The sequence below is a fragment of the Scyliorhinus torazame genome, unplaced genomic scaffold (assembly GCF_047496885.1).
Source record: "Scyliorhinus torazame isolate Kashiwa2021f unplaced genomic scaffold, sScyTor2.1 scaffold_401, whole genome shotgun sequence".
NCBI classification, from domain to species: Eukaryota; Metazoa; Chordata; class Chondrichthyes; order Carcharhiniformes; family Scyliorhinidae; genus Scyliorhinus; species Scyliorhinus torazame.
In genome coordinates, this window is record NW_027308128.1 from 925 (window position 1) to 145,103 (window position 144,179).

General features: G+C 48.6%; 1 protein-coding gene across 1 annotated transcript; it reads right to left on the minus strand.

Annotated features, from left to right (window-relative positions):
- Nucleotides 1–3,542: 3,542 nt before the first annotated feature.
- On the minus strand, nt 3,543–77,410 carry LOC140406276 (girdin-like; the record flags this gene model as incomplete). The annotated part of the gene is made up of 13 exons (XM_072494387.1): nt 77,170–77,410; nt 62,914–63,050; nt 62,059–62,167; nt 56,224–56,293; nt 53,811–53,869; nt 37,501–37,584; nt 37,143–37,283; nt 23,702–23,862; nt 21,660–21,741; nt 17,254–17,412; nt 16,383–16,529; nt 14,746–14,890; nt 3,543–3,718 (listed from the first exon to the last, which is right to left on the minus strand). Coding segments are annotated over exons 1-13 (1,581 nt in total), but the record flags the coding sequence as incomplete, so codon positions are not given.
- Nucleotides 77,411–144,179: the final 66,769 nt, after the last annotated feature.

The following is a 144,179-nucleotide window of genomic DNA, read 5'->3' on the forward strand; positions in this document are numbered from 1 at the left end:
GTAGCCCAGTGTGTGAGGGACCCGTACCCCAGTGTGTGAGGGACCCGTACCCCAGTGAGAGTCGGTGTGTGTGGGCCCGTACCCCAGTGAGAGTCAATGTGTGTGGGACCCGTACCCAAGTGAGAGTCAGAGTGTGTGGGACCCGTACCCCAGTGAGAGTCAGTGTGTGTGGAACCCGTACCCCAGTGAGAGTCAGTGTGTGGGGGACCCGTACCCCAGTGAGAGTCGGTGTGTGTGGAACCCGTACCCCAGTGAGAGTCAGTGTGTGTGGGACCCGTACCCCAGAGAGAGTCAGTGTGTGTGGGACCCGTACCCCAGTGAGAGTCAGTGTGTGTGGGACCCGTACCCCAGTGAGAGTCAGTGTGTGTGGGACCCGTACCCCAGTGAGAGTCAGTGTGTGTGGGACCCGTACCCCAGTGAGAGTCAGTGTGTGTGGGACCCGTACCCCAGTGAGAGTCGGTGTGTGTGGAACCCGTACCCCAGTGATTGTCAGTGTGTGTGGGACCCGTACCCCAGAGAGAGTCAGTGTGTGTGGGACACGTACCCCAGTGAGAGTCAGTGTGTGTGGGACCCGTACCCGAGTGAGAGTCAGTGTGTGTGGGACCCGTACCCCAGTGAGAGTCAGTGTGTGTGGGACCCGTACCCCAGTGAGAGTCAGTGTGTGTGGGACCCGTACCCCAGTGAGAGTCAGTGTGTGTGGGACCCGAACCCCAGTGAGAGTCAGTGTGTGTGGGACCCGTACCCCAGTGAGAGTCAGTGTGTGTGGGACCCGTACCCCAGTGAGAGTCAGTGTGTGTGGGACCCATACCCCAGTGAGAGTCAGTGTGTGTGGGACCCATAACCCAGTGAGAGTCAGTGTGTGTGGGACACGTACCCCAGTGAGAGTCAGTGTGTGTGGAACCCGTACCCCAGTGAGAGTCAGTGTGTGTGGGACCCGTACCCCAGTGAGAGTCAGTGTGTGTGGGACCCGTACCCCAGTGAGAGTCAGTGTGTGTGGGACCCGTACCCCAGTGAGAGTCAGTGTGTGTGGGACCCGTACCCCAGTGAGAGTCAGTGTGTGTGGGACACGTACCCCAGTGAGAGTCAGTGTGTGTGGGACCTGTACCCCAGTGAGAGTCAGTGTGTGTGGGACCCGTACACCAGTGAGAGTCAGTGTGTGTGGGACCCGTACCCCAGTGAGAGTCAGTGTGTGTGGGACCCGTACACCAGTGAGAGTCAGTGTGGTTGGGACCCGTACCCCAGAGAGAGTCAGTCTGTGTGGGACCCGTACCCCAGTGATAGTCAGTGTGTGTGGAACCCGTACCCCAGTGAGAGTCAGTGTGTGTGGGACCCGTACCCCAGTGAGAGTCAGTGTGTGTGGGACCCGTACCCCAGTGAGAGTCAGTGTGTGTGGGACCCGTACCCCAGTGAGAGTCAGTGTGTGTGGGACCCGTACCCCAGTGAGAGTCAGTGTGTGTGGGACCCGTACCCCAGTGAGAGTCAGTGTGTGTGGGACCCGTACCCCAGTGAGAGTCAGTGTGTGTGGGACCCGTACCCCAGTGAGAGTCAGTGTGTGTGGGACCCGTACCCCAGTGAGAGTCAGTGTGTGTGGGACCCGTACCCCAGTGAGAGTCAGTGTGTGTGGGACCCGTACCCCAGTGAGAGTCAGTGTGTGTGGAACCCGTACCCCAGTGAGAGTCAGTGTGTGTGGGACCCGTACCCCAGTGAGAGTCAGTGTGTGTGGGACCCGTACCCCAGTGAGAGTCAGTGTGTGTGGAACCCGTACCCTAGTGAGAGTCAGTGTGTGTGGAACCCGTACCCCAGTGAGAGTCAGTGTGTGTGGGACCCGTACCCCAGTGAGAGTCAGTGTGTGTGGGAATCGTACCCCAGTGAGAGTCAGTGTGTGTGGGACCCGTACCCCAGTGAGAGTCAGTGTGTGTGGCACCCGTACCCCAGTGAGAGTCAGTGTGTGTGGGACCCGTACCCCAGTGAGAGTCAGTGTGTGTGGGACCCGTACCCCAGTGAGAGTCAGTGTGTGTGGCACCCGTACCCCAGTGAGAGTCAGTGTGTGTGGGACCCGTACCCCAGTGAGAGTCAGTGTGTGTGGGACCCGTACCCCAGTGAGAGTCAGTGTGTGTGGAACCCGTACCCCAGTGAGAGTCAGTGTGTGTGGGACCCGTACCCCAGTGAGAGTCAGTGTGTGTGGGACCCGTACCCCAGTGAGAGTCAGTGTGTGTGGGACCCGTACCCCAGTGAGAGTCAGTGTGTGTGGGACCCGTACCCCAGTGAAAGTCAGTGTGTGTGGGACCCGTACCCCAGTGAGAGTCAGTGTGTGTGGGACCCGTACCCCAGTGAGAGTCAGTGTGTGTGGGACCCGTACCCCAGTGAGAGTCAGTGTGTGTGGGACCCGTACCCCAGTGAGAGTCAGTGTGTGTGGGACCCGTACCCCAGTGAGAGTCAGTGTGTGTGGGACCTGTACCCCAGTGACAGTCAGTGTGTGTGGGACCCGTACCCCAGTGAGAGTCAGTGTGTGTGGAACCCGTACCCCAGTGAGAGTCAGTGTGTGTGGAACCCGTAAGCCAGTGAGAGTCAGTGTGTGTGGGACCCGTACCCCAGTGAGAGTCAGTGTGTGTGGGACCCGTACCCCAGTGAGAGTCAGTGTGTGTGGGACCTGTACCCCAGAGAGAGTCAGTGTGTGTGGGACCCGTACCCCAGTGAGAGTCAGTGTGTGTGGGACCCGTACCCCAGTGAGAGTCAGTGTGTGTGGGACCCGTACCCCAGTGAGAGTCAGTGTGTGTGGGACCCGTACCCCAGTGAGAGTCAGTGTGTGCGGGACCCGTACCCCAGTGAGAGTCAGTGTGTGTGGAACCCGTACCCCAGTGAGAGTCAGTGTGTGTGGGACCCGTACCCCAGTGAGAGTCAGTGTGTGTGGGACCCGTACCCCAGTGAGAGTCAGTGTGTGTGGGACCCGTACCCCAGTGAGAGTCAGTGTGTGTGGGACCCGTACCCCAGCGAGAGTCAGTGTGTGTGGGACCTGTACCCCAGAGAGAGTCAGTGTGTGTGGGACCCGTACCCCAGTGAGAGTCAGTGTGTGTGGGACCCGTACCCCAGTGAGAGTCAGTGTGTGTGGGACCCGTACCCTAGTGAGAGTCAGTGTGTGTGGGACCCGTACCCCAGTGAGAGTCAGTGTGTGTGGTACCCGTACCCCAGTGAGAGTCAGTGTGTGTGGGACCCGTACCCCAGTGAGAGTCAGTGTGCGTGGGACCCATACCCCAGTGAGAGTCAGTGTGTGTGGGACCCGTACCCCAGTGAGAGTCAGTGTGTGTGGGACCCGTACCCCAGTGAGAGTCAGTGTGTGTGGGACCCGTACCCCAGTGAGAGTCAGTGTGTGTGGAACCCGTACCCCAGTGAGAGTCAGTGTGTGTGGGACCCGTACCCCAGTGAGAGTCAGTGTGTGTGGGACCCGTACCCCAGTGAGAGTCGGTGTGTGTGGAACCCGTACCCCAGTGATTGTCAGTGGGGAGGTGCCGAGGGGACGGTGAGGAATTCGGGACTGTATTTACCGCTCTCTGGAGTTGCTGGTTCTCGTTCTCCAGGTTGAGGATTTTGGTACTGGAATCAACACTGGCCACTCGGAACTGTTCCTCCCTCCGCCGGAGATCCTGATTCTCCCGTTCCACAGTCATCAACTGGGCTGACGTCACTTCATGGACCTCATAACTGAGAGGCTTCTCAATAACTGTAAGATAGCACAGAGAGTGACTTCAGAGTGCGTTCAGTACCTGTCCTGGGAGTGTTTGATGGGGACAGTGTAGAGGGAGCTTCACTCTGTATCTAACCCCGTGCTGTACCTGTCCTGGGAGTGTTTGATGGGGACAGTGTAGAGGGAGCTTCACTCTGTATCTAACCCCGTGCTGTACCTGTCCTGGGAGTGTTTGATGGGGGCAGTGCAGAGGGAGCTTTACTCTGTATCTAACCCCGTGCTGTACCTGTCCTGGGAGTGTTTGATGGGGACAGTGTACAGGGAGCTTTACTCTGTATCTAACCCTGTGCTGTACCTGTCCCGGGAGTGTTTGATGGGGGACGGTGTGGAGGGAGCTTTACTCTGTATCTGACCCCGTGCTGTAACTGTCCAGGGAGTGTTTGATGGGGACTGTGTAGAGGGAGCTTTACTCTGTGTCTAACCCCGTGCTGTACCTGTCCTGGGAGTGTTTGATGGGGACAGTGTAGAGGGAGCTTTACCCTGTATCTAACCCCGTGCTGTACTTGCCCTGGGAGTGTTTGATGGGGACAGTGTAGAGGGAGCTTCACTCTGTTTCTAACCCCGTGCTGTACCTGTCCTGGGAGTGTTTGATGGGGACAGTGTAGAGGGAGCTTTACTGTGTATCTAACCCCGTGCTGTACCTGTCCTGGGAGTGTTTGATGGGGACAGTGTAGAGGGAGCTTTACTCTGTATCTAACTCCGTGCTGTACCTGTCCTGGGAGTGTTTGACGGGGACAGTGTAGAGGGAGCTTTACTGTGTATCTAACCCCGTGCTGTACCTGTCCTGGGAGTGTTTGATGGGGACAGTGTAGAGGGAGCTTTACTCTGTATCTAACTCCGTGCTGTACCTGTCCTGGGAGTGTTTGACGGGGACAGTGTAGAGGGAGCTTTACTCTGTATCTAACCCAGTGCTGTACCTGTCCTGGGAGTGTTTGATGGGGACAGTGTAGAGGGAGCTTTACTCTGTATCTAACCCCGTGCTGTACCTGCCCTGGGAGTGTTTGATGGGGACAGTGTAGAGGGAGCTTTACTCTGTATCTAACCCCGTGCTGTACCTGTCCTGGGAGTGTTTGATGGAGACAGTGTAGAGGGAGCTTTACTCTGTATCTAACCCCGTGCTGTACCTGTGCTGGGAGTGTTTGATGGGGACAGTGTAGAGGGAGCTTTACTCTGTATCTAACCCCGTGCTGTACATGTCCTGGGAGTGTTTGATGGGGACAGTGTAGAGGGAGCTTTACTCTGTATCTAACCCTGTGCTGTACCTGTCCTGGGAGTGTTTGATGGGGACAGTGTAGAGGGAGCTTTACTCTGTATCTAACCCAGTGCTGTACCTGTCCTGGGAGTGTTTGATGGGGACAGTGTAGAGGGAGCTTTACTCTGTATCTAACCCCGTGCTGTACCTGTCCTGGGAGTATTTGATGGGGGACAGTGTAGAGGAAGCTTTACTCTGTATCTAACCCCGTGCTGTACCTGTCCTGGGAGTGTTTGATGGGGACAGTGTAGAGGGAGCTTTACTCTGTATCTAACCCCGTGCTGTCCCTGTCCTGGGAGTGTTTGATGGGGGACAGTGTAGAGGGAGCTTTACTCTGTATCTAACCCCGTGCTGTACCTGTCCTGGGAGTGTTTGATGGGGACAGTGTAGAGGGAGCTTTACTCTGTATCTAACCCCGTGCTGTACCTGTCCTGGGAGTGTTTGATGAGGAGAGTGTGGAGGGAGCTTTACTCTGTATCTAACCCCGTGCTGTACCTGTCCTGGGAGTGTTTGATGGGGACAGTGTAGAGGGAGCTTTACTCTGTATCTAACCCCGTGCTGTACCTGTCCTGGGAGTGTTTGATGGGGGACGGTGTAGAGGGAGCTTTACACTGTATGTAACCCCGTGCTGTACCTGTCCTGGGAGTGTTTGATGGGGACAGTGTAGAGGGAGCTTCACTCTGTATCTAACCCCGTGCTGTACCTGTCCTGGGAGTGTTTGATGGGGACAGTGGAGAGGGAGCTTTACTCTGTATCTAACCCCGTGCTGTACCTGTCCTGGGAGTGTTTGATGGGGACAGTGTAGAGGGAGCTTTACTCTGTATCTAACCCCGTGCTGTACCTGTCCTGGGAGTATTTGATGGGGACAGTGTAGAGAGAGCTTTACTCTGTTTCTAACCCCGTGCTGTACCTGTCCTGGGAGTGTTTGATGGGGACAGTGTAGAGGGAGCTTTACTCTGTATCTAACTCCGTGCTGTACCTGTCCTGGGAGTGTTTGACGGGGACAGTGTAGAGGGAGCTTTACTCTGTATCTAACCCCGTGCTGTACCTGTCCTGGGAGTGTTTGATGGGGACAGTGTAGAGGGAGCTTTACTCTGTATCTAACCCCGTGCTGTACCTGTCCTGGGAGTGTTTGATGGAGACAGTGTAGAGGGAGCTTTACTCTGTATCTAACCCCGTGCTGTACCTGTGCTGGAAGTGTTTGATGGGGACAGTGTAGAGGGAGCTTTACTCTGTATCTAACCCCGTGCTGTACCTGTCCTGGGAGTGTTTGATGGGGACAGTGTAGAGGGAGTTTTACTCTGTATCTAACCCCGTGCTGTACCTGTCCTGGGAGTGTTTGATGGGGACAGTGTAGAGGGAGCTTTACTCTGTATCTAACCCCGTGCTGTACCTGTCCTGGGAGTGTTTGATGGGGACAGTGTAGAGGGAGCTTTACTCTGTATCTAACCCCGTGCTGTACCTGTCCTGGGAGTGTTTGATGGGGACAGTGTAGAGGGAGCTTTACTCTGTATCTAACTCCGTGCTGTACCTGTCCTGGGAGTGTTTGACGGGGACAGTGTAGAGGGAGCTTTACTGTGTATCTAACCCCGTGCTGTACCTGTCCTGGGAGTGTTTGATGGGGACAGTGTAGAGGGAGCTTTACTCTGTATCTAACTCCGTGCTGTACCTGTCCTGGGAGTGTTTGACGGGGACAGTGTAGAGGGAGCTTTACTCTGTATCTAACCCAGTGCTGTACCTGTCCTGGGAGTGTTTGATGGGGACAGTGTAGAGGGAGCTTTACTCTGTATCTAACCCCGTGCTGTACCTGCCCTGGGAGTGTTTGATGGGGACAGTGTAGAGGGAGCTTTACTCTGTATCTAACCCCGTGCTGTACCTGTCCTGGGAGTGTTTGATGGAGACAGTGTAGAGGGAGCTTTACTCTGTATCTAACCCCGTGCTGTACCTGTGCTGGGAGTGTTTGATGGGGACAGTGTAGAGGGAGCTTTACTCTGTATCTAACCCCGTGCTGTACATGTCCTGGGAGTGTTTGATGGGGACAGTGTAGAGGGAGCCTTACTCTGTATCTAACCCTGTGCTGTACCTGTCCTGGGAGTGTTTGATGGGGACAGTGTAGAGGGAGCTTTACTCTGTATCTAACCCAGTGCTGTACCTGTCCTGGGAGTGTTTGATGGGGACAGTGTAGAGGGAGCTTTACTCTGTATCTAACCCCGTGCTGTACCTGTCCTGGGAGTGTTTGATGGGGGACAGTGTAGAGGAAGCTTTACTCTGTATCTAACCCCGTGCTGTACCTGTCCTGGGAGTGTTTGATGGGGACAGTGTAGAGGGAGCTTTACTCTGTATCTAACCCCGTGCTGTCCCTGTCCTGGGAGTGTTTGATGGGGGACAGTGTAGAGGGAGCTTTACTCTGTATCTAACCCCGTGCTGTACCTGTCCTGGGAGTGTTTGATGGGGACAGTGTAGAGGGAGCTTTACTCTGTATCTAACCCCGTGCTGTACCTGTCCTGGGAGTGTTTGATGAGGAGAGTGTGGAGGGAGCTTTACTCTGTATCTAACCCCGTGCTGTACCTGTCCTGGGAGTGTTTGATGGGGACAGTGTAGAGGGAGCTTTACTCTGTATCTAACCCCGTGCTGTACCTGTCCTGGGAGTGTTTGATGGGGGACGGTGTAGAGGGAGCTTTACACTGTATGTAACCCCGTGCTGTACCTGTCCTGGGAGTGTTTGATGGGGACAGTGTAGAGGGAGCTTCACTCTGTATCTAACCCCGTGCTGTACCTGTCCTGGGAGTGTTTGATGGGGACAGTGTAGAGGGAGCTTCACTCTGTATCTAACCCCGTGCTGTACCTGTCCTGGGAGTGTTTGATGGGGGCAGTGCAGAGGGAGCTTTACTCTGTATCTAACCCCGTGCTGTACCTGTCCTGGGAGTGTTTGATGGGGACAGTGTACAGGGAGCTTTACTCTGTATCTAACCCTGTGCTGTACCTGTCCCGGGAGTGTTTGATGGGGGACGGTGTGGAGGGAGCTTTACTCTGTATCTGACCCCGTGCTGTAACTGTCCAGGGAGTGTTTGATGGGGACTGTGTAGAGGGAGCTTTACTCTGTGTCTAACCCCGTGCTGTACCTGTCCTGGGAGTGTTTGATGGGGACAGTGTAGAGGGAGCTTTACTCTGTATCTAACCCCGTGCTGTACCTGTCCTGGGAGTGTTTGATGGGGACAGTGTACAGGGAGCTTTACTCTGTATCTAACCCCGTGCTGTACCTGTCCAGGGAGTGTTTGATGGGGACAGTGTAGAGGGAGCTTTACTCTGTATCTAACCCCGTGTTGTACCTGTCCTGGGAGTGTTTGATGGGGACAGTGTACAGGGAGCTTTACTCTGTATCTAACCCCGTGCTGTACCTGTCCTGGGAGTGTTTGATGGGGACAGTGTGGAGGGAGCTTTACTCTGTATCTAACCCCGTGTTGTACCTGTCCTGGGAGTGTTTGATAGGGACAGTGTAGAGGGAGCTTTACTCTGTATCTAACCCCGTGTTGTACCTGTCCTGGGAGTGTTTGCTGGGGACAGTGTAGAGGGAGCTTTACTCTGTATCTAACCCCGTGCTGTACCTGTCCTGGGAGTGTTTGATAGGGACAGTGTAGAGGGAGCTTTACTCTGTATCTAACCCCGTGTTGTACCTGTCCTGGGAGTGTTTGATGGGGGACAGTGTAGAGGGAGCTTTACTCTGTGTCTAACCCCGTGCTGTACCTGTCCCGGGAGTGTTTGATGGGGACAGTGTAGAGGGAGCTTTACTCTGTATCTTACCCCGTGCTGTACCTGTCCTGGGAGTGTTTGAAGGGGGCAGTGCAGAGGGAGCTTTACTCTGTATCTAACCCCGTGCTGTACCTGTCCTGGGAGTGTTTGATGGGGACAGTGTACAGGGAGCTTTACTCTGTATCTAACCCCGTGCTGTACCTGTCCCGGGAGTGTTTGATGGGGGACGGTGTGGAGGGAGCTTTACTCTGTATCTGACCCCGTGCTGTAACTGTCCAGGGAGTGTTTGATGGGGACAGTGTAGAGGGAGCTTTACTCTGTGTCTAACCCCGTGCTGTACCTGTCCTGGGAGTGTTTGATGGGGACAGTGTAGAGGGAGCTTTACTCTGTATCTAACCCCGTGCTGTACCTGTCCTGGGAGTGTTTGATGGGGACAGTGTACAGGGAGCTTTACTCTGTATCTAACCCCGTGCTGTACCTGTCCAGGGAGTGTTTGATGGGGACAGTGTAGAGGGAGCTTTACTCTGTATCTAACCCCGTGTTGTACCTGTCCTGGGAGTGTTTGATGGGGACAGTGTAGAGGGAGCTTTACTCTGTATCTAACCCCGTGTTGTACCTGTCCTGGGAGTGTTTGATGGGGACAGTGTAGAGGGAGCTTTACTCTGTATCTAACCCCGTGTTGTACCTGTCCTGGGAGTGTTTGATGGGGACAGTGTAGAGGGAGCTTTACTCTGTATCTAACCCCGTGCTGTACCTGTCCTGGGAGTGTTTGATGAGGACAGTGTACAGGGAGCTTTACTCTGTATCTAACCCCGTGCTGTACCTGTCCTGGGAGTGTTTGATGAGGACAGTGTAGTGGGAGCTTTACTCTGTATCTAGCCCCGTGCTGTACCTGTCCTGGGAGTGTTTGATGGGGACAGTGTAGAGGGAGCTTTACTCTGTATCTAACCCCGTGCTGTACATGTCCTGGGAGTGTTTGATGGGGACAGTGTAGAGGGAGCTTTACTCTGTATCTAACCCTGTGCTGTACCTGTCCTGGGAGTGTTTGATGGGGACAGTGTAGAGGGAGCTTTACTCTGTATCTAACCCAGTGCTGTACCTGTCCTGGGAGTGTTTGATGGGGACAGTGTAGAGGGAGCTTTACTCTGTATCTAACCCCGTGCTGTACCTGTCCTGGGAGTGTTTGATGGGGGACAGTGTAGAGGAAGCTTTACTCTGTATCTAACCCCGTGCTGTACCTGTCCTGGGAGTGTTTGATGGGGACAGTGTAGAGGGAGCTTTACTCTGTATCTAACCCCGTGCTGTCCCTGTCCTGGGAGTGTTTGATGGGGGACAGTGTAGAGGGAGCTTTACTCTGTATCTAACCCCGTGCTGTACCTGTCCTGGGAGTGTTTGATGGGGACAGTGTAGAGGGAGCTTTACTCTGTATCTAACCCCGTGCTGTACCTGTCCTGGGAGTGTTTGATGAGGAGAGTGTGGAGGGAGCTTTACTCTGTATCTAACCCCGTGCTGTACCTGTCCTGGGAGTGTTTGATGGGGACAGTGTAGAGGGAGCTTTACTCTGTATCTAACCCCGTGCTGTACCTGTCCTGGGAGTGTTTGATGGGGGACGGTGTAGAGGGAGCTTTACACTGTATGTAACCCCGTGCTGTACCTGTCCTGGGAGTGTTTGATGGGGACAGTGTAGAGGGAGCTTCACTCTGTATCTAACCCCGTGCTGTACCTGTCCTGGGAGTGTTTGATGGGGACAGTGTAGAGGGAGCTTCACTCTGTATCTAACCCCGTGCTGTACCTGTCCTGGGAGTGTTTGATGGGGGCAGTGCAGAGGGAGCTTTACTCTGTATCTAACCCCGTGCTGTACCTGTCCTGGGAGTGTTTGATGGGGACAGTGTACAGGGAGCTTTACTCTGTATCTAACCCCGTGCTGTACCTGTCCCGGGAGTGTTTGATGGGGGACGGTGTGGAGGGAGCTTTACTCTGTATCTGACCCCGTGCTGTAACTGTCCAGGGAGTGTTTGATGGGGACTGTGTAGAGGGAGCTTTACTCTGTGTCTAACCCCGTGCTGTACCTGTCCTGGGAGTGTTTGATGGGGACAGTGTAGAGTGAGCTTTACTCTGTATCTAACCCCGTGCTGTACCTGTCCTGGGAGTGTTTGATGGGGACAGTATAGAGGGAGCTTTACTCTGTATCTAACCCCGTGCTGTACCTGTCCTGGGAGTGTTTGATGGGGACAGTGTAGAGGGAGCTTTACTCTGTATCTAACCGCGTGCTGTACCTGTCCTGGGAGTGTTTGATGGGGACGATGTAGATGGAGCTTTACTCTGTATCTAACCCCGTGCTGTACCTGTCCTGGGAGTGTTTGATGGGGACAGTGTAGAGGGAGCTTTACTCTGTATCTAACCCCGTGTTGTACCTGTCCTGGGAGTGTTTGATAGGGACAGTGTAGAGGGAGCTTTACTCTGTATCTAACCCCGTGTTGTACCTGTCCTGGGAGTGTTTGCTGGGGACAGTGTAGAGGGAGCTTTACTCTGTATCTAACCCCGTGCTGTACCTGTCCTGGGAGTGTTTGATAGGGACAGTGTAGAGGGAGCTTTACTCTGTATCTAACCCCGTGTTGTACCTGTCCTGGGAGTGTTTGATGGGGGACAGTGTAGAGGGAGCTTTACTCTGTGTCTAACCCCGTGCTGTACCTGTCCCGGGAGTGTTTGATGGGGACAGTGTAGAGGGAGCTTTACTCTGTATCTTACCCCGTGCTGTACCTGTCCTGGGAGTGTTTGAAGGGGGCAGTGCAGAGGGAGCTTTACTCTGTATCTAACCCCGTGCTGTACCTGTCCTGGGAGTGTTTGATGGGGACAGTGTACAGGGAGCTTTACTCTGTATCTAACCCCGTGCTGTACCTGTCCCGGGAGTGTTTGATGGGGGACGGTGTGGAGGGAGCTTTACTCTGTATCTGACCCCGTGCTGTAACTGTCCAGGGAGTGTTTGATGGGGACAGTGTAGAGGGAGCTTTACTCTGTGTCTAACCCCGTGCTGTACCTGTCCTGGGAGTGTTTGATGGGGACAGTGTAGAGGGAGCTTTACTCTGTATCTAACCCCGTGCTGTACCTGTCCTGGGAGTGTTTGATGGGGACAGTGTACAGGGAGCTTTACTCTGTATCTAACCCCGTGCTGTACCTGTCCAGGGAGTGTTTGATGGGGACAGTGTAGAGGGAGCTTTACTCTGTATCTAACCCCGTGTTGTACCTGTCCTGGGAGTGTTTGATGGGGACAGTGTAGAGGGAGCTTTACTCTGTATCTAACCCCGTGTTGTACCTGTCCTGGGAGTGTTTGATGGGGACAGTGTAGAGGGAGCTTTACTCTGTATCTAACCCCGTGTTGTACCTGTCCTGGGAGTGTTTGATGGGGACAGTGTAGAGGGAGCTTTACTCTGTATCTAACCCCGTGCTGTACCTGTCCTGGGAGTGTTTGATGAGGACAGTGTACAGGGAGCTTTACTCTGTATCTAACCCCGTGCTGTACCTGTCCTGGGAGTGTTTGATGAGGACAGTGTAGTGGGAGCTTTACTCTGTCTCTAGCCCCGTGCTGTACCTGTCCTGGGAGTGTTAGATGGGGACAGTGTAGAGGGAGCTTTACTCTGTATCTAACCCCGTGCTGTACCTGTCCTGGGAGTGTTAGATGGGGACAGTGTAGAGGGAGCTTTACTCTGTATCTAACCCCGTGCTGTACCTGTCCTGGGAGTGTTTGATGGGGACAGTGTAGAGGGAGCTTTACTCTGTATCTAACCCCGTGCTGTACCTGTCCTGGGAGTGTTAGATGGGGACAGTGTAGAGGGAGCTTTACTCTGTATCTAACCCCGTGCTGTACCTGTCCTGGGAGTGTTTGATGGGGACAGTGTAGAGGGAGCTTTACTCTGTATCTAACCCCGTGCTGTACCTGTCCTGGGAGTGTTTGATGAGGACAGTGTAGAGGGAGCTTTACTCTGTATCTAACCCCGTGCTGTATCTGTCCTGGGAGTGTTTCATGGGGACAGTGTAGAGGGAGCTTTACTCTGTATCTAACCCCGTGCTGTACCTGTCCTGGGAGTGTTTGATGGGGACAGTGTAGAGGGAGCTTTACTCTGTATCTAACCCCGTGCTGTACCTGTCCTGGGAGTGTTTGATGGGGACAGTGTAGAGGGAGCTTTACTCTGTATCTAACCCCGTGCTGTACCTGTCCTGGGAGTGTTTGATGGGGACAGTGTAGAGGGTGCTTTACTCTGTATCTAACCCCGTGCTGTACCTGTACTGGGAGTGTTTGATGGGGACAGTGTAGAGGGTGCTTTACTCTGTATCTAACCCCGTGCTGTACCTGTCCTGGGAGTGTTTGATGGGGACAATGTAGAGGGAGCTTTACTCTGTATCTAACCCTGTGCTGTACCTGTCCTGGGAGTGTTTGATGGGGACGGTGTAGAGGGAGCTTTACTCTGTATCTAACCCTGTGCTGTACCTGTCCTGGGAGTGTTTGATGGAGACAGTGTAGAGGGAGCTTTACTCTGTATCTAACCCCGTGCTGTACCTGTCCTGGGAGTGTTTGATGGAGACAGTGTAGAGGGAGCTTTACTCTGTATCTAACCCCGTGCTGTACCTGTCCTGGGAGTGTTTGATGGGGACAGTACAGAGGGAGCTTTACTCTGTATCTAACCCCGTGCTGTACCTGTCCTGGGAGTGTTTGATGGAGACAGTGTAGAGGGAGCTTTACTCTGTATCTAACCCCGTGCTGTACCTGTCCTGGGAGTGTTTGATGGGGACAGTGTAGAGGGAGCTTTACTCTGTATCTAACCCTGTGCTGTACCTGTCCTGGGAGTGTTTGATGGGGGACGGTGTAGAGGGAGCTTTACTCTGTATCTAACCCCGTGCTGTACCTGTCCTGGGAGTGTTTGATGGAGACAGTGTAGAGGGAGCTTTACTCTGTATCTAACCCCGTGCTGTACCTGTCCTGGGAGTGTTTGATGGAGACAGTGTAGAGGGAGCTTTACTCTGTATCTAACCCCGTGCTGTACCTGTCCTGGGAGTGTTTGATGGGGACAGTACAGAGGGAGCTTTACTCTGTATCTAACCCCGTGCTGTACCTGTCCTGGGAGTGTTTGATGGAGACAGTGTAGAGGGAGCTTTACTCTGTATCTAACCCCGTGCTGTACCTGTCCTGGGAGTGTTTGATGGGGACAGTGTAGAGGGAGCTTTACTCTGTATCTAACCCTGTGCTGTACCTGTCCTGGGAGTGTTTGATGGGGGACGGTGTAGAGGGAGCTTTACTCTGTATCTAACCCCGTGCTGTACCTGTCCCGGGAGTGTTTGATGGGGACAGTGTAGAGGGAGCTTTACTCTGTATCTAACCCCCGTGCTGTACCTGTCCTGGGAGTGTTTGATGGGGACAGTGTAGAGGGAGCTTTACTCTGTATCTAACCCCCGTGCTGTACCTGTCCTGGGAGTGTTTGATGGGGGACAGTGTAGAGGGAGCTTTACTCTGTATCTAACCCTGTGCTGTACCTGTCCTGGGAGTGTTTGATGGGGACAGTGTAGAGGGAGCTTTACTCTGTATCTAACCCCGTGCTGTACCTGTGCTGGGAGTGTTTGATGGGGGACAGTGTAGAGGGAGCTTTACACTGTATCTAACCCCGTGCTGTACCTGTGCTGGGAGTGATTGATGGGGGACAGTGTAGAGGAAGCTTTACTCTGTATCTAACCCTGTGCTGTACCTGTCCTGGGAGTGTTTGATGGGGACAGTGTAGAGGGAGCTTTACTCTGTATCTAACCCCGTGCTGTACCTGTGCTGGGAGTGTTTGATGGGGGACAGTGTAGAGGGAGCTTTACACTGTATCTAACCCCGTGCTGTACCTGTCCTGGGAGAGTTTGATTGGGACAGTGTAGAGGGAGCTTTACACTGTATCTAACCCCGTGCTGTACCTGTGCTGGGAGTGATTGATGGGGGACGGTGTGATGTAAGGTCTGGGCTGTTCCTTACGTTCGGAGTGTGGAAAATCCTCTGTGGTCACCTCCATCGTCCCGCTGAGCTGGAGTGATTGGCCGAGTCCCTGCTTCCACGCCATCTCCAGGCTGAGGTTTTCCTCGACCAGATCTTCGATCCTTTGTCGATCCGCTTCTCGTTCCTGTTGTGGGAAATTCTCGGCAACTTTAATCGGGTCCAAAGAAAACTAAATACGTTGGTTAATCCCGCCGAATGCACAACTCGCCCTTCAGCGTCACCATTGATCAGAAACTGAGCTGGGCCCAGCCACATTAATACTGTGGCTACCAGAGCAGGTCAGAGGCTGGGAATCCTGCGGAGAGTAACTCACCTCCTGACTCCCCCCAAAGCCTGTCCACCATCTACAAGGACACAAGTCAGGAGTGTGAGGGAATACTCTCCACTCGCCTGGATGAGCGCGGCTCCCAACAACACTCGAGAAGCTCGACACCGTCCAGGACACAGCAGCCCCGCTTTTTCAGGACGGGACGGTGGCCCGGTGGATCGCACTGTTGCCTCACGGCGCCAGTGTCCCAGCTTCGATTCCCCGCTGGGTCACTGTCTGCGCGGAGTCTGCACGTTCTCCCCGTCTCTGCGTGGGTTTCCTCCGGGTGCGCCGGTTTCCTCCCACAGTCCAAAGATGTGCAGGTGAGGTGGGGTTGTAAGGTTATGAAATAGGGCGGGTGGTGGGCCTAGAAAGGATGCTCTTCCAGAGGCTCGGTGCAGAAACGATGGGCCGAATGGCCTCCTTCTACGCTGTAGGGTTTCTATTATGTGGTTCTTTGATCCCACCTTCAACATTCACTCCCTCCGCCCCCGACGCACAGCGGCAGCCGTGCGCACCGTCTACAAGACTCCCCGCAGCCACTCGCCTTCGACAGCGCCTTCCAAACCCGCCACCTCTACCGTCTAGAAGGACGAGGGCAGCAGCAGACACACGGGGAACACCACCGCCTGCGAGTCCCCCCCTCCGAGCCGCTCCGACTCGGAAATATATCGGCCGTTCCTTCGCTGTGGCCGGCGTCGAAATCCTGGGAACTCCCTCCCTAACAGCACGGTGGGTGTGCCCACCCCACACGGGGACTGCGGCGGGTTCAAGATGGCGGCTCACCCACCACCTCCTCGAGGGGCTTTAGGGAGGTGCGATAAATCCTGGGCCTAGCCAGTGAGGCTCCACAATCCTGGGGAACCGGGAGATCAAAGTGGTGTTTGGGAGGCAGGTGGTGAATTTTGGACACAGAGGCGTGAGTTCTGCCTCCTCCGCTCACATCCAGACCCCCCCCCCCCCCCTCCAAATGGTGAAGAGATTGTTTCGCTCAAGTGTTACGGAGTGAAGTCAGTTCTCTGCACCGAGGTCACACCAACTCCAACACCTCGGTCCAGCGGGGGGGGGGGGGGGGGGGGGGGGGGTGAGATCATTTACGCCTCGGTCTCTGGTCCGCGCACAGTCGCGACTGAGGTGTGATACTCCTATTCCTGTCCCCCGCACCCTCCCTCCATTTCGCCACCCCTCCCCCCGACCTCGGCACCCCCCCCCCCCCCTCCACCCCCCCCCCCCCACCGCCCCCCCACCACCCCCCCCCCCCCCCCACCCCCCCCACCCCCACCGCGCGCCCCCCCCCCCCACCCCTCACCATCTCAAAGTCTTGCAATCCGGCTCGGAGCACGAGGTTCTCCTTCTCCAGCTCGTGGAGCTTGTCACAGCGAGAGCGGGCCGCCTCCAGTTGCTCCTCCAGCATGGCCTTTGTCTCCAGCAGAGCCCTGCTGTACTCTCGCTCCTCCTGCGGCAGGGGGCGGGGGTGAAACAAGACCGTCCCATTACACCGAGGGGTTAAAAACTGCCCCCCCACCCCCCGCCCACCCATAACCCCACTGTTTCCACTCAGCCAAACTCCCCCCCTCTGCCTCCTCGCATCGCCTCATCCCCTCTCCCTTCCGAGCCCCTCCATTGCACCTCCCTGCCTTCTCCCAGAGCCTGCTGACCCGCTCCTCCTGCGCAGCGTGAACACCCAACCCCAGTCTCGCTGTCGCCTTCTGCCGGGGAACCAGCCGTTAGGCTATTCGCCTGCGGAAGCCATCGTCCACCCTGGCTAATGCAGGCCTCGCGCGCGCTCTTACCGGCCACAGTGACAGGACGGCGAAGGTGCCAATGTTTGCACAGTCAGATCCCACAGCAACATTGCAATAAACTGTTTTTTCATTGATAATAACACCGGTTGAGGTCTTGGCGGCCCCGAGGTGTTACTCGCCTTCCAGGCTCTCTGGGAATGCTGGTTAATCTTCCCGGCCCACTCCACCCGCATCCGCAATGGTACTGAGGTCAAATGTGCCCACCCCGAAGGCCAAACTAGCTGAGGGATTAGTAAGGCGATTTCAGGTTCCGGGAGTTGTGGGCTTAATAATCCCTCACTTTCCTCACCTCGTCCCCAGATATTCCCTCCCCCACGCCTCCCCGAGTCCTCTCCCCTTCTGCCAGCATCCCTCCCCCTCCCATTGGAGACCCACCTCCACCTTCCCCCTGTAGAACTCGATGCTGTTCAGGCGTTCCTTGTAGGCCTTAACCTCACTCTGGAGCCTGTCCACGCGAGTGGCCTTCTCCCGCAGGACGTCCACCTCATCCCGGTACATTCTGATGGCACGCGCCTCCAACACCAGCTCCCGGTTCTGAGGGAGACAGAGACAAGCAACTCAGCTCAGGGAAATGTAGAGGGAACTTTACTCGGTATTTAACACCATGCTGTACCTGTCCTGGGAGTGTTTGATGGGGGACAGTGTAGAGGGAGCTTTACTCTGTATCTAACCCCGTGCTGTACCTGTCCTGGGAGTGTTTGATGGGGACAGTGTAGAGGGAGCTTTACTCTGTATCTAACCCCATGCTGTACCTGTCCTGGGGGTGTTTGATGGGGACAGTGTAGAGGGAGCTTTACTCTGTATCTAACCCAGTGCTGAACCTGTCCTGGGGGTGTTTGATGGGGACAGTGTAGAGGGAGCTTTACTCTGTATCTAACCCCGTGCTGTACCTGTCCTGGGAGTGTTTGATGGGGGACAGTGTAGAGGGAGCTTTACTCTGTATCTAACCACGTGCTGTACCTGTCCTGGGAGTGTTTGATGGGGACGGTGTAGAGGGAGCTTTACTCTGTATCTAACCCCGTGCTGTACCTGTCCTGGGAGTGTTTGTAGAGGGAGCTTTACTCTGTATCTAACCCCGTGCTGTACCTCTCCTGGGAGGGTTTGATGGGGAACAGTGTAGAGGGAGCTTTACTCTGTATCTAACCCCGTGCTGTACCTGTCCTGGGAGTGTTTGATGGGGAACAGTGTAGAGGGAGCTTTACTCTGTATCTAACCCCATGCTGTACCTGTCCTGGGAGTGTTTGATGGGGACAGTGTAGAGGGAGCTTTACTCTGTGTCTAACCCCGTGCTGTACCTGTCCTGGGAGTGTTTGATGGGGGATAGTGTAGAGGGAGCTTTACTCTGTATCTAACCCCATGCTGTACCTGTCCTGGGAGTGTTTGATGGGGAACAGTGTAGAGGGAGCTTTACTCTGTGTCTAACCCCGTGCTGTACCTGTCCTGGGAGTGTTTGATGGGGGACAGTGTAGAGGGAGCTTTACTCTGTATCTAACCCCATGCTGTACCTGTCCTGGGAGTGTTTGATGGGGACAGTGTAGAGGGAGCTTTACTCTGTACCTAACCCCGTGCTGTACCTGTCCTGGAGTGCTTGATGGGGACAGTGTAGAGGGAGCTTTACTCTGTATCTAACCCCGTGCTGTACCTGTCCTGGGAGTGTTTGATGGGGACAGTGTAGAGGGAGCTTTACTCTGTATCTAACCCCATGCTGTACCTGTCCTGGGAGTGTTTGATGGGGACAGTGTAGAGGGAGCTTTACTCTGTATCTAACCCCGTGCTGTACCTGTCCTGGGAGTGTTTGATGGGGACAGTGTGGAGGGAGCTTTACTCTGTATCTAACCCCGTGCTGTACCTGACCTCGGAGTGTTTTTCCTGGCAGTGCAGGGTGACACAGTGGTTAGCACTGCTGCCTCACGGCGCCCGGGACCCGGGTTCGATTCCGTCCTCGGGTGACTGTCTGTGCGGAGTCTGCACATTCTCCCCCGTGTCTCCGTGGGGTTCCTCCGGGTGTTCCAGTTTCCTCCCACAGTCCAAAGATGTGCTAAATTTCCCCGTCGCACCCAAAAAAGGGAGTGGGGAGAATGTAGGACTCGCTCCCTCAGGGAGTGGGGAGAATGTGGGACTCGCTCCCTCAGGGACTGGGGGAGAATGTGGGACTCGCTCCCAGAGGGAGTGGGGAGAATGTGGGACTCGCTCCCACAGGAAGTGGGGGAGAATGTGGGACTCGCTCCCACAGGGAGTGGGGGAGAATGTGGGACTCGCTCCCACAGGGAGTGGGGGAGAATGTGGGACTCGCTCCCACAGGGAGTGGGGGAGAATGTGGGACTCGCTCCCAGAGGGAGTGGGGAGAATGTGGGACTCGCTCCCACAGGAAGTGGGGGAGAATGTGGGACTCGCTCCCTCAGGGAGTGGGGAGAATGTGGGACTCGCTCCCACAGGAAGTGGGGGAGAATGTGGGACTCGCTCCCTCAGGGAGTGGGGGAGAATGTGGGACTCGCTCCCATGGGGAGTGGGGGGACTGTGGGACTCGCTCCCACAGTGAGTGGGGGAGAATGTGGGACTCGCTCCCACGGGGAGTGGGGGAGAATGTGGGACTCGCTCCCACGGGGTGTGAGGAGAATGTGGGACTCGCTCCCACAAGGAGTGGGGAGAATGTGGGACTCGCTCACACGGGGAGTGGAGGAGAATGTGAGACTCACTCCCACAGGGAGTGGGGAGAATGTGGGACTCGCTCCCACAGGGAGTGGGGGAGAATGTGGAACTCGCTCCCACAAGGAGTGGGGAGAATGTGGGACTCGCTCACACGGGGAGTGGGGAGAATGTGGAACTCGCTCCCACAGGGAGTGGGGAGAATGTGGGACTCGCTCCCACAGGGAGTGGGGGAGAATGTGGAACTAGCTCCCACAGGGAGTGGAGAGAATGTGGGACTCGCTCCCACAGGGAGTGGGGGAGAATGTGGAACTCGCTCCCACAGGGAGTGGAGAGAATGTGGGACTCGCTCCCACAGGGAGTGGGGGAGAATGTGGAACTCGCTCCCACAGGGATTGGGGGAGAATGTGGGACTCGATCCCATGGGGAGTGGGGGAGAATGTGGAACTCGCTCTCACAGGGTGTGGGGGAGAATGTGGGACTCGCTCCGACAGGGTGTGGGGGAGAATGTGGGACTCGCTCCCACAGGGAGTAGGGGTGAATGTGGGACGCGCTCCCACGGGGAGTGGGGGAGAATGTGGGACTCGCTCCCACAGGGAGTGGGGGAGAGAATGTGGGACTCGCTCCCACGGGGAGTGGGGAGAATGTGGAACTCGCTCCCTCAGGGAGTGGGGAGAATGTGGGACTCTCTCCCACAGGGAGTGGGGGAGAATGTGGAACTCGCTCCCACGGGGAGTGGGGAGAATGTGGGACTCTCTCCCACAGGGAGTGGGGGAGAATGTGGGACTCTCTCCCACAGGGAGTGGGGAGTATGTGGGACTCGCTCCCACGGGGAGTGGGGGAGAATGTGGAACTCGCTCCCACAGGGAGTGGGGGAGAGTGTGGAACTCGCTCCCACGGGGAGTGGGGAGAATGTGGGACTCGCTCTCACAGGGAGTGGGGGAGAATGTGGGACTCGCTCCGACAAGGAGTGGGGGAGAATGTGGGACTCGCTCCCACAGGGAGTGGGGGAGAATGTGGGACTCGCTCCCACAAGGAGTGGGGGAGAATGTGGGACTCGCTCCCACGGGGAGTGGGGAGAATGTGGAACTCGTTCCCTCAGGGAGTGTGGAGAATGTGGGACTCGCTCCCACAGGGAGTGGGGAGAGAATGTGGGACTTGCTCCCACAGGAAGTGGGGGAGAATGTGGGACTCGCTCCCACGGGGAGTGGGGAGAATGTGGGACTTGCTCCCACGGGGAGTGGGGGATAATGTGGGACTCGCTCCCACGGGGAGTGGGGAGAATGTGGGACTCGCTCCCACGCGGAGTGGGGAGAATGTGGGACTCGCTCCCACGGGGAGCGGGGGAGAATGCGGGACTCGCTCCCACAGGGAGTGGGGGAGAATGTGGGACTCGCTCCCACGGGGAGTGGGGAGAATGTGGAACTCGCTCCCTCAGGGAGTGGGGAGAATGTGGGACTCGCTCCCACAGGGAGTGGGGGAGAATGTGGAACTCGCTCCCACGGGGAGCGGGGGAGAATGTGGGACTCGCTCCCACGGGGAGCGGGGGAGAATGTGGGACTCGCTCCCACGGGGAGCGGGGGAGAATGTGGGACTCACTCCCACGGGGAGCGGGGGAGAATGTGGGACTCGCTCCCACGGGGAGCGGGGGAGAATGCAGGGCTCGCTCCCACGGGGAGCGGGGGAGAATGTGGGACTCGCTCCCACAGGGAGTGGGGAGAATGTGGGACTCGCTCCCACGGGGAGCGGGAGAGAATGTGGGACTCGCTCCCACGGGGAGCGGGGGAGAATGTGGGAATCGCTCCCACGGGGAGCGGGGGAGAATGCAGGGCTCGCTCCCACGGGGAGTGGGGAGATGTGGGACTCGCTCCCACAGGGAGTGGGGCGAATGTGGGACTCGCTCCCACAGGGAGTGGGGGAGAATGTGGGACTCGCTCCCACAGGGAGTGGGGAGAATGTGGAACTCGCTCCCACGGGGAGTGGGGAGAATGTGGGACTCGCTCCCACGGGGAGCGGGGGAGAATGCGGGGCTCGCTCCCACGGGGAGTGGGGAGATGTGGGACTCGCTCCCACAGGGTTACAGGAGCATCTATACATCCTTACCACCTGATGGGCAAACCGCTGAATGTTTGTACCTGTTTCTGAATCCGCTTCCACTCCAGTTGGAGTTCCTCCAGCTCTTGTTTACTGTCCTGTAGTTCTTCACACTTCTCCTCACTGTTCACAGAAAACAGATTGTCACAAACTCCAAACACTGGCTTCAATTCAATATTAGATATCTTGCTGCCGAATAACACTGTTACACACTCTCCCCGTCTCTCTCTGTTGCCTCTCTCCCGGTCCCCCTCTCTGACTCTCTCTCAATCTATCTCTTTCTCTCCCTGTTTCAATCTGTCTCTCTCTCTGTTTCAATCTGTCTTTTTCTCTCTCTCTCTCTTTCTCTCTACCGGGCACCCTCTCTCTCTCTTTGATTCTCTCTCTCTCTGTCTCTCTGTCTCTCTATCTATCTGTCTCTCTATCGTTCTCTGTCTGTCTCTCTATCTCTCTCTGTCTCTCTCTCAGTCTGTCTCTCTCTCTCTCTGTCTGTCTCTCTTTCTCTGTCTGTCTCTCTCGCTCTCTCGGTCTCTCTCTCTCTGTCCCTCTCTCTGTCCCTCTCTCTGTCCCTCTCTCTCTATCCCTCTCTCTCTATCCCTCTCTCTCTATCCCTCTCTCTCTATCCCTCTCTCTCAATCCCTCTCTCTCAATCCCTCTCTCTCTGTCCCTCTCTCTCTCTGTCTCTCTTTCTCCTGTCTCTCTCTCTCTCTGTCTCTGTCTCTCTCTGTCTCTCTGTGTGTGTCTGTCTCTCTCTCTCTCTCGGTCTCTTTCGCTCTGTCCCTCTCTCTGTCCCTCTCTCTGTCTCTCTCTGTCCCTCCCACTCTCTCTCTGTCCCTCCCACTCTCTCTCTGTCTCTCTGTCCCTCTCTCTCTCTCTCTCTGTCTCTCCCTCAATCTCTCTCTCTCTATCACTCTCTGTCTCTCTCTCTCTCCCTCTCTCTGTCTCTCTGTCTCTCTCTGTCTCTCTGTCTCTCTCTCTCTGTCTCTCCCACTCTCTCTCTGTCTGTCTCTCTCTCTGTCCCTCCCACTCTCTCTCTGTCCCTCCCACTCTCTCTCTGTCTCTCTATCTCTCTCTCTCTGTCTCTCCCTCAGTCTCTCTCTCTCTCTATCACTCTCTGTCTCTCTCTCTCCCTCTCTCTGTCTCTCTGTCTCTCCCACTCTCTCTCTGTCTCTCCCTCTCTCTGTCTCTCTGTCTCTCCCATTCTCTCTGTCTCTCTCTCTCTGTCCCTCCCACTCTCTCTCTCTCTGTCACTCTCTCTCTCTCTCTCTGTCCCTCCCTCAATCTCTCTTTCTCTCTGTCTCTCTCTGTCCCTCTATCTCTCTCTCTCTGTCTCTCCCTCAATCTCTCTTTCTCTCTGTCTCTCTCTGTCTCTCTCTCTGTCCCTCCCACTCTCTCTCTGTCTCTCTGTCCCTCTATCTCGCTCTCTCTGTCTCTCCCTCAATCTCTCTCTCTCTATCTCTATCTGTCTCTCTCTGTCCCTCCCACTCTCTCTCTCTCTGTCCCTCCCACTCTCTCTCTCTCTGTCACTCTCTCTCTCTGTCCCTCCCACTCTCTCTGTCCCTCCCACTCTCTCTCTGTCCCTCTATCTCTCTCTCTCTGTCTCTCCCTCAATCTCTCTCGCTCTCTCTCTCTCCCTCAATCTCTCTCTCTGTCTCTCTCTCTGTCTCTCTCTCTGTCCCTCCCACTCTCTCTCTCTCTCTCTGTCCCTCTATCTCTCTCTCTCTCTATCTCTCTGTCTCTCTCTCTGTCCCTCCCACTCTCTCTCTCTCTCTCTCTCTGTCCCTCTATCTCTCTCTCTCTATCTCTCTGTCTCTCTCTCTGTCCCTCTATCTCTCTCTCTGTCCCTCCCACTCTCTCTCTATCTCTCTCTGTCTCTCTTTCTGTCCCTCTATCTCTCTCTCTGTCTCTCCCTCAATCTCTCTCTCTCTCTCTCTCTGTCCCTCCCACTCTCTCTCTTTCTCTCCCACTCTCTCTCTCTCTGTCCCTCCCACTCCCACTCTCTCTCTCTCTGTCCCTCCCACTCCCACTCTCTCTCTCTCTGTCCCTCTCTCTCCCTCTCTCCGTCTCAGTCTGTAATACTCACAGGTCCTGGCGAAGATGGCGTAGTTTGGATTTACAGTCAGCCAGTTGGACAGTCAGGTGTTGCCTGTTCTCCGTTGCTCGGTGACAGGCTGTGCCCTCGCTGGTCCCAAACACGTGCTGCATCTGCCAGACCTCCCTCTCCTGGGTCAACTCCGCTATTCTCTGTGGGAGAGAGGAAACCCGGCAAGGGAATGGCCAGAGGTCAACCGGGGTCAACTGAGGTCAATCAGGGTAATCCAGGGTCAACTGAGGTCAATCAGGGTCAACTGAGGTCAGTCAGGGTAATCCAGGGTCAACTGAGGTCAATCAGGGTCAACTGAGGTCAGTCAGGGTCAACTGAGGTCAATCACTGTCAACCAGGGTCAGCTGAGGTCAATCAGGGTCAACCGGGGTCAACTGAGGTCAATCAGGGTCAACCAATGCAAACAGATGTCAACCAGGGTGGGGGAGGGGAGGATGACAAAAGGGAGGGGACGGGAGGATCCACGTGAGGGAGGGGATGGGGGGATCCACGTGAGGGAGGGGATGGGGGGATCCACGTGAGGGAGGGGATGGGGGGATCCACGTGAGGGAGGGGACGGGGGGATCCACGTGAGGGAGGGGACGGGGGGATCCACGTGAGTGAGGGGTCGGAGGATCCACGTGAGGGAGGGGTCAGGGGGATCCACGTGAGGGAGGGAATGGGGGGATCCACGTTAGGGAGGGGACGGGGGGATCCACGTGAGGGAGGGGACGGGAGGATCCACGTGAGGGAGGAGACGGGAGGATCCACGTGAGGGAGGGGTCGGGGGATCCACGTGAGGGAGGGGTCAGGGGGATCCACGTGAGGGAGGGAATGGGGGGATCCACGTGAGGGAGGGGATGGGGGATCCACGTGAGGGAGGGGATGGGGGGATCCACGTGAGGGAGGGGATGGGGGGATCCACGTGAGGGAGGGGACGGGGGGATCCACGTGAGGGAGGGGTCAGGGGGATCCACGTGAGGGAGGGGATGGGGGGATCCACGTGAGGGAGGGGTCGGGGGGATCCACGTGAGGGAGGGGTCGGGGGGATCCACGTGAGGGAGGGGACAGGAGGATCCACGTTAGGGAGGGGATGGGGGGATCCACGTGAGGGAGGGGACGGGAGGATCCATGTGAGGGAGGGGATAGGGGGATCCACGTGAGGGAGGGGACAGGAGGATCCACGTTAGGGAGGGGATGGGGGGATCCACGTGAGGGAGTTGATGGGGGGATCCACATGAGGGAGGGGATGGGGGGATCCACGTGAGGGAGGGGACGGGAGGATCCACGTGAGGGAGGGGTCGGGGGGGATCCACGTGAGGGAGGGGATGGAGGGGATCCATGTGAGGGAGGGGATGGAGGGATCTACGTGAGGGAGGGGTTGGGGGGATCCACGTGAGGGAGGGGTCGGGGGGATCCACGTGAAGGAGGGATCCACGTGAGGGAGGGGATGGAGGGGATCCACGTGAGGGAGGGGATGGAGGGATCCACGTGAGGGAGGGGTCGGGGGGATCCACGTGAGGGAGGGGTCGGGGGGATCCACGTGAAGGAAGGGATGGGGGGAATCTACGTGAGGGAGGGGTCGGGGGGATCCACGTGAGGGAGGGGATGGGGGGATCCACGTAAGGAAGGGGATGGGGGATCCACGTGAGGGAGTATATGGGGGGATCCACGTGAGGAAGGGGATGGGGGATCCACGTGAGGGAGGGGATGGGGGGATCCACGTAAGGAAGGGGATGGGGGAATCCATGTGAGGGAGGGGATGGGGGGATCCACGTGACAGAGGGGACGAGAGCATCCACATGAGGGAGGGGACGGGAGGATCCACGTGAGGGAGGGGATGGGGGATCCACATGAGGGAGGGGATGGGGGGATCCACATGAGGGAGGGGATGGGGGGATCCACGTGAGGGAGGGGACGGGAGCATCCACATGAGGGAGGGGACGGGAGCATCCACGTGAGGGAGGGGATGGGGGGATCCACGTGAGGGAGGGGATGGGGAGATCCACGTGAGGGAGGGGACGGGGGGATCCATGTGAGGGAGGGGACGGGAGGATCCACGTGAGGGAAGGGACGGGAGGATCCATGTGAGGGAGGGGATGGGGGGATCCACGTGAGGGAAGGGATGGGGGGATCCACGTGAGGGAGGGCACGGGAGAATCCATGTGAGGGAGGCGATGGGGGGATCCACGTGAGGGAGGGGATAGGGGGATCCACGTGAGGGAGGGGATGGGAGGATCCATGTGAGGGAGGGGACGGGAGGATCCATGCGAGGGAGGGGATATGGGGATCCACGTGAGGGAGGGGACGGGAGGATCCACGTGAGGGAGGGGATGGGGGATCCACGTGAGGGAGGGGACGGGGGGATCCACATGAGGGAGGGGACGGGAGGATCCACGTGAGGGATGGGACGGGAGGATCCATGTGAGGGAGGGGATAGGGGGATCCACGTGAGGGATGGGACGGGAGGATCCATGTGAGGGATGGGACGGGAGGATCCATGTGAGGGAGGGGACAGGGGGATCCACGTGAGGGAGGGGACGGGGGGATCCACGTGATGAGGGGACAAGAGGATCCACGTGAGGGAGGGGACGGGGGGATCCACGTGAGGGAGGGGACGGGAGGATCCACGTGAGGGAGGGGACGGGAGGATCCACGTGAGGGAGGGGATGGGGGGATCCATGTGAGGGAGGGGATGGGGGGATCCACGTGATGAGGGGACAAGAGGATCCATGTGAGGGAGGGGACAGGGGGATCCACGTGAGGGAGGGGACAGGAGGATCCACGTGAGGGAGGGGACGGGAGGATCCACGTGAGGGAGGGGACGGGAGGATCCACGTGAGGGAGGGGACGGGAGGATCCACGTGAGGGAGGGGACGGGAGGATCCACGTGAGGGAAGGGACGGGAGGATCCACGTGAGGGAGGGGACGGGAGGATCCACGTGAGGGAGGGGACGAGAGGATCCACGTGAGGGAGGGTACGGGAGGATCCACGTGAGGGAGGGGATGGGGGGATCCACGTGAGTGAGGGGACGGGAGGATCCACGTGAGTGAGGGGACGGGAGGATCCACGTGAGGGAGGGGACGGGAGGATCCACGTGAGGGAGGGGATGGGGGGATCCACGTGAGTGAGGGGACGGGAGGATCCACGTGAGGGAGGGTACGGGAGGATCCACGTGAGGGAGGGGATGGGGGATCCACGTGAGTGAGGGGACGGGAGGATCCACGTGAGTGTGGGGACGGGAGGATCCACGTGAGGGAGGGGACGGGAGGATCCACGTGAGGGAGGGGACGGGAGGATCCACGTGAGGGAGGGGATGGGTGGATCCACGTGAGTGTGGGACGGGAGGATCCACGTGAGGGAGGGGACGGGAGGATCCACGTGAGGGAGGGGATGGGGGGTTCCACGTGAGTGTGGGACGGGAGGATCCACATGAGGGAGGGGACGGGAGGATCCACGTGAGGGAGGGGTCGGGAGGATCCACGTGAGGGAGGGGATGGGGGGATCCACGTTAGGGAGGGGACAGGAGGATCCACGTTAGGGAGGGGATGGGGGGATCCACGTTAGGGAGGGGACAGGAGGATCCACGTTAGGGAGGGGATGGGGGGATCCACGTTAGGGAGGGGACAGAGGAGGGGAAGGTTTCCACAGGACCAGCCATGGGATTAGGTGGATTTAGGGTGTGAGCACTGAGTCCCCTTCTCAGTGCAGTGGGAGAGAAGCGAGAAAATGGAGAGATAGAGTCAGAGAAAGAGAGAGAGATAAATTACAAAAGAGAGGTGAGGTTAAGAGGGATAGAGCGAGTTAGAGAGAGATCAAGAAAAAGGATAAAGTGAGAGACAGAGAGAGGGAGAGAATGAGGGGAAGAGAAGGGGAGCGAGGCAGACGGAGAGGAAGAGGAGAGAGACGCAAAGAATGTGAGACAGCGAAATAAAGAGAGAGAAACACAGACAGAGAGAGACCGCGAGAGAGACAGCGAGAGAGACAGAGAGACAGAAAGAGACACAGAGAGACAGAGAGAGACACAGAGAGACAGAGAGAGAGACAGAGAGAGAGACAGCGAGAGAGACAGCGAGAGACACAGAGAGACAGCGAGAGAGACAGAGAAACAGCGAGAGAGACACAGAGAGACAGAGAGAGAGACAGAGAGAGAGACAGAGAGAGAGACAGAGAGAGACAGAGAGACAGAGAGAGAGACAAAGAGAGACAGCGAGAGAGACAGAGAGACAGAGAGAGACAGAGAGAGACAGCGAGAGAGATAGAGAGACAGAGAGAGACACAGAGAGAGACACAGAGAGAGAGACAGAGAGAGAGACAGAGAGAGACACAGAGAGAGACACAGAGAGACAGCGAGAGAGACAGCGAGAGAGACAGCGAGAGACACAGAGACAGCGAGAGAGACAGCGAGAGAGACAGAGAGAGAGAGAGAGAGACAGCGAGAGAGACAGCGAGAGAGACAGAGAGAGACACAGAGAGACAGCGAGAGAGACACAGAGAGACAGCGAGAGAGACAGAGAGACAGAGAGAGACACAGAGAGACAGCGAGAGAGACAGAGAGAGACACAGAGAGACAGCGAGAGAGACAGCGAGAGAGACAGAGAGACAGAGAGAGACAGAGAGAGACACAGAGAGAGACAGCGAGAGAGACACAGAGAGACAGCGAGAGAGACACAGAGAGACAGCGAGAGAGACACAGAGAGACAGCGAGAGAGACAGAGAGACAGAGAGAGACACAGAGAGACAGCGAGAGAGACAGAGAGAGACACAGAGAGACAGCGAGAGAGACAGCGAGAGAGACAGAGAGACAGAGAGAGACAGAGAGAGACAGCGAGAGAGACACAGAGAGACAGCGAGAGAGACAGAGAGAAACACAGAGAGACAGCGAGAGAGACAGCGAGAGACACAGAGAGACAGCGAGAGAGACAGAGAGACAGAGAGAGACAGAGAGAGACACAGAGAGACAGAGAGAGACACAGAGAGACAGCGAGAGAGACACAGAGAGACACAGAGAGAGAGACAGCGAGAGAGACAGAGAGACAGCGAGAGAGACACAGAGAGACACAGAGACAGCAAGAGACACAGAGAGACAGCGTGAGAGACAGAGAGACAGCGAGAGAGACACAGAGAGACACAGAGACAGCAAGAGACACAGAGAGACAGCGTGAGAGACAGAGAGACAGCGAGAGAGACACAGAGAGACACAGAGACAGCGAGAGAGACAGAGAGACAGCGAGAGAGACAGCGAGAGAGACAGAGAGACAGCGAGAGAGACACAGAGACACAGAGACAGCGAGAGAGACAGAGAGACAGCGAGAGAGACAGAGAGAGACAGCGAGAGGGACAGAGAGACAGCGAGAGAGACACAGAGAGACACAGAGACAGCGAGACAGCGAGAGAGGCAGAGAGAGACAGAGAGAGAGACAAAGAGAGACAGCGAGAGAGACAGAGAGACAGAGAGAGACAGCGAGAGAGACAGAGAGAGACACAGAGAGACAGTGAGAGAGACAGAGAGACAGCGAGAGAGACAGAGAGAGACACAGAGAGACAGCGAGACAGCGAGAGAGACACAGAGAGACAGAGAGAGAGAGACAAAGAGAGACAGCGAGAGAGACAGAGAGAGACAGAGAGAGACAGCGAGAGAGACAGAGAGACAGAGAGAGACACAGAGAGACAGAGAGAGACACGAGAGACAGCGAGAGAGACAGCGAGAGAGACAGCGAGAGAGAGAGAGAGACACAGAGAGACAGCGAGACAGCGAGAGAGACACAGAGAGACAGAGAGAGAGACAAAGAGAGACAGCGAGAGAGACAGAGAGAGACAGAGAGAGACAGCGAGAGAGACAGAGAGAGACACAGAGAGACAGAGAGACAGAGAGAGACAGAGAGAGACACAGAGAGACAGCGAGAGAGACAGCGAGAGACACAGAGAGACAGCGAGAGGCACAGAGAGACAGCGTGAGAGACAGAGAGACAGCGAGAGAGACACAGAGAGACACAGAGACAGCGAGAGACACAGAGAGACAGCGTGAGAGACAGCGAGAGAGACACAGAGAGACACAGAGACAGCGAGAGAGACAGCGAGAGAGACACAGAGAGACACAGAGACAGCGAGAGAGACAGAGAGACAGCGAGAGAGACAGAGAGAGACAGCGAGAGGGACAGAGAGACAGCGAGAGAGACACAGAGAGACACAGAGACAGCGAGACAGCGAGAGAGACAGAGAGAGACAGAGAGACAGAGAGAGACACAGAGAGACAGCGAGAGACACAGAGAGACAGCGAGAGAGACAGCGAGTGAGACAGAGAGACAGCGAGAGAGACAGAGAGAGACAGCCAGAGAGACAGCGAGAGAGACAGCGAGAGAGACACAGAGAGACACAGAGACAGCGAGAGAGACAGAGAGACAGCGAGAGAGACAGAGAGTCAGCGAGAGAGACAGCGAGAGACACAGAGAGACAGCGAGAGAGACAGAGAGACAGCGAGAGAGACACAGAGAGACAGAGAGACAGCCAGAGAGACAGAGAGACAGCGAGAGACACAGAGAGACAGCGAGAGACACCGAGAGACAGAGAGAGACAGCGAGAGAGACAGCGAGAGAGACAGCGAGAGACAGAGAGAGACAGAGAGACAGCGAGAGAGACAGAGAGACAGCGAGAGAGACAGCGAGAGAGACAGAGAGACAGATAGAGAGAGAAACAGAGAAACAGAGAGAGAGAGAGACAGAGAGAGAGAAACAGAGAGAAGGCGAGAGAGACAGATAGAGAGAGAGACAGAGAAACAAAGAGAGAGAGAGACAGAGAGAGAGAAACAGAGAGACAGCGAGAGAGACAGATAGAGAGAGAGACAGAGAAACAGAGAGAGAGAGAGAGACAGAGAGACAGCGAGAGAGACAGAGAGAGAGACAGCGAGAGAGATAGAGGGAGAGGGAGAGAGAGACAGAGACAGAGACAGAGACAGAGAGAGACAGAGGGAGAGGGAGAGAGAGACAGAGACAGAGACAGAGACAGAGAGAGACAGAGGGAGAGGGAGACAGAGACAGAGACAGAGAGAGAGACCTCGGTGCAGTGCTCTTTCAGAAGGTCAGTGCAGACTCGGTGGACCAAATGTCCTCCTTCTACACTGTAGAGACTCACAACCAAGGCCACCCAGGTCTCTTTAGATATTAACACTGCAGAACCCCTCCCCATTTAATCAATGCTCTTTCTGTTCTTTTCGACCAAAATGAAGAACTTCACACTTAATCACATTATATGGGCCCAAGTACTGATCTTTGAGGTACCCTTTAGTCACAACCCACCAGCCTGAGAAAGGCCCATTTATTCCTACTCTCTGGTTTGGGCCCGATAACCAATTCTCAATCCGTGCCGGAATATTCTCCCCGATCCCACCTGCTCCAATGTTGTTTATTTATCTCCTGCGTGGGACCTCATCGAAAACCTTCTGAAAATCCGGATACACCACATCCACTGGTTCTCCCTTATCTATTCTGCCAGATACATCCTCGAACAAAAACTCCCGACCAGGGTTGTCAAGCTTGGCTTCACTTTTATAAATCCATGCCCAATCCTCCCGTTATTTTCCAAGTGCCCAGTTATCACCTCCTTTATAATAGATTCTCGTGTGGGCAGCAGGGTGGCGCAGTGGGTTAGCCCTGCTGCCTCACGGCGCCGAGGTCCCAGGTTCGATCCCGGCTCTGGGTCACTGACCGTGTGGAGTTTGCACATTCTCCCCGTGTCTGCGTGGGGTTTCACCCCCACAACCCAAAAACGTGCGGGGTAGGTGGATTGGCCGCGCTAAACTGCCCCATAATTGGAAAAAATGAATTGGGGACTCTAAATTTAAAAAAAAAAAGAATCTCGCTCTTTCCCTGCGGCTGACGTCAGGCTAACAGGTCTGTAATGCCCCCATTTTCCCTCTCCCGCCTTTCTGAAACAACGAAGTTTCATTTTCCACCTTCCAATCTGCAGGAACCATTCCAGAACCTGTCGAATTCTGAATGACAGTCACCAACGTATCCACTATCTCCCCCGCCACCTCTTTCAACACTCTGCGACGGGGATCACCAGGCTGTGGGGTTTAACAACCTTCAGTCCCGTTATTTTCTCCAGCGCTACTTTTCGACTGATACTAATTTCTTTCAGTTCCTCATTCTCACTACTGCCTCCGTTCTCACGTATTCCTGGAAGGCTTGTAGTATTCTCCTCCGTGACGACAGACACAGAGGGGGCGATTCTCCGATATGGAGCCCAAGTGTTCGCGCCGTCGCGTTTCACCCGGGTACGACCAATTCTGTCCCCCACAGGGGCCAGCACGGCGCTGGAGCAGTTCACGTCGCTCCAGCCTCCTTTTGCGGCGCCGAATGGACGCCGCGCTAACCCGCGCATTCGCGGGGGACTTCTTTAGTGCGCCGGCCCCGACTCAACATGGCGTCGGTGTTCAGGGGTCTGCCGCGCCAGAAAGTAGGCCCGGGGGGGGGGGTATGAGGCCGGGGGGGCACTCTTTCCCTTCCGCCTCGCCACGGTCTCCACCATGGCGGAGGTGGAAGAGATTCCCTCCACTGCGCATGCGCGGGAAACTGTCAGCGGTCGCTGACGCTCCCGCGCATGCGCCGCCCGTCATTTCCGCGCCAGCTGGCGGGGCAACAAAGGCCATTTCCGCCAGCTGGCGGGGCGGAAATTCCTCCGGCGTCGGCCTAGCCCCTCAATGTTTGGTTTCTCTGCCATTTCCTCGTACTCCATTGTAAATCCTCCTGACCCCAGTTCTAATGGACCCACATTTGTCTTCGATAACCGCTTTCCATTTTACACACCTACAGCAGCTTTTACAGACCGCTTTATGTTGCTCGCTAGTTTACCCTCACTTTCATGGTCCTTCTTTGCTGAGCTCAAAAATGCTCCCAGCCCTCAAGCTTATTCTGGGCAACTTTCTAAGCCTCTTCCTTTGACCGACTGCGATCTTTAACGCCTCTCGTTAACTGTGGTTGGATCACATTTCCTGTTGGGTTTTAACGCCTCAAAGGAATGTAAAGTTGTCATAGGCCATGGTTAAATCTTTAAACGCTGGTCAATGCCATCATAGCTTTATATGTAGTTCCCCAATCTACCACAGCCAAATTGCCCCCTCAGAACCATCACGGTAATCTTTGTTTCGTTTAAGACCCTAGTTTCAGATTGATCGTCATCACTTTCAAATGTCATGTAAAATTCCACCATGTTATGATCACTCTTCCCCAAGGACACCGTAACAACAAGATTATTGCTTAATATTTTCTCACTTCATAGTACTAAATCCAAAATAGCACATTCCCGAGTTGGCTGCTCGACACACCGTCCCAGAAGACCATCTCATGTACATTCCAGGAATGATTGTTCAATTGGCCAATCTCGTCTATATGTAGATTGAACCCCCCCCACCCCTCAATAATGACTATATTACCCTTGTTACATGCACTCTTAATTTCCTGAGTTACACCTTGCCCTGCATTATCATGATTGGTGGCCTATAACCCAATTTGTTTTTCTTTATTTTTTCCATGAGATGTAGGCATCGCTCAATAAGGCCAGCATTATGTCGCCAATCTCTAATTGCCCCGGGTGTGCTGCCCCTTCCTGTTGTTTAGCTCCACCCAAAACTGATACCGCATCTTGATCGTCCAACCTAAAATCCTCCTTCACTAATAGACTGATCTCGGGCGTCATTCTCCGACCCCCTGCCGGGTTGGAGAATCGCCAGGGCCGCCGTGAATCCCGCCCCCGCCGGTTGCCGAAGTCTCCGGTACCGGAGATTCGGCGGGGGCGGGAATCGGGCCGCGCCGGTTGGCGGGCCCCCCCCGCTCGATTCTCCGGCCCGGATGGGCCGAAGTCCCGCCGATAAATTGCCTGTCCCGCCGGCGTAAATTAAAGTACCTTTCTTACCGGCGGGACAAGGCGGCGCGGGCGGGCTCCGGGGTCCTGGGGGGGGGGGGGGGGGGCGCGGGGCGATCTGACCCCGGGGGGTGCTCCCACGGTGGCCTGGCCCGCGATCGGGGCCCACCAATCCGCGGGCGGGCCTGTGCCGTGGGGGCACTCTTTCCCTTCCGCCTTCGCCACGGTCTCCACCATGGCAGAGGTGGAAGAGACTCCCTCCACTGCGCATGCGCGGGGAAACTGTCAGCGGCCGCTGACGCTCCCGCGCATGCGCCGCCCGGAGATGTCATTTCCGCCAGCTGGCGGGGCGGAAATCCCTCCGGCGCCGGCCTAGCCCCTCAATGTTGGGGCTCGGCCGCCAAAGATGCGGAGCATTCTGCACCTTTGGGGCGGCGAGATGCCCGTCTGATTGGCGCGCCAGTCGGCGGACATCGCGCCGTTTTGGGAGAATTCCGCCCCTCGTCCTTTATTAACGGCGCTACCCCACCACCGTTAACTTATTGTCTATCATTTCTAAATGTCAAATACCCGTGAGGTCGGTTTTCAGGGGCGGGATTCTGCGAACACCGGCAGGGCGGGTAACACCGGCGCGAAGGGGTGGCATGAACCACTCCAGCGTCGGGCCGCCCAGAAGGTGTGGAATCCTCCGCACCTTCAGGGGCTAGGCCGGCCCCGGAGAGGTTTGCGCCGTGCCGGCCGGTGGGGCAGGGGCTTGGCGCCGCGCCAACCGGTGCAAAGGGCCCCCGCTGGCCGGCGCGAGTTGGCGCAGGCGCGGGACGCCACCGTGTGCTGGCATCATCCCAGCGCATGCGCACGTGGGGGGTTCATCTCCGCGTCGGCCATCGCGGACCGTTACACCAGCCGGCGCGGAGGAATAGAATGCCCCCACGTCACAGGCCCGCCCGCGGATCGGTGGGCCCCGATCGCGGGCCAGGCCACCATGGGGGCACCCACCGGGGCTACATCACCCCCCCCCCCCCCCCCCCCCCCGAGGCCGCCAGCGGAGCCAGGTCCCGACGGTAAGTACCAGTCGCAATTTACGCCGGCGGGACCAGCCGAAGACGGGTGGACACTCGGCCCATCGCGTGCCAGAGAATCGCCGGGGGGGGGGGGGCCGCTGGCAGCAGCCGCCGACCGGTGCGGCACGATTCCCGTCCCCCGCAAAACCTCGGCGCCGGAGAATTCGGCAGCCTGCGGGGGTGGGATTCACGCCGCCCCCCGCCCCCCCCCCCCCCCCCCCCCCCCCCCCCCCCCGGCGATTCTGCGACCCGGGGGGGGGGGGAGAATCCCGCTCAAGGAACGTCTAAAGGGTAGGGAGGGGGGGGGGGAGAGACAAAGAGAGAGAGATGGACAGGTTTAGGGAGGGAATTCCAGAGCTCAGCAACCAAGCCACCACCCCCCAGGCAGCTGAAGGCACGGCCGCCAATGGCGGAGCGATGGGAATGGGGGGAAGGTCAAGAGGCCGGAATTGGAGAAGCGCAGAGATCTCGGAGGGTTGTAGAGGCTGGAGGAGGTTACAGAGATAGGGAGGGTTGTAGAGGCTGGAGGAGGTTACAGAGATAGGGAGGGTTGTAGAGGCTGGAGGAGGTGACAGAGATAGGGAGGGTTGTAGGGGCTGGAGGAGGTTACAGAGATAGGGAGGGTTGTAGGGGCTGGAGGAGGTTACAGAGATAGGGAGGGTTGCAGGGACTGGGGGAAGGTTACAGAGAGAGGGAGGGTTGCAGGGACTGGAGTAGGTTACAGAGAGAGGGAGGGTTGTCGGGGCTGGAGGAGGTTACAGAGATAGGGAGGGTTGTAGGGGCTGGAGGAGGTTACAGAGATAGGGAGGGTTGTAGGGGCTGGAGGAGGTTACAGAGATAGGGAGGGTTGCAGGGACTGGAGGAGGTTACAGAGATAGGGAGGGTTGTAGGTATTGGAGGAGGTTACAGAGATAGGGAGGGTTGTAGGGGCTGGAGGAGGTTACAGAGATAGGGAGGGTTGTCGGGGTTGGAGGAAGTTACAGAGATAGGGAGGGTTGTAGGTATTGAGGAGGTTACAGAGATAGGGAGGGTTGTCGGGGCTGGAGGAGGTTACAGAGATAGGGAGGGTTGTAGGTATTGGAGGAGGTTACAGAGATAGGGAGGGTTGTAGGTGGCTGGAGGAAGTTACAGAGATAGGGAGGGTTGTAGGTATTGGAGGAGGTTACAGAGATAGGGAGGGTTGTCGGGCTGGAGGAGGTTACAGAGATAGGGAGGGTTGTAGGGACTGGAGGAGGTTACAGAGAGAGGGAGGGTTGCAGGGACTGGAGGAGGTTACAGAGAGAGGGAGGGTTGCAGGGCTGGAGGAAGTTACAGAGATATGGAGGGTTGTAGGTATTGGAGGAAGTTACAGAGATAGGGAAGGTTGTAGGGGCTGGAGGAGGTTACAGATATAGGGAGGGTTGTAGGGGCTGGAGGAGGTTACAGAGATAACGAGGGTTGTAGGGGCTGGAGGAGGTTACAGAGATAGGGAGGGTTGTAGGGGCTGGAGGAAGTTACAGAGATAGGGACGGTTGTAGGGGCTGGAGGAGGTTACAGAGATAGGGAGGGTTGTAGGGACTGGAGGAGGTTACAGAGATAGGGAGGATCGTCGGGGTTGGAGGAGGTTACAGAGATAGGGAGTGTTGTTGGGGCTGGAGGAGGTAACAGAGATAGGGAGGGGTGTAGGGGCTGGAGGAGGTAACAGAGATAGGAGGGTTGCAGGGACTGGAGGAGGTAACAGAGATAGGGAGGGGTGTAGGGGCTGGAGGAGGTAACAGAGATAGGGAGGGTTGCAGGGACTGGAGGAGGTAACAGAGATAGGGAGGGTTGTAGGGACTGGAGGAGGTTACAGAGATAGGGAGGGTTGTAGCGGCTGGAGGAGGTTACAGAGATCGGGAGGGTTGTAGGGGCTGGAGGAAGTTACAGAGATAGGGAAGGTTGTAGGGGCTGGGGGCGGTTACAGAGATAGGGAGGGATGTAGAGGCTGGAGGAGGTTACAGAGATCGGGAGGGTTGTAGGGGCTGGAGGAAGTTACAGAGAAAGGGAAGGTTGTAGGGGCTGGAGGAGGTTACAGAGATAGGGAGGGTTGTTGGGGCTGGAGGAGGTTACAGAGATAGGGAGGGTTGTAGGGGCTGGAGGAGGTTACAGAGATAGGGAGGGTTGTAGTGGCTGGAGGAGGTTACAGAGATAGGGAGGGTTGCAGGGGCTGGAGGAGGTTACAGAGAGAGGGAGGGTTGCAGGGACTGGAGGAGGTTACAGAGATAGGGAGGGTTGCAGGGACTGGAGGAGGTTACAGAGATAGGGAGGTTTGCAGGGACTGGAGGAGGTTACAGAGAGAGGGAGGGTTGTCGGGGCTGGAGGAGGTTACAGAGAGAGGGAGGGTTGTAGGGGCTGGAGGATGTTACAGAGAGAGGGAGGGTTGCAGGGACTGGAGGAGGTTACAGAGATAGGGAGGGTTGCAGGGACTGGAGGAGGTTACAGAGATAGACGTTGCCTCTCCGAGTTAGAAAGCAGCTGAGTACTCACTAATATTTTTTACCTCCAGATTCTCATCCCTCTGGTTTGCGAAGTCCTTCAGATGGTCGGCCATGTTCTGGAAGAGGAGGTGCAGGTCCTCCGGGTGGCTGGAGGAGAAATCTGGCCAGTGAAGAGACAGCACGTTCTGCTGGTTCTGGGTGATCTGAAAGCCAAGTGGATTGCAAAGGGCGAATTAGGGCCGCGGAATGTCTGGAGCGAAGGAGGGGGCCACTCTGCCCATTGGGCCGGGGCCAGCCCTCTGCAAGACCCGACTCGCCCCACTCGCCCGCCTTTTTGCGCCCGTTCGGCTCGCAAATCTTTTTCTCCTTGGCGGAATCTGCACCCCCCCACCCCCCCGAGGGAAGGCCTCACTCGCTTACCTCCTGGATGTGACTGGCGACAGAGACCTGCGTGTCTAGGTCCAGCGCCTGGATTTGCCCGATGAATTCCTCTTTTCTCTCGCACTGCAAGCAAAGAGAGCACGGGGTTAGTGAGTGTGTGGAAATGAAGAGACCGGGCCGAGGATCACCACAGAGGATCAGCCATGACTTCCTTGAATGGTGGGGCAAGCTCGACGGGCCGAATGGACTACTTACGCCGTGCCTCTGTCTGTGTGTGTGTGTGTGTGTGTGTGTGTGTGTCCCGTCGCTGGAGGCGATCACCCCCCCACCCCCCCCACCCACCCAGTTTCAAAATGGCGGAAGGGGTCCAAACAATCGCTGGTCAATTGGCAATTCGTCCGCGGGAGGCATCGCGGGCCGGGGCCCCCCAAATCTGGGGGAGGAGGCCTCTGCCTCGGGGAGGGCGCGGAGGGGTGTTTCCCAGGATGGGACCAGTGGATGAGGGAATACCAGCCGACGCGGAGACACAGAAGGGCCGCACGGCGGCGCGGTGGGTTAGCACTGCTGCCTCACTGGCGCCGGGGTCCCAGGTTCGATCCCGGCTCTGGGTCACTGTCCGCGTGGAGTTTGCACATTCCCCCCGTGTCTGCGTGGGTTTCGGCCCCCACAACCCAAAGACGTGCAGGGTCAGGTGGATTGGCCACGCGCTCAATTGCCCCTTAATTGGAAAAACGAATTGGGTGCTCTCAATTTATTTTAAAAGTTTTTTAAAAAACGCGGAGACGCCGGGAGAAGTTGGGACAGTTCTTCCTCGGAGCAGAGATAGTCAAGCCGGGTGTGGGGGGGGGGCGGAGATTTATTCGAAATCAGGAAGGATTTGGATGGAGTAGACGAGGAGAAAGTGTTTCCCGGGAGGGCGGGTAACCAGAGGTTGAGGTGAACCGGGGAAAGAGTCGGGCGAGGGGTGGGGAAGATGAGGAGGGATTTTTTTTTTTAAAACACAGCGAGCTGTCAGGGTCCGTTTTATTTTTAAACGGGTGACAGTTTTCAGAGAATCAAGGCAGAACGAGAATGGATACGCGTGACACAGCGCCTTATTTATCACGTTCAAAATCAGGGGTAGCAAACGCAACGGTCCCAATAAAAACCCAACTCATTTCCTGTCACGTGACGTGATGTCCACACACCGGTAATCCTTGTCAAACGAGCACGGCTCAGGGAAAAGAAGGACTGGACTACCCGGTGTATTAGAAAACCAAGATTGACCAGAATGGTGACAGAACAAAGAGGTTTATAGGCATCAGGAAAGATTGAACAGATCGAGGCTCTTTGCTCCAGGAAAGGGAAGGCCCAGGGGGGGTGATTGAGGCCTTCAAGATTCTGAAAAGGGTTTCCTTAGGTTCAAAATGTGCATGTGTAAGGGGACAGGGCAGGGAGTGGGCCTGGGTAGGGGGCTCTTTCGGACGGTCGGTGCTGACTCGATGGGCCGAATGGCCTCCTTCTGCATTGGAGGGATTCTAAGGTCATCAACAGGCGATAGTCACGTCTAAATCCAATGGGGACCTCAGGAGAATTGTCTTTACCCAGAGAGTGGGGAGGATGTGGGACTCGCTCCCACGAGGAGCGGGGGAGAATGTGGGACTCGCTCCCACAGGGAGTGGGGGAGAATGTGGGACTCGCTCCCACAGGGAGTGGGGGGGAATGTAGAACTCGCTCCCACGAGGAGCGGGGGAGAATGTGGGACTCGCTCCCACAGGGAGTGGGGGAGAATGTGGGACTCGCTCCCACGGGGAGCGGGGGAGAATGTGGGACTCCCTCCCATGGGGAGTGGGGGAGAATGTGGGACTCGCTCCCACGGGGAGTGGGAGAGAATGTGGAACTCGCTCCCACGGGGAGCGGGGGAGAATGTGGGACTCCCTCCCACGGGGAGTGGGGGAGAATGTGGGACTCGCTCCCACGGGGAGTGGGAGAGAATGTGGAACTCGCTCCCACAGGGTGTGGGGGAGAATGTGCGACTCGCTCCCACAGCGAGTGGGGAGAATGTGGGAACTCGCTCCCACGGGGAGTGGGGGAGAATGTGGGACTCGCTCCCACGGGGAGTGGGTAGAATGTGGGAATCGCTCCCACGGGGAGTGGGGAGAATGTGGAACTCGCTCCCACAGGGAGTGGGGGAGAATGTGGGACTCGCTCCCACAGGGAGTGGGGGAGAATGTGGGACTCGCTCCCACAGGGAGTGGGGGAGAATGTGGAACTCGCTCCCACAGGGAGTGGGGGAGAATGTGGAACTCGCTCACACAGGGAGTGGGGAGAATGTGGGACTCGCTCCCACAGGGAATGGGGAGAATGTGGGACTCGCTCCCACAGGGAGTGGGGAGAATGTGGAACTCGCTCCCACAGGGAGTGGGGGAGAATGTGGAACTCGCTCACACAGGGAGTGGGGAGAATGTGGGACTCGCTCCCACAGGGAGTGGAGAGAATGTGGGACTCGCTCCCACAGGGAGTGGGGAGTATGTGGAACTCGCTCCCACAGGGAGTGGGGAGAATGTGGGACTCGCTCCCACAGGGAGTGGGGGAGAATGTGGGACTCGCTCCCACAGGGAGTGGGGAGAATGTGGAACTCGCTCCCACAGGGAGTGGGGGAGAATGTGGAACTCGCTCCCACAGGGAGTGGGGGAGAATGTGGGACTCGCTCCCACAGGGAGTGGGGAGAATGTGGGACTCGCTCCCACAGGGAGTGGGGAGAATGTGGAACTCGCTCCCACAGGGAGTGGGGAGAATGTGGGACTCGCTCCCACAGGGAGTGGGGGAGAATGTGGGACTCGCTCCCACAGGGAGTGGGGAGAATGTGGAACTCGCTCCCACAGGGAGTGGGGGTGAATGTGGAACTCGCTCCCACGGGGAGTGGGGGAGAATGTGGGACTCGCTCCCACAGGGAGTGGGGAGAATGTGGGACACGCTCCCACAGGGAGTGGGGGAGAATGTGGGACTCGCTCCCACAGGGAGTGGGGGAGAATGTGGGACTCGCTCCCACAGGGAGTGGGAGAGAATGTGGGACTCGCTCCCACAGGGAGTGGGGAGAATGTGGGACACGCTCCCACAGGGAGTGGGGGAGAATGTGGGACTCGCTCCCACAGGGAGTGGGGAGAATGTGGGACTCGCTCCCACAGGGAGTGGGGGAGAATGTGGGACTCGCTCTCACAGGGAGTGGGGAGAATGTGGGACTCGCTCCCACGGGGAGTGGGGAGAATGTGGGACACGCTCTCACAGGGAGTGGGGGAGAATGCGGGACACGCTCTCACAGGGAGTGGGGAGAATGTGGGACTCGCTCCCACAGGGAGTGGGGGAGAATGCGGGACTCGCTCCCACAGGGAGTGCTCGAGCTGAATGGTGTTGCTCCATTTCAGGGGGGAAGCTGGACAAACTGATGAGGGCGGGAGGGATAGAAGGATGGGGGGATGAAGAGGGGAGTGGGCGGAGGCTGGTGTGGAGCAGGAACACCTGAAGATGGGCCGAATGGTCAGATTCTGTGCTCGGAATTCAAATGAATTCTCAAGACATCGAGATGCTCGATGGTCCCAGCGTTAAACTCACTGGCATTTTCCTTGATAATCTCAAAGAGACCGGAATTTAGAATAGTCACAGACCCAGGGAAAATCGACACTCACTCACCTTGACCTGAAATGGAGGGGGTGTCCCCCCCTCCCCCCGCCCCGCTCACCATCTTTCACACCCTTTGAAAAACCTCTCTGGTGTTTAAACGTGCACACTGACACAAAGCAGCAGAGGGAAGCTTTCCGTCACAAAAAATATTAAAGGGAGTGGGGAGTGAGGGGGAGGGTGGGATTAGACTGGGTGGGATATTAAAGGGTGCGGGGAGTGAGGGGGAGAGTGGGATTAGACTGGGTGGGATATTAAAGGGTGTGGGGAGTGAGGGGGAGAGTGGGATTAGACTGGGTGGGATATTAAAGGGTGCGGGGAGTGAGGGGGAGAGTGGGATTAGACTGGGTGGGATATTAAAGGGTGTGGGGAGTGAGGGGAGAGTGGGATTAGACTGGGTGGGATATTAAAGGGTGTGGGGAGTGAGGGGGAGAGTGGGATTAGACTGGGTGGGATATTAAAGGGTGCGGGGAGTGAGGGGGAGAGTGGGATTAGACTGGGTGGGATATTAAAGGGTGTGGGGAGTGAGGGGAGAGTGGGATTAGACTGGGTGGGATATTAAAGGGTGCAGGAAGTGAGGGCGAGAGTGGGATTAGACTGGGTGGGATATTAAAGGGTGCGGGGAGTGAGGGGGGAGAGTGGGATTAGACTGGGTGGGATATTAAAGGGTGCGGGGAGTGAGGGGGGAGAGTGGCATTAGACTGGGTGGGATATTAAAGGGTGCGGGGAGTGAGGGGGAGGGTGGATTAGACTGGGTGGGATATTAAAGGGTGCGGGGAGTGAGGGGGAGATTGGGATTAGACTGGGTGGGATATTAAAGGGTGTGGGGAGTGAGGGGGAGAGGGGGATTAGACTGGGTGGGATATTAAAGGGCGTGGGGAGTGAGGGGGAGAGTGGGAATAGACTGGGTGGGATATTAAAGGGTGCGGGGAGTGAGGGGGAGAGGGGGATTAGACTGGGTGGGATATTAAAGGGTGTGGGGAGTGAGGGGGGAGAGTGGGATTAGACTGGGTGGGATATTAAAGGGTGCGGGGAGTGAGGGGGAGAGTGGGATTAGACTGGGTGGGATATTAAAGGGTGCGGGGAGTGAGGGGGAGAGTGGGATTAGACTGGGTGGGATATTAAAGGGTGTGGGGAGTGAGGGGGAGAGTGGGATTAGACTGGGTGGGATATTAAAGGGTGTGGGGAGTGAGGGGGGAGAGTGGGATTAGACTGGGTGGGATATTAAAGGGTGCGGGGAGTGAGGGGGAGAGTGGGATTAGACTGGGTGGGATATTAAGGGGTGAGGGGAGAGTGGGATTAGACTGGGTGGGATATTAAAGGGTGCAGGGAGTGAGGGGGGTAACTAGGATTAGACTGGGTGGGATATAAAAGGGTGTGGGGAGTGCGGGGAGTGAGGGGGATTAGACTGGGTGTGATATTAAATTGTGCGGGGAGTGAGGAGGAGAGTGGGATTAGACTGGGTGGGATATTAAAGGGTGCGGGGAGTGAGGCGCAGAATGGGATTAGACTGGGTGGGATATTAAAGGGTGAGGGGAGTGAGGGGGAGAGCGGGTTTAGACTGGGTGGGATATTAAAGGGTGTGGGGAGTGAGGGGGAGAGTGGGATTAGACTGGGTGGGATATTAAAGGGTGCGGGGAGTGAGGGGGAGAGTGGATTAGCCTGGGTGGGATATTAAAGGGTGTGGGGAGTGAGGAGGAGAGTGGGATTAGACTGGGTGGGATATTAAAGGGTGCGGGGAGTGAGGCGCAGAATGGGATTAGACTGGGTGGGATATTAAAGGGTGAGGGGAGTGAGGGGGAGAGCGGGTTTAGACTGGGTGGGATATTAAAGGGTGTGGTGAGTGAGGGGGAGAGTGGGATTAGACTGGGTGGGATATTAAAGGGTGCGGGGAGTGAGGGGGAGAGTGGATTAGTCTGGGTGGGATATTAAAGGGTGTGGGGAGTGAGGGGGAGAGTGGGATTAGACTGGGCGGGATATTAAAGGGTGCGGAGAGTGAGGGGGAGAGTGGGATTAGACTGGATATGATATTAAAGGGTGCGGGAGTGAGGGGGAGAGTGGGATTAGACTGGGTGTGATATTAAAGGGTGCGGGAGTGAGGGGGAGAGTGGGATTAGACTGGGTGGGATATTAAAGGGTGCGGGGAGTGAGGAAGAGAGTGGGATTAGACTAGGCGGGATATTAAAGGGTGCGGGGAGTGAGGGGGGAGAGTGGGATTAGACTGGGTGGGATATTAAAGGGTGCAGGGAGCGAGGGGAGAGTGGGATTAAACTGGGTGGGATATTAAGGTGTGCGGGGAGTGAGGGGGAGAGTGGGATTAGACTGGGTGGGATATTAAAGGGTGCGGGGAGTGAGGGGGAGGGTGGGATTAGACTGGGTGGGATATTAAAGGGTGTGGGGAGTGAGGGGGAGGGTGGGATTAGACTGGGTGGGATATTAAAGGGTGTGGGGAGTGAGGGGGAGAGTGGGATTAGACTGGGTGGGATATTAAAGGGTGCGGGGAGTGAGGGGGAGAGTGGGATTAGACTGGATATGATATTAAAGGGTGCGGGGAGTGAGGGGGAGAGTGGGATTAGACTGGATATGATATTAATGGGTGCGGGGAGTGAGGGGGAGAGTGGGATTAGACTGGGTGGGATATTAAAGGGTGCGGGGAGTGAGGAAGAGAGTGGGATTAGACTAGGCGGGATATTAAAGGGTGCGGGGAGTGAGGGGGGAGAGTGGGATTAGACTGGGTGGGATATTAAAGGGTGCGGGGGAGTGAGGGGGAGAGTGGGATTAGACTGGGTGGGATATTAAAGGGTGCAGGAAGTGAGGGGGAGAGTGGGATTAGACTGGGTGGGATATTAAAGGGTGCGGGGAGTGAGGGGGGAGAGTGGGATTAGACTGGGTGGGATATTAAAGGGTGCAGGGAGTGAGGGGAGAGTGGGATTAAACTGGGTGGGATATTAAAGGGTGCGGGGAGTGAGGGGGAGAGTGGGATTAGACTGGGTGGGATATTAAAGGGTGTGGGGAGTGAGGGGAAGAGTGGGATTAGACTGGGTGGGATATTAAAGGGTGCGGGGAGTGAGGGGGAGAGTGGGATTAGACTGGGTGGGATATTAAAGGGTGTGGGGAGTGAGGGGAGAGTGGGATTAGACTGGGTGGGATATTAAAGGGTGCGGGGAGTGAGGGGGAGAGTGGGATTAGACTGGGTGGGATATTAAAGGGTGCGGGGAGTGAGGGGGGAGAGTGGGATTAGACTGGGTGGGATATTAAAGGGTGCAGGGAGTGAGGGGAGAGTGGGATTAAACTGGGTGGGATATTAAAGGGTGCGGGGAGTGAGGGGGAGAGTGGGATTAGACTGGGTGGGATATTAAAGGGTGCGGGGAGTGAGGGGGAGAGTGGGATTAGACTGGGTGGGGTATTAAAGGGTGTGGGGAGTGAGGGGAAGAGTGGGATTAGACTGAACATGGAACATGGAACATAGAAGAGTCCAGCACAGTACAGGCCCTTCAGCCCACAATGTTGTGCCGACCATTTATCCGAATCTAAGATCGACCTAACCTACACCCCTTCAGTTTACTGCTGTCCGTGTGCCTGTCCAAGAGTCGCTTAAATGTCCTGAATGACTCTGACTCCACCACCTCTGCTGGCAGTGATTCCACACACCCACCACTCTCTGTGTAAAGAACCTCTGACATCTCCCCTATACCTTCCTCCAATCACCTTAAAATTATGTCCCCCTCGTGACAGCCATTTCCACCCTAGGGAAAAGTCTCTGGCTATCCACTCTATCCATGCCTCTCATCACCTTGTACACCTCTATCAAGTCACCTCTCTGCCTTCTTCGCTCCAGTGAGAAAAGCCCCAGCTCCCTCAACCTTTCTTCATAAGACATGTCCTCCAGTCCAGGCAGCATCCTGGTAAATCTCCTCTGCACCCTCTCCAAAACATCCACGTCCTTCCGATAACGAGGCGACCAGAACTGGACACAATATTCCAAGTGTGGTCTAACAAGAGTTTTATAAAGCTGCAGCAAAACCTCGCGGCTCTGAAACTCAATCCCCCTGTTAATGAAAGCTAACACACTATACGCCTTCTTAACAACCCTATCAACCTGGGTGGCAACTTTGAGGGATCCATGTACATGGACCCCAAGATCCCTTTGTTCCCCCACACTTCCAAGAATCCTGGCCAGAATTCACCCCTAGCCATGTGTTGATGCCAGTGCCAAAACCGGCGCGGGCGTTGTGGCATCAATGGGAATCCAGGCCCAGTAATTCTCCCCTTCTTCGGGGGCTAGGATAGCGGCAGAGTGCTGTGCGCTGCTCCGGAGCCGAAGGCCGGCCTGATTCGTCCGGCACCGGTCCGCGCATGCGCGCCACGGCCGTCTCCATGTTAGCGCATCTGCATAGCTGCCGTCTCCGCGCCGGCCCCCGGGCAACATAGCGAAGCCGTACAGGGGCCCGGCGCTGCGGAACATAGGCCCCCCACCCCCACCGGAATCGGATCCCCCCCCCACCCACCACCAGGATGGCCCCCACAGCCAGAACGCTGAGGTCCCGCCGGGTAGGACCATAGGCAAACCACGCTGGCGGCTGGGCGGGCACTCGGCCTGTCGATCGAGGAGAATCGTCGTGGGGGGCGGCTTTCAACGGCCCCCGACCGGCACCTTGGCGACCACGCGGGCGCAATTGGCACCGCCAGCCCAGCATCGGAGCGGCGTGGCGGCTTTCCGCGCCCCTCCGTCAATTCTCCGACTCGGCGCAGAGAATCCTGGCCCCCGCCGTTAATCCTGTTAAAGGCCTTCCAAAATGAATCACTTCACATCTAACAAGGTTGAACTCCATCTGCCACTTCTCAGCCCAGCTCTGCATCCTGTCAATGTCCTGTTGTAACCTGGAACAGCCCTCGACACTATCTACAACTCCCCCAACCTTCGTGTCATCGGCAAACGTACTAACCCACCCTTCCACTTCCTCATCTAAGTCATTTATAAAAACCACAAAGAGCAGAGGTCCCAGAGCAGATCCCTGCGGGACACCACTGGTCACCGACCTCCAGGCGGAATACTTTCCATCCACTACCACTCGCTGTCTTCCTTCGGCCAGCCAATTCTGTATCCGGACAGCCACATTTCTCTGCATCCCATGCCCCCTAACGTTCTGAATGAGCCTACCATGGGGAACCTTGTCAAATGCCTTACTGAAATCCATATACACCACATCCACTGCTCGACCTTCATCAATGTGTCTCGTCACATCCTCAAAGAATTCAATGAGGCTTGTGAAGCATGACCTGCCCCTCACAAAGCCAAGCTGACTATCTTTAATCAAACAATAGTTTACTAAATAATCATAAATCCTGGGCGAAATTCTCCCCCAACGGCGGGATGTCCGCCGACTGGCGCCAAAGACGGCGCCAATCAGACGGGCATCGCGCCGGCCCAAAGGTGCGGAATGCTCCGCATCTTTGGCGGCCTAGCCCCAACATTGAGGGGCTAGGCCGGCGGCGGAGGGATTTCCGCCCCGCCAGCTGGCGGAAATGGCGTTTGTTGCCCCGCCAGCTGGCGCGGATATGCGGCGCATGCGCGGGGGGCGTCAGCGGCCGCTGTCAGTTTCCCGCGCATGTGCAGTGGGGAGAGTCTCTTCCGCCTCCGCCATGGTGGAGGCCGTGGCGGAGGCGGAAGGGAAAGAGTTCCCCCACGGCACAGGCCCGCCCGCGGGTCGGTGGGCCTCGATCGCGGGCCAAGCCACCGTGGGGGCACCCCCCGGGGTCAGATCGCCCCGCGCCCCCCCCCCCAGGACCCCGGAGCCCGCCCACGCCGCCTGGTCCCGCCTGTAAATACCAGCTTTGATTTACGCCGGCGGGACAGGCAATTTCTGGGCGGGACTTCGGCCCATCCGGGCCGGAGAATTGAACGGGGGGTCCCGCCAACCGGCGCGGCCCAATTCCCGCCCCCGCCCAATCTCCGGTACCGGAGACTTCGGCGGGGTGGGGGCGGGATTCACGGCGGCCAACGGCCATTCTCCGACCCGGCGGGGGGTCGGAGAATGGCGCCCCCTGTCTCTCAGAATCCTTTCCAATATTTTGCTCACCACAGTCGTAAGACTGATGGGTCTGTAATTCCCAGGGATTTCCCTATTAACGAAGAACAAAGAAAAGTACAGCACAGGAACAGACCCTTCGGCCCTCCAAGCCCGTGCCGACCATGCTGCCCGACTAAACTACAATCTTCTACACTTCCTGGGTCCGTATCCCTCTATTCCCATCCTAGTAATGTATTTGTCAAGATGCCCCTTAAATGTCACTATCGTCCCTGCTTCCACCACCTCCTCCGGTAGCGAGTTCCAGGCACCCACTACCCTCTGTGTAAAAAAACTTGCCTCGTACATCTACTCTAAACCTTGCCCCTCTTACCTTAAACCTATGCCCCCTAGAATTGACCCCTCTACCCTGGGGAAAAGCCTCTGACTATCCACTCTGTCTATGCCCCTCATAATTTTGTAGACCTCTATCAGGTCGCCCCTCAACCTCCTTCGTCCCAGTGAGAACAAACCGAGTTTATTCAACCTCTCCTCATAGCTTATGCCCTCCATACCAGGCAACATTCTGGTAAATCTCTTCTGCACCCTCTCTGAAGCCTCCACATCCTTCTGGTAGTGTGGCGACCAGAATTGAACACTATACTCCAAGTGTGGCCTAACTAAGGTTCTATACAGCTGCAACATGACTTGCCAATTCTTATGCTCAATGCCCCGGCCAATGAAGGCAAGCATGCCGTATGCCTTCTTGACTACCTTCTCCACCTGTGTTGCCCCTTTCAGTGACCTGTGGACCTGTACACCTAGATCTCTCTGACTTTCAATACTCTTGAGGGTTCTACCATTCACTGCATATTCCCTACCTGCATTAGACCTTCCAAAATGCATTACCTCACATTTGTCCGGATTAAACTCCATCTGCCATCTCTCCGCCCAAGTCTCCAAACAATCTAAATCCTGCTGTATCCTCTGGCAGTCCTCATTGCTATCCGCAATTCCACCAACCTTTGTGTCGTCTGCAAACTTACTAATCAGACCAGTTACATTTTCCTCCAAATCATTTATATATACTACAAACAGCAAAGGTCCCAGCACTGATCCCTGCGGAACACCACTAGTCACAGCCCTCCAATCAGAAAAGCACCCTTCCATTGCTACTCTCTGCCTTCTATGACCTAGCCAGTTCTGTATCCACCTTGCCAGCTCACCCCTGATCCTGTTTGACTTCACCTTTTGTACTAGTCTACCATGAGGGACCTTGTCAAAGGCCTTATTGAAGCCCATATAGACAACATCCACTGCCCTACCTGCATCAATCATCTTTGTGACCTCTTCGAAAAACTCTATCAAGTTAGTGAGACACGACCTCCCTTCACAAAACCATGCTGCCTCTCACTAATACGTCCATTTGCTTCCAAATGGGAGTAGATCCTATCTCGAAGAATTCTCTCCAGTAATTTCCCTACCACTGACGTAAGGCTCACCAGCCTGTAGTTCTCTGGATTATCCTTGCTACACTTCTTAAACAAAGGAACAACATTGGCTATTCTCCAGTCCTCCGGGACATCACCTGAAGACAGTGAGGATCCAAAGATTTCTGTCAAAGCCTCAGCAATTTCCTCTCCAGCCTCCTTCAGTATTCTAGGGTAGATCCCATCAGGCCTTGGGGACTTATCTACCTTAATATTTTTCAAGATGCCCAACACCTCGTCTTTTTGGATCTCAATGTGACCCAGGCTATCTACACACCCTTCTCCAGACTCGACATCCACCAATTCCTTCTCTTTGGTGAATACTGATGCAAAGTATTAATTTAGTACCTCACCCATTTCCTCTGGCTCCACACATAGATTCCCTTGCCTATCCTTCAGTGGGCCAACCCTTTCCCTGGCTACCCTCTTGCTTTTTATGTATGTATAAAAAGCCTTGGTATTTTCCTTAACCCTAATTGCCAATGACTTTTCGTGACCCCTTCTAGCCCTCCTGACTCCTTGCTTAAGTTCCTTCCTACTTTCCTTATATTCCACACAGGCTTTGTCTGTTCCCAGCCTTTTAGCCCTGACAAATGCCTCCTTTTTCTTTTTGACGAGGCCTACAATATCTCTTGTTATCCAAGGTTCCCGAAAATTGCCGTATTTATCCTTCTTCCTCACAGGAACATGCCGGTCCTGAATTCCTTTCAACTTACACTTGAAAGCCTCCCACATGTCAGATGTTGATGTACCCTCAATCATCCGCCCCCAATCTAGGTTCTTCAGTTCCCGCCTAATATTGTTATAATTTGCCTTCCCCCAATTTAGCACATTCACCCTAGGACCACTCTTATCCTTGTCCACCAGCACTTTAAAATTTACTGAATTGTGGTCACTGTTCCCGAAATGCTCCCCTACTGAAACATCTACCACCTGGCCGGGGCAGCACGGTAGCCTTGTGGGGGGCAGCACGGTAGCCTTGTGGATAGCACAATTGCTTCACAGCTCCAGGGTCCCAGGTTCGATTCCGGCTTGGGTCACTGTCTGTGCGGAGTCTGCACATCCTCCCCGTGTGTGCGTGGGTTTCCTCCGGGTGCTCCGGTTTCCTCCCACAGTCCAAAGATGTGCAGGTTAGGTGGATTGGCCATGATAAATTGCCCTTAGTGTCCAAAATTGCCCTTAGTGTTGGGTGGGGTTACTGGGTTATGGGGATAGGGTGGCGGTGTTGACCTTGGGTAGGGTGCTCTTTCCAAGAGCCGGTGCAGACTCGATGGGCCGAATGGCCTCCTTCTGCACTGTAAATTCTATGATAATCTATTCCCCAATACCAGGTCCAGTACAGCCCCTTCCCTAGTTGGACTGTCTACATATTGTTTTAAGAAGCCCTCCTGGATGCTCCTTACAAACTCTTCCCCGTCTAAGCCCCTGGCATTAAGTGAGTCCCAGTCAATATTGAGGAAGTTGAAGTCTCTCATCACCACAACCCTGTTGTTTTTACTCTTTTCCAAAATCTGTCTACCTATCTGCTCCTCTATCTCCCGCTGGCTGTTGGGAGGCCTGTAGTAAACCCCCAACATTGTGACTACACCCTTCTTATTCCTGACCTCTACCCATATAGCCTCGCTGCCCTCTGAGGTGTCCTCCCGTAGTACAGCTGTGATATTCCCTTTCTTGAACAGGGGAACAACATTCGCCTCCCTCCAATCACCCAGTGGAGAGTGAGGATGCAAAGATCATCGCCAACGGCGCAGCAATCTCCTCCCTCGCTTCCCGCAGTAACCTTGGGTATATCCCGTCAGGCCCAGGGGACTTATCTATCCTGATGCTTTTCAAAATTTCCAGCACATCCTCCTTCTTAATATCAACGTGTTCGAGTCTATTAACCTGGTTCACACTGCTCTCATGGGCAACAAGGTCCCGCTTTCTCGTGAATACTGAAGCAAAATATTCATTTAGGGCCTCCCCTACCTCTTCAGATTCTAGGCACAAGTTCCCTCCACTATCCCTGATTGTCCGTACCCTCTGTAAGTGTTGTTCTGGGTGAGTTTGGCTACGCCGACACAGTTGTGGTCCATATTCGACGGCACTAAGTTCCCAAAATATGTGCCCACATGAATCTCGCCATTACGGGCTCTCGCACCGTTTGATTCGCTGGCTAACACCTTGCACCCGCCCCACATCCGATCTTCGTGACTTTGTTCCTCAGTCTTTTCGGGCACCAGCCAGCACATGTCCCGTTGCAGTGCCACCTGCTATCGATCCCCCTAATCCATCAAACACGTGGGCTCAGGAGATGATCCCTGCAGCATCCGTGCAAACCTCCTGAGAGGAGACAGCCCACAATAAACAGGAATAGGCCAAGGCGGGCGGGGGGGGGGCGGGGGTGGGTGCGAGTGTCAGAATATCAGAGATGCAAGTCCTTACCCGCTCTGAGGAATGGGCCCCGGAAATCGCAGCGGTGTCTGAGGAGACGCAGTCTCCGACAGCGAGCTTGGCCTGTGCCAGAGAGCCTGAGGAGACGGGCGGGATGTTAAAGGGTGTGGGGAGGGGGGAGAGTGGGATTAGACTGGACAGTTTATGTGGATAGAGGCTTCAGTCTGATAGAGTGACTGACCTTTTCCTGTGCCAGAATGTTGCATGAACTAATTCCCCATTGGTCACTCTGTGTCCAGGCAGGGATTGGTCACTCTGTGTCTGGGCAGGGATTGGTCACTCTGTGTCCGGGCAGGGATTGGTCACTCTGTGTCCAGGCAGGGATTGGTCACTCTGTGTCCAGGCAGAGATTGGTCACTCTGTGTCCAGGCAGGGATTGGTCACTCTGTGTCCAGGCAGGGATTGGTCACTCTGTGCCCAGGCAGGGATTAGTCACTCTGTGTCCGGGCAGCGATTGGCCACTCTGTGTCCAGGCAGAGATTGGTCACTCTGTGTCCGGGCAGGGATTGGTCACTCTGTGTCCAGGCAGAGATTGGTCACTCTGTGTCCGGGCAGGGATTGGTCACTCTGAGTCCAGCAGGGATTGGTCGCTCTGTGTCTGGGCAGGGATTGGTCACTGTGTCCAGGCAGGGATTGGTCACTCTGTGTCCGAGCAGAGATTGGTCACTCTGTGTCCGAGCAGAGATTGGTCACTCTGTGTCCGAGCAGAGATTGGTCACTCTGTGTCCAGGCAGGGATTGGTCACTCTGTGTCCAGGCAGAGATTGGTCACTCTGTGTCCAGTCAGGGATTGGTCACTCTGTGTCCGGGCAAGGATTGGTGACTCTGTGTCCAGGCAGAGATTGGTCACTCTGTGTCCAGGCAGGGATTGGTCACTCTGTGTCCGGGCAGAGATTGGTCACTCTGTGTCCGAGCAGAGATTGGTCACTCTGTGTCCGAGCAGAGATTGGTCACTCTGTGTCCAGGCAGGGATTGGTCACTCTGTGTCCAGGCAGAGATTGGTCACTCTGTGTCCGGGCAGGGATTGGTCACTCTGTGTCCGGGCAGGGATTGGTCACTCTGTGTCCAGGCAGGGATTGGTCACTCTGTGTCCAGGCAGGGATTGATCACTCTGTGTCCAGGCAGGGATTGGTCACTCTGTGTCCGGGCAGGGATTGGTCACTCTGTGTCCGAGCAGAGATTGGTCACTCTGTGTCCAGGCAGGGATTGGTCACTCTGTGTCCAGGCAGAGATTGGTCACTCTGTGTCCACTCAGGGATTGGTCACTCTGTGTCCGGGCAGAGATTGGTCACTCTGTGTCCGGACAGGGATTGGTGACTCTGTGTCCAGGCAGGGATTGGTCACTCTGTGTCCAGGCAGGGATTGGTCACTCTGTGTCCAGGCAGGGATTGGTCACTCTGTGTCCAGGCAGGGATTGATCACTCTGTGTCCAGGCAGGGATTGGTCACTCTGTGTCCGGGCAGGGATTGGTCACTCTGTGTCCGAGCAGAGATTGGTCACTCTGTGTCCAGTCAGGGATTGGTCACTCTGTGTCCAGGCAGGGATTGGTCACTCTGTGTCCAGGCAGGGATTGGTCACTCTATGTCTGGGCAGGGATTGGTCACTCTGTGTCCGGGCAGGGATTGGTGACTCTGTGTCCAGGCAGGGATTGGTCACTCTGTGTCCAGTCAGGGATTGGTCACTCTGTGTCCAGGCAGGGATTGGTCACTCTGTGTCCAGTCAGAGATTGGTCACTCTGTGTCCGGGCAAGGATTGGTGACTCTGTGTCCAGGCAGGGATTGGTCACTCTGTGTCCAGGCAGGGATTGGTCACTCTGTGTCCAGGCAGGGATTGGTCACTCTGTGTCCGGGCAGGGATTGGTCACTCTGTGACCAGTCAGGGATTGGTCACTCTGTGTCCAGGCAGGGATTGGTCACTCTGTGTCCAGGCAGGGATTGGTCACTCTGTGTCTGGGCAGGGATTGGTCACTCTGTGTCCAGGCAGGGATTGGTCACTCTGTGTCCAGGTAGGGATTGGTCACTCTGTGTCCAGTCAGCGATTGGTCACTCTGTGTCCACTCAGGGATTGGTCACTCTGTGTCCAGTCAGGGATTAGTCACTCTGTGTCCAGTCAGGGATTGGTCACTCTGTGTCCAGGCAGGGATTGGTCACTGTGTCCAGGCAGGGATTGGTCACTCTGTGTCCGGGCAGGGATTGGTGACTCTGTGTCCAGGCAGGGATTGGTCACTCTGTGTCCAGTCAGGGATTGGTCACTCTGTGTCCAGGCAGGGATTGGTCACTCTGTGTCCACTCAGGGATTGGTCACTCTGTGTCCAGTCAGGGATTAGTCACTCTGTGTCCAGTCAGGGATTGGTCACTCTGTGTCCAGGCAGGGATTGGTCACTCTGTGTCCAGGCAGGGATTGGTCACTCTGTGTCCAGGCAGGGATTGGTCACTCTGTGTCCAGTCAGCGATTGGTCACTCTGTGTCCAGGCAGGGATTGGTCACTCTGTGTCTGGGCAGGGATTGGTCACTCTGTGTCCGGGCAGGGATTGGTCACTCTGTGTCCAGGCAGGGATTGGTCACTCTGTGTCCAGTCAGCGATTGGTCACTCTGTGTCCACTCAGGGATTGGTCACTCTGTGTCCAGTCAGGGATTAGTCACTCTGTGTCCAGTCAGGGATTGGACACTCTGTGTCCAGGCAGGGATTGGTCACTCTGTGTCCAGGCAGGGATTGGTCAGTCTGGCTAACGGTTGTCTCTGGTGTTTGATCTCAGGACATACCTGAACTGCACAGCCCAATAACATCAGCAGCAACTTCTCGAACTCCTGTAGACCCTCGTCTGAAACATCAGAGAACCACCATTAATTTAATACTGAGACCGACAGGAGAGAGAGAGAGAGAGAATGAGAGTGAGAGAGGGAGAGAGACCCAGACAAAGAGAGAGAGAGAGACAGAGACAGAGAGAGAGAGAGAGACAGAGACAGAGAGAGAGACAGAGAGAGAGACCAGACAGAGCGAGAGAGACCAGACAGAGAGAGAGAGAGAGAGAGAGACAGAGAGAGAGAGACAGAGACAGAGACAGAGAGAGACAGAGAGAGAGACAGAGAGAGACAGAGAGAGAGAGACCAGACAGAGAGAGAGAGAGAGACAGAGAGACCAGACAGAGAGAGAGAGAGACCCAGACATAGGGAGAGAGAGAGAGACCCAACAGACAGAGAGAGACAGACAGAGAGAGAGAGACAGAGAGAGAGACCCAGGCAGAGAGAGACAGAGAGAGAGAGACCAGACAGAGAGAGAGAGAGAGACAGAGAGAGATCCAGACAGAGAGAGAGACCCAGACACAGAGAGAGAGAGACAGACAGAGAGAGAGAGATCCAGACAGAGAGAGAGAGAGAGACAGAGAGAGAGAGAGAGAGAGACAGAGAGAGAGACCCAGGCACACAGAGAGAGAGACAGACAGAGAGAGAGAGATCCAGACAGAGAGAGAGAGACAGACAGAGGGAACGAGAGAGAGAGACAGACAGAGAGAGAGAGAGACAGAGAGAGAGACCCAGGCAGAGAGAGAGAGAGAGATAGAGACCCAGACAGAGAGAGAGATAGAGACCCAGACAGAGAGAGAGAGAGAGAGAGACCCAGACATAGAGAGAGAGACCCAGACAGAGAGAGAGACCCAGACAGAGAGAGAGACCCAGACAGAGAGAGAGACCCAGGCAGAGAGAGAGAAAGAGACCCAGAGAGAGAGAGAGACCCAGACAGAGAGAGAGACCCAGACAGAGAGAGAGACCCAGACAGAGAGAGAGAGACCCAGACAGAGAGAGAGAGAGAGACCCAGACAGAGAGAGAGAGAGAGACCCAGACAGAGAGAGAGAGAGAGACCCAGACATAGACAGAGCGAGTCCCAGACAGAGAGAGATTGTGAGACAGAGGGAGAGAGACCCAGACATAGAGAGAGCGAGAGACAGACAGAGAGAGATTGTGAGACAGAGGGAGAGAGACCCAGACATAGAGAGAGCGAGAGACAGACAGAGAGAGATACCCAGACAGAGAGTGAGACCCAGACAGAGAGAGAGACCCAGACAGAGAGAGAGACCCAGGCAGAGAGTGAGACCCAGACAGAGAGAGAGACCCAGACAGAGAGAGAGACCCAGACAGAGAGTGAGACCCAGACAGAGAGAGAGACCCAGACAGAGAGAGAGACCCAGACAGAGAGTGAGACCCAGACAGAGAGAGAGACCCAGACAGAGAGTGAGACCCAGACAGAGAGAGAGACCCAGACAGAGAGAGAGACCCAGACAGAGAGTGAGACCCAGACAGAGAGAGAGACCCAGACAGAGAGAGAGACCCAGACAGAGAGTGAGACCCAGACAGAGAGAGAGACCCAGACAGAGAGTGAGACCCAGACAGAGAGAGATACCCAGACAGAGAGAGAGACCCAGACAGAGAGAGAGAGACCCAGATAGAGAGTGAGACCCAGACAGAGAGAGAGACCCAGACAGAGAGAGAGACCCAGACAGAGAGAGAGACCCAGACAGAGAGAGAGACCCAGACAGGGGGAGACAGTGTGAAGACCCCTTTGTGGTGATGTGCATCAATGTAAATGCATGTAGGCTAGCTAGACACTAGAGGGAGCACCAGAGACATCTCACACACACTCAACCAATAGATCAGTTGGATAGGACGCGACCAATGGACATTCACGATACACACAGAGGTGACACTACCACAGGGGGGCATTACACCAACCCATATATAAAGGTCACCATACACATGATCTGCCTCTTTCCAGTGGAGACAGTCAGTGAGGACAGACACAGGGTTGATTCAATATTACACCCACCACATGGATTGCAGCAACTGGTTAGTCAGTCTGGGTAGCTATCGTAGGATTAGCAGTAGTGTCGAACCCGAGTAATAGAAGTGTAAATAGTTTAATAAACGTGTTGAAGTTATCGCCACATCTGAACCTTCCGTTGTCAAGTACACCACAAGGAAGCTGCTTATGTTACACCCACAACATAACAAATCACCCTTGGGCTGGGGGAGTGGCCTGGGAAGGCTGGGCAGGGCAGGGATTGAGAGACAGGTGCTACCTCATGCAGTCGAATAGCCGGCTCAGTGGCACAACCGATCGGGGGCAGGAGGCGGGAATCCTGTAACCACGGGCAACCCGGTGAGGGCGCGGCAGACACTTACCGCTCAGGGGGTCGCGGCCCAGGAGCTGTACATTCGGGACGGTCATCAGAACGAGTTGCTGAAGATCCTCCTGTGAGTGGGGGAAATACAGAAAAGGGGCATTAGAGAGAGAGAGGGGGGAGGGGGTATTAGAGAGAGGGAGGGGGGAGGGGGAGGGGGAGGGGGTATTAGAGAGCGAGGGGGGAGGGGGGATTAGAGAGAGGGAGGGGGAGGGGGTATTAGAGGGAGGGGGTATTAGAGGGAGGGAGGGAGGGAGGGGGTATTAGAGAGAGGAAGGGGGAGGGGGTATTAGAGAGAGGGAGGGGGAGGGGGTATTAGAGGGAGGGGGTATTAGATAGACCAGGAGGGGAGGGGGTATTAGAGAGAGGGGGTGGGGGAGAGGGTATTAGAGAGAGGGGAGGGGGTATTAGCGAGAGAGGGGAGAGGGGGTATTAGAGAGAGGGAGGGGGTATTAGAGAGAGGGAGGGGGAGGGGGTATTAGAGAGGGGAGGGGGTATTAGAGAGAGGGAGGGGGAGGGGGTATTAGAGAGAGGGAGGGGGTATTAGAGAGAGGGAGGGGGAGGGGGTATTAGAGAGGGGGATGGGGTATTAGAGAGAGGGAGGGGTATTAGAGAGAGGGAGGGGGTATTAGAGAGAGGGAGGGAGGTATTAGAGAGGGAGGGGGAGGGGTATTAGAGAGGGAGGGGGAGGGGGTATTAGAGAGAGTGGGGTATTAGAGAGAGGGGGAGGGGGTATTTGAGAGAGAGGGAGGGAGAGGTATTAGAGAGAGAGGGAGGGAGGGTGAGGGTGTATTCGAGAGAGAGGGAGGGGAAAGGGGTATTAGAGGGAGGGAGGGGGTATTAGACAGAGAGAGGGAGGGGGTATTCGAGAGACGGAGGGGGAGGGGGTATTAGAGAGAAGGAGGGAGGGAGGGGGTATTAGAGAGAGGGGGGGAGGGAGGGAGGGGGAGGTGGTATTAGACAAAAGGGAGGGGAAGGGGGTATTAGAGAGATGGAGGGGAGGGGGTATTAGAGAGAGGGAGGGGGTATTAGAGAGGGATGGGGAGGGGGTATTAGAGAGGGAGGGGAAGGGGGTATTAGAGAGATGGAGGGGGAAGGGGTATTAGAGAGAGGGAGGGAGGGAGGAGGGGAGAGGGTATTAGAGAGAGGGAGGGATGGGGAGGGGGTATTAGAGAGAGGGAGGGAGGGAGGGGAGGGGGTATTAGAGAGAGGGAGGGGGTATTAGACAGAGAGAGGGAGGGGGTATTAGAGGGAGGGAGGGGGTATTAGAGAGAGGGAGGAGGTAGGGGGTATGAGAGAGAAAGGGAGGGAGGGTGAGGGTGTATTCGAGAGAGAGGGAGGGGAAAGGGGTATTAGAGGGAGGGAGAGGGTATTAGACAGAGAGAGGGAGGGGGTATTCGAGAGGGGGAGGGGGTATTAGAGAGAAGGAGGGAGGGAGGGGGAGGGGTATTAGAGAGAGGGAGGGGGAGGGGGTATTAGAGAGAGGGGGGAGGGAGGGAGGGGGAGGTGGTATTAGAGAAAGGGAGGGGAAGGGGGTATTAGAGAGATGGAGGGGAGGGGGTATTAGAGAGAGGGAGGGGGTATTAGAGAGGGACGGGGAGGGGGTACTAGAGAGGGAGGGGAAGGGGGGTATTAGAGAGATGGAGGGGGAAGGGGTATTAGAGAGAGGGAGGGAGGGAGGAGGGGAGAGGGTATTAGAGAGAGGGAGGGAGGGATGGGGAGGGGATATTAGAGAGAGGGAGGGAGGGAGGGGAGGGGGTATTAGAGAGAGGGAGGGGGTATTAGACAGAGAGAGGGAGGGGGTATTAGAGGGAGGGAGGGGGTATTAGAGAGAGAGAGGAGGTAGGGGGTATTAGAGAGAAAGGGAGGGCGGGGGAGGGGGTATTAGAGAGAGGGGGAGGGGATATTAGAGAGAGGGAAGGAGGGGAGAGGGGGTATTAGAGAGAGGGAGGGGGAGGGGGTATTAGAGAGCGAGGGAGAGGGGGATTAGAGAGAGGGAGGGGGTATTAGAGAGAGGGAGGGGAGGGGGTATTAGAGAGAGGGATGGAGGGGAGAGGGGGTATTAGAGAGAAGGAGGGGGTATTAGAGAGAGTGAGGGAGGGGGGAGGGGGTATTAGAGAGAGAGGGGGGAGGGAGGTGGGATTAGAGAGAGGGAGGGAGGGGAGAGGGGGTATTAGAGAGAAGGAGGGAGGGGAGAGGGGGTATTAGAGAGAAGGAGGGGGTATTAGAGAGAGTGAGGGAGGGGGAGGGGGTATTAGAGAGGGAGGGGGAGGGGGGTATTATGATAGAATGATAAACTCTGCAGTGCAGAAGGAGGCCATTCGGCCCATCGAGTCTGCACTGGCTCTTGGAAAGAGCACCCTACTCAAGCCCAAGCCTCCACCCTATCCCAGTAACCCCACCCAACCTTTTTTTTTTGCACACTAAGGGCAATTTATCACGGCCAATCCACCTAACCTGCACGTCTTTGGACTGTGGGAGGAAACCGGAGCACCCGGAGGAAACCCACGCACACACGGGGAGGACGTGCCCAAGCCGGGAATCGAACCTGGGACCCTGGTGCTGCGAGGCAGCTGTGCTAACCGCTATCATGCTGCCCCATGGGCCTGGGCGGGGGGGTGGTAGGGACAGGACGTGAATCGCCCGACGTCTCGGTGCCTCTCTCCGAGGCGGTGAGCAGAGGTGCCCCGAGGAGGAGGGGTGAACAATTGGCAGCGGCACTTTGAAACCAGCAGCTAAAAATAACCGGAGGGTGTTTGTCACTGAGGTTAGAGGCGGCGCTTGCTCGGTCGGTGTGAAGCAGAGGGAGGAGGGGGACGGGAGGAGGGCGGGGTGGGAGAGAGGCTGACCACGAAAGAGGAACTGCTGCACTACTTAACACTGTCCCTTCACAGGAAGAGTGAGTCAGGATTCTCACACCAGCCAAAGAACCCACAATAGATACACTCTGTCCTCACCCAGATTCCACAGACACCTACCACCGGGATTAAGAGCACTATTGCAAAACGCTGCGTTATTTCCACACCTTCCCAGCTCCTCAGGCACTGAATCAGTCCATGTCCAAATGCAGCAAGGTCCGGACACTGCCCAGGCCTGGGCTGACCAGCGGCAAGCAACATTTGCGCCCCAATTAGCGCCAGGCCATGCCCAACTCCAGCGTGAGAGGTTCGAACCACCGCCCCTTGGCATTCAATCGATCGATTCCAGAGACGGAGAGAGATTGCGATACTCTCTCGTGTTTGGAAGAATAAGGGGGGATCTAATCTGAGCTCGTGGTCCAGAGGGTGATGGTCTAGCGTCCCGGAGTCGAATCCCCAACCAGGACACGGTGGAATTTGAATACTGTAAAAAAAATCTGGAGTTCGATTGGGCCTAGCTTCATCGACAGGCCTGGTGGGTGGGGTCAAGACCAGGCTGCAGAGGTGGGCTGACCTTCCCCTGGTCCTTGGCGGGCAGGGTCCAGTCGATGAAGGTGAACATACTTTCACGGTTTTTTGTCCCCTTTCCAGAATCTACCTGTTTTCTTCCCCAAATCCTTCTCTGGGGAGGTCGAGAAATGATCTCACCCTTTACACAGAAGGGGTAAGACTCCGAGGATTCGTAGGGTAGTCCTTCAAAGAGATCGACCGTCGGGATGTGGGGTCAATTCAGACGAGATTTAGAACTTGCCTCAGTGTAGAATCTGGCCCGAGATTGGGCGCCAATGGCGGTGACCAAGGTTGTGGCGGGGGGGGGGGGGGGGGGGGGGGGAGGCGTGTCCGGGAGTGGCAGTCTTCGGGGTATCGGACCCGCCGGAGCTACGCGTGGAGGAGGAGGCCGAGCCCCCCACCCCCCCCCGGGAGAGACGGCGGGGAGAGCAGGCGGGGAGACACAAGTCTTAAGAGGTACGAAGGTACGGGGGGGGGGGGGGGAGGAAGCGAGAAGGAAACACAGGAGGATGACAGGCAGAAGCGTGGGGGGGGGGGTAAAGAGGGGCAGGAAGCCCCTCCCCACCCCCACACCCACAATGTTGGCAACAGAAACCTGGGAAGGAAGGGAAGGGGAAAGGGAAGAACAGGAGCTCTGGGTCTCGACACCCAGGACGAAAGAGGGAGATGCCAAGGAGGGGTCCGGGACGGGGGTGGGGTGGGGGGGGGGGGGGGGGGATTGGAGAGACTGGAGGACATGTTTCTGGAGGGCGGGGGGTGCAGTTTGCCGGTCTCGAGGAATTGACGGTGACGTTCGGGCTCTCGGGGCCCAGGCCCGTTCAGATGTCTCCAGGTTCGAAATTGTACACGGCGAATCTTCCCATGGTGCCCCATGGCGCCGCCAATACCTCTGGTTGAGAGGGTCCAGCCACCCAATAGCCGGACATAGGAATGCTGACAGGGGATCAGAGGTTGAGGGGTGAAGGCAGGGGAATGGGCGTGAGAAACATATCAGCCATGACTGAATGGCGGAGCAGACTCGATGGGCCGAATGGCCTAATTGTGCTCCTGTGAATTATGGGCTTACCTTACAGTCACCGCTCTCACCATTCCTGGGTACGTGTTATCCCAATAGCAGGACAGAGGTGTGGTCGGCACAGTGGGATACAGTCGGGAGGGAGTTACCCTGGGATTCCCCAATGTCGACTCTGGACCCCCCCATGAAGTCCCATGGCTTCCGTGCAAGGAACCTGCCCGCTGATTTGCCCGGAATCGGAGGAGGGCAAAGATCTCGGAGGGTTGTAGGGGCTGGAGGAGGTGACAGAGATAGGGAGGGTTGTCGGGCTGGAGGAGGTTACACTGACAGGGAGGGTTGTAGGGGCTGGAGGAGGTTACAGAGATAGGGAAGGTTGTAGGGCCTGGAGGAGGTTACAGAGATAGGGAGAGTTGTGGGGGCTGGAGGAGGTTACAGAGATAGGGAGGGTTGTCGGGACTGGAGGAGGTTACAGAGATAGGGAGGGTTGTAGGGGCTGGAGGAGGTTACAGAGATAGGGAGGGTAGTCGGGGCTGGAGGAGGTTACAGAGATAGGGAGGGTTGTAGGGGCTGGAGGAGGTTACAGAGATAGGGAAGGTTGTAGGGCCTGGAGGAGGTTACAGAGATAGGGAGAGTTGTGGGGGCTGGAGGAGGTTACAGAGATAGGGAGGGTTGTCGGGGATGGAGGAGGTTACAGAGATAGGGAGGGTTGTGGGGGCTGGAGGAGGTTACAGAGATAGGGAGGGATGTCGGGGCTGGAGGTGGTTACAGAGATAGGGAGGGTGGAGGAGTTTATGGAGATAGGGTTGTAGGGGCTGGAGGAGGTTACGGAGATAGGGAGGGTTGTGGGGGCTGGAAGAAGTTACAGAGATAGCGTTGTAGTGGCTGGAGGAGGTTACAGAGATAGGGAGGGTTGTAGGGGCTGGAGGAGGTTACAGAAATAGGGAAGGTTGTAGGGGCTGGAGGAGGTTACAGAGATAGGGAGGGTTGTAGGGGCTGGAGGAGGTTACAGAAATAGGGAAGGTTGTAGGGGCTGGAGGAGGTTACAGAGATAGGGAGGGTTGTAGGGGCTGGAGGAGGTTACAGAGATAAGGAGGGTTGTAGGGGCTGGAGGAGGTTACAGAGATAGGGAGGGTTGTAGGGGCTGGAGAAGGATACAGAGATAGGGAGGGTTGTAGGAGCTGGAGGACGTTACAGAGATAGGGAGGAACAAATTGAAGACCATCCTAGCCATGGACAATTGAGGAAAATGCGAGAGGTCGGAAGGGGAACTTCACCTGCAATGAAGCTGCACAACCAATCAGTCAGGTGGGATGAGGCCCTGATTCAAGATGGCCGTCCTGGCCTCAGGTCTCAGGCCTCCTGTCGCCATTTGCCGCTCCATGGACTCTCTTACCTGGTAAAAGCTTTTGATGTGTTGGACCAGGATGGTGAGGTTCTGGACACGGAGGACCTCGTCATTGCTCTCGTTGCGATAGATCCTCTCGTTCTGGGGGTTAGGGTCGCTGAAACAGAGAATAAAACACCAGGGGACACATGTTCCTGTTTATCCATCAGGGAGCTAGCCGACCGTCCAAACCCCACCTTTCCTGCCCAACATCCGGACACCTGTCCTGATTACACATCCCGTGAGGCGCAGTCCACAATGGTTCACTAAGTTAAAGGCACAGTCCCAGCTCTTGTCCTCAATTGAATGGAGCGCCAATTTGATGTGCCTCAGTGCCCTCCCTGGGTCGGAGTGGTGAGATGCGGGTGGATGGCGGAAAAGGTGGGCGGGGGTTCCGTTCCAGGAGACACCCTCGCCACCCCTGTCTCCACCCCCACCGTCCCCTCAGCCTGAGTCGCGGCGGCGCACTGGGTTCGGGTGAAGCTTTGATGCCCCATGCAGTTGAATAGCTGGCCAACTTCTCGCCGGGGGAGGGGGGGGGGGTGGCCTCCTCGCCCTTCATTTTCTCTCTCCTTCCGCCCCATGATCCTCCAGGATCTCCGCACCCACCCCCCCCCCCCCCCCCTCCCCCCCAATTACGTCACGGATATCAGGATGAGGGATTTGTGGTTGATCCGATCCCACAATCCTCGTCAAACGGCCAACGATGGCCGTGGTGAGGCCTAGCGAGAGTTTGAGCCTGTGGAGGTGGGAGGGGCACAGTGAGGGTCAGGAATCGGAGGGGATGGAGCGGAGACCGAGAGAGCCCACCCGCAGGTCACAGGTGTTGGCACAACACTAGGCCCCGTTCCCATGCCAACCTACATCTGCCTCATGACTTTGTTGAGGAAAACTCCGTCCACCAGCTTGAGGTAGTCGGCCTGGCAATCTCTGCGGCCCCCAGTCTTCACCTCCATGTACTGCGTGTTGCCCCCATCGAGGGAAGAATCGAAGGTTTTCACCTACGGGGAGGCAGGATTGTGAGAGATTAGGAAGGTCATTGGGTGCCAGAGAGAGAGAGGGGGAGAGAGAGAGAGAGAGACAAAGAGAGAGAGCGAGAGAGACAGAGACAGACAGAGGGAGAGAGAGAGAGACAGAGACAGAGAGAGACAAAGACAGATAGACAAAGAGAGAGAGACAGAGACAGACAGAGAGAGAGAGACAGAGACAGACAGAGAGAGAGACACAGAGAGAGAGACAGAGAGAGAGAGAGATACAGAGAGAGACAGAGAGAGAGAAAGAGAGAGAGACAGAGACAGAGAGACAAAGAGAGAGAGGGAGAGAGAGACACAGACAGAGAGAGAGAGAGACAGAGGGAGAGAGACAGAGGGAGAGAGGGAGAAAGGGAGAGAGAGAGGGAGAGAGCGAGAGAGACAGACAGAGAGAGAGACAGAGACAGACAGAGAGATAGAGACAGACAGAGACAAAGAGAGAGAGACAGAGACAGAGAGAGACAGACAAAGAGAGAGAGAGACAGGCAAAGAGAGAGAGAGACAGGCAAAGAGAGAGAGAGAGAGAGACAAAGACAGAGAGACAGAGAGATAGAGACAGACAGAGAGACAAAGAGAGAGAGAGACAGACAGACAGACAGAGAGTAAGGGAGAGGGTAGAGCTGCCGAGGGGGAGTGAGTTCAGGTATCTACAGGTTAGGGACTTGTGCAAGAAGGTCTGGAGAATACACCCTGCTGGAGCGACTGCTGCTTCCGGATGTGGGAGGGGAGGGAAGAATTGGGGATATATACAAGTGGCTGGGGGAGCAGGGAGGCGAGCGGGTGGTGACGATGAAGGGGAGATCATTTGGGAGTATAGAGTGTGACACTGCGCAGGGTAAACGGGACCTCCTCTTGTGCGAGGATGAGCCTGATACAGTTTAAGGTGGTGCACAGGGTACGTATGACTCAGGCGAGAATGAGTGGGTTCTTTCAGGGGGCAGCAGATGAATGTGAGAGGTGTGGGCGGGGGCCAGCGAATCACGCGCACATGTTTTGGGGTTGCGATAAATTGGGAAGATTCTGGGCGGGAGTGTTCGCGGTCTTGGCCAGGATAGTGGAGGAGGGAGTGGACCCGGACCCTTTGGTGGCGATATTTGGGGTCTCAGAGAAGCCGGAGCTCATGGAGAGGAGGAAGGCCGATGTCGTGGCCTTCGCCTCTCTGATCGCACGGCGGTGAATTTTGCTGGAGTGGCGGTCGGCATCGCCACCGGGGGTAGCGGCTTGGCTGGGGGACCTGTACACCACTTCCTAGGGTTGGAGAAGGTAAAGTCTGAGTTAAGGGGCTCAGCCGGCGGGGGGGTTTGGGGAAAGGTGAACAGAGAACATTACAGCGCAGTACAGGCCCTTCGGCCCTCAATGTTGCGCCGACCTGTGAAACCACTCTAAAGCCCATCTACACTATTCCCTTATCGTCCATATGTCCATATGTCTCCAAAGAGCTGGTAATTGACGTCAGGAAGCAAAGTACTGTACACACCCCTGTCAGCGTCAACGGGGCCGAGGTGGAGATGGTTAGCAGCTTCAAATTCCTAGGGGTGCACATCTCCAAATATCTGTCCTGGTCCACCCACATCGACACTACCACCAAGAAAGCACAACAGCGCCTATACTTCCTCAGGAATCTAAGGAAATTCGGCATGTCCACATTGACTCTTACCAACTTTTACAGATGCACCATAGAAAGCATCCTATCGGGCTGCATCACAGCCTGGTATGGCAACTGCTCGGCCCAGGACCGCAAGAAACTGCAGAGAGTCGCGAACACCGCCCAGTCCATCACACGAACCCGCCTCCCATCCATTGACTCCATCTACACCTCCCGCTGCCTGGGGAAAGCGGGCAGCATCATCAAAGACCCCTCCCACCCGGCTTACTCCCTCTTCCAACTTCTTCCATCGGGCGGGAGATACAGAAGTCTGAGAACACGCACGAACAGACTCAAAAACAGCTTCTTCCCCACTGTCACCAGACTCCTAAATGACCCTCTTATGGACTGACCTCATTAACACTACACCCTGTATGCTTCATCCGATGCCAGTGCTTATATAGTTACATTGTATATGTTGTGTTGCCCTATTATGTATTTTCTTTTATTCCCTTTTCTTCCCCCATGTACTTAATGATCTGTTGAGCTGCTCGCAGAAAAATACTTTTCACTGTCCCTCGGTACATGTGACAATAAACAAATCCAACCCAATTACCATTTGAATGCCCTTAGTGTTGGTGAGTCCACTACTGTTGCAGACAGGGCATTCCACGCCCTTACTACTCTCTGAGTAAAGAACCTACCTCTGACATCTGTCTTATATCTATCTCCCCTCAACTTAAAGCTATGTCCCCTCGTGCTAGACATCACCATCCGAGGAAGAAGGCTCTCACTGTCCACCCTATCCAATCCTCTGATCATCTTGTATGCCTCAATTAAGTCACCTCTTAACCTTCTTCTCTCTAACGAAAACAGCCTCATGTCCCTCAGCCTTTCATCATAAGATCTTCCCTCCATACCAGGCAACATTCTGGTAAACTCCTCTGCACCCTTTCCAAAGCTTCCACATCCTTCCTATAATGCGGCGACCAGAATTGCACGCAATACTCCAAATGCGGCCGCACCAGAGTTTTGTACAGCTGCAACATTACCTCATGGCACCGAAACTCAATCCCTCTACCAATAAAAGCTAACACACCGTACGCCTTCTTAACAACCCTCTCAACCTGGGTGGCAACTTTCAGGGATCTATGTACATGGACACAGAGATCTCTCTGCTCATCCACACTGCCAAGAATCTTACCATTAGCCCAGTACTCTGTCTTCCTGTTATTCCTTCCAAAATGAATCACCTCACACTTTTCTGCATTAAACTCCATTTGCCACCTCTCAGCCCAGCGCTGCAGCTTATCTATGTCCCTCTGTAACTTGTAACATTCTTCCGCACTGTCCACAACTCCACCGACTTTAGTGTCATCTGCAAATTTACTCACCCATCCTTCTACGCCCTCCTCCAGGTCATTTATAAAAATGACAAACAGCAGTGGCCCCAAAACAGATACTTGTGGTACACCACCAGTAACTGGACTCCAGTCTGAACATTTCCCATCAACTACCACCCTTTGTCTTCTTCCAGCTAGCCAATTTCTGATCCAAACTGCTAAATCACCCTGAATCCCATGCCTCCGTATTTTCTGCAGTAGCCTTTCCAGATGATTATACATCCTATCTCTTATAAACCTTTCCAAGATTTTGCCCACAACAGAAGTAAGGCTCACTGGTCTATAGTTACCGGGGTTGTCTCTACTCCCCTTCTTGAATAAGGGGACAACATTTGCTATCCTCCAGTCTTCTGGCACTATTCCTGTTGACAAAGATGACTTAAAGATCAAAGCCAAAGGCTCAGCAATCTCCTCCCTAGCTTCCCAGAGAATCCTAGGATAAATCCCATCCGGCCCAGGGGATTTATCTAATTTCACACTTTCCAGAATTGCTAACACCTCCTCCTTAGTCTAGTCCTAGTCTAGTCTAGTCTAGTAGCCTGAATCTCAGTATTCTCCTCGACAACATTGTCTTTTTCCTGTGTGAATACTGACGAAAAATATTCATTTAGCACCTCTCCTATCTCCTCGGACTCCAAGCACAACTTCCCACTACTGTCCTTGACTGGCCCTACTCTTACCCTAGTCATTCGTTTATTCCTGACATATCTATAGAAAGCTTTAGGGTTATCCTTGATCCTACCTGCCAAAGACTCCTCATGTCCCCTCCTGGCTCTTCTTAGCTCTCTCTTTATGTCCTTCCTAGCTAACTTGTAACTCTCGAGCGCCCTAACTGAACCTTCATGTCTCACCTTTGCATAAGCCTCCTTCTTCCTCTTGACAAGTGTTTCGACTGCCTTAGTAAACCACGGTTCCCTTGCTCGACCACTTCCTCCCTGCCTGACAGGTACATACTTATCAAGGACACACAGTAGCTGTTCCACATTTCCATTGTGCCCGTCCCCTGCAGTTTTCCTCTCCATCCAATGCATCCTAAGTCTTGCCTCATCACATCATAATTGCCTTTCCCCCAGATATAACTCTTGCCCTGCGGTATATACCTATATCTTTCCATCACTAAAGTAAACGTAATCGAATTGTGGTCACTATCACTAAAGTGCTCACCTACCTCCAAATCTAGCACCTATTCTGGTTCATTACCCAGTACCAAATCCAGTATGGCCTCGCCTCTCGTTGGCCTATCTACATACTGTGTCAGGAAACCCTCCTGCACACATTGGACAAAAACAGACCCATCTAAAGGACTCGAACTCTAGCGTTTCCAGTCAATATTTGGAAAGTTAAAGTCCCCCATAACAACTACCCTGTTGCTTTCGCTCCTATCCAGATCATCTTTGCAATCCTTTCCTCTACATCTCTGGAACTTTTCGGAGGCCTATAGAAAACCCCTAACAGGGTTACCTCTCCTTTCCTGTTTCTAACCTCAGCCCATACTACCTCAGTAGACGAGTCCTCATCATGAGGGCAGCATGGTAGCATAGTGGTTAGCACAATTGCTTCACAGCTCCAGGGTCCCAGGTTCGATTCCCGGTTTGGGTCACTGTCTGTCTGCACGTTCTCCCCGTGTCTGCGTGGGTTTCCTCCGGGTGCTCCGGTTTCCTCCCACAGTCCAAAGATGTGCAGGTTGGGTGGATTGGCCGCGATAAATTGCCCTTAGTGTCCAAAATTGCCCTTAGTGTTGGGTGGGGTAACTGGATTATGGGGATAGGGTGGAGGTGTGGGCTTGGGCAGGAGACCCTCTCTACCTGTCCCTTTCCCCGGGGGTTGTAACTGGTCGTCCTGCTCGAGGTGATGCCCTTGCTGAGCAGGAATTGACGCAGTTCGTCGCTCATAAAGGAGGAACCCCTAACACTGTGTATGTAGGCGGGGAAACCAAACAGTGTAAAGATACTGTGGAGGGCTTTTACGACGGTGGCTGTGGCCATGTCGGGGCAGGGAATGGCGAATGCGAACTGGGAGTACTCGTCAATCACGCTCAGGAAGTACGTGTTGCGGTCGGTGGAGGGGAGGGGCCCTTTGAAGTCCATACTGAGGCGTTCAAAGGGACGGGAAGCCTTTATCAGGTGCGCTTTCTCTGGCCTGTAGAAGTGCGGCTTGCACTCCGCGCAGATTTGGCAATTCCTGGTGGCGGTCCTGACCTCCTCGATGGAGTAGGGCAGGTTGCGGGTCTTGACAAAATGGAAAAAGCGAGTGACCCCCGGGTGGCAAAGGTCCTCGTGGAGGGCCCGGAGACGGTCCACTTGTGCGTTGGCACATGTGCCGTGGGATAGGGCATCAGGAGGCTCGTTTAGCTTCCCGGGACGATACAAGACTCATAGTTGTAGGTGGAGAGTTCGATCCTCTCCTGTAAGATCTTATCATTCTTTATGTTGCCCCGCTGTGCATTATCGAACATGAAAGCAACCGACCGTTGGTCAGTGAGGAGCGTGAATCTCCTGCCGGCCAGGTAATGCCTCCAGTGCCGCACAGCTTCTACTATGGCCTGGGCCTCCTTTTCAACTGAGGAGTGGCGGATTTCTGAAGCATGGAGGGTGCGTGAGAAGGAGGCCACGGGCCTGCCCGCTTGGTTGAGGGTGGCCGCCAGAGCTACGTCGGACGCGTCGCTCTCGACTTGGAAGGGAAGGGATTCATCGATTGCGCGCATCGTGGCCTTTGCGATGTCCGCTTTGATGCGGCTGAAGGCCTGGCGGGCCTCTGCCGACGGGAAAAATTGTGGATTGAATTAGTGGGCGGGCCTTGTCCGCATAGTTGGGGACCCACTGGCCATAATATGAAAAAAATCCCAGGCAGCGTTTCAGGGCCTTGGAGCAGTGGGGGAGGGGAAACTCCATGAGGGGGTGCATGCGTTCGGGATCTGGGCCTATAACTCCATCATGCACTACGTAGCCGAGGATGGCTAGACGGTCGGTGCTGAACGCTTACTTATCCTTGTTGTAGGTTAGATTAAGGACTTTTGCGGTATGGAGGAATTTTCGGAGGTTGGTGTCGTGGTCCTGCTGGTCGTGGCCGCAGATGGTGACGTTATCGAGGTACGGAAACGTGGCCCGCAAACCGTACCGGTCAACCATTCGGTCCATCTCCCGTTGGAAGGCCGAGACTCCTTTTGTGACACCGAAGGGAACCCTTCGGAAGTGTAGAGCCGCCCGTCTGCTTCGAATGCAGTGTATTTGCGGTCGCTAGGGCGGATGGGGAGCTGGTGGTCGGCGGGTTTTAGATCCACCGTGGAAAAGACCAGGGGCGGGATTCTTCCCTACCCGGCGGGGCGGGGGGTCCCTGCGTGATGGAGCGGCGGGAACCACTCTGGCGTCGGGCCGCCCCAACGGTGCGGAAGTCTCTGCACCTTTAGGGGACAAACCCTCACTTGAGAGCTAGGCCCGAGCCGGAGTGGTTTCCGCTCCGCCGGCGCCGAAAGGTCTTCGCCGGGCGACGCATGCGCGGGAGCGTCAGCGGCTGCTGATGTCATCCCCGCGCATGCGCAGGGGAGAGGGTCTCTTCCGCCTCCGCCATGGTGGAGACCGTGGCGAAGGCGGAAGGAAAAGAGTGCCCCCACGGCACAGGCCCGCCCGCCGATCGGTGGGCCTCGATCGCGGGCCAGGCCACCGTGGGACCACCCCCCCCGGGGCCAGATCGCCCCGCGCCCCCCCCCCTCCCCCCCCCAGGACCCCGGAGCCCGCCCACGCCGCCTGGTCCCGCCGGTAAATACCAGCTTTGATTTACGCCGGCGGGACAGGCAATTTCTGGGCGGGACTTCGGCCCATCCGGGCCGGAGAATCCAGCGGGGGGTCCCGCCAACCGGCGCGGCCCGATTCCCGCCCCCGCCCAATCTCCGGTAGCGGAGACTTCGGCGGGGGCGGGATTCACGGCGGCCAACGGCCAATCTCCGACCCGGCGGGGGATCGGAGAATGACGCCCCAGATATGCGGGGGAGAGGGTACGCATCGAGCTGCGTATACCTGTTGATGGTCTGACTATAATCGATGACCATCCTATGCTTCTCCCCGGTCTTTACAACCACTACTTGAGCTCTCCAGGGACTGTTGCTAGCCTCAATAATACCTTCCTTCAGTAACCGCTGGACTTCCGGCCTAATGAAGGTCCGGCCCTGGGCGCTATACCGTCTGCTCCTGGTGGCGACGGGTTTGCAATCCGGGGTGAGGTTCGCAAAAAGGGAAGGCGGATCGACCTCGAGGGTCGCGAGGCTGCAGACAGTGATGGGGGGATATGGGGCCGCCAAATTTAAATTGGAAATCTAGCCCTCGGAGCGTGGCAGCGCAGAGGTGAGGGGGGACATAGAGACGGAAATGTTTTCATTCTCTTCCCTGGACCGTGAGGTTCGCTACGCAGAACCCTTTGGTCTCTACCGAGTGAGACCCGGAGGCCAGGGAGATTTTTTGATGAACTGGGTGGATGGGGAGAGAACAGCTCCTTACCATGTTGGGGTGTATGAAGCTCTCTGTGCTCCCGGAGTCGATCAGGCAGGATGTTTTGTGCCCATTGATGAGCACGCTCGTTGTCGCGGTCAAGAGCGTTCGGGGCCGAGACTGGTCCAGGGTCACCGACGCAAGCCGTGGCAAAAGTTGGAGGTTTTCCTCGGGCGGTGTGTGGTCATCCGAATCGGGGTCCTGAGACTCCAGCCAAGATGGCGGCGCCCACTGGTCGCGCATGGCTGGGGTTGTGCAAGATGGCGGCATCCATCCGTCGCACGGGGTCCCTGGGGAACAAGATGGCGGCGCCCGGGGCCCGCACGTGGCTCTGGAACAGGAAGATGGCGGCGCCCGCTGGCCGCACGTGGCTCATGGAGAGAGTTGGGGTGGCGGTCCCGGTTCGCCCCCGGAGACGGCGGCGACCGCCCGAGCCTGGCATACCGCCACAAAGTGGCCCTTTCTGTCACGTCCTTGGCAGAGGGTTGAGCGGGCCGGGCAAAGCTGCTGGGGATGCTTAGCTTGCCCGCAAAAATAGCAGCGGGCCCCCCCGGGGTTGCCTGGTAGTCGCGCAGCACAAGCTTGATGGGGGATGCATCGGGGTTCCACGCTGCCCAAGGGGCCGCCGCGCAGTCGGGTACGTAAGCGCGGGCGTTTCGGGATGCTACATCCAGGGAGCTAGCAAGGGCCCGTGCCTCCTTGAGGCCTAGTGTATCTTTTTCTAGCAGCCGCTGGTGGATTTGGGAGGACAGCATACCTGCAACGAATGCGTCCCGGATCAAAAGTTCTGTGTGGTCGCTGGCTGAAACTTGCGGGCAGTCACAGTCCCTACCTAACACCAGGAGCACACGGTAGAATTCCCCTGGGGATTTGTCGCCTCTTCGCTAGCAGATGTCGGGCGTAGACCTGGTTTACTGGGCGAATATAGTGTCCTTTCAGCAGGGTCATTGCGGCCTCGAAATCGTCCGCAGCTTCGATGAGGGTGTAGATTTCTGGGCTCACCCTCGAGTTGAGAACTTGCAGTTTCTGGTCCTCCGTAGGTGCAGTCGTGGCCGTCCTGAGATACCCTTTGAAGCACGCCAGCCAGTGTTTGAAGGTTGCCGCTGAGTTTGCCGCGTGGGGGCTGAGTTGCAGACACTCCGGCTTGATTCGGAGCTCCATCCTTTAAAATCAAGTCCAATAAATTGATGCTCGATCAATAACTCCAGAAGCGAGATTGGATGACAATTGAAGGCTTTATTGGACTAGATGGTTCCCCAGTAGCGCAGGTACAGAATGCGGCTGCTAGGGAGACACAGACTCTTATACTCCGCCTTACTAGGCGGAACCAGCTTCACCAATGATCTTCCTGTCTCAGGTACCTCCCACACCAATGATCTTACAGCATCAACCTGGGTACCGTAATACCCCTAATACCCGACTACCACATACAGTAAATGGCAGAACCCTTAGGAGCGTTACAGAGGGATCTGGGCGTGCAGGTCCACAGTTCCCGGAAAGTGGCAACACAGGTGGCCAAGGTGATTACAAAGGTACATGGCGTGCTTGCCTTCGTCAGCTGGGGCATTGAATACAAGTGTTGGGAAATGACGTTGCAGCTGGATAAAACCTTGGTTAGGCCGCATTTGGAGTATCGCGTGCAGTTCTGGTCACCACATTATCAGAAGGACGCGGAAGATTTGGAGAGAGCGCAGAAGAAGGGATATTGCCTGGTCTCGAGGGTGGCGGCTATGAGGAGAGGTTGAGTAAACTAGGATTGTTTTCACTGGAAAGACGGAGGCCGAGGGGAGACCTGATAGAGGTCTACAAAATAATGAGAGGCATAGACAGGGTGGATCGTCAGAGGCTTTTTCCAAGGGTGGAAGTATCGATTACAAGGGGGCACAGGTTCAAGGTGAGAGGGGAAAGTTTAAGGGGGATGTGCGAGGTAGGTTTTCAATGCAGAGAGTGGTGGGTGCCTGGAACGCGCTGCCAGAGGATGTGGTGGAAGCGGGCACATGTGGTAGTCACCACTGTTGTATTATGTTGTATATATGGGTCTTACGGTAAGGCCCCTGTACTACAGGTACGGGGGTAGATCCCTGCCTGCTGGCTCCGCCCAGGAGGCGGAGTATAAATGTGTGGGCTCAAGGATAAATACGGCAATGTTCGGGGACCTTGGATCACGAGAGATATTGTAGGCCTCGTCAAAAAGAAAAAGGAGGCATTTGTCAGGGCTAGAAGGCTGGGAACAGACGAAGCGTGTGTGGAATATAAGGAAAGTAGAAAGGAACTTAAGAAAGGAGTCAGGATGGCTAGAAGGGGTCACGAAAAGCCATTGGCAAATAGGGTTAAGGAAAATCCCAAGGCTTTTTACACGTACATAAAAAGCAAGAGGGTAGCCAGGGAAAGGGTTGGCCCACTGAAGGATAGGCAAGGGAATCTATGTGTGGAGCCAGAGGAAATGGGCGAGGTACTAAATGAATACTTTGCATCAGTATTCACCAAAGAGAAGGAATTGGTAGATGTTGAGTCTGGAGAAGGGTGTGTAGATAGCCTGGGTCACATTGAGATCCAAAAAGACGAGGTGTTGGGCGTCTTGAAAAATATTAAGGTAGATAAGTCCCCAGGGCCTGATGGGATCCACCCCAGAATACTGAAGGAGGCTGGAGAGGAAATTGCTGAGGCCTTGACAGAAATCTTTGGATCCTCACTGTCTTCAGGTGATGTCCTGGAGGACTGGAGAATACCAATGTTGTTCCTCTGTTTAAGAAGGGTAGCAAGGATAATCCAGGAAACTACAGGCCGGTGAGCCTTACGTCAGTGGTAGGGAAATTACTGGAGAGACTTCTTCGAGACAGGATCTACTCCCATTTGGAAGCAAATGGACGTATTAGTGAGAGGCAGCATGGTTTTGTGAAGGGGAGGTCGTGTCTCACTAACTTGATAGAGTTTTTTGAGGAGGCCACAAAGATGATTGATGCAGGTAGGGCAGTGGATGTTGTCTATATGGACTTCAGTAAGGCCATTGACAAGGTCCCTCATGGTAGACTAGTACAAAAGGTGAAGTCACACGGGATCAGGGGTGAGCTGGCAAGGTGGATACAGAACTGGCTAGGTCATAGAAGGCAGAGGGTAGCAATGGAAGGATGCTTTTCTAATTGGAGGGCTGTGACTAGTGGTGTTCCGCAGGGATCAGTGCTGGGACCTTTGCTGTTTGTAGTATATATAAATGATTTGGAGGAAAACTTAACTGGTCTGATTAGTAAGTTTGCAGACGACACAAAGGTTGGTGGAATTGCGGATAGCGATGAGGACTGTCAGAGGTTACAGCAGGATTTAGATTGTTTGGAGACTTGGGCGGAGAGATGGCAGATGGAGTTTAATCCGGACAAATGTGAGGTCATGCATTTTGGAAGGTCTAATGCAGGTAGGGAATATGCAGTGAATGGTAGAACCCTCAAGAGTATTGAAAGTCAGAGAGATCTAGGTGTACAGGTCCACAGGTCACTGAAAGGGGCAACACAGGTGGAGAAGGTAATCAAGAAGGCATACGGTATGCTTGCCTTCATTGGCCGGGGCATTGAGTATAAGAATTGGCAAATCATGTTGCAGCTGCATAGAACCTTAGTTAGGCCACACTTGGAGTATCGTGTTCAATTCTGATCGCCACACTACCAGAAGGAGGTGGAGGCTTTAGAGAGGGTGCAGAAAAGATTTACCAGGATGTTGCCTGGTATGGAGGGCATTAGCTATGAGGATCGGTTGAATAAACTCGGTTTGTTCTCACTGGAACGACGGAGGTTGAGGGGTGACCTGATAGAGGTCTACAAAATTATGAGGGGCATAGACAGAGTGGATAGTCAGAGGCTTTTCCCCAGGGTAGAGGGGTCAATTACTAGGGGGCATAGGTTTAAGGTGCGAGGGGCAAGGTTTAGAGTAGATGTACGAGGCAAGTTTTTTTACACAGAGGGTAGTGGGTGCCTAGAACTCGCTACCGGAGGAGGTGGTGGAAGCAGGGACGATAGTGACATTTAAGGGGCATCTTGACAAATACATGAATAGGATGGGAATAGAGGGATACGGACCCAGGAAGTGTAGAAGATTGTAGTTTAGTCGGGTAGCATGGTCGGCACGGGCTTGGAGGGCCGAAGGGCCTGTTCCTGTGCTGTACATTTCTTTGTTCTTTCTCATTCACACACACACACTGACACGCACGGAATGTAAGAGCAGTGACAAAGCCCTGTATAAACACCACATCCAGTTCACCACAAGCCTCCTACTCAGTCTCGAAATCGCTTTTTCCACTGCCCTGTTTTTTTAAAAAATCCAGAACGTTCTCCGCCTGAGACCCGACCTGTCAATCGCTGATTGAAGAAAAGGGCAAAACGACCGGCAGAATTGGCCAGCCGGCAGTCGTACCAGCCCTGGCCGGTGGCCCCATGGGAATTTATGCTGCCCGAGGGATGGGACTAATAGAGCCTCAGGCTCCGGCCTGTAGTGCTGTCAAAATAAGGAAAGAGGCTGATGAGAGGGGCGGGGAATGGGGCCTATAACCGTAGAAGGAATGGCCCGTCTGGGGAAGTCTTCAACAATATAATTTTCAATGGTAAATGTGTGTTGGCCTACAGGCCGGATTCTTAGAGGCCAGGTTCCAAGATGGCCACCTTCTTGGCGATCATGGCCACTTGGTGAAATAAGCAGCGATTCTCCCACTCTTGGGCCTGTGGGTATTAACCAGCACACCGGCTGCCAGCTGATTGGGGCCATGGAGATCAATGAGCACATCTACAAAATGATATTAGACTTAAATAAACCGCCCCTCTCTCTCTCTCTCCTCCCTCTATCTCTCCTCTCTGTCAGCTCTGGGTCCGAATGTTGAGGGTTCGAACTCCCTGCACTCCAGGGAGTTGAGTCCATAATATGGGGGCAGCACGGTAGCATTGTGGATAGCACAATTGCTTCACAGCTCCAGGGTCCCGGGTTCGATTCCGGCTTGGGTCACTGTCTGTGCGGAGTCTGCACATCCTCCCCGTGTCTGCGTGGATTTCCTCCGGGTGCTCCGGTTTCCTCCCACAGTCCAAAGATGTGCAGGTTAGGTGGATTGGCCACGCTAAATTGCCCTTAGTGTCCAAAATTGCCCACAGTGTTGGGTGGGGTTACTGGGTTATGGGGTTAGGGTGGAGGTGTGGACCTTGGGTAGGTTGCTCGTTCCAAGAGACGGTGCAGACTCGATGGGCCGAATGGCCTCCTTCTGCACTGTAAATTCTATGAAATCTATAATAATCCAGGCCGACCACCTCGCAGTGGCAGTACTGAGGGAGTGCCGCACTGTTCGAGGTGTCGTCAGTTGCACTATTAAACCCTGTCTGCCCTCTCGGGTGGGCGTGAGGCAGTGGCCCGTCCTGGGGCCCAATATTTATCCCTCAATCAGGAACACCGGGTGATCTGGGTCATTATCACATTGCTGCTCGCGGGATCTTACTGTGCACAGATTGGTTCAATCGCGAGCTGTCTTTTCCATTACAAGTCCGCGGCAATCCACAAACCCCGGGTGAAGTGGGACCGTTCGCGCCCCGACTTCATCCAACGTCAGCCGCAGGAACTGAACTCTCTAACAGAGCGCAAAGGAAAATCCCACAAGGGTTGTGGGTCTCAGCTGTTGTCTTGGTGGCCCAGTGCCTGTGGAGCTCGGACCCAGGGTGGAGAAATGAAGACCAAACGCCGATGCACAGCAGATATCGTCGGGACGGAGAGAGAGCTAGAAAGAGATCAATGCAGTGAGAAAGGGAGGGAGAAAGAAATAGAGAGGGAGAGAGAGAAAGAGAGAAAGAAATAGCGAAGGATGAATAGACAGAGAAAGAGAGAGAGATGGAGAGAAAGAATGGGGGGAGAAGATGGAGCGTGTAAGAGATAGCGAGGGGTGGGGAGAGAGACCGATGGAGAGAGAGATGGAGAGAGAGAGATGGAGAGAGAGATGGGAGAGAGAGATGGGGAGAGACAGATGGAGAGAGAGATGGAGAGAGAGACAGATGGAGAGAGAGAGATGGAGAGACAGATGGAGAGAGAGACAGATGGAGAGAGAGAGATGGAGAGAGACAGATGGAGAGACAGATGGAGAGAGAGACAGATGGAGAGAGAGAGAGAGATGGAGAGAGAGATGGGGAGAGAGAAATGGGGAGAGAGAAATGGGAAGTTAGACCGATGGAGAGCGAGTGAGATGGGGAGAGAGAAATGGGAAGAGAGACCGATGGAGGGAGAGATGGAGAAAGAGAGCTGGGAAGAGAGAGAGCTGGGGAGAGAGAGCTGGGGAGAGAGAAATGGGAAGAGAGGCCGATGGAGGGAGAGAGTGAGAAAGGGAGAGATGGAGAGAGTGAGAAAGGGAGCGATGGGGAGAGTGGAATGGGAGAGATGGGCAGAGTGAGAAAGGGAGAGAGGGAGGTGGAGAGAGAGAGAGAGATGGAGAAAAATGTGGCGAGAGAAGGAGAGTAGGGAACAGACAGAGAAATGGAGAGATGAAAATGTGGGGACAGAGAGAGCGAGGCAGACAGAGGTAGGAGGGAGAAAGGGAAGGTAAGAAGAGAGTGGAGCGACGGGAGGGCAAGGACCTGTTCAGAGACAGACTCAGACATCAGACTCACCCAGTTCGCCAGCGGGCTGGACATGAAGATTTGCAGCTTGTGACTGAGCTGAGAGTCACTCTTCAGAATGGAGCGCCTCCGAGTGCTGACAGACCGACTGCAGTGCTCCATCCCCCCAGAGAGAGAGGGAGAGAGGGAAGGAGGGAGGGAGGGAGGGCAGTGGAGCAAAACTGTGAAAGAAGGGTCACAGAATCATCTTCAGCGACTGCAACCCCGACTCGAGACTTCCATATCGCCAGCGAGAGCACAGAGAGAAGAGGAGCACACTGTCAGGCGGACAGCACAAACTTCCTCAACTACAGATCTACTCCTACTCAGGGTTAAACACTTTCTCAATTACTGTGCAACTTCCGCAGGCTGACATTCTGGGGCTACAGCAGGGGCAGAGCCCCCTGCTGGAGAGAATAATCTCCGAACAGGTCCCTAGAGACTGTACAAATACCCCAATATCTCTGTATTAAACACTCCCTCACTGATAACTCACCCTAATATCTCTCTCTGTATTAAACACTCCCTCACTGATAACACACCCCAATATCTCTGTCTGTATTAAACACTCCCTCACTGATAACACACCCCAATATCTCTCTCTGTATTAAACACTCCCTCACTGATAACACACCCCAATATCTCTGTCTGTATTAAACACTCTCTCACTGATAACACACCCCAATATCTCTGTCTGTATTAAACACTCCCTCACTGATAACACACCCCAATATCTCTCTCTGTATTAAACACTCCCTCACTGATAACACACCCCAATATCTCTGTCTGTATTAAACACTCCCTCACTGATACCACATTCCAATATCTCTCTCTGTATTAAACACTCCCTCACTGATAACACACCCCAATATCTCTGTCTGTATTAAACACTCCCTCACTGATAACACACCCCAATATCTCTGTCTGTATTAAACACTCCCTCACTGATAACACACCCCAATATCTCTCTCTGTATTAAACACTCTCTCACTGATAACACACCCCAATATCTCTCTCTGTATTAAACACTCCCTCACTGATAACACACCCCAATATCTCTCTCTGTATTAAACACTCCCTCACTGATAACACACCCCAATATCTCTCTCTGTATTAAACACCCCCTCACTGATAACACACCCCAATATCTCTCTCTGTATTAAACACTCTCTCACTGATAACACACCCCAATATCTCTGTCTGTATTAAACACTCCCTCACTGATAACACACCCCAATATCTCTGTCTGTATTAAACACTCTCTCACTGATAACACTCCCCAATATCTCTGTCTGTATTAAACACTCCCTCACTGATAACACACCCCAATATCTCTCTCTCTGTATTAAACACTCTCTCACTGATAACACACCCCAATATCTCTGTCTGTATTAAACACTCTCTCACTGATAACACACCCCAATATCTCTGTCTGTATTAAACACTCTCTCACTGATAACACACCCCAATATCTCTCTCTGTATTAAACACTCTCTCACTGATAACACACCCCAATATCTCTGTCTGTATTAAACACTCTCTCACTGATAACACTCCCCAATATCTCTGTCTGTATTAAACACTCTCTCACTGATAACACACCCAAATATCTCTCTCTGTATTAAACACTCTCTCACTGATAACACACCCCAATATCTCTGTCTGTATTAAACACTCCCTCACTGATAACACACCCGAATATCTCTCTCTCTGTATTAAACACTCCCTCACTGATAACACACCCCAATATCCCTCTCTGTATTAAACACTCTCTCACTGATAACACACCCCAATATCTCTGTCTGTATTAAACACTCCCTCACTGATAACACACCCCAATATCTCTCTCTGTATTAAACACTCCCTCACTGATAACACACCCCAATATCTCTGTCTGTATTAAACACTCTCTCACTGATAACACACCCCAATATCTCTCTCTGTATTAAAAACTCTCTCACTGATAACACACCCCAATATCTCTCTCTGTATTAAACACTCCCTCACTGATAACACACCCCAATATCTCTCTCTGTATTAAACACTCCCTCACTGATAACACACCCCAATATCTCTGTCTGTATTAAACACTCTCTCACTGATAACACACCCCAATATCTCTCTCTGTATTAAACACTCTCTCACTGATAACACACCCCAATATCTCTCTCTGTATTAAACACTCTCTCACTGATAACACACCTCAATATCTCTGTCTGTATTAAACACTCCCACACTGATAACACACCCCAATATCTCTCTCTGTATTAAACAATCTCTAACTGATAACACACCCCAATATCTCTCTCTGTATTAAACACTCCCTCACTGATAACACACCCCAATATCTCTGTCTGTATTAAACACTCCCTCACTGATAACACACCCCAATATCTCTCTCTGTATTAAACACTCCCTCACTGATAACAAACCCCAATATCTCTCTCTGTATTAAACACTCCCTCACTGATAACACACCCCAATATCTCTCTCTGTATTAAACACTCTCTCACTGATAACACACCCCAATATCTCACTCTGTATTAAACACTCCCTCACTGATCACACACCCCAATATCTCTCTCTCTGTATTAAAGACTCCCTCACTGATAACACCCCCCAATATCTCTGTCTGTATTAAACACTCTCTCACTGATAACACACCCCAATATCTCTCTCTGTATTAAACACTCCCTCACTGATCACACACCCCAATATCTCTCTCTCTGTATTAAAGACTCCCTCACTGATAACACTCCCCAATATCTCTGTCTGTATTAAACACTCTCTCACTGATAACACACCCCAATATCTCTCTCTGTATTAAACACTCTCTCACTGATAACACACCCCAATATCTCTCTCTGTATTAAACACTCTCTCACTGATAACACACCCCAATATCTCTCTCTTTTTATTAAACATTCTCTCACTGATAACACACCCCAATATCTCTGTCTGTATTAAACACTCCCTCACTGATAACACACCCCAATATCTCTCTCTGTATTAAACACTCTCTCACTGATAACACACCCCAATATCTCTCTCTGTATTAAACACTCCCTCACTGATAACACACCCCAATATCTCTGTCTGTATTAAACACTCCCTCACTGATAACACACCCCAATATCTCTGTCTGTATTAAACACTCCCTCACTGATAACACACCCCAATATCTCTCTCTGTATTAAACACTCCCTCACTGATAACACACCCCAATATCTCTCTCTGTATTAAACACTCTCTCACTGATAACACACCCCAATATCTCTGTCTGTATTGAACACTCCCTCACTGATAACACACCCCAATATCTCTGTCTGTATTAAACACTCTCTCACTGATAACACACCCCAATATCTCTGTCCGTATTAAACACTCCCTCACTGATAACACACCCCAATATCTCTGTCTGTATTAAACACTCTCTCACTGATAACACACCCCAATATCTCTCTCTGTATTAAACACTCTCTCACTGATAACACACCCCAACATCTCTGTCTGTATTAAACACTCCCTCACTGATAACACCCCCCAATATCTCTCTCTGTATTAAACACTCTCTCACTGATAACACACCCCAATATCTCTGTCTGTATTAAACACTCTCTCACTGATAACACACCCCAATATCTCTCCCTGTATTAAACACTCTCTCACTGATAACACACCCCAATATCTCTGTCTGTATTAAACACTCCCTCACTGATAACACACCCAAATATCTCTGTCTGTATTAAACACTCTCTCACTGATAACACACCCCTATATCTCTGTCTGTATTAAACACTCTCTCACTGATAACACACCCCAATATCTCTCTCTGTATTAAACACTCTCTCACTGATAACACACCCCAATATCTCTGTCTGTATTAAACACTCTCTCACTGATAACACACCCCAATATCTCTCTCTGTATTAAACACTCTCTCACTGCTAACACCCCCCAATATCTCTCTCTCTGTATTAAACACTCTCTCACTGATAACACACCCCAATATCTCTGTCTGTATTAAACACTCTCTCACTGATAACACACCCCAATATCTCTCTCTGTATTAAACACTCTCTCACTGATAACACACCCCAATATCTCTGTCTGTATTAAACACTCTCTCACTGATAACACACCCCAATATCTCTGTCTGTATTAAACACTCTCTCACTGATAACACACCCCAATATCTCTCTCTGTATTAAACAATCTCTCACTGATAACACACCCCAATATCTCTGTCTGTATTAAACACTCTCTCACTGATAAGACACCCCAATATCTCTCTCTGTATTAAACACTCCCTCACTGATAACACCCCCCAATATCTCTCTCTGTATTAAACACTCTCTCACTGATAACAAACCCCAATATCTCTGTCTGTATTAAACACTCTCTCACTGATAACACACCCCAATATCTCTCTCTGTATTAAACACTCCCTCACTGATAACACACCCCAATTTCTCTGTCTGTATTAAACACTCCCTCACTGATAACACACCCCAATATCTCTCTGTCTGTATTAAACACTCTCTCACTGATAACACACCCCAATATCTCTGTCTGTATTAAACACTCTCTCACTGATAACACACCCCAATATCTCTGTCTGTATTAAACACTCTCTCACTGATAACACACCCCAATATCTCTGTCTGTATTAAACACTCTCTCACTGATAACACACCCCAATATCTCTGTCTGTATTAAACACTCCCTCACTGATAACACACCCCAATATCTCTCTCTGTATTAAACACTCTCTCACTGATAACACACCCCAATATCTCTGTCTGTATTAAACACTCTCTCACTGATAACACACCCCAATATCTCTGTCTGTATTAAACACTCTCTCACTGATAACACACCCCAATATCTCTGTCTGTATTAAACACTCCCTCACTGATAACACACCCCAATATCTCTCTCTGTATTAAACACTCTCTCACTGATAACACACCCCAATATCTCTGTCTGTATTAAACACTCTCTCACTGATAACACACCCCAATATCTCTGTCTGTATTAAACACTCCCTCACTGATAACACACCCCAATATCTCTCTCTGTATTAAACACTCTCTCACTGATAACACACCCCAATATCTCTGTCTGTATTAAACACTCTCTCACTGATAACACACCCCAATATCTCTCTGTCTGTATTAAACACTCTCTCACTGATAACACACCCCAATATCTCTGTCTGTATTAAACACTCTCTCACTGATAACACACCCCAATATCTCTGTCTGTATTAAACACTCTCTCACTGATAACACACCCCAATATCTCTCTCTCTGTATTAAACACTCCCTCACTGATAACACACCCCAATATCTCTGTCTGTATTGAACACTCCCTCACTGATAACACACCCCAATATCTCTGTCTGTATTAAACACTCTCTCACTGATAACACACCCCAATATCTCTGTCCGTATTAAACACTCCCTCACTGATAACACACCCCAATATCTCTGTCTGTATTAAACACTCTCTCACTGATAACACACCCCAATATCTCTCTCTGTATTAAACACTCTCTCACTGATAACACACCCCAACATCTCTGTCTGTATTAAACACTCCCTCACTGATAACACCCCCCAATATCTCTCTCTGTATTAAACACTCTCTCACTGATAACACACCCCAATATCTCTGTCTGTATTAAACACTCTCTCACTGATAACACACCCCAATATCTCTCCCTGTATTAAACACTCTCTCACTGATAACACACCCCAATATCTCTGTCTGTATTAAACACTCCCTCACTGATAACACACCCAAATATCTCTGTCTGTATTAAACACTCTCTCACTGATAACACACCCCTATATCTCTGTCTGTATTAAACACTCTCTCACTGATAACACACCCCAATATCTCTCTCTGTATTAAACACTCTCTCACTGATAACACACCCCAATATCTCTGTCTGTATTAAACACTCTCTCACTGATAACACACCCCAATATCTCTCTCTGTATTAAACACTCTCTCACTGCTAACACCCCCCAATATCTCTCTCTCTGTATTAAACACTCTCTCACTGATAACACACCCCAATATCTCTGTCTGTATTAAACACTCTCTCACTGATAACACACCCCAATATCTCTCTCTGTATTAAACACTCTCTCACTGATAACACACCCCAATATCTCTGTCTGTATTAAACACTCTCTCACTGATAACACACCCCAATATCTCTGTCTGTATTAAACACTCTCTCACTGATAACACACCCCAATATCTCTCTCTGTATTAAACAATCTCTCACTGATAACACACCCCAATATCTCTGTCTGTATTAAACACTCTCTCACTGATAAGACACCCCAATATCTCTCTCTGTATTAAACACTCCCTCACTGATAACACCCCCCAATATCTCTCTCTGTATTAAACACTCTCTCACTGATAACAAACCCCAATATCTCTGTCTGTATTAAACACTCTCTCACTGATAACACACCCCAATATCTCTCTCTGTATTAAACACTCCCTCACTGATAACACACCCCAATTTCTCTGTCTGTATTAAACACTCCCTCACTGATAACACACCCCAATATCTCTCTGTCTGTATTAAACACTCTCTCACTGATAACACACCCCAATATCTCTGTCTGTATTAAACACTCTCTCACTGATAACACACCCCAATATCTCTGTCTGTATTAAACACTCTCTCACTGATAACACACCCCAATATCTCTGTCTGTATTAAACACTCTCTCACTGATAACACACCCCAATATCTCTGTCTGTATTAAACACTCCCTCACTGATAACACACCCCAATATCTCTCTCTGTATTAAACACTCTCTCACTGATAACACACCCCAATATCTCTGTCTGTATTAAACACTCTCTCACTGATAACACACCCCAATATCTCTGTCTGTATTAAACACTCTCTCACTGATAACACACCCCAATATCTCTGTCTGTATTAAACACTCCCTCACTGATAACACACCCCAATATCTCTCTCTGTATTAAACACTCTCTCACTGATAACACACCCCAATATCTCTGTCTGTATTAAACACTCTCTCACTGATAACACACCCCAATATCTCTGTCTGTATTAAACACTCCCTCACTGATAACACACCCCAATATCTCTCTCTGTATTAAACACTCTCTCACTGATAACACACCCCAATATCTCTGTCTGTATTAAACACTCTCTCACTGATAACACACCCCAATATCTCTCTGTCTGTATTAAACACTCTCTCACTGATAACACACCCCAATATCTCTGTCTGTATTAAACACTCTCTCACTGATAACACACCCCAATATCTCTGTCTGTATTAAACACTCTCTCACTGATAACACACCCCAATATCTCTCTCTCTGTATTAAACACTCCCTCACTGATAACACACCCCAATATCTCTCTCTGTATTAAACACTCCCTCACTGATAACACACCCCAATATCTCTCTGTCTGTATTAAACACTCTCTCACTGATAACACACCCCAATATCTCTGTCTGTATTAAACACTCTCTCACTGATAACACACCCCAATATCTCTGTCTGTATTAAACACTCTCTCACTGATAACACACCCCAATATCTCTGTCTGTATTAAACACTCTCTCACTGATAACACACCCCAATATCTCTCTCTCTGTATTAAACACTCCCTCACTGATAACACACCCCAATATCTCTCTCTGTATTAAACACTCCCTCACTGATAACACACCCCAATATCTCTCTGTCTGTATTAAACACTCTCTCACTGATAACACACCCCAATATCTCTGTCTGTATTAAACACTCTCTCACTGATAACACACCCCAATATCTCTGTCTGTATTAAACACTCCCTCACTGATAACACTCCCCAATATCTCTGTCTGTATTAAACACTCTCTCACTGATAACCCTCCCCAATATCTCTCTCTGTATTAAACACTCTCTCACTGATAACACACCCCAATATCTCTCTCTATATTAAACATTCTCTCACTGATAACACACCCCAATATCTCTGTCTGTATTAAACACTCTCTCACTGATAACACACCCCAATATCTCTGTCTGTATTAAACACTCACTCACTGATAACACACCCCAATATCTCTGTCTGTATTAAACACTCCCTCACTGATAACACACCCCAATATCTCTGTCTGTATTAAACACTCCCTCACTGATAACACTCCCCAATATCTCTGTCTGTATTAAACACTCTCTCACTGATAACACTCCCCAATATCTCTCTCTGTATTAAACACTCTCTCACTGATAACACACCCCAATATCTCTGTCTGTATTAAACACTCTCTCACTGATAACACCCCCCAATATCTCTGTCTGTATTAAACACTCTCTCACTGATAACACACCCCAATATCTCTCTCTCTGTATTAAACACTCGCTCACTGATAACACACCCCAATATCTCTCTCTGTATTAAACACTCTCTCACTGATAACACACCCCAATATCTCTGTCTGTATTAAACACTCCCTCACTGATAACACACCCCAATATCTCTGTCTGTATTAAACACTCTCTCACTGATAACACACCCCAATATCTCTCTCTCTGTATTAAACACTCCCTCACTGATAACACACCCCAATATCTCTGTCTGTATTAAACACTCCCTCATTGAAAACACACCCCAATATTTCTCTCTGTATTAAACACTCCCTCACTGATAACACTCCCCAATATCTCTGTCTGTATTAAACACTCTCTCAGTGATAACACACCCCAATATCTCTGTCTGTATTAAACACTCTCTCACTGATAACACACCCCAATATCTCTGTCTGTATTAAACACTCCCTCACTGATAACACACCCCAATATCTCTCTCTGTATTAAACACTCCCTCACTGATAACACACCCCAATATCTCTCTCTGTATTAAACACTCCCTCACTGATAACACACCCCAATATCTCTGTCTGTATTAAACACTCTCTCACTGATAACACACCCCAATATCTCTGTCTGTATTAAACACTCTCTCACTGATAACACACCCCAATATCTCTCTCTGTATTAAACAATCTCTCACTGATAACACACCCCAATATCTCTGTCTGTATTAAACACTCTCTCACTGATAAGACACCCTAATATCTCTCTCTGTATTAAACACTCCCTCACTGATAACACCCCCCAATATCTCTCTCTGTATTAAACACTCTCTCACTGATAACAAACCCCAATATCTCTGTCTGTATTAAACACTCTCTCACTGATAACACACCCCAATATCTCTCTCTGTATTAAACACTCCCTCACTGATAACACACCCCAATTTCTCTGTCTGTATTAAACACTCCCTCACTGATAACACACCCCAATATCTCTCTGTCTGTATTAAACACTCTCTCACTGATAACACACCCCAATATCTCTGTCTGTATTAAACACTCTCTCACTGATAACACACCCCAATATCTCTGTCTGTATTAAACACTCTCTCACTGATAACACACCCCAATATCTCTGTCTGTATTAAACACTCTCTCACTGATAACACACCCCAATATCTCTGTCTGTATTAAACACTCCCTCACTGATAACACACCCCAATATCTCTCTCTGTATTAAACACTCTCTCACTGATAACACACCCCAATATCTCTGTCTGTATTAAACACTCTCTCACTGATAACACACCCCAATATCTCTGTCTGTATTAAACACTCTCTCACTGATAACACACCCCAATATCTCTGTCTGTATTAAACACTCCCTCACTGATAACACACCCCAATATCTCTCTCTGTATTAAACACTCTCTCACTGATAACACACCCCAATATCTCTGTCTGTATTAAACACTCTCTCACTGATAACACACCCCAATATCTCTGTCTGTATTAAACACTCCCTCACTGATAACACACCCTAATATCTCTCTCTGTATTAAACACTCTCTCACTGATAACACACCCCAATATCTCTGTCTGTATTAAACACTCTCTCACTGATAACACACCCCAATATCTCTCTGTCTGTATTAAACACTCTCTCACTGATAACACACCCCAATATCTCTGTCTGTATTAAACACTCTCTCACTGATAACACACCCCAATATCTCTGTCTGGATTAAACACTCTCTCACTGATAACACACCCCAATATCTCTCTCTCTGTATTAAACACTCCCTCACTGATAACACACCCCAATATCTCTCTCTGTATTAAACACTCCCTCACTGATAACACACCCCAATATCTCTCTGTCTGTATTAAACACTCTCTCACTGATAACACACCCCAATATCTCTGTCTGTGTTAAACACTCTCTCACTGATAACACACCCCAATATCTCTGTCTGTATTAAACACTCTCTCACTGATAACACACCCCAATATCTCTGTCTGTATTAAACACTCTCTCACTGATAACACACCCCAATATCTCTCTCTCTGTATTAAACACTCCCTCACTGATAACACACCCCAATATCTCTCTCTGTATTAAACACTCCCTCACTGATAACACACCCCAATATCTCTCTGTCTGTATTAAACACTCTCTCACTGATAACACACCCCAATATCTCTGTCTGTATTAAACACTCTCTCACTGATAACACACCCCAATATCTCTGTCTGTATTAAACACTCCCTCACTGATAACACTCCCCAATATCTCTGTCTGTATTAAACACTCTCTCACTGATAACCCTCCCCAATATCTCTCTCTGTATTAAACACTCTCTCACTGATAACACACCCCAATATCTCTCTCTATATTAAACATTCTCTCACTGATAACACACCCCAATATCTCTGTCTGTATTAAACACTCTCTCACTGATAACACACCCCAATATCTCTGTCTGTATTAAACACTCACTCACTGATAACACACCCCAATATCTCTGTCTGTATTAAACACTCCCTCACTGATAACACACCCCAATATCTCTGTCTGTATTAAACACTCCCTCACTGATAACACTCCCCAATATCTCTGTCTGTATTAAACACTCTCTCACTGATAACACTCCCCAATATCTCTCTCTGTATTAAACACTCTCTCACTGATAACACACCCCAATATCTCTGTCTGTATTAAACACTCTCTCACTGATAACACCCCCCAATATCTCTGTCTGTATTAAACACTCTCTCACTGATAACACACCCCAATATCTCTCTCTCTGTATTAAACACTCGCTCACTGATAACACACCCCAATATCTCTCTCTGTATTAAACACTCTCTCACTGATAACACACCCCAATATCTCTGTCTGTATTAAACACTCCCTCACTGATAACACACCCCAATATCTCTGTCTGTATTAAACACTCTCTCACTGATAACACACCCCAATATCTCTCTCTCTGTATTAAACACTCCCTCACTGATAACACACCCCAATATCTCTGTCTGTATTAAACACTCCCTCATTGAAAACACACCCCAATATTTCTCTCTGTATTAAACACTCCCTCACTGATAACACTCCCCAATATCTCTGTCTGTATTAAACACTCTCTCAGTGATAACACACCCCAATATCTCTGTCTGTATTAAACACTCTCTCACTGATAACACACCCCAATATCTCTGTCTGTATTAAACACTCCCTCACTGATAACACACCCCAATATCTCTCTCTGTATTAAACACTCCCTCACTGATAACACACCCCAATATCTCTCTCTGTATTAAACACTCCCTCACTGATAACACACCCCAATATCTCTGTCTGTATTAAACAGTCCCTCACTGATAACACACCCCAATATCTCTCTCTGTATTAAACACTCCCTCACTGATAACACACCCCAATATCTCTCTCTGTATTAAACACTCCCTCACTGATAACACACCCCAATATCTCTGTCTGTATTAAACACTCCCTCACTGATAACACTCCCCAATATCTCTGTCTGTATTAAACACTCCCTCACTGATAACACACCCCAATATCTCTCTCTGTATTAAACACTCTCTCACTGATAACACACCCCAATATCTCTCTCTGTATTAAACACTCTCTCACTGATAACACACCCCAATATCTCTCTCTCTGTATTAAACACTCCCTCACTGATAACACTCCCCAATATCTCTGTCTGTATTAAACACTCCCTCACTGATAACACACCCCAATATCTCTCTCTGTATTAAACACTCTCTCACTGATAACACACCCCAATATTTCTCTCTGTATTAAACACTCCCTCACTGATAACACTCCCCAATATCTCTGTCTGTATTAAACACTCTCTCAGTGATAACACACCCCAATATCTCTGTCTGTATTAAACACTCTCTCACTGATAACACACCCCAATATCTCTGTCTGTATTAAACACTCCCTCACTGATAACACACCCCAATATCTCTCTCTGTATTAAACACTCCCTCACTGATAACACTCCCCAATATCTCTCTCTGTATTAAACACTCCCTCACTGATAACACACCCCAATATCTCTCTCTGTATTAAACACTCTCTCACTGATAACACTCCCCAATATCTCTCTCTGTATTAAACACTCCCTCACTGATAACACACCCCAATATCTCTCTCTGTATTAAACACTCCCTCACTGATAACACACCCCAATATCTCTGTCTGTATTAAACACTCCCTCACTGGTAACACACCCCAATATCTCTCTCTCTGTATTAAACACTCCCTCACTGATAACACACCCCAATATCTCTCTCTGTATTAAACACTCTCTCACTGATAACACACCCCAATATCTCTCTCTGTATTAAACATTCCCTCACTGATAACACACCCCAATATCTCTCTCTGTATTAAACACTCCCTCACTGATAGCACACCCCAATATCTCTGTCTGTATTAAACACTCCCTCACTGATAACACACCCCAATATCTCTGTCTGTATTAAACACTCTCTCACTGATAACACACCCCAATATCTCTCTCTCTGTATTAAACACTACCTCACTGATAACACACTCCAATATCTCTCTCTGTATTAAACACTCCCTCACTGATAACACACCCCAATATCTCTGTCTGTATTAAACACTCTCGCACTGATAACACACCCCAATATCTCTGTCTGTATTAAACACTCTCTCACTGATAACACACCCCAATATCTCTCTCTCTGTATTAAACACTCCCTCACTGATAACACACCCCAATATCTCTCTCTGTATTAAACACTCTCTCACTGATAACACACCCCAATATTTCTCTCTGTATTAAACACTCCCTCACTGATAACACTCCCCAATATCTCTGTCTGTATTAAACACTCTCTCAGTGATAACACACCCCAATATCTCTGTCTGTATTAAACACTCTCTCACTGATAACACACCCCAATATCTCTGTCTGTATTAAACACTCCCTCACTGATAACACACCCCAATATCTCTCTCTGTATTAAACACTCCCTCACTGATAACACTCCCCAATATCTCTCTCTGTATTAAACACTCCCTCACTGATAACACACCCCAATATCTCTCTCTGTATTAAACACTCTCTCACTGATAACACTCCCCAATATCTCTCTCTGTATTAAACACTCCCTCACTGATAACACACCCCAATATCTCTCTCTGTATTAAACACTCCCTCACTGATAACACACCCCAATATCTCTGTCTGTATTAAACACTCCCTCACTGGTAACACACCCCAATATCTCTCTCTCTGTATTAAACACTCCCTCACTGATAACACACCCCAATATCTCTCTCTGTATTAAACACTCTCTCACTGATAACACACCCCAATATCTCTCTCTGTATTAAACATTCCCTCACTGATAACACACCCCAATATCTCTCTCTGTATTAAACACTCCCTCACTGATAGCACACCCCAATATCTCTGTCTGTATTAAACACTCCCTCACTGATAACACACCCCAATATCTCTGTCTGTATTAAACACTCTCTCACTGATAACACACCCCAATATCTCTCTCTCTGTATTAAACACTACCTCACTGATAACACACTCCAATATCTCTCTCTGTATTAAACACTCCCTCACTGATAACACACCCCAATATCTCTGTCTGTATTAAACACTCTCGCACTGATAACACACCCCAATATCTCTGTCTGTATTAAACACTCTCTCACTGATAACACACCCCAATATCTCTCTCTCTGTATTAAACACTCCCTCACTGATAACACACCCCAATATCTCTCTCTGTATTAAACACTCCCTCACTGATAACACCCCCCAATATCTCTCTCTGTATTAAACACTCTCTCACTGATAACACACCCCAATATCTCTGTCTGCATTAAACACTCTCTCACTGATAACACACCCCAATATCTCTGTCTGTATTAAACACTCTCTCACTGATAACACACCCCAATATCTCTCTCTGTATTAAACACTCTCTCACTGATAACACACCCCAATATCTCTCTCTGTATTAAACACTCCCTCACTGATAACACACCCCAATATCTCTCTCTGTATTAAACACTCTCTCACTGATAACACACCCCAATATCTCTCTCTGTATTAAACACTCTCTCACTGATAACACACACCAATATCTCTCTCTGTATTAAACACTCCCTCACTGATAACACACCCCAATATCTCTCTCTGTATTAAACACTCCCTCACTGATAACACTCCCCAATATCTCTGTCTGTATTAAACACTCCCTCACTGATAACACACCCCAATATCTCTCTCTCTCTGTATTAAACACTCCCTCACTGATAACACACCCCAATATCTCCCTCTGTATTAAACACTCCCTCACTGATAACACACCCCAATATCTCTCTCTGTATTAAACACTCCCTCACTGATAACACACCCCAATATCTCTGTCTGTATTAAACACTCTCTCACTGATAACACTCCCCAATATCTCTCTCTGTATTAAACACTCTCTCACTGATAACACACCCCAATATCTCTCTCTCTGTATTAAACACTCCCTCACTGATAACACACCCCAATATCTCTCTCTGTATTAAACACTCTCTCACTGATAACACACCCCAATATCTCTCTCTGTATTAAACATTCCCTCACTGATAACACACCCCAATATCTCTCTCTGTATTAAACACTCCCTCACTGATAGCACACCCCAATATCTCTGTCTGTATTAAACACTCCCTCACTGATAACACACCCCAATATCTCTGTCTGTATTAAACACTCTCTCACTGATAACACACCCCAATATCTCTCTCTCTGTATTAAACACTACCTCACTGATAACACACCCCAATATCTCTCTCTGTATTAAACACTCCCTCACTGATAACACACCCCAATATCTCTGTCTGTATTAAACACTCTCGCACTGATAACACACCCCAATATCTCTGTCTGTATTAAACACTCTCTCACTGATAACACACCCCAATATCTCTCTCTCTGTATTAAACACTCCCTCACTGATAACACACCCCAATATCTCTCTCTGTATTAAACACTCCCTCACTGATAACACCCCCCAATATCTCTCTCTGTATTAAACACTCTCTCACTGATAACACACCCCAATATCTCTGTCTGCATTAAAAACTCTCTCACTGATAACACACCCCGATATCTCTGTCTGTATTAAACACTCTCTCACTGATAACACACCCCAATATCTCTCTCTGTATTAAACACTCTCTCACTGATAACACACCCCAATATCTCTCTCTGTATTAAACACTCCCTCACTGATAACACACCCCAATATCTCTCTCTGTATTAAACACTCTCTCACTGATAACACACCCCAATATCTCTCTCTGTATTAAACACTCTCTCACTGATAACACACCCCAATATCTCTCTCTGTATTAAACACTCCCTCACTGATAACACACCCCAATATCTCTCTCTGTATTAAACACTCCCTCACTGATAACACTCCCCAATATCTCTGTCTGTATTAAACACTCCCTCACTGATAACACACCCCAATATCTCTCTCTCTGTATTAAACACTCCCTCACTGATAACACACCCCAATATCTCCCTCTGTATTAAACACTCCCTCACTGATAACACACCCCAATATCTCTCTCTGTATTAAACACTCCCTCACTGATAACACACCCCAATATCTCTGTCTGTATTAAACACTCTCTCACTGATAACACTCCCCAATATCTCTCTCTGTATTAAACACTCTCTCACTGATAACACACCCCAATATCTCTGTCTGTATTAAACACTCTCTCACTGATAACACACCCCAATATCTCTCTCTGTATTAAACACTCCCTCACTGATAACACACCCCAATATCTCTCTCTGTATTAAACACTCTCTCACTGATAACACACCCCAATATCTCTCTCTGTATTAAACACTCCCTCACTGATAACACACCCCAATATCTCTGTCTGTATTAAACACTCTCTCACTGATAACACACCCCAATATCTCTCTTTCTGTATTAAACACTCTCTCACTGATAACACACCCCAATATCTCTCTCTGTATTAAACACTCTCTCACTGATAACACACCCCAATATCTCTCTCTCTGTATTAAACACTCCCTCACTGATAACACCCCCCAATATCTCTCTCTGTATTAAACACTCTCTCACTGATAACACACCCCAATATCTCTGTCTGTATTAAACACTCTCTCACTGATAACACACCCCAATATCTCTGTCTGTATTAAACACTCTCTCACTGATAACACTCCCCAATATCTCTGTCTGTATTAAACACTCTCTCACTGATAACACACCCCAATATCTCTCTCTGTATTAAACACTCTCTCACTGATAACACACCCCAATATCTCTCTCTGTATTAAACACTCCCTCACTGATAACACTCCCCAATATCTCTCTCTGTATTAAACACTCTCTCACTGATAACACACCCCAATATCTCTCTCTGTATTAAACACTCTCTCACTGATAACACACCCCAATATCTCTCTCTGTATTAAACACTCTCTCACTGATAACACACCCCAATATCTCTCTCTGTATTAAACACTCTCTCACTGATAACACACCCCAATATCTCTGTCTGTATTAAACACTCTCTCACTGATAACACTCCCCAATATCTCTCTCTGTATTAAACACTCTCTCACTGATAACACACCCCAATATCTCTCTCTGTATTAAACACTCCCTCACTGATAACACACCCCAATATCTCTGTCTGTATTAAACACTCCCTCACTGATAACACACCCCAAATACTCTGTCTGTATCAAACACTCTCTCACTGATAACACACCCCAATATCTCTGTCTGTATTAAACACTCTCTCACTGATAACACACCCCAATATCTCTCTCTCTGTATTAAACACTCTCTCACTGATAACACACCCCAATATCTCTCTCTGTATTAAACACTCTCTCACTGATAACACACCCCAATATCTCTGTCTGTATTAAACACTCTCTCACTGATAACACACCCCAATATCTCTGTCTGTATTAAACACTCTCTCACTGATAACACACCCCAATATCTCTCTCTCTGTATTAAACACTCTCTCACTGATAACACACCCCAATATCTCTGTCTGTATTAAACACTCTCTCACTGATAACACTCCCCAATATCTCTCTCTGTATTAAACACTCTCTCACTGATAACACACCCCAATATCTCTCTCTGTATTAAACACTCTCTCACTGATAACACACCCCAATATCTCTGTCTGTATTAAACACTCTCTCACTGATAACACTCCCCAATATCTCTCTCTGTATTAAACACTCTCTCACTGATAACACACCCCAAAATCTCTGTCTGTATTAAACACTCTCTCACTGATAACACTCCCCAATATCTCTGTCTGTATTAAACACTCCCTCACTGATAACACACCCCAATATCTCTCTCTCTATTAAACACTCTCTCACTGATAACACTCCCCAATATCTCTGTCTGTATTAAACACTCCCTCACTGATAACACACCCCAATATCTCTGTCTGTATTAAACACTCTCTCACTGATAACACTCCCCAATATCTCTGTCTGTATTAAACACTCCCTCACTGATAACACACCCCAATATCTCTCTCTGTATTAAACACTCTCTCACTGATAACACACCCCAATATCTCTGTCTGTATTAAACACTCTCTCACTGATAACACTCCCCAATATCTCTCTCTGTATTAAACACTCTCTCACTGATAACACACCCCAATATCTCTGTCTGTATTAAACACTCTCTCACTGATAACACTCCCCAATATCTCTGTCTGTATTAAACACTCCCTCACTGATAACACACCCCAATATCTCTCTCTCTATTAAACACTCTCTCACTGATAACACACCCCAATATCTCTCTCTCTGTTAAAAACTCTCTCACTGATAACACACCCCAATATCTCTCTCTCTATTAACCACTCTCTCACTGATAACACACCCCAATATCCCTGTCTCTGTATTAAACACTCTCTCACTGATAACACACCCCAATATCTCTCTCTCTGGTATTAAACACTCCCTCACTGATAACACACCCCAATATCTCTCTCTGTATTAAACACTCTCTCACTGATAACACACCCCAATATCTCTGTCTGTATTAAACACTCCCTCACTGATAACACACCCCAATATCTCTGTCTGTATTAAACACTCTCTCACTGATAACACACCCCAATATCTCTGTCTGTATTAAACACTCCCTCACTGATAACACACCCCAATATCTCTCTCTGTATTAAACACTCTCTCACTGATAACACACCCCAATATCTCTCTCTGTATTAAACACTCCCTCACTGATAACACACCCCAATATCTCTCTCTGTATTAAACACTCTCTCACTGATAACACACCCCAATATCTCTGTCTGTATTAAACACTCCCTCACTGATAACACACCCCAATATCTCTGTCTGTATTAAACACTCTCTCACTGATAACACACCCCAATATCTCTCTCTGTATTAAACACTCCCTCACTGATAACACACCCCAATATCTCTCTCTGTATTAAACACTCTCTCACTGATAACACACCCCAATATCTCTGTCTGTATTAAACACTGACTCACTGATAACACACCCCAATATCTCTCTCTGTATTAAACACTCCATCACTGATAACACACCCCAATATCTCTCTCTGTATTAAACACTCCCTCACTGATAACACACCCCAATATCTCTCTCTGTATTAAACACTCCCTCACTGATAACACACCCCAATACCACTGTCTGTATTAAACACTCTCTCACTGATAACACACCCCAATATCTCTCTCTGTATTAAACACTCTCTCACTGATAACACTCCCCAATATCTCTGTCTGTATTAAACACTCCCTCACTGATAACACACCCCAATATCTCTCTCTCTATTAAACACTCTCTCACTGATAACACTCCCCAATATCTCTGTCTGTATTAAACACTCCCTCACTGATAACACTCCCCAATATCTCTGTCTGTATTAAACACTCCCTCACTGATAACACACCCCAATATCTCTCTCTGTATTAAACACTCTCTCACTGATAACACACCCCAATATCTCTGTCTGTATTAAACACTCTCTCACTGATAACACTCCCCAATATCTCTCTCTGTATTAAACACTCTCTCACTGATAACACACCCCAATATCTCTGTCTGTATTAAACACTCTCTCACTGATAACACTCCCCAATATCTCTGTCTGTATTAAACACTCCCTCACTGATAACACACCCCAATATCTCTCTCTCTATTAAACACTCTCTCACTGATAACACACCCCAATATCTCTCTCTCTATTAAACACTCTCTCACTGATAACACACCCCAATATCTCTCTCTCTATTAACCACTCTCTCACTGATAACACACCCCAATATCCCTGTCTCTGTATTAAACACTCTCTCACTGATAACACACCCCAATATCTCTCTCTCTGTATTAAACACTCCCTCACTGATAACACACCCCAATATCTCTCTCTGTATTAAACACTCTCTCACTGATAACACACCCCAATATCTCTGTCTGTATTAAACACTCCCTCACTGATAACACACCCCAATATCTCTGTCTGTATTAAACACTCTCTCACTGATAACACACCCCAATATCTCTGTCTGTATTAAACACTCCCTCACTGATAACACACCCCAATATCTCTCTCTGTATTAAACACTCTCTCACTGATAACACACCCCAATATCTCTCTCTGTATTAAACACTCCCTCACTGATAACACACCCCAATATCTCTCTCTGTATTAAACACTCTCTCACTGATAACACACCCCAATATCTCTGTCTGTATTAAACACTCCCTCACTGATAACACACCCCAATATCTCTGTCTGTATTAAACACTCTCTCACTGATAACACACCCCAATATCTCTCTCTGTATTAAACACTCCCTCACTGATAACACACCCCAATATCTCTCTCTGTATTAAACACTCTCTCACTGATAACACACCCCAATATCTCTGTCTGTATTAAACACTGACTCACTGATAACACACCCCAATATCTCTCTCTGTATTAAACACTCCATCACTGATAACACACCCCAATATCTCTCTCTGTATTAAACACTCCCTCACTGATAACACACCCCAATATCTCTCTCTGTATTAAACACTCCCTTACTGATAACACACCCCAATACCTCTGTCTGTATTAAACACTCTCTCACTGATAACACACCCCAATATCTCTCTCTGTATTAAACACTCTCTCACTGATAACACACCCCAATATCTCTCTCTGTATTAAACACTCCCTCACTGATAACACACCCCAATATCTCTCTCTCTGTATTAAACACTCCCTCACTGATAACACACCCCAATATCTCTGTCTGTATCAAACACTCTCTCACTGATAACACACCCCAATATCTCTGTCTGTATTAAACACTCTCTCACTGATAACACACCCCAATATCTCTGTCTGTATTAAACACTCTCTCACTGATAACACACCCCAATATCTCTCTCTGTATTAAACACTCCCTCACTGATAACACACCCCAATATCTCTGTCTGTATTAAACACTCTCTCACTGATAACACACCCCAATATCTCTGTCTGTATTAAACACTCTCTCACTGATAACACACCCCAATATCTCTCTCTCTGTATTAAACACTCCCTCACTGATAACACACCCCAATATCTCTGTCTGTATTAAACACTCTCTCACTGATAACACACCCCAATATCTCTGTCTGTATTAAACACTCCCTCACTGATAACACACCCCAATATCTCTGTCTGTATTAAACACTCTCTCACTGATAACACACCCCAATATCTCTCTCTCTGTATTAAACACTCCCTCACTGATAACACACCCCAATATCTCTGTCTGTATTAAACACTCCCTCATTGATAACACACCCCAATATTTCTCTCTGTATTAAACACTCCCTCACTGATAACACTCCCCAATATCTCTGTCTGTATTAAACACTCTCTCAGTGATAACACACCCCAATATCTCTGTCTGTATTAAACACTCTCTCACTGATAACACACCCCAATATCTCTGTCTGTATTAAACACTCCCTCACTGATAACACACCCCAATATCTCTCTCTGTATTAAACACTCCCTCACTGATAACACACCCCAATATCTCTCTCTGTATTAAACACTCCCTCACTGATAACACACCCCAATATCTCTGTCTGTATTAAACACTCCCTCACTGATAACACACCCCAATATCTCTCTCTGTATTAAACACTCCCTCACTGATAACACACCCCAATATCTCTGTCTGTATTAAACACTCCCTCACTGATAACACTCCCCAATATCTCTGTCTGTATTAAACACTCCCTCACTGATAACACACCCCAATATCTCTCTCTGTATTAAACACTCTCTCACTGATAACACACCCCAATATCTCTCTCTGTATTAAACACTCTCTAACTGATAACACACCCCAATATCTCTCTCTCTGTATTAAACACTCCCTCACTGATAACACTCCCCAATATCTCTGTCTGTATTAAACACTCCCTCACTGATAACACACCCCAATATCTCTCTCTGTATTAAACACTCTCTCACTGATAACACACCCCAATATTTCTCTCTGTATTAAACACTCCCTCACTGATAACACTCCCCAATATCTCTGTCTGTATTAAACACTCTCTCAGTGATAACACACCCCAATATCTCTGTCTGTATTAAACACTCTCTCACTGATAACACACCCCAATATCTCTGTCTGTATTAAACACTCCCTCACTGATAACACACCCCAATATCTCTCTCTGTATTAAACACTCCCTCACTGATAACACTCCCCAATATCTCTCTCTGTATTAAACACTCCCTCACTGATAACACACCCCAATATCTCTCTCTGTATTAAACACTCTCTCACTGATAACACTCCCCAATATCTCTCTCTGTATTAAACACTCCCTCACTGATAACACACCCCAATATCTCTCTCTGTATTAAACACTCCCTCACTGATAACACACCCCAATATCTCTGTCTGTATTAAACACTCCCTCACTGATAACACACCCCAATATCTCTCGCTCTGTATTAAACACTCCCTCACTGATAACACACCCCAATATCTCTCTCTGTATTAAACACTCTCTCACTGATAACACACCCCAATATCTCTCTCTGTATTAAACATTCCCTCACTGATAACACACCCCAATACCTCTCTCTGTATTAAACACTCCCTCACTGATAACACACCCCAATATCTCTGTCTGTATTAAACACTCCCTCACTGATAACACACCCCAATATCTCTGTCTGTATTAAACACTCTCTCACTGATAACACACCCCAATATCTCTCTCTCTGTATTAAACACTACCTCACTGATAACACACCCCAATATCTCTCTCTGTATTAAACACTCCCTCACTGATAACACACCCCAATATCTCTGTCTGTATTAAACACTCTCGCACTGATAACACACCCCAATATCTCTGTCTGTATTAAACACTCTCTCACTGATAACACACCCCAATATCTCTCTCTCTGTATTAAACACTCCCTCACTGATAACACACCCCAATATCTCTCTCTGTATTAAACACTCCCTCACTGATAACACACCCCAATATCTCTCTCTGTATTAAACACTCTCTCACTGATAACACACCCCAATATCTATGTCTGCATTAAACACTCTCTCACTGATAACACACCCCAATATCGCTGTCTGTATTAAACACTCTCTCACTGATAACACACCCCAATATCTCTCTCTGTATTAAACACTCTCTCACTGATAACACACCCCAATATCTCTCTCTGTATTAAACACTCCCTCACTGATAACACACCCCAATATCTCTCTCTGTATTAAACACTCTCTCACTGATAACACACCCCAATATCTCTCTCTGTATTAAACACTCTCTCACTGATAACACACCCCAATATCTCTCTCTGTATTAAACACTCCCTCACTGATAACACACCCCAATATCTCTCTCTGTATTAAACACTCCCTCACTGATAACACTCCCCAATATCTCTGTCTGTATTAAACACTCCCTCACTGATAACACACCCCAATATCTCTCTCTCTGTATTAAACACTCCCTCACTGATAACACACCCCAATATCTCCCTCTGTATTAAACACTCCCTCACTGATAACACACCCCAATATCTCTCTCTCTGTATTAAACACTCTCTCACTGATAACACACCCCAATATCTCTGTCTGTATTAAACACTCCCTCACTGATAACACACCCCAATATCTCTCTCTGTATTAAACACTCCCTCACTGATAACACACCCCAATATCTCTGTCTGTATTAAACACTCTCTCACTGATAACACTCCCCAATATCTCTCTCTGGTAAACACTCTCTCACTGATAACACACCCCAATATCTCTGTCTGTATTAAACACTCTCTCACTGATAACACACCCCAATATCTCTCTCTCTATTAAACACTCCCTCACTGATAACACACCCCAATATCTCTCTCTGTATTAAACACTCTCTCACTGATAACACACCCCAATATCTCTCTCTGTATTAAACACTCCCTCACTGATAACACACCCCAATATCTCTGTCTGTATTAAACACTCTCTCACTGATAACACACCCCAATATCTCTCTTTCTGTATTAAACACTCTCTCACTGATAACACACCCCAATATCTCTCTCTCTATTAAACACTCTCTCACTGATAACACACCCCAATATCTCTCTCTCTGTATTAAACACTCCCTCACTGATAACACCCCCCAATATCTCTCTCTGTATTAAACACTCTCTCACTGATAACACACCCCAATATCTCTGTCTGTATTAAACACTCTCTCACTGATAACACACCCCAATATCTCTGTCTGTATTAAACACTCTCTCACTGATAACACTCCCCAATATCTCTGTCTGTATTAAACACTCTCTCACTGATAACACACCCCAATATCTCTCTCTGTATTAAACACTCTCTCACTGATAACACACCCCAATATCTCTCTCTGTATTAAACACTCCCTCACTGATAACACTCCCCAATATCTCTCTCTGTATTAAACACTCTCTCACTGATAACACACCCCAATATCTCTCTCTGTATTAAACACTCTCTCACTGATAACACACCCCAATATCTCTCTCTGTATTAAACACTCTCTCACTGATAACACACCCCAATATCTCTCTCTGTATTAAACACTCTCTCACTGATAACACACCCCAATATCTCTGTCTGTATTAAACACTCTCTCACTGATAACACTCCCCAATATCTCTCTCTGCATTAAACACTCTCTCACTGATAACACACCCCAATATCTCTCTCTGTATTAAACACTCCCTCACTGATAACACACCCCAATATCTCTGTCTGTATTAAACACTCCCTCACTGATAACACACCCCAATATCTCTGTCTGTATCAAACACTCTCTCACTGATAACACACCCCAATATCTCTGTCTGTATTAAACACTCTCTCACTGATAACACACCCCAATATCTCTCTCTCTGTATTAAACACTCTCTCACTGATAACACACCCCAATATCTCTCTCTGTATTAAACACTCTCTCACTGATAACACACCCCAATATCTCTGTCTGTATTAAACACTCTCTCACTGATAACACACCCCAATATCTCTGTCTGTATTAAACACTCTCTCACTGATAACACACCCCAATATCTCTCTCTCTGTATTAAACACTCTCTCACTGATAACACACCCCAATATCTCTGTCTGTATTAAACACTCTCTCACTGATAACACTCCCCAATATCTCTCTCTGTATTAAACACTCCCTCACTGATAACACACCCCAATATCTCTCTCTGTATTAAACACTCTCTCACTGATAACACACCCCAATATCTCTGTCTGTATTAAACACTCTCTCACTGATAACACTCCCCAATATCTCTCCCTGTATTAAACACTCTCTCACTGATAACACACCCCAAAATCTCTGTCTGTATTAAACACTCTCTCACTGATAACACTCCCCAATATCTCTGTCTGTATTAAACACTCCCTCACTGATAACACACCCCAATATCTCTCTCTGTATTAAACACTCTCTCACTGATAACCCTCCCCAATATCTCTGTCTGTATTAAACACTCCCTCACTGATAACACACCCCAATATCTCTGTCTGTATTAAACACTCTCTCACTGATAACACTCCCCAATATCTCTGTCTGTATTAAACACTCCCTCACTGATAACACACCCCAATATCTCTCTCTGTATTAAACACTCCCTCACTGATAACACACCCCAATATATCTCTCTGTATTAAACACTCTCTCACTGATAACACACCCCAATATCTCTCTCTGTATTAAACACTCCCTCACTGATAACACACCCCAATATCTCTCTCTGTATTAAACACTCTCTCACTGATAACACACCCCAATATCTCTGTCTGTATTAAACACTCACTCACTGATAACACTCCCCAATATCTCTCTCTGTATTAAACACTCTCTCACTGATAACACACCCCAATATCTCTGTCTGTATTAAACACTCTCTCACTGATAACACTCCCCAATATCTCTGTCTGTATTAAACACTCCCTCACTGATAACACACCCCAATATCTCTCTCTCTATTAAACACTCTCTCACTGATAACACACCCCAATATCTCTCTCTCTATTAAACACTCTCTCACTGATAACACACCCCAATATCTCTCTCTCTATTAAACACTCTCTCACTGATAACACACCCCAATATCCCTGTCTCTGTATTAAACACTCTCTCACTGATAACACACCCCAATATCTCTCTCTCTGTATTAAACACTCCCTCACTGATAACACATCCCAATATCTCTCTCTGTATTAAACACTCTCTCACTGATAACACACACCAATATCTCTGTCTGTATTAAACACTCCCTCACTGATAACACACCCCAATATCTCTGTCTGTATTAAACACTCTCTCACTGATAACACACCCCAATATCTCTGTCTGTATTAAACACTCCCTCACTGATAACACACCCCAATATCTCTCTCTGTATTAAACACTCTCTCACTGATAACACACCCCAATATCTCTCTCTGTATTAAACACTCCCTCACTGATAACACACCCCAATATCTCTCTCTGTATTAAACACTCTCTCACTGATAACACACCCCAATATCTCTGTCTGTATTAAACACTCCCTCACTGATAACACACCCCAATATCTCTGTCTGTATTAAACACTCTCTCACTGATAACACACCCCAATATCTCTCTCTGTATTAAACACTCCCTCACTGATAACACACCCCAATATCTCTGTCTGTATTAAACACTGACTCACTGATAACACACCCCAATATCTCTCTCTGTATTAAACACTCCATCACTGATAACACACCCCAATATCTCTCTCTGTATTAAACACTCCCTCACTGATAACACACCCCAATATCTCTCTCTGTATTAAACACTCCCTCACTGATAACACACCCCAATACCTCTGTCTGTATTAAACACTCTCTCACTGATAACACACCCCAATATCTCTCTCTGTATTAAACACTCTCTCACTGATAACACACCCCAATATCTCTCTCTGTATTAAACACTCCCTCACTGATAACACACCCCAATATCTCTCTCTCTGTATTAAACACTCCCTCACTGATAACACACCCCAATATCTCTGTCTGTATTAAACACTCCCTCACTGATAACACACCCCAATATCTCTCTCTGTATTAAACACTCTCGCACTGATAACACACCCCAATATCTCTGTCTGTATTAAACACTCTCTCACTGATAACACACCCCAATATCTCTCTCTCTGTATTAAACACTCCTTCACTGATAACACACCCCAATATCTCTCTCTGTATTAAACACTCCCTCACTGATAAAACACCCCAATATCTCTCTCTGTATTAAACACTCTCTCACTGATAACACACCCCAATATCTCTGTCTGTATTAAACACTCTCTCACTGATAACACACCCCAATATCTCTGTCTGTATTAAACACTCTCTCACTGATAACACACCCCAATATCTCTCTCTGTATTAAACACTCTCTCACTGATAACGCACCCCAATATCTCTCTCTGTATTAAACACTCCCTCACTGATAACACACCCCAATATCTCTCTCTGCATTAAACACTCTCTCACTGATAACACACCCCAATATCTCTCTCTGTATTAAACACTCTCTCACTGATAACACATCCCAATATCTCTCTCTGTATTAAACACTCCCTCACTGATAACACACCCCAATATCTCTGTCTGTATTAAACACTCCCTCACTGATAACACACCCCAATATCTCTCACTCTGTATTAAACACTCTCTCACTGATAACACAGCCCAATATCTCTCTCTGTATTAAACACTCTCTCACTGATAACACACCCCAATATCTCTCACTCTGTATTAAACACTCTCTCACTGATAACACACCCCAATATCGCTGTCTGTATTAAACACTCCCTCACTGATAACACACCCCAATATCTCTCTCTGTATTAAACACTCTCTCACTGATAACACACCCCAATATCTCTCTCTGTATTAAACACTCCCTCACTGATAACACTCCCCAATATCTCTGTCTGTATTAAACACTCCCTCACTGATAACACACCCCAATATCTCTCTCTCTGTATTAAACACTCCCTCACTGATAACACACCCCAATACCTCTCTCTGTATTAAACACTCTCTCACTGATAACACACCCCAATATCTCTCTCTGTATTAAACACTCCCTCACTGATAACACACCCCAATATCTCTGTCTGTATTAAACACTCTCTCACTGATAACACACCCCAATATCTCTGTCTGTATTAAACACACTCTCACTGATAACACACCCCAATATCTCTCTCTGTATTAAACACTCCCTCACTGATAACACACCCCAATATCTCTGTCTGTATTAAACACCCTCTCACTGATAACACTCCCCAATATCTCTCTCTGTATTAAACACTCTCTCACTGATAACACACCCCAATATCTCTGTCTGTATTAAACACTCTCTCACTGATAACACACCCCAATATCTCTCTCTGTATTAAACACTCCCTCACTGATAACACACCCCAATATCTCTCTCTGTATTAAACACTCTCTCACTGATAACACTCCCCAATATCTCTGTCTGTATTAAACACTCCCTCACTGATAACACACCCCAATATCTCTGTCTGTATTAAACACTCTCTCACTGATAACACTCCCCAATATCTCTATCTGTATTAAACACTCCCTCACTGATAACACACCCCAATATCTCTCTCTGTATTAAACACTCTCTCACTGATAACACACCCCAATATCTCTGTCTGTATTAAACACTCTCTCACTGATAACACACCCCAATATCCCTGTCTCTGTATTAAACACTCTCTCACTGATAACACACCCCAATATCTCTCTCTCTGTATTAAACACTCCCTCACTGATAACACACCCCAATATCTCTCTCTGTATTAAACACTCTCTCACTGATAACACACCCCAATATCTCTGTCTGTATTAAACACTCCCTCACTGTCAACACACCCCAATATCTCTGTCTGTATTAAACACTCTCTCACTGATAACACACCCCAATATCTCTGTCTGTATTAAACACTCCCTCACTGATAACACACCCCAATATCTCTCTCTGTATTAAACACTCTCTCACTGATAACACACCCCAATATCTCTCTCTGTATTAAACACTCCCTCACTGATAACACACCCCAATATCTCTCTCTGTATTAAACACTCTCTCACTGATAACACACCCCAATATCTCTGTCTGTATTAAACACTCCCTCACTGATAACACACCCCAATATCTCTGTCTGTATTAAACACTCTCTCACTGATAACACACCCCACTATCTCTCTCTGTATTAAACACTCCCTCACTGATAACACACCCCAATATCTCTCTCTGTATTAAACACTCTCTCACTGATAACACACCCCAATATATCTGTCTGTATTAAACACTCACTCACTGATAACACACCCCAATATCTCTCTCTGTATTAAACACTCCATCACTGATAACACACCCCAATAACTCTCTCTGTATTAAACACTCCCTCACTGATAACACACCCCAATATCTCTCTCTGTATTAAACACTCCCTCACTGATAACACACCCCAATATCTCTGTCTGTATTAAACACTCTCTCACTGATAACACACCCCAATATCTCTCTCTGTATTAAACACTCTCTCACTGATAACACACCCCAATATCTCTCTCTGTATTAAACACTCCCTCACTGATAACACACCCCAATATCTCTCTCTCTGTATTAAACACTCCCTCACTGATAACACACCCCAATATCTCTGTCTGTATCAAACACTCTCTCACTGATAACACACCCCAATATCTCTGTCTGTATTAAACACTCTCTCACTGATAACACACCCCAATATCTCTGTCTGTATTAAACACTCTCTCACTGATAACACACCCCAATATCTCTCTCTGTATTAAACACTCCCTCACTGATAACACACCCCAATATCTCTGTCTGTATTAAACACTCTCTCACTGATAACACACCCCAATATCTCTGTCTGTATTAAACACTCTCTCACTGATAACACACCCCAATATCTCTCTCTCTGTATTAAACACTCTCTCACTGATAACACACCCCAATATCTCTGTCTGTATTAAACACTCTCTCACTGATAACACTCCCCAATATCACTCTCTGTATTAAACACTCTCTCACTGATAACACACCCCAATATCTCTCTCTGTATTAAACACTCTCTCACTGATAACACACCCCAATATCTCTGTCTGTATTAAACACTCTCTCACTGATAACACTCCCCAATATCTCTCTCTGTATTAAACACTCTCTCACTGATAACACACCCCAATATCTCTCTCTGTATTAAACACTCCCTCACTGATAACACACCCCAATATCTCTCTCTGTATTAAACACTCCCTCACTGATAACACACCCCAATATCTCTGTCTGTATTAAACACTCCCTCACTGATAACACACCCCAATATCTCTCTCTGTATTAAACGCTCTCTCACTGATAACACAACCCAATATCTCTGTATTAAACACTCTCTCACTGATAACACACCCCAATATCTCTCTCTGTATTAAACACTCCCTCACTGATAACACACCCCAATATCTCTGTCTGTATTAAACACTCTCTCACTGATAACACACCCCAATATCTCTGTCCGTATTAAACACTCCCTCACTGATAACACACCCCAATATCTCTCTCTGTATTAAACACTCCCTCACTGATAACACCCCCCAATATCTCTGTCTGTATTAAACACCCTCTCACTGATAACACTCCCCAATATCTCTCTCTGTATTAAACACTCTCTCACTGATAACACACCCCAATATCTCTGTCTGTATTAAACACTCTCTCACTGATAACACACCCCAATATCTCTCTCTGTATTAAACACTCCCTCACTGATAACACACCCCAATATCTCTCTCTGTATTAAACACTCTCTCACTGATAACACTCCCCAATATCTCTGTCTGTATTAAACACTCCCTCACTGATAACACACCCCAATATCTCTGTCTGTATTAAACACTCTCTCACTGATAACACTCCCAAATATCTCTATCTGTATTAAACACTCCCTCACTGATAACACACCCCAATATCTCTCTCTGTATTAAACACTCTCTCACTGATAACACACCCCAATATCTCTGTCTGTATTAAACACTCTCTCACTGATAACACACCCCAATATCCCTGTCTCTGTATTAAACACTCTCTCACTGATAACACACCCCAATATCTCTCTCTCTGTATTAAACACTCCCTCACTGATAACACACCCCAATATCTCTCTCTGTATTAAACACTCTCTCACTGATAACACACCCCAATATCTCTGTCTGTATTAAACACTCCCTCACTGTCAACACACCCCAATATCTCTGTCTGTATTAAACACTCTCTCACTGATAACACACCCCAATATCTCTGTCTGTATTAAACACTCCCTCACTGATAACACACCCCAATATCTCTCTCTGTATTAAACACTCTCTCACTGATAACACACCCCAATATCTCTCTCTGTATTAAACACTCCCTCACTGATAACACACCCCAATATCTCTCTCTGTATTAAACACTCTCTCACTGATAACACACCCCAATATCTCTGTCTGTATTAAACACTCCCTCACTGATAACACACCCCAATATCTCTGTCTGTATTAAACACTCTCTCACTGATAACACACCCCACTATCTCTCTCTGTATTAAACACTCCCTCACTGATAACACACCCCAATATCTCTCTCTGTATTAAACACTCTCTCACTGATAACACACCCCAATATATCTGTCTGTATTAAACACTCACTCACTGATAACACACCCCAATATCTCTCTCTGTATTAAACACTCCATCACTGATAACACACCCCAATAACTCTCTCTGTATTAAACACTCCCTCACTGATAACACACCCCAATATCTCTCTCTGTATTAAACACTCCCTCACTGATAACACACCCCAATATCTCTGTCTGTATTAAACACTCTCTCACTGATAACACACCCCAATATCTCTCTCTGTATTAAACACTCTCTCACTGATAACACACCCCAATATCTCTCTCTGTATTAAACACTCCCTCACTGATAACACACCCCAATATCTCTCTCTCTGTATTAAACACTCCCTCACTGATAACACACCCCAATATCTCTGTCTGTATCAAACACTCTCTCACTGATAACACACCCCAATATCTCTGTCTGTATTAAACACTCTCTCACTGATAACACATCCCAATATCTCTGTCTGTATTAAACACTCTCTCACTGATAACACACCCCAATATCTCTCTCTGTATTAAACACTCCCTCACTGATAACACACCCCAATATCTCTGTCTGTATTAAACACTCTCTCACTGATAACACACCCCAATATCTCTGTCTGTATTAAACACTCTCTCACTGATAACACACCCCAATATCTCTCTCTCTGTATTAAACACTCTCTCACTGATAACACACCCCAATATCTCTGTCTGTATTAAACACTCTCTCACTGATAACACTCCCCAATATCACTCTCTGTATTAAACACTCTCTCACTGATAACACACCCCAATATCTCTCTCTGTATTAAACACTCTCTCACTGATAACACACCCCAATATCTCTGTCTGTATTAAACACTCTCTCACTGATAACACTCCCCAATATCTCTCTCTGTATTAAACACTCTCTCACTGATAACACACCCCAATATCTCTCTCTGTATTAAACACTCCCTCACTGATAACACACCCCAATATCTCTCTCTGTATTAAACACTCCCTCACTGATAACACACCCCAATATCTCTGTCTGTATTAAACACTCCCTCACTGATAACACACCCCAATATCTCTCTCTGTATTAAACGCTCTCTCACTGATAACACACCCCAATATCTCTGTATTAAACACTCTCTCACTGATAACACACCCCAATATCTCTCTCTGTATTAAACACTCCCTCACTGATAACACACCCCAATATCTCTGTCTGTATTAAACACTCTCTCACTGATAACACACCCCAATATCTCTGTCCGTATTAAACACTCCCTCACTGATAACACACCCCAATATCTCTCTCTGTATTAAACACTCCCTCACTGATAACACACCCCAATATCTCTCTCTGTATTAAACACTCACTCACTGATAACACACCCCAATATCTCTGTCTGTATTATACACTCCCTCACTGATAACACTCCCCAATATCTCTCTCTCTGTATTAAACACTCTCTCACTGATAACACACCCCAATATCTCTCTCTCTGCATTAAACACTCTCTCACTGATAACACACCCCAATATCTCTCTCTGTATTAAACACTCTCTCACTGATAACACACCCCAATATCTCTGTCTGTATTAAACACTCTCTCACTGATAACACACCCCAATATCTCTCTCTGTATTAAACACTCCCTCACTGATAACACACCCCAATATCTCTCTCTGTATTAAACACTCCCTCACTGATAACACACCCCAATATCTCTGTCTGTATTAAACACTCCCTCACTGATAACACACCCCAATATCTCTCTCTGTATTAAACACTCCCTCACTGATAACACACCCCAATATCTCTGTCTGTATTAAACACTCTCTCACTGATAACACTCCCCAATATCTCTCTCTCTGTATTAAACTCTCTCTCACTGATAACACACCCCAATATCTCTGTCTGTATTAAACACTCCCTCACTGATAACACACCCCAATATCTCTGTCTGTATTAAACACTCTCTGACTGATAACACACCCCAATATCTCTGTCTGTATTAAACACTCTCTCACTGATAACACAAACCAATATCTCTGTCTGTATTAAACACTCTCTCACTGATAACACACCCCAATATCTCTCTCTCTGTATTAAACACTCTCTCATTGATAACACACCCCTATATCTCTGTCTGTATTAAACACTCTCTCACTGATAACACTCCCCAATATCTCTCTCTCTGTATTAAACACTCTCTCACTGATAACACACCCCAATATCTCTGTCTGTATTAAACACTCTCTCACTGATAACACACCCCAATATCTCTCTCTGTATTAAACACTCCCTCACTGATAACACACCCCAATATCTCTGTCTGTATTAAACACTCCCTCACTGATAACACACCCCAATATCTCTCTCTGTATTAAACACTCCCTCACTGATAACACACCCCAATATCTCTGTCTGTATTAAACACTCTCTGACTGATAACACACCCCAATATCTCTGTCTGTATTAAACACTCTCTCACTGATAACACACCCCAATATCTCTGTCTGTATTAAACACTCTCTCACTGATAACACACTCCAATATCTCTGTCTGTATTAAACACTCTCACTGATAACACACTCCAATATCTCTGTCTCTGTATTAAACACTCCCTCACTGATAACACACCCCAATATCTCTGTCTGTATTAAACACTCTCTCACTGATAACACACCCCAATATCTCTGTCTGTATTAAACACTCTCTCACTGATAACACACCCCAATATCTCTCTCTGTATTAAACACTCCCTCACTGATAACACACCCCAATATCTCTGTCTGTATTAAACACTCCCTCACTGATAACACTCCCCAATATCTCTCTCTGTATTAAACACTCCCTCACTGATAACACACCCCAATATCTCTCTCTCTGTATTAAACACTCCCTCACTGATAACACACCCCAATATCTCAGTCTGTATTAAACACTCCCTCACTGATAACACACCCCAATATCTCTCTCTGTATTAAACACTCTCTCACTGATAACACACCCCGATATCTCTGTCTGTATTAAACACTCCCTCACTGATAACACACCCCAATATCTCTCTCTGTATTAAACACTCTCGCACTGATAACACACCCCAATATCTCTGTCTGTATTAAACACTCTCTCACTGATAACACACCCCAATATCTCTCTCTCTGTATTAAACACTCCTTCACTGATAACACACCCCAATATCTCTCTCTGTATTAAACACTCCCTCACTGATAAAACACCCCAATATCTCTCTCTGTATTAAACACTCTCTCACTGATAACACACCCCAATATCTCTGTCTGTATTAAACACTCTCTCACTGATAACACACCCCAATATCTCTGTCTGTATTAAACACTCTCTCACTGATAACACACCCCAATATCTCTCTCTGTATTAAACACTCTCTCACTGATAACGCACCCCAATATCTCTCTCTGTATTAAACACTCCCTCACTGATAACACACCCCAATATCTCTCTCTGCATTAAACACTCTCTCACTGATAACACACCCCAATATCTCTCTCTGTATTAAACACTCTCTCACTGATAACACATCCCAGTATCTCTCTCTGTATTAAACACTCCCTCACTGATAACACACCCCAATATCTCTGTCTGTATTAAACACTCCCTCACTGATAACACACCCCAATATCTCTCACTCTGTATTAAACACTCTCTCACTGATAACACACCCCAATATCTCTCTCTGTATTAAACACTCTCTCACTGATAACACACCCCAATATCTCTCACTCTGTATTAAACACTCTCTCACTGATAACACACCCCAATATCTCTGTCTGTATTAAACACTCCCTCACTGATAACACACCCCAATATCTCTCTCTGTATTAAACACTCTCTCACTGATAACACACCCCAATATCTCTCTCTGTATTAAACACTCCCTCACTGATAACACTCCCCAATATCTCTGTCTGTATTAAACACTCCCTCACTGATAACACACCCCAATATCTCTCTCTCTGTATTAAACACTCCCTCACTGATAACACACCCCAATACCTCTCTCTGTATTAAACACTCTCTCACTGATAACACACCCCAATATCTCTCTCTGTATTAAACACTCCCTCACTGATAACACACCCCAATATCTCTGTCTGTATTAAACACTCTCTCACTGATAACACACCCCAATATCTCTGTCTGTATTAAACACTCTCTCACTGATAACACACCCCAATATCTCTCTCTGTATTAAACACTCCCTCACTGATAACACACCCCAATATCTCTCTCTGTATTAAACACTCCCTCACTGATAACACACCCCAATATCTCTGTCTGTATTAAACACCCTCTCACTGATAACACTCCCCAATATCTCTCTCTGTATTAAACACTCTCTCACTGATAACACACCCCAATATCTCTGTCTGTATTAAACACTCTCTCACTGATAACACACCCCAATATCTCTCTCTGTATTAAACACTCCCTCACTGATAACACACCCCAATATCTCTCTCTGTATTAAACACTCTCTCACTGATAACACTCCCCAATATCTCTGTCTGTATTAAACACTCCCTCACTGATAACACACCCCAATATCTCTCTCTGTATTAAACACTCTCTCACTGATAACACTCCCCAATATCTCTGTCTGTATTAAACACTCCCTCACTGATAACACACCCCAATATCTCTGTCTGTATTAAACACTCTCTCACTGATAACACTCCCCAATATCTCTATCTGTATTAAACACTCCCTCACTGATAACACACCCCAATATCTCTCTCTGTATTAAACACTCTCTCACTGATAACACACCCCAATATCTCTGTCTGTATTAAACACTCTCTCACTGATAACACACCCCAATATCCCTGTCTCTGTATTAAACACTCTCTCACTGATAACACACCCCAATATCTCTCTCTCTGTATTAAACACTCCCTCACTGATAACACACCCCAATATCTCTCTCTGTATTAAACACTCTCTCACTGATAACACACCCCAATATCTCTGTCTGTATTAAACACTCCCTCACTGTCAACACACCCCAATATCTCTGTCTGTATTAAACACTCTCTCACTGATAACACACCCCAATATCTCTGTCTGTATTAAACACTCCCTCACTGATAACACACCCCAATATCTCTCTCTGTATTAAACACTCTCTCACTGATAACACACCCCAATATCTCTCTCTGTATTAAACACTCCCTCACTGATAACACACCCCAATATCTCTCTCTGTATTAAACACTCTCTCACTGATAACACACCCCAATATCTCTGTCTGTATTAAACACTCCCTCACTGATAACACACCCCAATATCTCTGTCTGTATTAAACACTCTCTCACTGATAACACACCCCACTATCTCTCTCTGTATTAAACACTCCCTCACTGATAACACACCCCAATATCTCTCTCTGTATTAAACACTCTCTCACTGATAACACACCCCAATATATCTGTCTGTATTAAACACTCACTCACTGATAACACACCCCAATATCTCTCTCTGTATTAAACACTCCCTCACTGATAACACACCCCAATCTCTCTCTCTGTATTAAACACTCTCTCACTGATAACACTCCCCAATATCTCTCTCTGTATTAAACACTCTCTCACTGATAACACCCCAATATCTCTCTCTATATTAAACACTCTCTCACTGATAACACACCCCAATATCTCTGTCTGTATTAAACACTCTCTCACTGATAACACACCCCAATATCTCTGTCTGTATTAAACACTCTCTCACTGATAACACACCCCAATATCTCTGTCTGTATTAAACACTCCCTCACTGATAACACTCCCCAATATCTCTCTCTGTATTAAACACTCCCTCACTGATAACACACCCCAATATCTCTGTCTGTATTAAACACTCCCTCACTGAAACACACCCCAATATCTCTCTCTGTATTAAACACTCCCTCACTGATAACACACCCCAATATCTCTCTGTCTGTATTAAACACTCCCTCACTGATAACACACCCCAGTATCTCTGTCTGTATTAAACACTCCCTCACTGATAACACACCCCAATATCTCTGTCTGTATTAAACACTCCCTCACTGATAACGCACCCCAATATCTCTCTCTGTATTAAACACTCCCTCACTGATAACACACCCCAATATCTCTCTCTGTATTAAACACTCCCTCACTGATAACACACCCCAATATATCTGTCTGTATTAAACACTCTCTCACTGATAACACACCCCAATATCTCTGTCTGTATTAAACACTCCCTCACTGATAACACACCCCAATATCTCTGTCTGCATTAAACACTCCCTCACTGATAACACACCCCAATATCTCTCTCTGTATTAAACACTCCCTCACTGATAACACACCCCAATATCTCTCTCTGTATTAAACACTCCCTCACTGATAACACATCCCAATATCTCACTCTGTATTAAACACTCCCTCACTGATAACACACCCCAATATCTCTCTCTGTATTAAACACTCTCTCACTGATAACACACCCCAATATCTCTGTCTGTATTAAACACTCTCTCACTGATAACACACCCCAATATCTCTGTCTGTATTAAACACTCTCTCACTGATAACACACCCCAATATCTCTCTCTGTATTAAACACTCCCTCACTGATAACACACCCCAATATCTCTCTCTGTATTAAACACACCCTCACTGATAACACACCCCAATATCTCTCTCTGTATTAAACACTCCCTCACTGATAACACACCCCAATATCTCTGTCTGTATTAAACACTCTCTCACTGATAACACACCCCAATATCTCTCTGTCTGTATTAAACACTCTCTCACTGATAACACACCCCAATATCTCTCTCTGTATTAAACACTCCCTCACTGATAACACACCCCAATATCTCTCTCTCTGTATTAAACACTCCCTCACTGATAACACACCCCAATATCTCTCTCTGTATTAAACAGTCTCTCACTGATAACACTCCCCAATATCTCTGTCTGTATTAAACACTCTCTCACTGATAACACACCCCAATATCTCTCTCTGTATTAAACACTCCCTCACTGATAACACTCCCCAATATCTCTGTCTGTATTAAACACTCTCTCACTGATAACACACCCCAATATCTCTCTCTGTATTAAACACTCTCTCACTGATAACACACCCCAATATCTCTCTCTGTATTAAACACTCTCTCACTGATAACACACCCCAATATCTCTGTCTGTATTAAACACTCCCTCACTGATAACACACCCCAATATCTCTCTCTGTATTAAACACTCTCTCACTGATAACACACCCCAATATCTCTCTCTGTATTAAACACTCCCTCACTGATAACACACCCCAATATCTCTCTCTGTATTAAACACTCTCTCACTGATAACACTCCCCAATATCTCTGTCTGTATTAAACACTCCCTCACTGATAACACACCCCAATATCTCTGTCTGTATTAAACACTCTCTCACTGATAACACTCCCCAATATCTCTATCTGTATTAAACACTCCCTCACTGATAACACACCCCAATATCTCTCTCTGTATTAAACACTCTCTCACTGATAACACACCCCAATATCTCTGTCTGTATTAAACACTCTCTCACTGATAACACACCCCAATATCCCTGTCTCTGTATTAAACACTCTCTCACTGATAAGACACCCCAATATCTCTCTCTCTGTATTAAACACTCCCTCACTGATAACACACCCCAATATCTCTCTCTGTATTAAACACTCTCTCACTGATAACACACCCCAATATCTCTGTCTGTATTAAACACTCCCTCACTGTCAACACACCCCAATATCTCTGTCTGTATTAAACACTCTCTCACTGATAACACACCCCAATATCTCTGTCTGTATTAAACACTCCCTCACTGATAACACACCCCAATATCTCTCTCTGTATTAAACACTCTCTCACTGATAACACACCCCAATATCTCTCTCTGTATTAAACACTCCCTCACTGATAACACACCCCAATATCTCTCTCTGTATTAAACACTCTCTCACTGATAACACACCCCAATATCTCTGTCTGTATTAAACACTCCCTCACTGATAACACACCCCAATATCTCTGTCTGTATTAAACACTCTCTCACTGATAACACACCCCACTATCTCTCTCTGTATTAAACACTCCCTCACTGATAACACACCCCAATATCTCTCTCTGTATTAAACACTCTCTCACTGATAACACACCCCAATATATCTGTCTGTATTAAACACTCACTCACTGATAACACACCCCAATATCTCTCTCTGTATTAAACACTCCCTCACTGATAACACACCCCAATCTCTCTCTCTGTATTAAACACTCTCTCACTGATAACACTCCCCAATATCTCTCTCTGTATTAAACACTCTCTCACTGATAACACCCCAATATCTCTCTCTATATTAAACACTCTCTCACTGATAACACACCCCAATATCTCTGTCTGTATTAAACACTCTCTCACTGATAACACACCCCAATATCTCTGTCTGTATTAAACACTCTCTCACTGATAACACACCCCAATATCTCTGTCTGTATTAAACACTCCCTCACTGATAACACTCCCCAATATCTCTCTCTGTATTAAACACTCCCTCACTGATAACACACCCCAATATCTCTGTCTGTATTAAACACTCCCTCACTGAAACACACCCCAATATCTCTCTCTGTATTAAACACTCCCTCACTGATAACACACCCCAATATCTCTCTGTCTGTATTAAACACTCCCTCACTGATAACACACCCCAGTATCTCTGTCTGTATTAAACACTCCCTCACTGATAACACACCCCAATATCTCTGTCTGTATTAAACACTCCCTCACTGATAACGCACCCCAATATCTCTCTCTGTATTAAACACTCCCTCACTGATAACACACCCCAATATCTCTCTCTGTATTAAACACTCCCTCACTGATAACACACCCCAATATATCTGTCTGTATTAAACACTCTCTCACTGATAACACACCCCAATATCTCTGTCTGTATTAAACACTCCCTCACTGATAACACACCCCAATATCTCTGTCTGCATTAAACACTCCCTCACTGATAACACACCCCAATATCTCTCTCTGTATTAAACACTCCCTCACTGATAACACACCCCAATATCTCTCTCTGTATTAAACACTCCCTCACTGATAACACATCCCAATATCTCACTCTGTATTAAACACTCCCTCACTGATAACACACCCCAATATCTCTCTCTGTATTAAACACTCTCTCACTGATAACACACCCCAATATCTCTGTCTGTATTAAACACTCTCTCACTGATAACACACCCCAATATCTCTGTCTGTATTAAACACTCTCTCACTGATAACACACCCCAATATCTCTCTCTGTATTAAACACTCCCTCACTGATAACACACCCCAATATCTCTCTCTGTATTAAACACACCCTCACTGATAACACACCCCAATATCTCTCTCTGTATTAAACACTCCCTCACTGATAACACACCCCAATATCTCTGTCTGTATTAAACACTCTCTCACTGATAACACACCCCAATATCTCTCTGTCTGTATTAAACACTCTCTCACTGATAACACACCCCAATATCTCTCTCTGTATTAAACACTCCCTCACTGATAACACACCCCAATATCTCTCTCTCTGTATTAAACACTCCCTCACTGATAACACACCCCAATATCTCTCTCTGTATTAAACAGTCTCTCACTGATAACACTCCCCAATATCTCTGTCTGTATTAAACACTCTCTCACTGATAACACACCCCAATATCTCTCTCTGTATTAAACACTCCCTCACTGATAACACTCCCCAATATCTCTGTCTGTATTAAACACTCTCTCACTGATAACACACCCCAATATCTCTCTCTGTATTAAACACTCTCTCACTGATAACACACCCCAATATCTCTCTCTGTATTAAACACTCTCTCACTGATAACACACCCCAATATCTCTGTCTGTATTAAACACTCCCTCACTGATAACACACCCCAATATCTCTCTCTGTATTAAACACTCTCTCACTGATAACACACCCCAATATCTCTCTCTGTATTAAACACTCTCTCACTGATAACACTCCCCAATATCTCTGTCTGTATTAAACACTCTCTCACTGATAACACACCCCAATATCTCTCTCTGTATTAAACACTCCCTCACTGATAACACACCCCAATATCTCTCTCTGTATTAAACACTCTCTCACTGATAACACACCCCAATATCTCTGTCTGTATTAAACACTCCCTCACTGATAACACACCCCAATATCTCTCTCTCTGTATTAAACACTCTCTCACTGATAACACACCCCAATATCTCTGTCTGTATTAAACACTCTCTCACTGATAACACACCCCAATATCTCTCTCTCTGTATTAAACACTCTCTCACTGATAACACACCCCAATATCTCTGTCTGTATTAAACACTCTCTCACTGATAACACACCCCAATATCTCTCTCTCTGTATTAAACACTCCCTCACTGATAACACACCCCAATATCTCTCTCTCTGTATTAAACACTCCCTCACTGATAACACACCCCAATATCTCTCTCTGTATTAAACACTCCCTCACTGATAACACACCCCAATATCTCTCTCTGTATTAAACACTCTCTCACTGATAACACACCCCAATATCTCTCTCTGTATTAAACACTCCCTCACTGATAACACACCCCAATATCTCTGTCTGTATTAAACACTCTCTCACTGATAACACTCCCCAATATCTCTCTCTGTATTAAACACTCTCTCACTGATAACACACCCCAATATCTCTGTCTGTATTAAACACTCTCTCACTGATAACACACCCCAATATCTCTCTCTCTGTATTAAACACTCCCTCACTGATAACACACCCCAATATCTCTCTCTCTGTATTAAACACTCCCTCACTGATAACACACCCCAATATCTCTCTCTGTATTAAACACTCCCTCACTGATAACACACCCCAATATCTCTCTCTGTATTAAACACTCTCTCACTGATAACACACCCCAATATCTCTCTCTGTATTAAACACTCCCTCACTGATAACACTCCCCAATATCTCTGTCTGTATTAAACACTCCCTCACTGATAACACACCCCAATATCTCTCTCTGTATTAAACACTCTCTCACTGATAACACACCCCAATATCTCTCTCTGTATTAAACACTCCCTCACTGATAACACTCCCCAATATCTCTGTCTGTATTAAACACTCCCTCACTGATAACACACCCCAATATCTCTCTCTGTATTAAACACTCCCTCACTGATAACAAACCCCAATATCTCTGTCTGTATTAAACACTCTCTCACTGATAACACTCCCCAATATCTCTGTCTGTATTAAACACTCTCTCACTGATAACACACCCCAATATCTCTCTCTCTGTATTAAACACTCCCTCACTGATAACACACCCCAATATCTCTCTCTCTGTATTAAACACTCCCTCACTGATAACACACCCCAATATCTCTCTCTGTATTAAACACTTCCTCACTGATAACACACCCCAATATCTCTCTGTCTGTATTAAACACTCCCTCACTGATAACACACCCCAATATCTCTGTCTGTATTAAACACTCTCTCACTGATAACACTCCGCAATATCTATGTCTGTATTAAACACTCTCTCACTGATAACACACCCCAATATCTCTCTCTGTATTAAACACTCTCTCACTGATAACACACCCCAATATCTCTGTCTGTATTAAACACTCTCTCACTGATAACACACCCCAATATCTCTGTCTGTATTAAACACTCCCTCACTGATAACACACCCCAATATCTCTGTCTGTATTAAACACTCCCTCACTGATAACACACCCCAATATCTCTGTCTGTATTAAACACTCCCTCACTGATAACACACCCCAATATCTCTGTCTGTATTAAACACTCCCTCACTGATAACACACCCCAATATCTCTGTCTGTATTAAACATTCTCTCACTGATAACACTCCCCAATATCTCTCTCTGTATTAAACACTCCCTCACTGATAACACTCCCCAATATCTCTCACTCTGTATTAAACACTCTCTCACTGATAACACACACCAATATCTCTGTCTGTATTAAACACTCGCTCACTGATAACACTCCCCAATATCTCTGTCTGTATTAAACACTCCCTCACTGATAACACACCCCAATATCTCTCTCTGTATTAAACACTCCCTCACTGATAACACACACCAATATCTCTCTCTGTATTAAACACTCCCTCACTGATAACACACCCCAATATCTCTCTCTCTGTATTAAACACTACCTCACTGATAACACACCCCAATATCTCTCTCTGTATTTAACACTCTCTCACTGATAACACACCCCAATATCTCTCTCTGTATTAAACACTCTCTCACTGATAACACTCCCCAATATCTCTGTCTGTATTAAACACTCTCTCACTGATAACACACCCCAATATCTCTGTCTGTATTAAACACTCCCTCACTGATAACACACCCCAATATCTCTGTTTGTATTAAACACTCTCTCACTGATAACACACCCCAATATCTCTCTCTGTATTAAACACTCTCTCACTGATAACACACCCCAATATCTCTGTCTGTATTAAACACTCCCTCACTGATAACACACCCCAATATCTCTGTCTGTATTAAACACTCCCTCACTGATAACACACCCCAATATCTCTCTTTGTATTAAACACTCCCTCACTGATAACACACCCCAATATCTCTCTCTCTGTATTAAACAGTCCCTCACTGATAACACACCCCAATATCTCTCTCTGTATTAAACACTCCCTCAATGATAACACACCCCAATATCTCTCTCTGTATTAAACACTCTCTCACTGATAACACACCCCAATATCTCTGTCTGTATTAAACACTCCCTCAATGATAACACACCCCAATATCTCTCTCTGTATTAAACACTCCCTCACTGATAACACACCCCAATATCTCTCTCTCTGTATTAAACACTCCCTCACTGATAACACACCCCAATATCTCTGTCTGTATTAAACACTTCCTCACTGATAACACTCCCCAATATCTCTGTCTGTATTAAACACTCCCTCACTGATAACACTCCCCAATATCTCTGTCTGTATTAAACACTCTCTCACTGATAACACACCCCAATATCTCTGTCTGTATTCAACACTCTCTCACTGATAACACACCCCAATATCTCTCTCTGTATTAAACACTCACTCACTGATAACACACGCCAATATCTCTCTCTGTATTAAACACTCCCTCACTGATAACACACCCCAATATCTCTGTCTGTATTAAACACTCCCTCACTGATAACACACCCCAATATCTCTGTCTGTATTAAACACTCCCTCACTGATAACACACCCCAATATCTCTCTCTCTGTATTAAACACTCTCTCACTGATAACACACCCCAATATCTCTTTCTGTATTAAACACTCCCTCACTGATAACACACCCCAATATCACTGTCTGTATTAAACACTCCCTCACTGATAACACACCCCAATATCTCTCTCTCTGTATTAAACACTCTCTCACTGATAACACACCCCAATATCTCTGTCTGTATTAAACACTCCCTCACTGATAACACACCCCAATATCTCTCACTGTATTAAACACTCCCTCACTGATAACACCCCCCAATATCTCTCTCTCTGTATTAAATACTCCCTCACTGATAACACACCCCAATATCTCTGTCTGTATTAAACACTCCCTCACTGATAACACACCCCAATATCTCTGTCTGTATTAAACACTCTCTCACTGACAACACACCCCAATATCTCTCTGTCTGTATTAAACACTCCCTCACTGATAACACACCCCAATATCTCTGTCTGTATTAAACACTCTCTCACTGATAACACACCCCAATATCTCTGTCTGTATTAAACACTCCCTCACTGATAACACACCCCAATATCTCTGTCTGTATTAAACACTCTCTCACTGATAACACACCCCAATATCTCTCTCTGTATTAAACACTCTCTCACTGATTAAACACCCCAATATCTCTGTCTGTATTAAACACTCCCTCACTGATAACACACCCCAATATCTCTGTCTGTATTAAACACTCTCTCACTGATAACACAACCCAATATCTCTGTCTGTATTAAACACTCTCTCACTGATTAAACACCCCAATATCTCTGTCTGTATTAAACACTCCCTCACTGATAACACACCCCAATATCTCTGTCTGTATTAAACACTCTCTCACTGATAACACACCCCAATATCTCTGTCTGTATTAAACACTCCCTCACTGATAACACACCCCAATATCTCTGTCTGTATTAAACACTCCCTCACTGATAACACACCCCAATATCTCTCTCTGTATTAAACACTCCCTCACTGATAACACACCCCAATATCTCTCTCTGTATTAAACACTCCCTCACTGATAACACACCCCAATATCTCTCTCTCTGTATTAAACACTCCCTCACTGATAACACACCCCAATATCTCTGTCTGTATTAAACACTCTCTCACTGATAACACACCCCAATATCTCTCTCTGTATTAAACACTCCCTCACTGATAACACACCCCAATATCTCTGTCTGTATTAAACACTCTCTCACTGATAACACACCCCAATATCTCTCTCTGTATTAAACACTCTCTCACTGATAACACACCCCAATATCTCTGTCTGTATTAAACACTCCCTCACTGAGAACACACCCCAATATCTCTGTCTGTATTAAACACTCTCTCACTGATAACACACCCCAATATCTCTGTCTGTATTAAACACTCTCTCACTGATAACACACCCCAATATCTCTCTCTGTATTAAACACTCTCTCACTGATAACACACCCCAATATCTCTGTCTGTATTAAACACTCCCTCAATGATAACACACCCCAATATCTCTCTCTGTATTAAACACTCCCTCACTGATAACACACCCCAATATCTCTCTCTCTGTATTAAACACTCCCTCACTGATAACACACCCCAATATCTCTGTCTGTATTAAACACTTCCTCACTGATAACACTCCCCAATATCTCTGTCTGTATTAAACACTCCCTCACTGATAACACTCCCCAATATCTCTGTCTGTATTAAACATTCTCTCACTGATAACACACCCCAATATCTCTGTCTGTATTCAACACTCTCTCACTGATAACACACCCCAATATCTCTCTCTGTATTAAACACTCACTCACTGATAACACACCCCAATATCTCTCTCTGTATTAAACACTCCCTCACTGATAACACACCCCAATATCTCTGTCTGTATTAAACACTCCCTCACTGATAACACACCCCAATATCTCTGTCTGTATTAAACACTCCCTCACTGATAACACACCCCAATATCTCTCTCTCTGTATTAAACACTCTCTCACTGATAACACACCCCAATATCTCTTTCTGTATTAAACACTCCCTCACTGATAACACACCCCAATATCACTGTCTGCATTAAACACTCCCTCACTGATAACACACCCCAATATCTCTCTCTCTGTATTAAACACTCTCTCACTGATAACACACCCCAATATCTCTGTCTGTATTAAACACTCCCTCACTGATAACACACCCCAATATCTCTCACTGTATTAAACACTCCCTCACTGATAACACACCCCAATATCTCTCTCTCTGTATTAAACACTCCCTCACTGATAACACACCCCAATATCTCTGTCTGTATTAAACACTCCCTCACTGATAACACACCCCAATATCTCTGTCTGTATTAAACACTCTCTCACTGACAACACACCCCAATATCTCTCTGTCTGTATTAAACACTCCCTCACTGATAACACACCCCAATATCTCTGTCTGTATTAAACACTCTCTCACTGATAACACACCCCAATATCTCTGTCTGTATTAAACACTCCCTCACTGATAACACACCCCAATATCTCTGTCTGTATTAAACACTCTCTCACTGATAACACACCCCAATATCTCTCTCTGTATTAAACACTCTCTCACTGATTAAACACCCCAATATCTCTGTCTGTATTAAACACTCCCTCACTGATAACACACCCCAATATCTCTGTCTGTATTAAACACTCTCTCACTGATAATACAACCCAATATCTCTGTCTGTATTAAACACTCTCTCACTGATTAAACACCCCAATATCTCTGTCTGTATTAAACACTCCCTCACTGATAACACACCCCAATATCTCTGTCTGTATTAAACACTCTCTCACTGATAACACACCCCAATATCTCTGTCTGTATTAAACACTCCCTCACTGATAACACACCCCAATATCTCTGTCTGTATTAAACACTCCCTCACTGATAACACACCCCAATATCTCTCTCTGTATTAAACACTCCCTCACTGATAACACACCCCAATATCTCTCTCTGTATTAAACACTCCCTCACTGATAACACACCCCAATATCTCTCTCTCTGTATTAAACACTCCCTCACTGATAACACACCCCAATATCTCTGTCTGTATTAAACACTCTCTCACTGATAACACACCCCAATATCTCTCTCTGTATTAAACACTCCCTCACTGATAACACACCCCAATATCTCTGTCTGTATTATACACTCTCTCACTGATAACACACCCCAATATCTCTCTCTGTATTAAACACTCTCTCACTGATAACACACCCCAATATCTCTCTCTGTATTAAACACTCTCTCACTGATAACACACCCCAATATCTCTGTCTGTATTAAACACTCCCTCACTGAGAACACACCCCAATATCTCTGTCTGTATTAAACACTCTCTCACTGATAACACACCCCAATATCTCTGTCTGTATTAAACACTCTCTCACTGATAACACACCCCAATATCTCTCTCTGTATTAAACACTCTCTCACTGATAACACACCCCAATATCTCTGTCTGTATTAAACACTCCCTCAATGATAACACACCCCAATATCTCTCTCTGTATTAAACACTCCCTCACTGATAACACACCCCAATATCTCTCTCTCTGTATTAAACACTCCCTCACTGATAACACACCCCAATATCTCTGTCTGTATTAAACACTTCCTCACTGATAACACTCCCCAATATCTCTGTCTGTATTAAACACTCCCTCACTGATAACACTCCCCAATATCTCTGTCTGTATTAAACACTCTCTCACTGATAACACACCCCAATATCTCTGTCTGTATTCAACACTCTCTCACTGATAACACACCCCAATATCTCTCTCTGTATTAAACACTCACTCACTGATAACACACCCCAATATCTCTCTCTGTATTAAACACTCCCTCACTGATAACACACCCCAATATCTCTGTCTGTATTAAACACTCCCTCACTGATAACACACCCCAATATCTCTGTCTGTATTAAACACTCCCTCACTGATAACACACCCCAATATCTCTCTCTCTGTATTAAACACTCTCTCACTGATAACACACCCCAATATCTCTTTCTGTATTAAACACTCCCTCACTGATAACACACCCCAATATCACTGTCTGTATTAAACACTCCCTCACTGATAACACACCCCAATATCTCTCTCTCTGTATTAAACACTCTCTCACTGATAACACACCCCAATATCTCTGTCTGTATTAAACACTCCCTCACTGATAACACACCCCAAAACCTCTCACTGTATTAAACACTCCCTCACTGATAACACACCCCAATATCTCTCTCTCTGTATTAAACACTCCCTCACTGATAACACACCCCAATATCTCTGTCTGTATTAAACACTCCCTCACTGATAACACACCCCAATATCTCTGTCTGTATTAAACACTCTCTCACTGACAACACACCCCAATATCTCTCTGTCTGTATTAAACACTCTCTCACTGATAACACACCCCGATATCTCTCTCTCTGTATTAAACACTCTCTCACTGATAACACACCCCAATATCTCTGTCTGTATTAAACACTCTCTCACTGATAACACACCCCAATATCTCTCTCTGTATTAAACACTCCCTCACTGATAACACACCCCAATATCTCTGTCTGTATTAAACACTCTCTCACTGATAACACACCCCAATATCTCTGTCTGTATTAAACACTCCCTCACTGATAACACACCCCAATATCTCTCACTGTATTAACACTCCCTCACTGATAACACACCCCAATATCTCTCTCTGTATTAAACACTCCCTCACTGATAACACACCCCAATATCTCTGTCTGTATTAAACACTCTCTCACTGATAACACACCCCAATATCTCTGTCTGTATTAAACACTCCCTCACTGATAACACACCCCAATATCTCTGTCTGTATTAAATACTCTCTCACTGATAACACACCCCAATATCTCTCTCTGTATTAAACACTCTCTCACTGATTAAACACCCCAATATCTCTGTCTGTATTAAACACTCCCTCACTGATAACACACCCCAATATCTCTGTCTGTATTAAACACTCTCTCACTGATAACACAACCCAATATCTCTGTCTGTATTAAACACTCTCTCACTGATTAAACACCCCAATATCTCTGTCTGTATTAAACACTCCCTCACTGATAACACACCCCAATATCTCTGTCTGTATTAAACACTCTCTCACTGATAACACACCCCAATATCTCTGTCTGTATTAAACACTCCCTCACTGATAACACACCCCAATATCTCTGTCTGTATTAAACACTCCCTCACTGATAACACACCCCAATATCTCTCTCTGTATTAAACACTCCCTCACTGATAACACACCCCAATATCTCTCTCTGTATTAAACACTCCCTCACTGATAACACACCCCAATATCTCTCTCTCTGTATTAAACACTCCCTCACTGATAACACACCCCAATATCTCTGTCTGTATTAAACACTCTCTCACTGATAACACACCCCAATATCTCTCTCTGTATTAAACACTCCCTCACTGATAACACACCCCAATATCTCTGTCTGTATTAAACACTCTCTCACTGATAACACACCCCAATATCTCTCTCTGTATTAAACACTCTCTCACTGATAACACACCCCAATATCTCTGTCTGTATTAAACACTCCCTCACTGAGAACACACCCCAATATCTCTGTCTGTATTAAACACTCCCTCACTGATAACACACCCCAATATCTCTGTCTGTATTAAACACTCTCTCACTGATAACACACCCCAATATCTCTGTCTGTATTAAACACTCTCTCACTGATAACACACCCCGATATCTCTCTCTCTGTATTAAACACTCTCTCACTGATAACACACCCCAATATCTCTGTCTGTATTAAACACTCCCTCACTGATAACACACCCCAATATCTCTCTCTGTATTAAACACTCCCTCACTGATAACACACCCCAATATCTCTCACTGTATTAACACTCCCTCACTGATAACACACCCCAATATCTCTCTCTGTATTAAACACTCCCTCACTGATAACACACCCCAATATCTCTCTCTGTATTAAACACTCCCTCACTGATAACACACCCCAATATCTCTGTCTGTATTAAACACTCTCTCACTGATAACACACCCCAATATCTCTCACTCTGTATTAAACACTCCCTCACTGATAACACTCCCCAATATCTCTCTCTGTATAAAACACTCCCTCACTGATAACACACCCCAATATCTCTGTCTGTATTAAACACTCTCTCACTGATAACACAACCCAATATCTCTCTCTGTATTAAACACTCTCTAACTGATAACACACCCCAATATCTCTGTCTGTATTAAACACTCTCTCACTGATAACACACCCCAATATCTCTGTCTGTATTAAACACTCTCTCACTGATAACACACCCCAATATCTCTGTCTGTATTAAACACTCTCTCACTGATAACACTCCCCAATATCTCTCTCTGTATTAAACACTCCCTCACTGATAACACTCCCCAATATCTCTGTCTGTATTAAACACTCCCTCACTGATAACACACCCCAATATCTCTGTCTGTATTAAACACTCTCTCACTGATAACACACCCCAATATCTCTCTCTGTATTAAACACTCCCTCACTGATAACACACCCCAATATCTCTGTCTGTATTAAACACTCCCTCACTGATAACACTCCCCAATATCTCTCTCTGTATTAAACACTCCCTCACTGATAACACACCCCAATATCTCTGTCTGTATTAAACACTCCCTCACTGATAACACACCCCAATATCTCTGTCTGTATTAAACACTCTCTCACTGATAACACACCCCAATATCTCTCTCTGTATTTAACACTCCCTCACTGATAACACCCCCCAATATCTCTGTCTGTATTAAACACTCCCTCACTGATAACATTCCCCAATATCTCTCTCTGTATTAAACACTCCCTCACTGATAACACACCCCAATATCTCTGTCTGTATTAAACACTCCCTCACTGATAACACTCCCCAATATCTCTCTCTGTATTAAACACTCCCTCACTGATAACACACCCCAATATCTCTGTCTGTATTAAACACTCCCTCACTGATAACACACCCCAATATCTCTGTCTGTATTAAACACTCTCTCACTGATAACACACCCCAATATCTCTGTCTGTATTAAACACTCCCTCACTGATAACACCCCCCAATATCTCTGTCTGTATTAAACACTCTCTCACTGATAACACACCCCAATATCTCTGACTGTATTAAACACTCCCTCACTGATAACACACCCCAATATCTCTCTCTGTATTAAACACTCCCTCACTGATAACACACCCCAATATCTCTCTCTGTATTAAACACTCCCTCACTGATAACACACCCCAATATCTCTGTCTGTATTAAACACTCCCTCACTGATAACACACCCCAATATCTCTGTCTGTATTAAACACTCTCTCACTGATAACACACCCAAATATCTCTGTCTGTATTAAACACTCTCTCACTGATAACACACCCCAATATCTCTGTCTGTATTAAACACTCTCTCACTGATAACACACCCCAATATCTCTGTCTGTATTAAACACTCTCTCACTGATCACACACCCCAATATCTCTCTCTCTGTATTAAACACTCCCTCACTGATAACACACCCCAATATCTCTGTCTGTATTAAACACTCCCTCACTGATAACACACCCCAATATCTCTGTCTGTATTAAACACTCTCTCACTGATAACACACCCCAATATCTGTCTCTCTGTATTAAACACTCTCTCACTGATAACACACCCCAATATCTCTGTCTGTATTAAACACTCCCTCACTGATAACACACCCCAATATCTCTGTCTGTATTAAACACTCCCTCACTGATAACACACCCCAATATCTCTGTCTGTATTAAACACTCCCTCACTGATAACACACCCCAATATCTCTGTCTGTATTAAACACTCTCTCACTGATAACACACCCCAATATCTCTGTCTGTATTAAACACTCCCTCACTGATAACACACCCCAATATCTCTCACTGTATTAACACTCCCTCACTGATAACACACCCCAATATCTCTCTCTGTATTAAACACTCCCTCACTGATAACACACCCCAATATCTCTGTCTGTATTAAACACTCTCTCACTGATAACACACCCCAATATCTCTGTCTCTATTAAACACTCCCTCACTGATAACACACCCCAATATCTCTGTCTGTATTAAACACTCTCTCACTGATAACACACCCCAATATCTCTCTCTGTATTAAACACTCCCTCACTGATTAAACACCCCAATATCTCTGTCTGTATTAAACACTCCCTCACTGATAACACACCCCAATATCTCTGTCTGTATTAAACACTCTCTCACTGATAACACAACCCAATATCTCTGTCTGTATTAAACACTCTCTCACTGATTAAACACCCCAATATCTCTGTCTGTATTAAACACTCCCTCACTGATAACACACCCCAATATCTCTGTCTGTATTAAACACTCTCTCACTGATAACACACCCCAATATCTCTGTCTGTATTAAACACTCCCTCACTGATAACACACCCCAATATCTCTGTCTGTATTAAACACTCCCTCACTGATAACACACCCCAATATCTCTCTCTGTATTAAACACTCCCTCACTGATAACACACCCCAATATCTCTCTCTGTATTAAACACTCCCTCACTGATAACACACCCCAATATCTCTCTCTCTGTATTAAACACTCCCTCACTGATAACACACCCCAATATCTCTGTCTGTATTAAACACTCTCTCACTGATAACACACCCCAATATCTCTCTCCCTGTATTAAACACTCTCTCACTGATAACACACCCCAATATCTCTCTCTGTATTAAACACTCACTCACTGATAACACACCCCAATATCTCTCTCTGTAATAAACACTCCCTCACTGATAACACACCCCAATATCTCTGTCTGTATTAAACACTCCCTCACTGATAACACACCCCAATATCTCTGTCTGTATTAAACACTCCCTCACTGATAACACACCCCAATATCTCTCTCTCTGTATTAAACACTCTCTCACTGATAACACACCCCAATATCTCTTTCTGTATTAAACACTCCCTCACTGATAACACACCCCAATATCTCTGTCTGTATTAAACACTCCCTCACTGATAACACACCCCAATATCTCTCTCTCTGTATTAAACACTCTCTCACTGATAACGCACCCCAATATCTCTGTCTGTATTAAACACTCCCTCACTGATAACACACCCCAATATCTCTCACTGTATTAAACACTCCCTCACTGATAACACACCCCAATATCTCTCTCTCTGTATTAAACACTCCCTCACTGATAACACACCCCAATATCTCTGTCTGTATTAAACACTCCCTCACTGATAACACACACCAATATCTCTGTCTGTATTAAACACTCTCTCACTGACAACACACCCCAATATCTCTCTGTCTGTATTAAACACTCCCTCACTGATAACACACCCCAATATCTCTGTCTGTATTAAACACTCTCTCACTGATAACACACCCCAATATCTCTGTCTGTATTAAACACTCCCTCACTGATAACACACCCCAATATCTCTGTCTGTATTAAACACTCTCTCACTGATAACACACCCCAATATCTCTCTCTGTATTAAACACTCTCTCACTGATTAAACACCCCAATATCTCTGTCTGTATTAAACACTCCCTCACTGATAACACACCCCAATATCTCTGTCTGTATTAAACACTCTCTCACTGATAACACAACCCAATATCTCTGTCTGTATTAAACACTCTCTCACTGATTAAACACCCCAATATCTCTGTCTGTATTAAACACTCCCTCACTGATAACACACCCCAATATCTCTGTCTGTATTAAACACTCTCTCACTGATAACACACCCCAATATCTCTGTCTGTATTAAACACTCCCTCACTGATAACACACCCCAATATCTCTGTCTGTATTAAACACTCCCTCACTGATAACACACCCCAATATCTCTCTCTGTATTAAACACTCCCTCACTGATAACACACCCCAATATCTCTCTCTGTATTAAACACTCCCTCACTGATAACACACCCCAATATCTCTCTCTCTGTATTAAACACTCCCTCACTGATAACACACCCCAATATCTCTGTCTGCATTAAACACTCTCTCACTGATAACACACCCCAATATCTCTCTCTGTATTAAACACTCCCTCACTGATAACACACCCCAATATCTCTGTCTGTATTAAACACTCTCTCACTGATAACACACCCCAATATCTCTCTCTGTATTAAACACTCTCTCACTGATAACACACCCCAATATCTCTGTCTGTATTAAACACTCCCTCACTGAGAACACACCCCAATATCTCTGTCTGTATTAAACACTCTCTCACTGATAACACACCCCAATATCTCTGTCTGTATTAAACACTCTCTCACTGATAACACACCCCAATACCTCTGTCTGTATTAAACACTCTCTCACTGATAACACACCCCAATATCTCTGTCTGTATTAAACACTCTCTCACTGATAACACACCCCGATATCTCTCTCTCTGTATTAAACACTCTCTCACTGATAACACACCCCAATATCTCTGTCTGTATTAAACACTCCCTCACTGATAACACACCCCAATATCTCTCTCTGTATTAAACACTCCCTCACTCATAACACACCCCAATATCTCTCACTGTATTAACACTCCCTCACTGATAACACACCCCAATATCTCTCTCTGTATTAAACACTCCCTCACTGATAACACACCCCAATATCTCTCTCTGTATTAAACACTCCCTCACTGATAACACACCCCAATATCTCTGTCTGTATTAAACACTCTCTCACTGATAACACACCCCAATATCTCTCACTCTGTATTAAACACTCCCTCACTGATAACACTCCCCAATATCTCTCTCTGTATTAAACACTCCCTCACTGATAACACACCCCAATATCTCTGTCTGTATTAAACACTCTCTCACTGATAACACAACCCAATATCTCTCTCTGTATTAAACACTCTCTAACTGATAACACACCCCAATATCTCTGTCTGTATTAAACACTCTCTCACTGATAACACACCCCAATATCTCTGTCTGTATTAAACACTCTCTCGCTGATAACACACCCCAATATCTCTGTCTGTATTAAACACTCTCTCACTGATAACACTCCCCAATATCTCTCTCTGTATTAAACACTCCCTCACTGATAACACTCCCCAATATCTCTGTCTGTATTAAACACTCCCTCACTGATAACACACCCCAATATCTCTGTCTGTATTAAACACTCTCTCACTGATAACACACCCCAATATCTCTCTCTGTATTAAACACTCCCTCACTGATAACACATCCCAATATCTCTGTCTGTATTAAACACTCCCTCACTGATACCACTCCCCAATATCTCTCTCTGTATTAAACACTCCCTCACTGATAACACACCCCAATATCTCTGTCTGTATTAAACACTCCCTCACTGATAACACACCCCAATATCTCTGTCTGTATTAAACACTCTCTCACTGATAACACACCCCAATATCTCTCTCTGTATTAAACACTCCCTCACTGATAACACACCCCAATATCTCTGTCTGTATTAAACACTCCCTCACTGATAACATTCCCCAATATCTCTCTCTGTATTAAACACTCCCTCACTGATAACACACCCCAATATCTCTGTCTGTATTAAACACTCCCTCACTGATAACACTCCCCAATAACTCTCTCTGTATTAAACACTCCCTCACTGATAACACACCCCAATATCTCTGTCTGTATTAAACACTCCCTCACTGATAACTCACCCCAATATCTCTGTCTGTATTAAACACTCTCTCACTGATAACACACCCCAATATCTCTGTCTGTATTAAACACTCCCTCACTGATAACACCCCCCAATATCTCTGTCTGTATTAAACACTCTCTCACTGATAACACACCCCAATTTCTCTGTCTGTATTAAACACTCCCTCACTGATAACACACCCCAATATCTCTCTCTGTATTAAACACTCCCTCACTGATAACACACCCCAATATCTCTCTCTGTATTAAACACTCCCTCACTGATAACACACCCCAATATCTCTGTCTGTATTAAACACTCCCTCACTGATAACACACCCCAATATCTCTGTCTGTATTAAACACTCTCTCACTGATAACACACCCCAATATCTCTGTCTGTATTAAACACTCTCTCACTGATAACACACCCCAATATCTCTGTCTGTATTAAACACTCTCTCACTGATAACACACCCCAATATCTCTGTCTGTATTAAACACTCTCTCACTGATAACACACCCCAATATCTCTCTCTCTGTATTAAACACTCCCTCACTGATAACACACCCCAATATCTCTGTCTGTATTAAACACTCCCTCACTGATAACACACCCCAATATCTCTGTCTGTATTAAACACTCTCTCACTGATAACACACCCCAATATCTCTCTCTCTGTATTAAACACTCTCTCACTGATAACACACCCCAATATCTCTGTCTGTATTAAACACTCCCTCACTGATAACACACCCCAATATCTCTGTCTGTATTAAACACTCCCTCACTGATAACACACCCCAATATCTCTGTCTGTATTAAACACTCCCTCACTGATAACACACCCCAATATCTCTCTCTGTATTAAACACTCCCTCACTGATTACACACCCCAATATCTCTCTCTGTATTAAACACTCCCTCACTGATAACACACCCCAATATCTCTCTCTGTATTAAACACTCCCTCACTGATAACACACCCCAATATCTCTGTCTGTATTAAACACTCCCTCACTGATAACACACGCCAATATCTCTGTCTGTATTAAACACTCCCTCACTGATAACACACCCCAATATCTCTGTCTGTATTAAACACTCTCTCACTGATAACACACCCCAATATCTCTGTCTGTATTAAACACTCTCTAACTGATAACACTCCCCAATATCTCTGTCTGTATTAAACACTACCTCACTGATAACACACCCCAATATCTCTGTCTGTATTAAACACTCCCTCACTGATAACACACCCCAATATCTCTGTCTGTATTAAACACTCTCTCACTGATAACACACCCCAATATCTCTGTCTGTATTAAACACTCTCTAACTGATAACACTCCCCAATATCTCTGTCTGTATTAAAAACTCCCTCACTGATAACACACCCCAATATCTCTGTCTGTATTCATCACTCCCTCACTGATAACACACCCCAATATCTCTGTCTGTATTAAACACTCTCTCACTGATAACACTCCCCAATATCTCTGTCTGTATTAAACACTCTCTCACTGATAACACACCCCAATATCTCTGTCTGTATTAAACACTCCCTCACTGATAACACACCCCAATATCTCTCTCTGTATTAAACACTCCCTCACTGATAACACACCCCAATATCTCTCTCTGTATTAAACACTCCCTCACTGATAACACACCCCAATATCTCTCTCTCTGTATTAAACACTCCCTCACTGATAACACACCCCAATATCTCTGTCTGTATTAAACACTCTCTCACTGATAACACACCCCAATATCTCTCTCCCTGTATTAAACACTCTCTCACTGATAACACACCCCAATATCTCTCTCTGTATTAAACACTCACTCACTGATAACACACCCCAATATCTCTCTCTGTAATAAACACTCCCTCACTGATAACACACCCCAATATCTCTGTCTGTATTAAACACTCCCTCACTGATAACACACCCCAATATCTCTGTCTGTATTAAACACTCCCTCACTGATAACACACCCCAATATCTCTCTCTCTGTGTTAAACACTCTCTCACTGATAACACACCCCAATATCTCTTTCTGTATTAAACACTCCCTCACTGATAACACACCCCAATATCTCTGTCTGTATTAAACACTCCCTCACTGATAACACACCCCAATATCTCTCTCTCTGTATTAAACACTCTCTCACTGATAACGCACCCCAATATCTCTGTCTGTATTAAACACTCCCTCACTGATAACACACCCCAATATCTCTCACTGTATTAAACACTCCCTCACTGATAACACACCCCAATATCTCTCTCTCTGTATTAAACACTCCCTCACTGATAACACACCCCAATATCTCTGTCTGTATTAAACACTCCCTCACTGATAACACACCCCAATATCTCTGTCTGTATTAAACACTCTCTCACTGACAACACACCCCAATATCTCTCTGTCTGTATTAAACACTCCCTCACTGATAACACACCCCAATATCTCTGTCTGTATTAAACACTCTCTCACTGATAACACACCCCAATATCTCTGTCTGTATTAACCACTCCCTCACTGATAACACACCCCAATATCTCTGTCTGTATTAAACACTCTCTCACTGATAACACACCCCAATATCTCTCTCTGTATTAAACACTCTCTCACTGATTAAACACCCCAATATCTCTGTCTGTATTAAACACTCCCTCACTGATAACACACCCCAATATCTCTGTCTGTATTAAACACTCTCTCACTGATAACACAACCCAATATCTCTGTCTGTATTAAACACTCTCTCACTGATTAAACACCCCAATATCTCTGTCTGTATTAAACACTCCCTCACTGATAACACACCCCAATATCTCTGTCTGTATTAAACACTCTCTCACTGATAACACACCCCAATATCTCTGTCTGTATTAAACACTCCCTCACTGATAACACACCCCAATATCTCTGTCTGTATTAAACACTCCCTCACTGATAACACACCCCAATATCTCTCTCTGTATTAAACACTCCCTCACTGATAACACACCCCAATATCTCTCTCTGTATTAAACACTCCCTCACTGATAACACACCCCAATATCTCTCTCTCTGTATTAAACACTCCCTCACTGATAACACACCCCAATATCTCTGTCTGCATTAAACACTCTCTCACTGATAACACACCCCAATATCTCTCTCTGTATTAAACACTCCCTCACTGATAACACACCCCAATATCTCTGTCTGTATTAAACACTCTCTCACTGATAACACACCCCAATATCTCTCTCTGTATTAAACACTCTCTCACTGATAACACACCCCAATATCTCTGTCTGTATTAAACACTCCCTCACTGAGAACACACCCCAATATCTCTGTCTGTATTAAACACTCTCTCACTGATAACACACCCCAATATCTCTGTCTGTATTAAACACTCTCTCACTGATAACACACCCCAATATCTCTCTCTCTGTATTAAACACTCCCTCACTGATAACACACCCCAATATCTCTGTCTGCATTAAACACTCTCTCACTGATAACACACCCCAATATCTCTCTCTGTATTAAACACTCCCTCACTGATAACACACCCCAATATCTCTGTCTGTATTAAACACTCTCTCACTGATAACACACCCCAATATCTCTCTCTGTATTAAACACTCTCTCACTGATAACACACCCCAATATCTCTGTCTGTATTAAACACTCCCTCACTGAGAACACACCCCAATATCTCTGTCTGTATTAAACACTCTCTCACTGATAACACACCCCAATATCTCTGTCTGTATTAAACACTCTCTCACTGATAACACACCCCAATATCTCTGTCTGTATTAAACACTCTCTCACTGATAACACACCCCAATATCTCTGTCTGTATTAAACACTCTCTCACTGATAACACACCCCAATATCTCTCTCTGTATTAAACACTCCCTCACTGATAACACACCCCAATATCTCTGTCTGTATTAAACACTCTCTCACTGATAACACACCCCAATATCTCTGTCTGTATTAAACACTCTCTCACTGATAACACACCCCGATATCTCTCTCTCTGTATTAAACACTCTCTCACTGATAACACACCCCAATATCTCTGTCTGTATTAAACACTCCCTCACTGATAACACACCCCAATATCTCTCTCTGTATTAAACACTCCCTCACTCATAACACACCCCAATATCTCTCACTGTATTAACACTCCCTCACTGATAACACACCCCAATATCTCTCTCTGTATTAAACACTCCCTCACTGATAACACACCCCAATATCTCTCTCTGTATTAAACACTCCCTCACTGATAACACACCCCAATATCTCTGTCTGTATTAAACACTCTCTCACTGATAACACACCCCAATATCTCTCACTCTGTATTAAACACTCCCTCACTGATAACACTCCCCAATATCTCTCTCTGTATTAAACACTCCCTCACTGATAACACACCCCAATATCTCTGTCTGTATTAAACACTCTCTCACTGATAACACAACCCAATATCTCTCTCTGTATTAAACACTCTCTAACTGATAACACACCCCAATATCTCTGTCTGTATTAAACACTCTCTCACTGATAACACACCCCAATATCTCTGTCTGTATTAAACACTCTCTCGCTGATAACACACCCCAATATCTCTGTCTGTATTAAACACTCTCTCACTGATAACACTCCCCAATATCTCTCTCTGTATTAAACACTCCCTCACTGATAACACTCCCCAATATCTCTGTCTGTATTAAACACTCCCTCACTGATAACACACCCCAATATCTCTGTCTGTATTAAACACTCTCTCACTGATAACACACCCCAATATCTCTCTCTGTATTAAACACTCCCTCACTGATAACACATCCCAATATCTCTGTCTGTATTAAACACTCCCTCACTGATACCACTCCCCAATATCTCTCTCTGTATTAAACACTCCCTCACTGATAACACACCCCAATATCTCTGTCTGTATTAAACACTCCCTCACTGATAACACACCCCAATATCTCTGTCTGTATTAAACACTCTCTCACTGATAACACACCCCAATATCTCTCTCTGTATTAAACACTCCCTCACTGATAACACACCCCAATATCTCTGTCTGTATTAAACACTCCCTCACTGATAACATTCCCCAATATCTCTCTCTGTATTAAACACTCCCTCACTGATAACACACCCCAATATCTCTGTCTGTATTAAACACTCCCTCACTGATAACACTCCCCAATAACTCTCTCTGTATTAAACACTCCCTCACTGATAACACACCCCAATATCTCTGTCTGTATTAAACACTCCCTCACTGATAACACACCCCAATATCTCTGTCTGTATTAAACACTCTCTCACTGATAACACACCCCAATATCTCTGTCTGTATTAAACACTCCCTCACTGATAACACCCCCCAATATCTCTGTCTGTATTAAACACTCTCTCACTGATAACACACCCCAATTTCTCTGTCTGTATTAAACACTCCCTCACTGATAACACACCCCAATATCTCTCTCTGTATTAAACACTCCCTCACTGATAACACACCCCAATATCTCTCTCTGTATTAAACACTCCCTCACTGATAACACACCCCAATATCTCTGTCTGTATTAAACACTCCCTCACTGATAACACACCCCAATATCTCTGTCTGTATTAAACACTCTCTCACTGATAACACACCCCAATATCTCTGTCTGTATTAAACACTCTCTCACTGATAACACACCCCAATATCTCTGTCTGTATTAAACACTCTCTCACTGATAACACACCCCAATATCTCTGTCTGTATTAAACACTCTCTCACTGATAACACACCCCAATATCTCTCTCTCTGTATTAAACACTCCCTCACTGATAACACACCCCAATATCTCTGTCTGTATTAAACACTCCCTCACTGATAACACACCCCAATATCTCTGTCTGTATTAAACACTCTCTCACTGATAACACACCCCAATATCTCTCTCTCTGTATTAAACACTCTCTCACTGATAACACACCCCAATATCTCTGTCTGTATTAAACACTCCCTCACTGATAACACACCCCAATATCTCTGTCTGTATTAAACACTCCCTCACTGATAACACACCCCAATATCTCTGTCTGTATTAAACACTCCCTCACTGATAACACACCCCAATATCTCTCTCTGTATTAAACACTCCCTCACTGATTACACACCCCAATATCTCTCTCTGTATTAAACACTCCCTCACTGATAACACACCCCAATATCTCTCTCTGTATTAAACACTCCCTCACTGATAACACACCCCAATATCTCTGTCTGTATTAAACACTCCCTCACTGATAACACACGCCAATATCTCTGTCTGTATTAAACACTCCCTCACTGATAACACACCCCAATATCTCTGTCTGTATTAAACACTCTCTCACTGATAACACACCCCAATATCTCTGTCTGTATTAAACACTCTCTAACTGATAACACTCCCCAATATCTCTGTCTGTATTAAACACTACCTCACTGATAACACACCCCAATATCTCTGTCTGTATTAAACACTCCCTCACTGATAACACACCCCAATATCTCTGTCTGTATTAAACACTCTCTCACTGATAACACACCCCAATATCTCTGTCTGTATTAAACACTCTCTAACTGATAACACTCCCCAATATCTCTGTCTGTATTAAAAACTCCCTCACTGATAACACACCCCAATATCTCTGTCTGTATTAATCACTCCCTCACTGATAACACACCCCAATATCTCTGTCTGTATTAAACACTCTCTCACTGATAACACACCCCAATATCTCTCTCTGTATTAAACACTCTCTCACTGATAACACTCCCCAATATCTCTGTCTGTATTAAACACTCTCTCACTGATAACACACCCCAATATCTCTGTCTGTATTAAACACTCCCTCACTGATAACACACCCCAATATCTCTGTCTGTATTAAACACTCCCTCACTGATAACACACCCCAATATCTCTCTCTGTATTAAACACTCCCTCACTGATAACACACCCCAATATCTCTCTCTGTATTAAACACTCCCTCACTGATAACACACCCCAATATCTCTCTCTCTGTATTAAACACTCCCTCACTGATAACACACCCCAATATCTCTGTCTGTATTAAACACTCTCTCACTGATAACACACCCCAATATCTCTCTCCCTGTATTAAACACTCTCTCACTGATAACACACCCCAATATCTCTCTCTGTATTAAACACTCACTCACTGATAACACACCCCAATATCTCTCTCTGTAATAAACACTCCCTCACTGATAACACACCCCAATATCTCTGTCTGTATTAAACACTCCCTCACTGATAACACACCCCAATATCTCTGTCTGTATTAAACACTCCCTCACTGATAACACACCCCAATATCTCTCTCTCTGTGTTAAACACTCTCTCACTGATAACACACCCCAATATCTCTTTCTGTATTAAACACTCCCTCACTGATAACACACCCCAATATCTCTGTCTGTATTAAACACTCCCTCACTGATAACACACCCCAATATCTCTCTCTCTGTATTAAACACTCTCTCACTGATAACGCACCCCAATATCTCTGTCTGTATTAAACACTCCCTCACTGATAACACACCCCAATATCTCTCACTGTATTAAACACTCCCTCACTGATAACACACCCCAATATCTCTCTCTCTGTATTAAACACTCCCTCACTGATAACACACCCCAATATCTCTGTCTGTATTAAACACTCCCTCACTGATAACACACCCCAATATCTCTGTCTGTATTAAACACTCTCTCACTGACAACACACCCCAATATCTCTCTGTCTGTATTAAACACTCCCTCACTGATAACACACCCCAATATCTCTGTCTGTATTAAACACTCTCTCACTGATAACACACCCCAATATCTCTGTCTGTATTAACCACTCCCTCACTGATAACACACCCCAATATCTCTGTCTGTATTAAACACTCTCTCACTGATAACACACCCCAATATCTCTCTCTGTATTAAACACTCTCTCACTGATTAAACACCCCAATATCTCTGTCTGTATTAAACACTCCCTCACTGATAACACACCCCAATATCTCTGTCTGTATTAAACACTCTCTCACTGATAACACAACCCAATATCTCTGTCTGTATTAAACACTCTCTCACTGATTAAACACCCCAATATCTCTGTCTGTATTAAACACTCCCTCACTGATAACACACCCCAATATCTCTGTCTGTATTAAACACTCTCTCACTGATAACACACCCCAATATCTCTGTCTGTATTAAACACTCCCTCACTGATAACACACCCCAATATCTCTGTCTGTATTAAACACTCCCTCACTGATAACACACCCCAATATCTCTCTCTGTATTAAACACTCCCTCACTGATAACACACCCCAATATCTCTCTCTGTATTAAACACTCCCTCACTGATAACACACCCCAATATCTCTCTCTCTGTATTAAACACTCCCTCACTGATAACACACCCCAATATCTCTGTCTGCATTAAACACTCTCTCACTGATAACACACCCCAATATCTCTCTCTGTATTAAACACTCCCTCACTGATAACACACCCCAATATCTCTGTCTGTATTAAACACTCTCTCACTGATAACACACCCCAATATCTCTCTCTGTATTAAACACTCTCTCACTGATAACACACCCCAATATCTCTGTCTGTATTAAACACTCCCTCACTGAGAACACACCCCAATATCTCTGTCTGTATTAAACACTCTCTCACTGATAACACACCCCAATATCTCTGTCTGTATTAAACACTCTCTCACTGATAACACACCCCAATATCTCTGTCTGTATTAAACACTCTCTCACTGATAACACACCCCAATATCTCTCTCTGTATTAAACACTCCCTCACTGATAACACACCCCAATATCTCTGTCTGTATTAAACACTCTCTCACTGATAACACACCCCAATATCTCTCTCTGTATTAAACACTCCCTCACTCATAACACACCCCAATATCTCTCACTGTATTAACACTCCCTCACTGATAACACACCCCAATATCTCTCTCTGTATTAAACACTCCCTCACTGATAACACACCCCAATATCTCTCTCTGTATTAAACACTCCCTCACTGATAACACACCCCAATATCTCTGTCTGTATTAAACACTCTCTCACTGATAACACACCCCAATATCTCTCACTCTGTATTAAACACTCCCTCACTGATAACACTCCCCAATATCTCTCTCTGTATTAAACACTCCCTCACTGATAACACACCCCAATATCTCTGTCTGTATTAAACACTCTCTCACTGATAACACAACCCAATATCTCTCTCTGTATTAAACACTCTCTAACTGATAACACACCCCAATATCTCTGTCTGTATTAAACACTCTCTCACTGATAACACACCCCAATATCTCTGTCTGTATTAAACACTCACTCGCTGATAACACACCCCAATATCTCTGTCTGTATTAAACACTCTCTCACTGATAACACTCCCCAATATCTCTCTCTGTATTAAACACTCCCTCACTGATAACACTCCCCAATATCTCTGTCTGTATTAAACACTCCCTCACTGATAACACACCCCAATATCTCTGTCTGTATTAAACACTCTCTCACTGATAACACACCCCAATATCTCTCTCTGTATTAAACACTCCCTCACTGATAACACACCCCAATATCTCTGTCTGTATTAAACACTCCCTCACTGATAACATTCCCCAATATCTCTCTCTGTATTAAACACTCCCTCACTGATAACACACCCCAATATCTCTGTCTGTATTAAACACTCCCTCACTGATAACACTCCCCAATATCTCTCTCTGTATTAAACACTCCCTCACTGATAACACACCCCAATATCTCTGTCTGTATTAAACACTCCC